The following is a 144179-nucleotide window of genomic DNA, read 5'->3' on the forward strand; positions in this document are numbered from 1 at the left end:
TGATTTCAAATCCCTAGCAGAATGCTCAGCATTGTGACACAAAGTGCGATGTCACCCCCCACCCTGTATGCTAATTATTCTTTGCAAAGTGGATTTCATTCTTCAATACAAACGAATATCAGCCAAGAGACTGACCCTCCATTCAATTAAATCAAATAATCTGCAACGAACTTTGTTGCGAACTAACTTGCGAGTGCTTTGAAATGAATCAGATGTTGCCTAGCTGCTAGAAACAGTGATAAAAGTAACACATTTAGGTGGCTAAACAGTTAATAAGAGAACTGTATGGCACGTTCTGCACATAGAGAGAGATGCTCCAAAATGAAATAAAAAAGAGCACTTCACACGTATCAGAATGGTTCGCAATGAAAAAATTAATTATAAACACACATAAAACAAACACTATGCATCTACACGCAGTGCAGAATAAACAGCCTTTAACTGCAACCATAGAACTGTTAGGCAAAAGACTTGAAATTGTAAATAGCACCAAATTTTTGGGAGTTTGGATCCAAGATGACCTAAGATGGCAGAAATACACACAACACCTATGTAGTACTTTTAAGATCAACATGTGAAGTACACTCAACAAATAGCAGCAGAATGATGCTCCCCCTTGATACTGCTCCTTTCTCCATTGCAAAACTTCTTGAAAGGACAGGTCAATACATTCTTGTGTATGAAGACAGATGTCACGTCATCATGGTGTGCCACCATGTTCGATGAAGCAAACACAAAAATGACAATGACCCCTTGGTTAGTCTAAATTTGGCAGCCTTTTCAGTAACATGTGCAAGTGTTTTGCCGGCACTAAAAAAGTGGAGTTTTTTTCAGTGGGTTTCTTTTTCTCTTGCCTGGGAAAATGTGTGATAAGATAAAACTGAAATTGGATGCTGTTTATAGTGGGCAATTCACTGTGACAACAGTCAGGTATTGGTTCAATAAACTTAAACACAGTGGAATTTCAACAAAGTTAAACTGTTTTTGGTAAGGACTGCCCAGGACACATTGCAGATTTGGTTACAGAAAAAATAAGTGACAAAATCAACAATACAGCTCCCACTGATCATCAAACTGAAGTGTGGAAAGCAGCAGAAGCCATAGGTGTGTCAGGTATTGGCAATTAATTTTTTATGTACGTTGGTAATTAAAAAATTGTGTGTTCAATGGATGCTGCAAATGGAGCATTAAGTAACTGTCAATGAGACCAAGGTTTGTCACTCAAAACAATGATGTACTTCACATATACCTTTCGCCGACTTAGACATTATATTCTTTCTCTGCCTTAGACGGAGGAGGGAATCGGACTGGCTTCTTATAGATAGGGTTAAAATGGAATCAGAACTTTACTGGAATGTATTGATAGTTTTTACAACAGTGAACATAAAAATTTATAAATTGCTACAGAATTCTTGTTAGTATTAAAATATAACTGATCAGTTTGTGTGTGTGCGATGTGCTTACTTTGCTCATTTAGAAACCAGTTTGTTCACCTAAGAGCTGCAGATGCTTTTTAGCCACTGTACTTGTTTGTTACATTGATTTTAATGATTTTTAATTACTTGACAGAATTCTGGAGGCTGAGATGAGGTTGGTCCATAGTACGGTCAGAAAGACACGGATGGATAGAATCCAAAATGTGGAAATCAGAGGAGAGTTTTATCACTTCAAGACAAAATAATCTTGCTGCAATTGACATGGTAGGGATACATATGACTCATGAATTACCAGAAGTAATGTACAATTCAAAACTCACAGATAAAGGACCAAGAGGAAGACAAAGATCAAGTACAAAAATATGGTGAAATCTGACATTGAGCAGAGAGACATCATCAAAGAGGGAGGGAAGATTAAGGACCATAATTGGAGGGGAAGCCTCAGTTACTGACCCATTGAATGACATGGGATGATGATGATGGAGAATTCCTTAGCAATTAGTGGGAAGGCAACCCTGTTAAGTTTGAATTGGCTGTGCAATCATTTACATAGCATTATCTGCCCTTTCAGAGCTAAATTCATTTTTGAAAGTAGCCTTTTTCCCAATGAAAAATTGACCATGGTTTAGAGTCACTTTGCATCTTTACTTCTCATACCATTAATATCACATTAATTATGTATGTACACCAGTAGCAATGTCATCACTTTCAAATTATGCACTGTTTATTCATTTATCAAACTATTTTTATTACAAATTCATTACTAATGTGCATAAATTTCAGGAATCTTATTTGATTACACTATGTATACAGGGGCACGTGTACAAATATAACTTACACAGTTTTTTTATAGGAAGTTATTTATATTGCACATAATGAAACGTACATTATTACGGACATATACAAAAATGGAAAATGTTCAAAAATATGCTCCAGGCAGTATGTCCCAACAAACAGTTAATAATGGCAGTACATAATTATAAATAATGTCTACTTCTGTAAAATAAAGAAGCATCCCCTTCCCATTATGAAAGGGAAAAAATAAGAAAGCTGAAACGACATTTTGGAATGAGTGTCTCATGTCAGTTTTAAAATTATTTACACATCTTCACAAAATCTTCATGAAGACTGTTCAATGCATGCCACATTCATATAGGCTACCATCTTAGTATATAATATGAAGAACACATTTCCTCATCATCCCACTTTGCACCAGATGTCTGCTCTACTCACCAGGCCATTCCATTGGCAGTCTTGATGTCTGGAATAATCTCCATGCAGTATTTCCTAAAATCCACTGGCTTCAGGTCTATCACTATAACCATCAGTCTGGACTTGTGCTGTAAGAAAAACTTTCCCTAAATCACAAATGGAAGAAAACAGCAGGAACAATTCATGATGATTTACATTATGCATTCCACTACACTGCTGAGATTAGTAGTTTTCTAATGGATAACTGTGTGGCAAGGATTCATTAATTTATTTTGTGGAGATGAGGCCCCACAGCTCATAAGAATTTTAAGAACACTGTTGGTTTGTATCTTCAGATGATGATCAGGTCATTTATAACAGCTTACATGGCAGTATTAGAACTGTGTAAAATCCATCCTACATTACTGTTGTAAATAATGACCTATAGTACATTACACAGCCAATCATAAAATGTACCAACATCTAATATTCACCTACATATTACAGTCAGTGTGCTGGCATAAGCCGGCGCCACCACTCCACGCAGCAAAGACGCTGCGAGAAGATTGACAGAGGCCAAAAACAGGCTGACAGGAAACGTGCCACATGCCCTCTCAGCTGCCAGTATTTAAATCGCCACTGCGGACTGGAGGGCCAGTCTGTCGCAGTCTGTCTGTCACAGTCTGTCTGTCACAGTCTGTCCACCCAGTCAGTTCCAGTCTGTCATCAGTCTTAGTCACAGTTACAGCCTCTAGCTCAGAATCGGGCAGCACATAGCAAACAGAATAGTGTTCGTAGCGGACTTCATACTTCAACAGCAGTGGAGCTAACACGGACTAATACAGAGAGCTTGTACCACAACGACTAGTTCAAGTTAAGTAGATTTCTTATTCTTAGGAATAAAGAACCCAGTTAATATATGTACACAGTTTGTGTTATAGAAAGAGGATACCGACCACCGAACAACATCCTCTCCTCGTTTCCCGTGGTACAGCTCTGAAGAGTCAACGAGATGACATAAAACATGGTGACAAGAGTAACCCAGTGAAGCACTTGTTTACTTCTCTCATGTTTCAGATTGCAGGGGTGATCGTATTCATGTGTTTGCTAATTTTTTGTTGTGTTCTTCCATGTATTCCATGAGGGGAGCTGCAGGACTAATCAAATTTCTCTTTTCAAAAGCTTTGCTTTCTTGTTTTGCTGTAATATATTTGAGTAAACCATGGCTACTTTGCCCCCTCCACTCCGTGCCCCCGCTCCTCAGCTACAGACGGCCAATGTAATGGATCTAACACAAGATTTTCAGATTCATTACCAACAAACTGCTGCTTTGCTGATGACGGTAGAACAACTTCGGGCTGCACAAGCAGCACCAGCTACACAACAACAACAGCTAACCGACCAACACGCACAAGTGCCAACGACCAGCATACCAATGTTCTGGCACTGAAGAGGAATGGCTGGAATACCTGACACAGTTCCAAGCTCACTGTGCAGTTCGTCGAGTTCGAGGTACTGTGAAGCTACAACACTTCCTTTTGACTGTGGGGTCCCCACTGTTCAGGTTCTTACAAAAACTATTCCCAAATGCATCCCCCAACGAACTCAGTTATGACAAAGTAATCTCTACATTTACTCAGTACTACGAACAACAATTTCAAGTAGCTGCGGCCAGATATCAGTTCTTTCGCTTGCAGAAAAAGCTGGAACAGATGTACTGTCAATGGTACACAGAACTAGGGGGCAAGACTAGGAAGTGTAAATTTAAGTGTAGTTGTGGCAACTTTTACAGTGATTTAATTATTACAATTGCAATAACTTTCAATGTCCCAGATACTAGAGTATGGAAACAAATCTTAAAGTACTCTGATCCATCACTTCCTCAAGTGTTGCAAATCTTAGAACAATATGATTCGGGTGGCAAAGCGGCCGATACATTTGACCAGGACCCGATTTGTCGGGTCGAGTCGCCGCTCGCTCACTACAGCCCGAGCGGCGACGATGACGAACGTGTACACACTTACCTGGACAGCTATGTAGACAGGTAAACGAGCCAGTGAACTTAGTGAAGTCTTGCCCTAGATGTTTTGCTCACCATAAAAGACAGGATTGCCCATCACATAACGAAACGTGTTACACATGTGGAAAAAAAGGCCACAAAAAGCAGTTTTCTTGCAACGGCACAAAAATGCCACTTTTGCCCGCTCCCAGAAAAAACAGGCTTGTGCACATCTGTGAATGCTGTGTTTTCAAAACCTACAACATGTTCTAACAAAACTAAGATTAAGGTTGTGCCGCCTCCTCACCCTAGTGCTGTGCAACGACATTCTAGCAACTGTTTGTCTCATTACAAACTGCTGGCTGTCATCTGAACTTTCAATCAAGACACAGGTACCTCAGTAACTTTGCTTAATTGTGCCACATACGAACAGCTAGGCTCACCGTGCCTTTCTAAATCTAACAACTCATTGCTCACAATGGACAGGAAATTCCAGTGCTTGGACAGTGTAATTTGCCGGACCACTTACAAATCCCACACTAGGACAGTGAATTTCACTGTGTCGAAATCGAGAGACGGTGAGAACATTTTCAGTTTAGACGCCTTTGATTTATTTGGCCTCAACATCCACGACAACATACTTTCCGTATCGGCTTGCAATCCAAAACACAGTGTCGCTTGCTTGCTTAAAGAATTTCCTGAACTATTTTCAGAAGCTAATAGATTCATAGGGCATGTTACATTGAAAGACAATACACAGCCTAAGGTTTTTCGGGCCCACCTATTGCTTTAAGAGCAAAGTAGCCAGTGAATTGAAAGAATTGCAAGATAATGGTGTAATTGCTCCCATTCGAGCTAGTCAATGGGCAAGTCCTCTCATTCTGTCGCCTAAACCTTCTGGTTGCATTTGCACACGTGTTGACTTCAAGTCTATAGTCATCCCGCAGACAGTAGTGGACACTTATCTGTTACCTCACCCTGAGGAACTCATGGACAGGCTCGGTGCAAGGCGTTACTTTTCGAAGATAGATTTGTGTGATGCCTTCTTGCAAATTTCATTGGATGAAGGATCACAGAAAATGTTCGTTGTCAGTACACACTTAGGACAGTTCAACTGTTAGCATTTGCTCTTCGGCAATACTTCGGCACCAACCATTTTTCAACGTTACTTGGAACAGCTGACTGCAAAAGTGCCATTTTGTTCAAACTACTTAGACAATATTGTTGTCTCAGGCCATATGCGAGAGCAACACATTGCCAATTTGTGTACTCTTTTTTTGAGCGTTGTCAGAAGCAGGACTCGAGTGTTGTTATGAAAAGTTTGACTTTTTTCAAATTGAGCTACAGTACTTAGGTCATGTGATAAACAGACAGCGTGTGCACACTCTCCGATCTCATTTGCTTGCAATCTGTGACCTGTCTGTCCCTAGCAATGTGTCTCAACTGCAGTCAGTATTAGGTTAGATGACATACTACATTCTGTTCACAACAAACGCCACTTAGATCGTGAATTCGTTGCATTGCTTGCATTGGAAAAATGTGCCTTTACTGTGGACTGAAGAGAGTCACTACAAATTTCAGAAACTCAAAAATTCCTCACTCAATGACAGATGTTCATTGCATTTTGACCCTGCCTAGCCATTAGTTTTGCAAGTCGACAGTTCTTCTTAAGGAATCGGTGCTGTGCTTTCACACAGAATTGGTGCACGAGGCAGACCTATTGCTTTCACCTCAAAGTTGTTAACTCAAATAGAAAAAGAGGCTCTTACTATTTTCCATGGTGTGACCAAATTCCATCACTATTTGTATGGTTGAAAGTTCTTTTTAGTGACATATCACAAGCCTTTGTAGTCCTCGTTTCATCTGTCAAGTCCGGTTCCTACACACACGGCCCTGAAAGTGCAATGCTGGATATTGTTGCTTTCGCAGTATCAGTCTGAAATTGTGTACAGACCTATGGCAAAGGAAGGCAATGCAGACATCCTATCTCGCCTCCTGATTGGGCTACATTCTGATTTTGAGGCATCTGCTGCATCTCGTTGCCAAATTGATGCGCAGGACTCTGAACTGCTGGAACCTTTTCCCTCGCACTGCGGAAAAATAGCACAGGCCACAGAAGCAGACCCGATCTCAAGATTTTGTCTTATTATATTCGCACGACTTGGCCTCATTCTTCGAACAGTATTCAGAACTCAGTAGTGCGCCGATACTTTGCATGTCGGCATAGCCTTTCAGTTCAACAGGGTGTGATTCTAGTTCAAAATTACAGTGGGCAAAATCCCGTGTGCTTATTCCCAAAGTATTGCAAAAGGATGTGTCGCGATTGCTCCACCGAGGACACTGAGGAATCGATCACACTAAACAGTTAGTGCTACGGCACTGTACTTGGCAAGGCACGGATGCCCACACTGAACAGACGACATCACAGTGCTACCCACGTACGGAAAACCAATTCGCTCCACCACAGACATTTGCAGCCCGGCCTAATACTCAATCGCCAAGGCAACGAGAGCATACAGACTTTTCAGGACTATTTTGGAACACTCGTTGGCTCACAGTGGTAGATTCTTTTAGCAAGTTTCCATTTGTGGTGCCTATAGCTCCTATCACATCACGTAGCAACATTCAAGCATCGTCCTCCATATTTTGCACAGAAGATTTGCCAGAAGTACTTGTGTCGGACAATGGACCACTGTTAACTTCACGTGATTTTGAACAGTTTTGTGAGCGAAATGGCACCCATCATTTAACAAGTGCTCCATTTCATCCACAGTCTAACGGAGAAGCAGAACTTTTCATATGCACGGCCAATTTTCAGACCACCCACACACGGAAACAGGTGCCGCAACTCTTTCTCGTCTCCTACCGCTGCCACACACGAGAAGGACCGTCACTGGCGGGACTTTTGCACGGTTGCCGCGATCGGACGCTGCTCCACGTGCTACACCCACTGTAGCATCCGGCACTGCCGACGGTCCACAAGTATTGCTTTACACCGCACGATCTTGTTCTTTTTAGGGTTTATGGCAACTGTAGGTGCTGGGAGAGAGGTGTAATCCAGCAATGCATTGTCTCTTCTATGTATTTAATTGCAGGTTCCAATGGTTTGCAGCACCGCTACCAGAACCAAATTTCCATATGTCACTTGCCCCGTGATTCTGTTGCTTTCGTTTCCCCAGATTCACGGCCTCGAGGGCCTGCACAGCTTTCATGGCTGGCCACCGGTACCACAAGGGCACCCCAGGAGGAGCGGACAGACGATGCGTCCCCGCCCCCACTGTCCCCGACCGCTGACCTCGTGGACCTGCACTCGCCACTGTTGTTGCCGTCATCGTCCCAGGACACTCCCTCGGGCCTGGACGTGTGCCCTGGCAGCAGTTTTCCGGACACTGTTCCTGTTGCTTCGCAAGCCAGAGGGCGGCGTATTGTCGGGAGTATGCTATCTTCCACGGTCACAGCTCCCGGCCCATCTCTACACCCAGTGTCCTGCCTCCTTCCCTTTTGTCATTTGCAGCCTCACTACGTGACAACGGTGTGACATTTCAGCAGTGGGGGGGGGGGGGGGGGGGGGGGGGAGCGGCATAGAGTGTGATGGCATAAGGTGGCACCAGCACTCCAGGAAGCAAAGAGGCTGTGAGAAGATCGACGGAGGCCAAAAACAGAGTCGCAGGCAACGCACTGCCGACGCCCTCTCGGCCGCCAGTATTTAGATCGCCACTGCAGACTGGAAGACCAGTCTATCGCAGTCTGTCCAGCCGGTGAGTTCCAGTCTGTCATCAGTCACAGCCCAGTAGCAGTCGCAGTCACAGCCTCTAGCACAGACTCACACAGTACGTACACTATGTGATAAAAAGTATCCAGACTCTCCCAAAACCATACATTTTTCATATTAGGTGCACTGTGCTGCCACCTACGGCCAGGTACTCCATATCAGCCACCTCAGTAGTCATTAGACATCGTGAGAGAACATAATGCGGCTCTCTGAGGAACTCGTGGACTTTGAATATGGTCAGGTGATTGGGTGTCAGTTGTGTCATGCATCTATATGCAAGATTTCCACACTCCTAAACATCCCTAGGTCCACTGTTTCTGATATGACGGTGAAGAAGAAATGTGAAGGGACACGTACAGCACAAAAGTGTACAGGCCGACCTCGTCTGTCGACTGACAGAGACCGCCGACAGTTGAAGAGGGTCGTAATGTGTAATAGGCAGACATCTATCCAGACCGTCACACAGGAATTACAAACTGCATCGGGATCCACTGCAAGTACTATGACAGTTAGGCGGGAGGTGAGAAAACTTGGATTTCACGGTCGAGCGGCTGCTCGTAAGCCACACATCACACCGGTAAATGTCAAACAATGCCTCGCTCGGTAAAAGGAACATAAACATTGCACGATTGAACAGTGGAAAAATGTTGTGTGGAGTGACGAATCACAGTACACGGTGTGGCGATCCGATGGCAGGGTGTGGGTACGGAGAATGCGTGGTGAACATCATCTGCCAATGTGTGTAGTGCCAACAGTAAAATTCAGAGGCGGTAGTGCTATGGTGTGATCGTGTTTTTCATGGAGGGGGCTTGCACCCCTCATTGTTTTGTGTGGCACTATCACGGCACAGGCCTACATTGATGTTTTAGGCATCTTCTTCATTTCCACTGTTTAAGAGCAATTTGGTGACAGCGATTGCATCTTTCAACACGATCGAGCACCTGTTCAAAATGCAGGGCCTGTAGTCAAGTGGTTACATGACAATAACATCCCTGTAATGGACTGGTCTGCACAGAGTCATGAAATGAATCCTATCAACACCTTTGCGATTTTTTGAAACGCTGGCTTCGTGCCAGGCCTCACCGACTGACATCGGTATCTCTCCTCAGTGCAGCACCCCATGAAGAATGGGCTGACATTTCCCAGTGAACCTTCCAGCACCTGAATGAATGTATGCCTGCGAGAGTGGAAGCTGTCATCAAGGCTAAGGTCGGGCCAACACCATACTGAATTCCAGCGCCGGCCGGAGTGGTCGTGCGGTTCTAGGCGCTACAGTCTGGAGCCGAGCGACTGCTACAGTCGCAGGTTCGAATCCTGCCTCGGGCATGGATGTGTGTGATGTCCTTAGGTTAGTTAGGTTTAATTAGTTCTAAATTCTAGGCGACTTATGACCTCAGAAGTTAAGTCGCATAGTGCTCAGAGCCATTTGAACCATTTTGAATTCCAGCGTTACCAATGGAGGGCACCACAAACTTGACAGTCATTTTCAGCCTGGTGTCCGGATACTTTTGATTACATTGTGTAGCAAACAAAATAGTGTTATAGCAGACTCTGTATTTCAACAGCAGTGTGGCTAACATGGACTATTACAGAGAGCTTGTACGACAATGACTATCTTAAGTTAAGTAGATTTCTTATTCTTAGGAATAAAGAACACAGTTAATATATGCACACAGTTTATGTTATAGAAAGAGGATACCGACCACTGAACATCATTTCTCCTTGCTCCCCATTGTACAGCTTTACAGAGTCAACAAGACGACATAAAAGTCAGGTTCCAACTTTTTGCCTGGAGCAAATCATAATTGATTGTAAATCTCGGCATTTGAAATCTGATGTTATTCAAATGACTTGCTAATGTGAAAAAATGTCAAGTCACACAGTACCTCCATATAGAAAAACTAACTTTTTTTGAGCGACTCATCTCCACACTTGCCTCTGAATACAGTTTTGTTGCTTACCACCAAAACATTGTACAACTTTAACAGTTTTGTGAGGCGATATTTCAGGAACAGCGCAGTGTAGAAAATGAACTCAGTTTGATGCTGCACCAGATATTGTATCTTTGGAAATGAAATAAGAAGAGACGGATTTACAAAAATTTTGTCTTCTGCTCAAGAGCACTTACTACAGCAGCACAAATTTGAACATTAATACACATACATGAGTTTCTGAAATAACTCAGAATTGCAACTGATGTCTATATCTGGGTCAACAGTGGATTTAACAGGTAAAGGTAACAACTCACCACCTAATCAACACAGTGAATTGTCTGCAGGCGTACAAAAATGTGTGAGCACATTTCTGGCTTTCAGACAAATCTGTCTTTAATGCTTTGAGGTGTGTATGATGGCTGAATCTCAAAGACAACTTGTCCAAAGCTAGCAACATTCTAACTTCATGCCTCAACTTATCGGTGAGTTGCTACATTTGTATCTTTTGATATTCCACTGATGATCTTCCATTACCTTACTTGGGTCAATATTTAGTTGATGGTTGCTAACAACCTTCTCGCATCATAGAAAAGATAAAAACAACAAAAGCTCCCACCCTCACTATCCAACATTGTAGAGCTTACTGTGTCTTGCTACAACAATGTGTCTCACACTTAATCTTTTTGTCACTTGTGAATAAAGAGCAATCTCAAGATCTACAAATGTAGTAAAATGCTAGTTTTTTTTCTCAGATTGATGCAGCTCTTCATGTTACTCTATCCTGTGCAACCTTCTTCATCTCCAGGTAACTACTGCACCCTACATCCTTCTGAATCTGCTTAGTGTATTCATCTCTTGATCTCCCTCTGCGATTTTTTTCCTTCACGCTGCCCTCCAATACTAATGTGGTGACCCTTGATGCCTCAGAACGTGTATTTCTGTTAAGCATGCTGAAGTGTCCCCAATGTTGTGTGAAATGGTTTAGAATAGAATTTCAGTCAACATTAATTATTAATTCTGACCTCCTTCCTTTTGGCTTAAATGACCAAAGTAACTATGTAGCTGAAATGTTTTTTCAATCTAGAGCAGTGGTTCCCAATCTGGGGGTAATTAGCTCCTCACGGGAAAAATTGAATTTTCTGAGGGATAACAACTAAAGGGATCAACCAAGTTTCAGTCAGGAAACTAAATTGTTTTTGAAAGAGATTTATTATTATCACTATTAAATATGTTATCAAAAATTACACTTATTTTTCAAATACTAACATTCACACTGGGAGCAGTTTGGTGACGGTTGCAGCTTGTGAAACGAATGTTGAACGTCATCTTCCTCACATAGTTCACTCACTACACACACACTTTTTACTTTGTAAAATGCATCTATGGCAGTAAAATTCAGACAAATACATTGTACAGTCTCAAATATCTCACAAAAATGCCTTCTCCAAACGTAGATAGCTCCTACAATGGGCCACAAATTGCTGTGTTACTCACTTCATAACAGATGCATGAACAAATTGACAGAAGAACACAACAGTAACTACATAACAGATACTGCATCACTGTAAGATGTACATAGTATGCAGTGAGAATTGCTGAAGCATTGTATAAAAAATGGTTGTCAGAAATAAGCAGTGTCAATTGTCTCATTGACTCAGTGGTTCATCGTTTAGTTAACCACCTACAAGTACTAAATATTACAAGGGCTACTTTTTTTTCAACTTCTGATCAGTCACTAAATTCAAACCGCAGTGAGAAAACAGAGAAGTTTTGGGCACATGTGTTGCACACACTGTTTTAAGCATGGCTGTCCATTGCATGACGCCACACTTTTCAATTCTGAATGCACAATGAACACTTAAAGATGCCTGGAAAATAGCACCTTTCACCAAGTGTGAACTGCCTGCTAAGAGGTTCTGCCTGATTTCATGCAGCACACGTAATGGAATTTTTTGTGTCTCCTTCTTCACAGTAATTGTAGGCCACTCACTGCATGTGTAACAAAGATGAAATTGCAGCATTTCCAATGGGTCACCACCATACATCTATGACTTGTCTCCCTCTGATTTTCATTCCTTTCCTCATATGAACTGCTGGCTATGAAGACAGCATTTTGGGACAGACAATGAGCTGCAGACCAGGGTAGGGAATGGCGGGAATGACAGGGGGCTGCCATTTATGATGAGGATGTTGGAAATTTGGCACCACACTACAACAAATGTCTAAGTCGGAGGGGTGACTATATAAAGAAGTAGCTGGAAGGCGTAGTTAAATGTTGCAGAGAAAACATTTTCGATTTTTGTTGCCATTTCCATTTTGCAAATGATCAGAGGTTAGGGGAGAAAAAAAGCCATCCTATTTAGCCTTCATCATTTTAAAATTAAGGTTTTAAAGAAAGTTATTTTTGATTACATAGTTTAGTTACACGGTAATGTTGAAGATGGTGTAAGAAGGTGCTGTGGGGTAGTAATTAACATTTGATTGCACTCAGGGGTAATGGTCTCAGAAAGATCGGGAACCACTGATCCCTACCTAATGATCCATACCATTTCTCCAGAAACGCTCATATATTGACTCTTGTTTATAACCAGTGGTCACTTCATAATAATTTGTACTAATACATGCATTAGGTTTGATGAGTGACTGATCTCCAGAATCTTAATGACAGTTCATCTTTCCCTTTTGTTCTCTTTGACATAATGCAACTGTCGTGGTACTAATTGCACTATGGCATGTGGCACATCTCTGAGCTGGGACAAGGGCGTATGGAATAAACTAACTGAAACAGCAGGTACCATGAAGCATGATAAAGCAGCCATTGCCATCCTGCCTTGCAGAAATGCTGCATCCATCTGCACCAGATTTCAGGCACAAATGAGATAAAACTCCTGAACAGTATACCAGTCTAAACTCACAATACAAACTAAAAGAAATATTTTTATGGTGGCGATCATCATGTTTCGATACTATGAACATTGTGCAACAAATCACTTTCACAAAGTGATATAGTGCACCACAATGTTCTGTTATGGTCGTACTTGCTCAGTTGCAGTACCCTCACTATTGTGGGTTTAGCATCAACTGCCCCTGCAATGGCCATTTGCCCATGAGCACATGGCTGCCCACTCACAGGCATCAGACATGGAACACCTTTCCCTAAAGAGCCTGACTGCAATACTTTCTTATTAGAAGAATGACTCTCAAGGAACAGCCAGAGTGTGGTTAGAGATAAGATTCAGACACAAGAGAGAAGGGTGATGGTTAACAAATCAATTACATTAAAAAACATTAATCACAGAAAGTTCTGGAACTGCAGCAGACAGTGCATGAAACCACCTACTTTGGCAGAACTAACTGCTGGTAACCTATTCAAGGTTAAGAACCATGGACATTGCCATCGGTGGGGAGGGTTGTGTGTCTCAGATAGCTGCACCGTAAGTGCAACGACAATGGAGGGGTATCTGTTGAGAGGCCAGACTGACATGTGGTTCCTGAAGAGGAGCAGCAGCCTTTTCAGTAGTTGCAGGGGCAACAGTCTGGATGATTGACTGATTTGGCCTTCTAATATCAAGCAAAACGGCCTTGCTGTGCTAGTACTGTAAACGGCTGAAAGCAATGGGTAACTACAGCTGTAATTTTTTCTGCGGGCATGCAGCTTTATTCTATGGTTAAATGATGATGGCATCCTCTTGAGTAAAATATCCCACAGGTAAAAAAGTCACCCATTCAGATCTCTGGATGGGGACCACTCAGGAGGACGTCGTTATCAGGAGAAAGAAAACTGGCATTCTATGGATCAGAGAGTGGAATGTCAGATCCCTTAAGTGGGTAGCTAGGTTAAAAAATTTAAAAAGGAAATGGATAGGTTGAAGTTAGATATAGTGGGAATTAGTGAAGTTTGGTGCAGGAGGAACAAGACTTCTGGTTATAAATACAAAATCAAATAGGGGTAATGCAGGAGTTGGTTTAATAATGAATAAAAAAATAGAAACGCGGGTAAGCTACTACAAACAGCATAGTGAATGTATTGTTGTAGCCAATATAGACAGGAAGCCCATGCCTACCACATGCCAACTAGCTCCGCAGATGATGAAGAAACTGAAGAAATGTATGATGTGATAAAAGAAATTATTCAGATACTTAAGGAAGACGAAAATTTAATAGTCATGGGTGGCTGGAATTCAATAATAAGAAAAGGAAGACAAAGAAAATAGCAGGTAAATATGAACTGGGAGTAAGGAATGAAAGAGGAAGCCACCTGGAAGAATTCTGCACAGAGCATAATCTAATCATAGCTAACACTTGGTTTAAGAATCATGAAAGAAGGTTGTATATGCAAAAGAGGCCTGGAGACACTGGAAGGTTTCAGGTAGATTACATAATGGTAAGACAGTGATTTAGGAACCAGGATTTAAACTGTAAGACATTTCCAGGGGCAGGTGTGGATTCTGATCACAATTTATTGGTTATGAACTGTAGATTAAAACTCAAGAAGCTGCAAAAAAGTAGTAATTTAAGAAGATGGGACCTGGATAAACTGAAAGAACTAGAGGTCATATAGAGTTTCAGAGAGAGCATTAGGAATGATTGACAGGAACAGGGGAACGAAATACAGAAGAAGAATGGATAGCTTTGAGAGATGAAATAGTGAAGGCAGCAGAGGATCAAGTAAGTACAAAGGTGAGGGTTAGTAGAAATCCTTGGGTAACAGAAGAGATATTGAATTTAATTGATGAAAGGAGAAAACACAAAAATGCAGTAAACAATTCTTCCGCTGGGATAAGGGATAATGTGAAGGTACTGAGATAGTGCTGCACCTCACAATCCACCAATCTACAGAGGGAGGGTCTGAGGAACATCAAATATTGACGTCACTCTAGCAAACACGGTTGCTGCATGCCATGTGAAAGGCTGGAGGGTTGCGAGTGGTACGACATCGAGTGACCACAACATCATACGCTATACCATCAATGGAGGGGAAACCTAAGATGCCATCAAAACATGCACGTAAGTCCTAAATATAAGATCAAGGACGCTAACTGTGAAGAAGAAAGAAGAGTGTTTCAGTGTCCAGGAGGTCCATCGCTGGGTGATTTCGTGTATAGGTACCGCACAAAGCTCTGTAACATTACATATTTCAATTTTTTGTAGAAACCCCAGTATAGTATTAACTTCCTACATCATATTTCTTAAATTTTACATGACTGTGTTTGTATGTTGTCTATTTCTGATGAAGCCTTGTTGGCTGAAAGCTCATTTTCTGACAGTCTTTTTGTTGTGCCTGACTGCTCCTCTGTGGCTCAGCACCTCTGTTCTGTGGTGAGTAGCAACTATCCTTTTCATAATGTTGGAACATGTGTACAAAAAGGATAAAAAATTTGAAGATCAGATGATAAAGCTCATGAAATTAAAAAAAAAAATCCCATACTTTTTGATCACACCTCATATAAATTTTCTCAATGTCAACTAGTAGCAGTTGAAATATTCCCCCACAGCTTCACCCTTCAGTTCTCAAAGTAGGTGATGAAATTCCCACAGTGTACTTAGGTTCCTAGTGAGACACTGATCCACTGCTTCCTTTGCTTTTGAAAGAATCATGACATGCACTTCTCTCAGACATTCGACCCGTGTCCACCATCTCGAGAAGCAGTTCACTCGATTGCAGCCGACAGTATGTCGGATGTTACTCGCCTGCAGTGGACAAACACCGGCAATTGTCAGTAGGTGGCTGACCGATAACTTTAACAAATAGTCCCAGTATATCTATATATTCATCATAAAGGCTAACCATATAATCTACATTTCTCCTCGTACACCCCCACCCCCCCTCTAAAAACAACATCCTGACAAATAACTGGAGACCTATACTCTTTCTGTGAGAAGAAACAAATAATTACTCACAGCCTGCCGCTTCCAGCTGCTCGGTCGAAATGTCGACGTGCTCCTGGCCGTGATCCACTCTGCGATACCAGCCACGCGGCATATGTGCCTACAGTATGTCAGGGTTCACTTTAACACCGCTCGACATCAGATCCGATGCTGAGCGCCCACCACCGAAGTCCAATTGTTTGGCACCCTTCACTGCCAGCACAGTACCCGTCGTCTCCGAGAACTGTTCGGCCTGCTCACCCCACAGTGTCAGCTTCATCTGTGTGGAAAAGTGCAACCTGTTATACTCTTATTAAAATTGCTTTGCGATTGGCATTTCAGCAATTCTAGTGTTGCAGGGACCAGCCACCAGCCAATATCAGTTCTCTCTCCACTGTCACGTGCTCGCTGTGTTGCCTGTTTTATAGGAACGTGCAGAACCTTGACGAGCACAGCTGACTGTACACCTGCGACACTGCCCCCAGCCATTGCAATCCATCACTTACAAAGTATAGCTACAGGAGTAATTAATGTAATCGAGTAGCTCTGCAGATCGTGGTGTGAACTTTACTAACAAGTTTTTCCCCAATCTGAGTAATAAACCAATCTTACAGGCTGGTCCCTTTTATTTTCTATAATTCCAGAATTTGAAAGTGAGTGCCCAAACATCAATTTTCTACAGCAGTATCACACACTTCACGATAAAATTCTGGGTAGGATGTGGCGGAGGGTGGGGGAGGGGGTCATGGGAGGAAGAATAAAAATTTCGGAGTGTTGTGGCGTGTGAAGTACAACACTTAAAACATTTCGAGCTATTTTCTAAGAGAAGTGCCCGTGAGTGAGAGAGAGTGCAGCATTTAATCGTGGGATTGTACGACTGAATCTTGTGATAGGTACGTTTTTCGCTTTTATTTGAATTTCATACTTATCTTCGTATTGAAATAATTATCAACAAATATTCAATCTTAATTTGCTCATGAGGAAGACATCTAATCTTGTGAAAATGCAAATATTCATTACACATTAAAATTTGGCACAAAAATACAAAATGTCAAATAAAAAATAAAATATTTTATTTCCAAGAGATTACACTGTACATACAAATATAATATTAAACAACACAACCGCATATGCTGCAATGTAACAGAGCAGCATCCACTTTTTGTGGTATATGACACACCTAATATATATGGTTGGTGCATAAGTTCATAGTGTTTTTCTGTAAGTTTAATGGACATAACAGAGATCTCAGTCACCAATAATATATTCTCTTTCACTATTCACAACAACCTGCCAACATCAGGATAACTTCTCGATCTTGTGAATGTACAAATCACACGATTTTGAAGCGAAGAACTGTCAAGCCACGTTTTGATTGAATTTTCATCCAGAAAGAAAATTCTTTGAAGGTTCTTCAACAGAGAGTAGAAATGGTTAAAATGTGAGGATGCTAAAGGTCAGATGAATAAGTGGGTAAGGAATGGCATCCCAACCCAACTCCCGTGTAACATTTTCTTGTCAGTTTAGCAGAATGAAGGAGGTTGTTATTGTGAAGTAGCATCATTTCATCAAGTCTTCCGTGCCGTCGTATCTTGGGCTGCATCTGCAAGATGTCTCAGTTGTTGACAGTAAATGTCAGCATTGATGGTTACAGCACTAATGGTCACACCTCAGGGAAGCAATTTGTAGCACACCACACTGCTGCTATTCTACCAGATGCATAACATTATCTTTTGTGGATGCGCACAGGTCCTTGTACAGAGGACTGCTGCTTTGTCTGTACTTAACCGTGCCTTTCTTTTTGTATTTTAGCATAAAAACACCATTTCTCATCGACAGTAATTATACAGGATAGGACTGGGGTGGTGGCTTTCACGACCGAGTTAATGATGAGGAAGCAGATATGTACATAGGGCCACCCACTGATTTTTATGATTTTTGCTTAAGAGTGTACAATACCCATACACCCAAATTTTAAACCTCCCCACTGCTTGCAAATGTAACACAATGGTGGAATAATCATAGTTTATTAAATTTTCCAGTTCTCAAGCATACTGATACGGATCATTGTGGATTAATGTGTTTACACGATCTTCATCAAACCCCGAAGGACTCCTTGAACGTGAAGAGTCACTGATGTGTCAAACTAATGCTCCTCAAAAACAGAAAACCATTTTCTTACTTTACTTTGTCCAATGGCACTATTTCCATACATGTTACAAATGTTTCTGACTTCCTCCACTGCTGTCACCCCCTTACAGAACTCAAACAGAAGAATATGTCAGAAATGTTCCGATTTTCCTCTTGGCACTTCTAGTGTCCATAGCTCCACTTGCTACCTCCAAATGACAATATGTAAACTCAAATGGCAACAGTGAACTACAATTGATAAATAAACCCACAGTAACTGGAGTATCAATATGCAAAACAAAAACAATATGAACTTAAGCACCAACCTAATATAATACAATACAATACATTACAATTCAATTACATACATTTATTTATGGTCATATCTTTTATTTTCAAGTTCAACTAATTGTTGTTCAATAACACTTAAAGAATTGTTACATTGAATTACCACAATTACAGGTAACTGATAGATCAATTTAATTCAAACCAAAAGTATCATATCGTAATACTGCCTGTCGAAAATACTCATTATGTAATATATGGAACTGAAAGCATTTGTATTTATTGAAACGAATCCTAAGAACTATGTTTATGTTTTTTGTTACTCTTGCATAATTCTATAAATGTCGTTCATCAGTGTAAAATAGATAAAATATTATTTATAATAATGCCACAGGTTGTTGACATTGTTATAGTGTTACACAAGGGCATGCTGAAAAGTAATGCCTCCAATTTTTTAATGTTAAAACTCTTAAAACTTGTTAAATAAAATGAACTTTATTAACATTCTGCACCTTTATTCTTCACATTTACAACACATTTATAACTCAACTCAGTCATTGTAGTGACGAACACACTGTTCCCAACAAGAGACCAATTTGCTGATACAGTCACTGCAGAATGTTTGACTTTGTTGATTAAGCCATAACCTCACATCTGCTTGTAACACTTTGTCACTATCGAAGTGAAGTCGTCATAGGTGTTCTTTAAGTTTTGTAAAATGATAAAAATTGTACGGGGCCATGTTGGAACTGTAGAGAGGATAACTGATGACGGTAAACACCAGGTGTCGGATTGTTGCAGACGTCAAAGCACTTGTGTGTGATCTGGCGTTGTCGTGCTGCATGTGACTGGGGTCAATTAGAAACTAGACTACAACGTGCTGTTTCTCGTGCACCGCCATGCTACATGCTAAAATTCGGAGTCCAGAGTACTCTAGTGGCAACACTGAAATGGGAAAAATCTACCGAGTAAAATGCACAACACACCTCAACGAATATTTAGAACAGAATAAAAAATTTGAAGGCATTGTTTTTCCACGTGGTCTCGTATATGTGATGGCAGCTGAGACTGTGTGACAGTAATACTTGCAGTGGTAACTGAGCAGTTCGTGGAGTAGTTTTTGAAAGATAATGGACATTGTAATTCTTACTGATGTTTCAAAATTGAGTAAAAGTTATATTAAAGTGCAGTTCTGAAGTTAACTCAAATACAATGAATAGATGAGGTAATATTCAGAGTTTGACTTCTAATTTCTAAATACATTATCGTCCCTGAATTGAAACCTCGATACCGACATGTTCCCGCAGCAAGAAAATAGGAGTTCTGCCCCAATCGGATGTGGAGAACAACTTTTGATGACTGATTACACTAAGTACAAATAACAAATGCGGAATTACCTGCGCACATAAAACATAAAAATTAAAAATATTGGGTTCAACTATTTTTTTTTTACGATACGATTAGGAACAAGTATGTTACAATGTACAGACTCTAAATTTACATAAAGACTATTGGAAGCCACAAGCAAACAAACATCTTGCAATATGCAACATGCTGTAACAGACGACAAATTGGATGACAATGTTCATAGACTGTATGGGGATTAAAATAACTTTGTGATTGATGTTTCATTGAGTCTTGTGGTAGTTGCCAATTGTCAGTCAATCTTAGTTCTTCCTTGAGCACCACATGTCCTGTGCTGTGCTGCCAATTTTGTATGTGTGTGGAGAGCCTTGTAGAATGTGGATGGCTAACCACATCTCTACACAAAGTTATTTTATTGAAGCTATAATATCAGAGGAGTTATAAATAGAGACTATTTCTCCTTTACCCACCAGGAAACAAATACTTTGCAAGTGGAGACAGTAGAACACCAAAATACCACACATTATCACTGGCATGCAGCAGTCACATGTTAATGCAATCTGTATAGTTGCCTCATAGTGAACTGAGCACAAAAGGGCTTAATAATAAACTAGGCACAGAAGTAAAAGTATATAGCATATGTTTACGCACATTTTGGACTGGTTCCGACATTACAAAACCAAACTTTTGTTGCATAGTTGTGAAAAAAGCAAAATGGATAGTGTCTCATGATTGCATCAGAGCTGCCATACCACAAATAAACAAATTTCTGAACCGTGTAGCTCAGCAGGTCCAGAACAGAGCTTTGGAGAAATTGCACTGCCAATGGAGATTATAACTGACAATTTTCTTATGACAACAATCACAAAAGCATTTCACAATGCTGTAACTGGTTTCAGGCAGACAATGGTCATTAGACTAAAAGCACATACTGCAAGTGGTGACTTAATGTTCCTATTTCACTGTCAGCATATGCTATAAGCCAAAATATTATGACCACTGCCAAATGTAATATCAAATGTAATATCAAATATCACCTGGTGGCATTTCAGGCACTTGACATGGCAAGGAAAATATATAAGCAGAACAGAGGCAAATAAAGAATCATTCTAGCAGCAATACAGGCCAATAATATAATCTTTGTCTGGTATAAACTGTTGGCAGACAGACAGACACTGACAGTTTCACTGATTTTTCACACTCAGACTGCCACGTAATTGTGACACACTTGGTTTCATAACAGAAAAAGGGGTCTTTCACACACATGTATGTCAATTGAAATATTATTGCAGTTTTGCAACCTCATTATGGAGACTTGAGGAAAGCAACAGAGAAATTCTGGACACTTTTAACTTAAAAGGATTTGTTTTTAAAATGGGAATAACCTTGTGGATTAAACACTTACAATTGAAATGGTCTTTAAAGTAAATGTAAGATTGTCAGTGTTCTTGAAACATTTAGGAAACTTCCTTGTAACTCCCCCAAGATCACAATGAATTCTTAAAACCTTGCATTTTCTTTAACATCAGTGAGTTTTGAGAACTGGACTGGGTTCTATCAGAATGTGTCCCTTCTACAACATTATTTTCTTTTTAGATGCATCCCCATAAAATTAGAAACAAGTTGTTTCTCACCTTGCAATGTCTCACTGTGGGCAAGGTGCAGTCAAGTCCACTTAAAATGTGGAATCTACAACTCATTTCCGATGTTCTAATTTTCATTTCTACACTCCTTTTTCCTTCACAAATTCAAAAATAGTGAGTTTAAATAAAAAAAAAATGACATGGCATGTCCCTTGAGTTAACCAATGTACTCTCCATGCTCTTTGTTCAATTCCATTGAAACTGTTGCAACTGACATTGGAATAATGCGTGCAACCTCAGAAACTTTACTATTCCTTTCACCAATTTCTTCATGTTCTTTGTGACTGCAAATTTAGTACAAATTGCTTCTCGCTGTACAGGGCAATTAATCTCATCTGTCGATCTTTGTAATTTTTTGCTCTTTCATTGTCAACTGAAATTTTAAATTCTTTCTGCTTGATACAGTAGTGTCATTTCATAGCAAATCTGCAGTACCCACCACACATGTGATTGCATAATATGCAGACAATTTTCTCCCCTCTCTACTGACATCAAAATTTGACAACTGATTGCTAGATTGCCTCTGTGCAAACAACCACTGGACCTGTGAACATCTTTCAAATCATGAACAAATATTGAGAGGTAAACAACACAGAAACCACAACTCTTTCAAATTGAAATGAGTTGTGCAGACTGAAAAATGCCACACTGCAATACTAAATGAAATGTTGCACTGTAATGGGTATGTCCGAGAAGGACCAATCAGAGCCAAGACAGGTCGAGCCTTGTCCCGCACAACCTGCACACGTGAAGTTTCGCATGCTGTGATCACCCCAGGCTAAGTGTATCTGTGGAAAGTGATTAAAAGATGGTAAAATAGTGAGTGGGTGAGAAGGTGTCTACAACTCATCACAGAACATGACAATATACTGCTTGCCCACTCTGTCATTCACGTGGGCTTCCCTGGGTCCTGTGGTAGTAATCAGAGGCACAATGACAGATGTCGTTTAGGTAACATTATTGCAGACCATCTGCATCTCTTCGTGCTTGATGTCTCTTGGTGATGGTATTTTTCAGCAGCGTGGCTTTGTGTGTCTCAAATCCAGAATCATGTGTCAGTGTTGCTTACAGCAAAGCCACAATGATGATTTGATTACCAAATTCCTCTGATCTGAACCCAATGGAACACACGTGGGATGCTATCAAGAGGCTAGGTCCACTCCCACAAACCACTGTCTAGTATTTTTCCATTCGCAAGCACTTCAGTTTTCAGCTTCCATGCTCTGTAGATGCCTCCCCTTGACCCAGAGGCACTCCACATTTGTAGACTGTTTACACATATTACTAGCACATGATTAAGTACAAAGTATATGATGAAGTACTGTGGGAAAGAAGCTGCATAAATATTCAGTCAGATCATCATAAAATTTCAAAGTGGTGCAAAGATTGGCAACTTGCTTTAAATGTTCAGAAATGTAAAACTTTGCAATTCACAGAAAGAGATAGAGAGAGAGAGAGAGAGAGAGAGAGAGAGAGACGTGGTATCCTAAGTCATTAATGAGTCACTGAAATCGGCTAACTCATCCAAATACCTGGCTGTAACACTTTGTGGGGATATGAAATGGAATGATCACATAGGTTCATTTGTGGTTAAAGCACATGGTACACTTCGATTTATTGGTTGAATACTGGTGAAGTGCAATCAGTCTACAAAGGAGATTGCTTACAAATCACTCGTGCAATCAGTTCTAGAATATTGCTCAAGTGTGTGGGACTCGTACCAGACAGGACTAATACAGGATATCGAATGTATACAGAGATGGGCAGCACAAATGGTCACAGGTTTGTTTGCCTCTTGGGAGAGTGTCACAGAGATGCTGAAGAAACTGAACTGGCAGGCTCTTGACGATAGGCATAAACTAACACGAGTAAGTCTACTAACAAAATTTCAAGAACCAGCTTCAAATGATGACTGTACGAATATACTACTATACCCTATGTATTGTTGATGCAGAGATTGTGAGAATAAGATTAGAATAATTCCTGCACACATAGAGGTATTCAGTCATTCTTCCCACACTCCATACATGAATGGAAAGGGAAGAAATGCAGATGTAGATGTGTATGTACATAATGTGTTATGGACATGATACTGAGTACAATCAATCTGTCTCCAGGTTAAATGCTCCAAGGTGCCACCAGGGGCACCACCACTGTTCACAAGTAGTGTGCACAGCAGTAACGGTGGTGCTACTATCGAGGCAACTAACTTGCATCCACAGGTCACAAGTCCATCGAGACACGTGCGCCCCCCCCTCCCTTCCTTCCGGATATTCCTCCGCCTGCTGTTTACTTAACTCACGGCTCAACCTCCAGGAAGCAGCACTCTGCTCAGCTCCAGGCCGAGAGTCAGCCGTGTCCCGCCGTCCACCTGTCAGAGCTTCCTGCCGAGTCTGCACCACACCGGGACCGTCACTCCACCCACTACCGGGGACGGTACTCCACCGACGACCGAACTTGCTGCAGTGGATTTACAGTGGACTTCGATTGCGAAATGTGCTAAGTGTGATCGTGACCAGTGTCACTACAGATTCTGTTACTTCGGTCCGATTGAAGATGATCGTCTCGGGCCAGCTGTTGTGGCCGAGCGGTTCTAGGTGCTCCGGTCTGGAATCACGCGACCGCTACGATCGCAGGTTCGAATTCTGCTTCAGGCATGGATGTGTGTGATGTCCTCAGATTAGTTTGGTTTAAGTAGTCCTAAGTATAGGGGACTGATGACCTCAGATGTTAAGTTCCATAGTGCTCAGAGCTATTGGAACCATTTTTTGATCATCTCGGTTGTTACTCTGTTTTGTATGGAATTTGACTGTCTCTGGATGATGCTGTAGCAGAAGTGTCCTTAAAGACTACCACTCGATCATCAATCATGTGTGTGCAGTCCACAAAAAATACAAAACACTGTCCCACAATTTATGGGAATTACCCCTGCATAACCCGGTGACACGAAACTCTGGAAACCTACACAGAACTGCTACTGTACTGCAATCCAAATGTGGACTAATGCCCTACTAAATAGGTCATCAATGTCTTGGTTCATCATTGTACAGGATGACAATTATCGAACCATACGGAAAAACATAAATTACTGTACATACTCGATTAATCCACGCGTTTTTCCTGAATTTAAGGACAAAAAACTGAGGTGTGTGGATTATTCAAAACAAGGTTGGTACTGCTCTGCCTCCAACAATAGATCCCATTATACTGTCGCATTGTTGTGGCCTCAGTCTGTGATGTGTCAGTAGCATGTTAGAAGTGAAGCATTAACATATTCAAACTTGCTAATTGGGCTACAAGTTCTCATTATCACTCGTACACTGTTAACGAAAGACTGAAAATTATTGAAAATTCTGAGAACATTGGAAACCGTGCAGCAGGAAGAAAGTACGACATGAGCGCGAGTTTTATTTGCGACTTGCAAGAAACAAAATGCGGCTTCGAGAAACTAACAGTAATCACCTGGCATTTCGGGGCCAAAAAGTGAAGCATCCAGACCTCGAAAAAAGTCTCTGCGATTATGTACAAGGTGTACAACTTTGCTTCCACCATTTCCCGATAGGTGGCGACAACGGTAAGTAGCAGTCGAAAGAAACAGATCGCAGACGTCAGGCAGTTAGCTTGGACCTCAGTCAATGTAACCTCGATTTGTGTCTGCATCATAAAGTTGTTTTTGATTGAAAATTTCTGTTTACAAGCCTAATTCACGTCACTTGCAGGAGGTGTTACTGTTTTGTTTCAATATGAAGAAAACAGTGGCCAAGTCTCATCGAATGCTCTCGAGTACGTACAGTAAGGATGCTATTAGTGAAAGAACGTGCTGCAAGTGGTTTCGACGCTTCAAGAACTGTAATTTTAATGTCGTAGATCGGCATAGTGGTCGAAGAGAGAATGTTTTCAAAGATGAAGGATTAGTGGGAGTCACACAGAAAGCCATTTCAACACGTCTCAAGGCTATGGGCACGATTCAGAAAGAAGGAACTTGGGTCCCATGTGAGCTGAAACCAAGAGATGTTGAACGGCGTTAGTGTGTTTGTGAACAGTTGCTTCAGAGGGAAAAATGGAAGGGATTTCTGCATCGCATTGTGGCCGGAGGCGAAACATGGGTTCATTACAACCGTAAACGCAAAATATCATGAGGATATCCCGGCCGTGCTTCCATGTCGACGGCCAAACTGAATATTCACGGCTCCAAGATCATGCTCTGCATTTGGTGAGACAAGCTTGGCGTTGTGTACTAAGAAGTGTGAAAACCAAGTGAAATAATCACAGGTGCTCCTTATCCAACACAGTTAATGCATTTGAGCAGAGCATTAAAAAGACAAATGGCCGCAATACAGTGAGAGGCACGATGAAGTGATTTTGCAGCACGACAATGCTCGAGCCCACGTTGTAAAAGAGGTCAAAATGTACTTGGAACGTTAAAATGGGAAGTTCCACCCACCATATCCTTCAGACATTGCTCCCTCTGACTATCACCTGTTTAGATCAGTGGCACATGGCCTGGCTGACCAACACTTCCGATCTCATGAAGAAGTCACAAATTGGATCGATTCGTGGATCACTTCAAAAGATGAACAATTTTTTCAATGCGGGATTCGTGCACTGCCCGGAAGATGGGAGAAAGTAGTGGCCAATGATGGAAAATACTTTGAATGATACATGTGTAACCAATTTGTTTCATTAAAGCCTCCAGTGTTGGGGAAAAAATGGTGTAAGCAAAGTTGTACTCCTTGTTGATGAGAAGCGACAATACGGATGCGCAGTGACGAGCGAAATGTGCCAACTTAAAGCACTGGCTTTAGCCAAAGAACTAGGCATTACCAGTTCCAAAGCTAGCCTGGGCTGGCTATCGAGATTTTTCAACTGAAATGGATTAGGATTCCGGCGGAAAACAACCATTGCTCAATGGCTTCCAGACAATTACAAGGAAGAAGTAGTGCATTTGCACTGTTACATGGTTAGTCTTCAACGCAAACAGTCCTATATTTTGTGATGCCATAGGTTTTTCTTTCGTGGGTTTTTCTTTGATTTCAGTTGCTTTCAGAACATCTTATCTGTAAGCTAAATTATTTGTTATACCTTCTGCAAATTCGTTGATTACTGTCTGGTTCAAGAAATAAATTTGGAATGAATTTTGAAAATTTATATAATAATTAAGTTTTTTTACAGGAAATTATATATTATCACAAACTGGTAAGAGAGATCAAACATCAGTCTATTTTGAGATGATGCTCAACAACACTGTGAACAGGGGAAGAGAATCCAGCATCATGATACTAACTGGTGGCAGTGAGAAGCAAAGGTGTACAGTGATGTTGTGTCTAACTTGCAATTGATGAAAGCCACCACCTTATGTGATATTTAAAGGAAAAACGATTCTGAAAATATCTGTGAAAGGCACATTAGTCAGAGTGAATCCGAAAGGGTGGATGGACAATGACCTCGTGATTGACTGGGTGACACGTGTTTGGCAACGACGTCACGGTGCATTACTAAATTTACGTAACATGTTGGTCCTGTACAGCTTTGACGAACATACAACTGTGGACCTTGCCGTCGGTGGGGAGGCTTGCGTGCCACAGCGATACAGATGGCCGTACCGTAGGTGCAACCACAACGGAGGGGTATCTGTTGAGAGGCCAGACAAACGTGTGGTTCCTGAAGATGGGCAGCAGCCTTTTCAGTAGTTGCAGGGGCAACAGTCTGGATTATGGACTGATCTGGCCTTGTAACATTAACCAAAACGGCCTTGCTGTGCTGGTACTGCGAACGGCTGAAAGCGAGGGGAAACTACAGCCGTAATTTTTCCCGAGGACATGCAGCTTTACTGTATGATTAAATAATGATGGTGTCCTCTCGGGTAAAATATTCCGGAGGTAAAATAGTCCCCCATTCGGATCTCCGGGCGGGGACTACTCAAGAGGACGTCGTTATCAGGAGAAAGAAAACTGGCATTCTACGGACCGGAGCATGGAATGTCAGATCCCTTAATCGGGCAGGTAGGTTAGAAAATTTAAAAAGGGAAATGGATAGGTTAAAGTTGGATATAGTGGGAATTAGTGAAGTTCAGTGGCAGGAGGAACAAGACTTTTGGTCGGGTGATTACAGGGTTATAAATACAAAATCAAATAGGGGTAATGCAGGAGTAGGTTTAATAATGAATAAAAATATAGGAGTTCGGGTTAGCTACTACAAACAGCATAGTGAACGCATTATTGTGGCCAAGATAGACACAAAGCCCATGCCTACTACAGTAGTACAAGTTTATATGCCAACTAGCTCTGCAGATGATGAAGAAATTGATTAAATGTATGACGAGATGAAAGAAATTATTCAGGTAGTGAAGGGAGAGGAAAATTTAATAGTCATGGGTGACTGGAATTCGTCAGTAGGAAAAGGGAGAGAAGGAAACATAGTAGGTGAATATGGATTGGGGGGAAGAAATGAAAGAGGAAGCCGCCTTGTAGAATTTTGCACAGAACATAACTTAATCATAGCTAACACTTGGTTCAAGAATCATGAAAGAAGGTTGTATACCTGGAAGAATCTGGAGATACTAAAAGGTATCAGATAGATTACATAATGGTAAGACAGAGATTTAGGAACAAGGTTTTAAATTGTAAGACATTTCCAGGGGCAGATGTGGATTCTGACCACAATCTATTGGTTATGAACTGCAGATTGAAACTGAAGAAACTGCAAAAAGGCGGGAATTTAAGGAGATGGGACCTGGATAAACTGAAAGAACCAGAGGGTGTACGGAGTTTCAGGGAGAGCATAAGGGAACAATTGACAGGAATGGGGGAAAGAAATACAGTAGAAGAAGAATGGGTAGCTCTGAGGGATGAAGTAGTGAAGACAGCAGAGGATCAAGTAGGTAAAAAGACGAGGGCTAATAGAAAACCTTGGGTAACAGAAGAAATATTGAATTTAATTGATGAAAGGAGAAAATATAAAAATGCAGTAAATGAAGCAGGCAAAAAGGAATACAAACGTCTCAAAAATGAGATCGACAGGAAGTGCAAAATGGCTAAGCAGGGATGGCTAGAGGACAAATGTAAGGATGTAGAGGCTTATCTCACTAGGGGCAATGGCTAAGCAGGGATGGCTAGAGGGCAAATGTAAGGATGTAGAGGCTTATCTCACTAGGGGCAAGATAGATACTGCCTACAGGAAAATTAAAGAGACCTTTGGAGAGAAGAGAACCACTTGTATGAATATCAAGAGCTCAGATGGCAACCCAGTTCTAAGCAAAGAAGGGAAGGCAGAAAGGTGGAAGGAGTATATAGAGGGTTTATGCAAGGGCGATGTACTTGAGGACAATATTATGGAAATGGAAGAGGATGTAGATGAAAATGAAATGGGAGATAAGATACTGCGTGAAGAGTTTGACAGAGCACTGAAAGACCTGAGTCGAAACAAGGCCCCGGGAGTAGACAACATTCCATTAGAACTACTGATGGCCTTGGGACAGTCAGTCATGACAAAACTATACTATCTGGTGAGCAAGATGTATGAGACAGGCGAAATACCCTCAGACTTCAAGAAGAATATAATAATTCCAATCCCAAAGAAAGCAGGTGTTGACAGATGTGAAAATTACCGAACTATCAGTTTAATAAGTCACAGCTGCAAAATACTAACGCGAATTCTTTACAGACGAATGGAAAAACTGGTAGAAGCGGACCTCGGGGAAGATCAGTTTGGATTCCGTAGAAATGTTGGAACACGTGAGGCAATACTAACCTTACGACTTATCTTAGAAGAAAGATTAAGAAAAGGAAAACCTACGTTTCTAGCATTTGTAGACTTAGAGAAAGCTTTTGACAATGTTGACTGGAATACTCTCTTTCACATTCTAAAGGTGGCAGGGGTAAAATACAGGGAGCGAAAGGCTATTTACAATTTGTACAGAAACCAGATGGCAGTTATAAGAGTCGAGGGGCATGAAAGGGAAGCAGTGGTTGGGAAAGGAGTGAGACAGGGTTGCAGCCTCTCCCCAATGTTATTCAATCTGTATATTGAGCAAGCAGTAAAAGAAACAAAAGAAAAATTCGGAGTAGGTATTAAAATCCATGGAGAAGAAATAAAAACTTCGAGGTTCGCCGATGACATTGTAATTCTGTCAGAGACAGCAAAGGACTTGGAAGAGCAGTTGAATGGAATGGACAGTGTCTTGAAAGGAGGATATAAGATGAACATCAACAAAAGCAAAACGAGGATAATGGAATGTAGTCAAATTAAATCGGGTGATGCTGAGGGAATTAGATTAGGAAATGAGACACTTAAAGTAGTAAAGGAGTTTTGCTATTTAGGGAGTAAAATAACTGATGATGGTCGAAGTAGAGAGGATATAAAATGTAGACTGGCAATGGCAAGGACATTGTTTCTGAAGAAGAGAAATTTGTTAACATCGAGTATAGATTTAAGTGTCGGGAAGTCGTTTCTGAAAGTATTTGTATGGAGCGTAGCCATGTATGGAAGTGAAACATGGACGATAACCAGTTTGGACAAGAAGAGAATAGAAGCTTTCGAAATGTGGTGCTACAGAAGAATGCTGAAGATAAGGTGGGTAGATCACGTAACTAATGAGGAGGTATTGAATAGGATTGGGGAGAAGAGAAGTTTGTGGCACAACTTGACTAGAGGAAGGGATCGGTTGGTAGGACATGTTTTGAGGCATCAGGGGATCACAAATTTAGCATTGGAGGGCAGCGTGGAGGGTAAAAATCGTAGAGGGAGACAAAGAGATCAATACACTAAGCAGATTCAGAAGGATGTAGGTTGCAGTAGGTACTGGGAGATGAAGAAGCTTGCACAGGATAGAGTAGCATGGAGAGCTGCATCAAACCAGTCTCAGGACTGAGACCACAACTGTTCGATATGCCTGCCATCATTGGCAATGATGTGGTGCAAACGAGTAGCAAACTTCTGCATGATCCGCTGAAGTTTCGATGCATTGATGACCTCTTGAATGGCTGTTTTCAGCTCAGCAATGGTTTGGGGATTATTGCTGTACATCTTGTCTTTAATATAGCACCACAAGAAAGAGTCACCTGTGTTCAGATCCGGAGAATATGGCAGCCAATCAAGGCCCATACCAGAGGCCTCTGGGTACCCCAGAGCCAGAATGCAGTCCCCAGAAGTGCTCCTTCAGGACATAAATACTCTCCCGATGTGATGGGGTCGAGCTCCGTCTTGCATGAACCACAGCTTGTCGAAATCAGGGTAACTTTGAATAGTGGGGATGAAATCATCTTCCAAAACCTTCACGTACTGTTTGGTAGTCAGTGTGCCATCAAGGAATATTGCACCAATTATTTCATGACTGGACAATGCACACCACACAGTCACCCCTTGAGGATGAACAGACTTCTCAATCATGAAATGCGGATTCTCAGTCCTCAAATGTGCCAATTTTGCTTACTGTAGAACCCATCAAAATGAAAGTGGGCTTCGTCACTAAACCAAACCAAGCATGCGCATACAAATTGCCATCATGCCCTGCAGCTAAGGGTGCAGTTTGAACGTTCAGAAGTTATGAAGATCGTATTTCATATAGTTCAATAATTGTGACCCTGTATTTACTTATGCTGACAATGCTATGGAAATGTTACTTCACTATTTATAGGCTAAAGTTTTATTTTGATGATGACTGGCTGGAACTAGTTACTGCATTGTGAAATTATTTTGTGACTGATGTCATACGAAAATAAAAAAAGAGAGAACTGAAAAAGGAAAAGTGAATTATTTGTTATGTAACATATATACACTGTACACCAAATTTTGAGGTGAAATTCACTTTTTCGCTGGTGAAGATACATTTTTTTCCATGATAAGCAACAATTACTTTCCCCCAGAGCTGTAAACCTATCAATCCTTTAAATAGTGGTTTTATACTCTGATTTAGAACTTCCCAGCACTTTACGAATACGTTTTGTAAAGATATTTGATGCCTGACAATATTTACAGTGCATATTTTCGTATTATGAAAATATAAACACAAATTCCATCAAATACAGCATGATAACTTCAGAAGCATTGAAATATAGACTGTAATGTGCTTTTGTCTGCCGATTATAGATCATGTCACATGATCTCACCAGCCAATGACAGCAGGTATTCAGAGAGAGAGGACATATGATGTAATCAGCCAATAGCAACATCACTGTTAAGTAGCATGAACACACAAATAAGAAAATGGTTTAAATTAATATGCATACATATAGCTACAAGATATCTTAAAAAGTATGAGTCCCCAACATTGATGCTGAGAGATAAGCCAGGAAAGTAGGCGCATAGTAATTAAGAAGATGCAGAGATGATTGCAGAGACTTTCAACAAACTTTTAAATTGTGATGACCCATTGGAAACATTTCAAGTAGACACTGAAGCACCTATTTCAACCATTCGACACCTAATTGATCCTCCAACCATCAATTAGGTAGAGGGAGCAATTCAGGAACTAGAAAATTACAAGGTGTGTCGTAAAGACCATGTATTTGCAGAAATCTGGAAAAATGCTGGAAAATTTGCAGTCATAAATCTCCACCAACATCTAATTGAAATGTGGATCACAGAGAAAATTCCAGAGCACTGGACCTCAGGAATAATCCATCCATTATTTAAAAAATGAGGTAGAACTGACCCAGATAATTACAGAGGAATAGCCCTTCTGGACTGCACTTACAAAATTTTCTCCCGCATAATTTACAATAGGATCAAAAACATTTTGGAACCACAACTTCGAGAATACCAAGGAGGGTTTCGACCATACAGAAGCTGCTCAGACCAAATTCTTAGCCTGAAACTAATAATGGATTATTTCAAGTATAGAAACAAACAGTTATTCATCTCATTCATAGATTTAACAAAAGCATATGACTGTGTTCATAGACCCATGCTTCTAAAAATCCTTAGATCATAAGGCCTCCATCCCAAACTGGTACGACTCATTCAGCTAACTTCAACTACTACAAATTCAAAGATCAAGTTTAGAGGAGGAAAGCCAAATGTTTTCACAATAATAATGGGACACAGACAAGGTGATGGATTGTCCCCACTGCTTTTCAGTGTTGCCTTAATTACGTCATGACAATCTGGGAAAAAGAAAATCCAACTAAAATCAAATTTGGAGAAAAACCAAAAACAAGAGCAAATGGCCTTCTGTTTGCTTACGATTTAGCTCTCTTAGCCCTTGAAATGAAAGAAGTTCATGCTCAGATCACAAGTCTCCAGAAAATTCTTCAAAAACAGGATTACAAATATGCCCATGAACCTCTTTGCATAGACAAAATCTTCATACATAATCAAGAATTAACATAGTTCTACAATTTAAATATCTTGGAGAAATTATTTTGCACAACTTGGGTGAGAAAGCAATGTGGATAAATAGAACCAAAAAAATGAAAAAAGCACTATTGGGGTAACACACAATAAGAAATGCCTGTCAATAGATACTAAGATCCAACAACACAAAACTGTAACTCTCTTGGAAGCAATTTATGCTCGTGGAACTCTGTTCGAAATTAAAAATGAAAGAAGAACTGATCAACTCCTCAAGACTGGACGAAGAATTATCAGAACATGCATCAATAAAAAATACCAGGTTGATGGCTTCTGGAGAATCCTCCCTAATGAAACTGTGTATCATGAGATTGACCCAATCACCAGCACAATAAGAGAAGAATCTCATATTTCTTTCATGTCTTATGAATGCCTGAAAACAGGATTTTAAAACAACTAGTGATGAGAAGTCTCAGAAAGAAGACAGGAGGACAGTGGGTCAAAGAAATTCAGCAAGATCTTGAAGCAGTTGCACTCAGAATTACTGATGCAGAGAACAAAAACAAAATTAATGCTCTCCTTATGAATAGTAGTAGTAGTAGTAGTAGTTTATTCATCCAGAGACAATTTACATTGAATGGATTTCGTCAAAAAAAAAAATATATATATATATTTCTAAAAAGAAATATATATATATATATATATATATATATATATATATATATATATATATAATAATGTTAATATATTTCTAAAAAGAAAGATGATGAAACTTACCAAACAAAAGCGCTGGCAGGTCGATAGACACACAAACAAACACAAACATACACACAAAATTCTAGCTTTCGCAACCAATGGTTGCCTCGTCAGGAAAGAGGGAAGGAGAAGGAAAGACAAAAGGATATGGGTTTTAAGGGAGAGGGTAAGGAGTCATTCCAATCCCGGGAGCGGAAAGACTTACCTTAGGGGGAAAAAAGGACAGGTATACACTCGCACACACACACATATCCATCCACACATACACAGACACAAGCAGACATTTGTAAAGGCCGCGTGGAATGTTTCCCCCTATATATATATATATATATATATATATATATATATATATATATATATATATATATAAAAGAAAGATGATGAAACTTACCAAACAAAAGCGCTGGCAGGTCGATAGACACACAAGCAAACACAAACATACACACAAAATTCTAGCTTTCGCAACCAATGGTTGCCTCGTCAGGAAAGAGGGAAGGAGAAGGAAAGACAAAAGGATATGGGTTTTAAGGGAGAGGGTAAGGAGTCATTCCAATCCCGGGAGCGGAAAGACTTACCTTAGGGGGAAAAAAGGACAGGTATACACTCGCACACACACACATATCCATCCACACATACACACACACACACACACACACACACACACACACACACACACACATATAGGGTGAACAATACTATACAAAATACAGATGTGCATAGTAGACTACGTAACATGAGACCACATTGAAATAGCATGTACAACTTTGATTATTTACATTGATGTATGAGAAAGACTTTTTACATGGAATACACAGTTGATATTTAGATATAACACATACAATTCTAGCACTGTTGTACATATTATTTATTTAGATCATTGCAACAGTCAGATAAAAATTTCTATTGGCACAGAGTACATAAATATAATTGTTTAGTATGGAGCTATTCCAGGTTTTCTTTTACACTATAATAGCAGTTGGTCATTAAAAATTTGAATACTGCTTCTTTAAATGAAGACAATTTTTTTATTTCTTTTATCTTTACTGGTAGTTTGTTATACAATCTACTTCCTTGTATGTTTGTTTGTTTCTGCGCCAATGCCTTGTTAACTCTTTTTATATGAATGTCATTGCACTTTCTTGTGTTGTAAGTATGTAGATCCGAGTTGGATTGGAAATTGTTAATATTTCGTATTACATTAATTACGCTTTTCTGTATATAGAGGCACGGTAGGGGTGGAATATTCAGCTGTTTAAATAATTGCTTTGAAGGAGTTAGCCTTGAACTGTTGGTAATTATTCTAACAGCTCGTTTTTGTAGAGTGAAGATGGTTTTGAGATTTTTCTTACTATGACCCCAGAAGATGAGGCCATAGGTAATAGCAGAATGTATATAAGCAAAGTAAACAGCTCTGCTACATTCCCTACTACATACAAAGCTAATAATGCGTAAAGCAAAGCAAGCAGAGCTTAACTTATGTGAGAGATACAGGATATGGGATTTCCAGTCTAAATTTTCATCTATATGTACACCTAAGAATTTTGTGGTAGCAACTCTCACAATTTCTTTATTTTGTATTCTGAGATCTAGATCAGAGTGTGACTTTGCTTTCCTGTAATGGATATAATTAGTTTTAGAGATATTTATGGTTAATTTGTTCACTTCAAACCAATTTTGCACATATTCTATAACTCTGGTTGCAGATGTTGGCAATACCCGGTTTATGTCAGTTACTACAATGTTTGTGTCATCCGCAAACAGGGTTATATGAGTACCATTTACTGGAATCTTGATATCATTTATGTAAAGAAGAAATAGGAGATGTCCTAGAACACTCCCCTGCGGTACCCCTATTGGCACAGTCTGAATATCCGATCTGTAAACAATACTTTGGTTTTTACTGTTTGTTGTTGCAATTTCTACTACCTGTGTCCTATTATGGAGATATGACTGAAACCACTTTTTAGCTACTCCTCGTATACCGACATATTCTAATTTGTCTAGCAGGATATCATGTTGGACAGTATCAAATGCCTTTGAGAGGTCCAAATTTATTCCTATTGTACTGTTGTTCTTATCTAGCCCCGTTACAATATTTTCAATGAATTGGGTGATGGCTGACTCTGTACTCATTCCTTTGCGGAAGCCGTGTTGGTTTACAGACAATAGATTGAATTTCTCGAGGTAATTTGTAATTCTGTTTTTCATGACTGTCTCTATTACTTTTGAAAATACTGATAATAAAGCTATTGGTCTATAGTTTCCCACTTCATGTATATTGCCCTTTTTATACAATGGTTTTACTTTCGCAATTTTTAATCGTTGTGGAAAGACACCTTCTGAAAATGATATGTTTATGATGTGTGAGAGTGGGTCTGATATGACACTAGCACATCTCATCATGACTGCGCAAGGTATCTCGACAATCCCTGAGGACATTTTATTCTTCATTGTTTTTATTATTTGATTAACTTCCAATTTGTTTGTGGGAGGTAGCAATAATGAATTCACACTTTGTTCTTCTGGGATTGATGTTCTACTAATCTTAGGACAATTTTTATGCAGATTGATTGGACTATTTATGAAGTAGTCATTAACGTAATTCGCTAAAGTACGATTTCTGACTAGCACGCCTTGATCATCTTTTAAAACAAAGTCATCTGGATTTCTGGCATTTTTTATTGGGCCTATTTCTTTTTTTACTACATTCCATATAGCTTTTGATTTGTTTGCTGGCCCAGCAATTACACTATCATTGTGCATTGTCTTGGCTTTTTTGACCACCTTCCTGTAAATTTTCTTGTATGTCTTAACATAATCTGTGAAGTGTTCATCATTGTTATCTTTTTTGAGTTGGCTGATATGTTTTAGTGTTTGACTAGATACTCTAATAGCAGGTGTTATCCACTGGCTTGTGTTCCTAGGCATGACATTGATCTTTGTGAGCTTTTTTGGGAAACACATCTCAAATAGGGACATGAATGTACTAGAAAAAGCATTGAAAGATTCATCGGTTGTAGTTTGTGCAGAGACATCTTCCCAGGTTTCATTAGCTAACAACTGGATGAAAGTATTTACTTTTTCTGTATAGAAGTTCCTTTTGTATCCCCACTTATATTTTACTGCCTTGGGGATAGAGTAATTTATGTATGTTAATAGTGTATTGTGATCTGAAAGACCGAAGTTTACGTTTAGTGGCTCAGTGATACCATTCTCCATATTTGAGAAAATATTGTCTAAAAGAGAAGATGACAGTTCTGTTATTCTGGTGGCATCTGTAAAGAGTGGTTTCATGTGGAAGCTGCTGAGTATACTCAAAAGCTGTCTTTTTTCATCACTTTCAATTAACAGGTTAATATTAAAATCTCCACATAAAAATAATTTCACTTCATTACTATAAAAAGTGTTTAATGCTGCTTCTATTTTTTTGAAGAATATGTTTTTGTCACCTAGTGGAGATCTATGTACTGTAATGACAAGTAGTTTTTCACTCTTCTCCTCAGTTTTTAACTCTATGGCACATGATTCAAAATGTTTTTCTATATTTAGATGGTCCAATTCTGTTTTCACTTTGAACTGCAGTCTTACTCTAGAGTAAATGCATACCCCACCATTTTTAAAAACACTTCGGCAATAATGTGTTGCTAAATTAAACTTGCTTATGTTTATGAGACTTAATTCACTAGCCTTGCACCAGTGTTCAGATAAACAAATACAAGAGACATCAGCAAGATTATTTAAAGCTACTTCTAGATCTAGTACTTTGTTTCTGAGGCATTGAATATTCTGACACATTATCCTGACTGTTTTGCAAGTATTTTTTCTTTTGTCATTACCTGGTAATGTGGTGCTTTTTTCCATAGTGGTTGTGACTTATCTGCAAATTTTCTTGCTGATTTGTCACAATCTTTTCCATTTCTTTGTCTGAATCCATAAAAAATCCTTATTTAATGATGTAGATGTACCTTGTCTTTGACTCCTCCTTAGGCAGTGTTGTGTTGCTGCAACTGTTGTTGATGGTTTTGTTGCTGCTGCTACTGTTGTTGTTGGTTCAGTTGCTGCTGCTGTTGTTGCTGCTGCTGGTGCTTCTGTGGTGGTGGTGGTAATGGTAGTGGATGTGGTGGTGGTGCTGACAGGATTCTTCCTGCTGTTGGTTCAGTAGTAGGTTCCTCTGTTGCTACTGTTTTTTGGATGGTCCATTTGCGTGCTGCTCCTGTTTTTGCTGGTGTTTCTGCTATTGGAGATTTATACCATCCCGGTTCAGTGGCTGTCACTTTGTAATTGCATTTAATTGCTTCCCTTATTAAATTTCCTAACCTGGCCTTTCCATTTCTGTTAAGCTGAAGCCCATGTTTCGTAAAACATTCTCTGTCAAGTGTGCTTTAGTCAATTAATTTCACATTGCTGAATAGCCTACAACTACTTTTAAGTTTCGCATTAATTCTGTGAATTTCCTTATTCACACATGACCATTCAGGTAAATCATGCCTGTGGGTAAAGTTCACCAGTAAAATGTTTGTATTTGACAGTACTAGCAAAAGACTCAAGAGCTGTTTATACATTTTCATAGCATTGTTTTCGTAAATGTCTTTAGCTCCTGCGCAGATTACAACACTGTCCTGCTTGTCATAGTTATATTTTACGATGTTTTCCGTCACTTCTTTGAAACCAGCACCTGGTTTAACCATGCCTGTGACTCGTTGATTTACTATTTTCTTGCAGTTCTTGAGAAATTCCTTTGGCGTGACTGTCTCCAAAGACGTCGACTTTTGATTCTTTCTTCTTTGTCACACACGTCGGTTTTTGTTTATTTGTATTTTCACTTTGTTGCAAAACGTCGTATTTGTTTTTATCGCAAAATGTGACAGATTTTACGGAGTTCGTTATTCTTTTAGTGGACAAGGGATTACCTTTTAGCGACACTTTTATCCACTCGGACGTTGTTTTACTGTCTTGCATCACTTCACCAGCGTTTTGCATATCCTTATTGCAGGCATCACTACTATTCGACAGAACACTGTACCTGTTTTTATCTGTAATTATAATTTCATTTGTTGCCTTTGATGCCTGTCTATCGCTTCCTTTCCGCTTCTCATAACTCACCAGGTTCCCGTTTTGTGGCTTTATTGTTTTATCATTTAGAATATGGCGTAACTTCTTCAGCTCACAGTTTTCATTAGTTATATACGAAATCTCTCGTCTTAAAACATCTACAACTTTTTGTAAACTTGAAATGCGTTCGTTTAGTTTTTCGATTTCACTTTTACAGTTTACACAGGATTCCTTTTTTACGACAGAACAGTAACTTTTATTCACTCGTTCACTATGCATCACTACACTCGTCGCCATCTTTTTTCACCACGAATGGTTGACACTTGCTATAGTACGAGGTAGTGATAAAGCATTACTTGGATTGGAATCGTACTATGACAGAGACATTATCACCTATCGTACCTTTTATATTGGTGTACAGGGTGATAGGAATTATGGTACAGGTGTCGTACATACTGATAAACCGGAGTGAAAAAAATTTTCAGCAGAAATGATGTCCAGAAGACCGGTAGAGATTTCAGACGAGTTAAGAAAAATTGCGTTTGGAATCAATGAAAAAGTACTGGGTTGAGCGCAAGAAGTAAGTACTCCAATCTTCAAAGAGAAAGTGAATATGGAGTGACTCAAGTGGTCCAATGCGGCCAATCTAGTTAATAATAATAATAATAATAATAATAATAATAGTAACAACAACATTAACTACAAGAAAAGCTAAGCTTTCACATATAACATTTATCATAAAAAAGTTTTTGGCATTTTAAGATGGTGTGGTTAGACAGAATTCTAAGAGAACAGATTAAATAGCAGAAGCAGAATATTCCTTATGTGCATGATTATAAATTTCACTGGCTGAATACATGTTACATCAAGCAGTTACTTTTGCATAAAAAAAGCTAGTTATGTGTGAAATTACTCAAGAACTCACTTCACACTTTTTTTGAAGAACGCTTGTACCTTCTGCCAATGTTTTTGCATAATTTGTAATCTATGAAAAAATTAAAAGAAATATGACTAACAAACATTCAAACCTGGTCTTTTCTAGTATGTATTACCCTTAAGATATACCAAACACAAATGTGCCACTAAAATTTTAAGTAATGGCATAAATAGTGGTTTTCAGGCCCAAAATTTTTCTAAATGCCTAGTCCTCAGCGTTAAGTTTTTGAATAAGAGTCAAATGCTCAGTGGTTTAAGAAATCCATCACACATTCTCACACGTAACAAAAATCATCTTTCATAAAAGGAAATTTACTTTTAAAGTGACGCTTCTGAAACCACCATTCACAGTATTTTCTCACCACCTATTAGAAATGTAAACAGCTGTGACGTCACGCTCATCAAAGTATTACACGGTCTTTCACATATTTTGCTGTCGTTAGATGCTTGTGTGTGCACTGTGTTTTGTTGTTGTAAATGATGGATTTTCTTTGCAACTGAAGTTTTATTTCAGTGTTATTCTTTTGTTTCTGTTTTATGGCTGCAGTTTATTCTGCAGTGGTATTCATGAACCATGGACCTTGCCATTGGTGGGGAGGCTTGCGTGCCTCAGTGATACAGATGGCCATACAGTAGGTGCAACCACAACGGAGGGGTATCTGTTGAGAGGCCAGACAAACGTGTGCTTCCTGAAGAGGGGCAGCAGTCTTTTCAGTAGTTGCAGGGGCAACAGTCTGGATGATTGACTGATCTGGCCTTGTAACACTAACCAAAACGGCCTTGCTGTGCTGGTACTGCGAATGGCTGAAAGCAAGGGGAAACTGCAGCCGTAATTTTTCCTGAGGGCATGCAGCTTTACTGTATGGTTAAATGATGATGACGTCCTCTTGGGTGAAATATTCCGGAGGTAAAATAGTCCCCCATTCGGATCTCCGGGCGGAGACTACTCAAGAGGACGTCGTTATCAGGAGAAAGAAAACTGGCATTCTACGGACCGGAGCGTGGAATGTCAGATCCCTTAATCGGGCAGGTAGGTTAGAAAATTTAAAAAGGGAAATGGATAGGTTAAAGTTAGATATAGTGGGAATTCGTGAGGTTCGGTGGCAGGAGGAACAAGACTTTTGGTCAGGTGAATACAGGGTATAAATACAAAATCAAATAGAGGTAATGCAGAAGTAGGTTTAATAATGAATAAAAAAAACAGGAGTGCGGGTAGCTACTACAAACAGCATAGTGAATGCATTATTGTGGCCAAGATAGACACAAAGCCCATGCCTACTACAGTAGTACAAGTTTATATGCCAACTAGCTCTGCAGATGATGAAGAAATTGATTAAATGTATGACGAGATGAAAGAAATTATTCAGGTAGTGAAGGGAGAGGAAAATTTAATAGTCATGGGTGACTGGAATTTGTCAGTAGGAAAAGGGAGAGAAGGAAACATAGTAGGTGAATATGGATTGGGGGGAAGAAATGAAAGAGGAAGCCGCCTTGTAGAATTTTGCACAGAGCATAACCTAATCATAGCTAACACTTGGTTCAAGAATCATGAAAGAAGGTTGTATACATGGAAGAATCCTGGTAAGGTATGAGATAGATTATATAATGGTAAGACAGAGATTTAGGAACCAGGTTTTAAATTGTAAGACATTTCCAGGGGCAGATGTGGACTCTGACCACAATCTATTGGTTATGAACTGTAGATGAAAATTGAAGAAACTACAAAAAGGTGAGAATTTAAGGAGACGGGACCTGGATAAAGTGAATGAACCAGTGGTTGTAGAGAGTTTCAGGGAGAGCATAAGGGAACAATTGACAGGAATGGGGGAAAGAAATACAGTAGAAGAAGAATGGGTAGCTCTGAGGGATGAAGTAGTGAAGGCAGCAGAGGATCAAGTAGGTAAAAAGACTAGTGCTAGTAGAAATCCTTGGGTAACAGAAGAAATATTGAATTTAATTGATGAAAGGAAAAAATATAAAAATGCAGTAAATGAAGCAGGCAAAAAGGAATACAAACTTCTCAAAAATGAGATCGACAGGAAGTGCAAAATGGCTAAACAGAGATTACTAGAGGACAAATGTAAGGATGTAGAGGCTTATCTCACTAGGGGCAAGATAGATACTGCCTGCAGGAAAAATAAAGAGACCTTTGGAGGAAAGAGAACCACTTGTATGAATATCAAGACCTCGGATGGAAGCCCAGTTCTAAGCAAAGAAGGGAAAGCAGAAAGGTGGAAGGAGTATATAGAGGGTCTATACATGGGCGATGTACTTGAGGACAATATTATGGAAATGGAAGAGGATGTAGATGAAATGGGAGATACGACATTGCATGAAGAGTTTCACAGAGCATTGAAAGACCTGAGTCGAAACAAGGCCCCGGGAGTAGATAACATTCAAATTAGAACTACTGACGGCCTTGGGAGAGCCAGTCCTGACAAAACTCTACCATCTGGTGAGCAAGATGTATGAGACAGGTGAAATACCCTCAGACTTCAAGAAGAATATAATAATTCCAATCCTAAAGAAAGCAGGTGTTGACAGATGTGAAAATTACCGAACTATCAGTTTAATAAGTCACAGCTGCAAAATACCAACACGACTCCTTTATAGATGAATGGAAAAACTGGTAGAAGCTGACTTCGGGGAAGATCAGTTTGGATTCTGTAGAAATATTGGAACACGTGAGGCAATACTGACCTTATGACTTATCATAGAAAAAAGATTAACGAAAGGTAAACCTACATTTCTAGCATTTGTAGACTTAGAGAAAGCTTTTGACAGTGTTGACTGGAATACTCTCTTTCAAATTCTACAGGTGGCAGGGGTAAAATACAGGGAATGAAAGGCTATTTACAATTTGTACAGAAACCAGATGGCAGTTATAAGAGTCGAGGGGCATGAAAGGGAAGCAGTGGCTGGGAAAGGAGTGAGACAGGGTTGTAGCCTCTCCCCGATGTTATTCGATCTGTATATTGAGCAGCAGTAAAGAAAACAAAAAGAAAAATTCGGAGTAGGTATTAAAATATATGGAGAAGAAATAAAAACTTTGAGGTTCACCGATGACATTGTAATTCTACCAGAGACAGCAAAGGAGTTGAGAGAGCATTTGAACGGAATGGACAGTGTCTTGAAAGGAGGATATAAGATGAACATCAACAATAACAAAACGAGGCTAATGGAATGTAGTTGAATTAAATAAGGTGATGCTGAGGGAATTAGATTAGGAAATGAGACACTTAAAATAATACTGAGTTTTGCTATTTGGGGAGCAAAATAACTGATGATGGTCGAAGTAGAGAAGATATAAAATGTAGACTGGGAATGGCAAGGAAAGCATTTCTGAATAAGAGAAATTTGTTAACATCGAGTATAGATGCAAGTGTCAGGAAGTCGTTTCTGAAAGTATTTGTATGGAGTGTAGCCATGTATGGAAACATGGATGATAAATATTTTGTTGTTGATAATTCTTCTGGGTTATAACGCCATGGTCCATGGAATTCTTCAATTCCTAACGTTTCGTCCAATACTACGTTGGAAATCTTCAGAGGTATGGCTGGTCCTGCTGAGTCCTGCCGACTGACGAGTCAGGCTTTTTTTCTTTTTTTTTTTCCTTTATTGTAATTTTAAACACCTATACAGGCGGGCTGTCAGCAGCATAGTACGCTGCCCTTCAGCCTTAAGTGGAACAATAAACATGACAGAGAGGTGATATATACAATACAAAAAACGGCGGGCAAAAAATGGAGATACAAAAAAACAATAAACAAGAAGCTGTTCACATTGGACGAAGAAAACACTAACACTTGGAGACACGGCGCACAAAACTCGGAGAACGGCGACGGCACATGTGAACAGTGGAGTTGTAACTGCACGAAACACAAAACGATGCACACACACTAAACACTGATGGCGATGATCTCCGGACGAGTCAGGCTTTGGAGAGTGGCCTAAATACCGAGGAAAGTGAGCGTGTTCTAGCTTGCACATCGTAGCGGAGAGAAAACTACAGGCATCTAAAGCTAGCGAAATGAGGGATGCTCAACTACCGGACCTACCGATAGATGGCTCTACCAGCAGATTACTGTCGTCTGTATTGCCCGCCATATTTGGATTTGCCAAGAAGTTTCTCTCGGTCTGTACGGTGTATAAGGAATTAAGGATTATCGAAATGGTGATTTCTTGTTCCGCTTGCAATTGTACGAAGCGATGGAGTAAGGAAAGTGACTTACCATTTCACAGGTAACAGGACTACCGATACAATACGACAACAATACAGACTTAGTGCGTTTGCTAATTCGATGTTTTTGAACAGGTTTCCTCTAAAGCACCTAGAGCTGCTAAAGAAGTGGATTACTTCCGTGAAGCGGAAAGATTTTAAACCTACGTCTTGCAGTTTTCTTTGCGGAAACCTTTTCCGACAAGATGATTACGTAGTGAGCCCTGGAACGTGGAAGAAACGTCTCAGACCCGAAGCAGTGCCATCAATTTTTGACTTTCCGACACATTTGATGCCACCAAACAAACAGCCACGACGACATGTTAGGATTTTGAGTGACAACGATGCTTCTCCATTTGAGGTAGCTAATTAATTTCCTTGCTATGTGTGTGGTTTTGACTTTTGTGAATTTATTGCGTACGGACACAAATGGGCTACATAGGTCTAAGCAATGTTGTAATACAGTTCCACATTTTTATTTTTAGCGTTCTGTCCTGGAATCCGTGCTTGATTTGCCGTCTGCAGAAGCTACTGATTGCGTGAAGAATGTTGTCAATGAGAATTCTTCCGTGGAAAGCTTGTCCCATTTATCCGATGCAGAAGCTACGAATTGTGTCGAAATCGTTAGTATAAGGATGTTTTCACACCCCCAAAGTTTTCTTATAATATTTTTTCATCAAGCCTTGAGTTATTTCAATCATATATAACGAAATTATTTCTTTATTTCAGAGTGCAGTTGGTTCTCAAGTAATTGATTGTGGTATACAGTCGAAAGTAGAAATGGAAGACAAGGCGACCGAAACTTGCAATTTTTTCTCAGACATTGTGCACGAATTAAAACGTAAACTGAAGTGTGTCCGTGAAAAACTTCGAAGAAGAGAGAAGAAAGTGTTTTCCATGGATGACATCATAAGTTCATTGAAGGAGAAGGGGCATCTTCCTGAGAAGTTACATAACTTCCTCAATCATCAGAAAGGAACACAAGTGGAATTAGTGTGCAATTTAGTGGACAACTCTCTCTCGTCAAAGGGTAATAGATACACAACAAATGTGAAAATGTTTGCGATGACTGTGTACTTTTATTCACCAGCAGCATATGAATACCTGCAAAAATTAATGCCTCTGACTCATAAATCATTGATTTCCAAAAGGGGGGCAAGTGTTGACTGTGAAACTGGCTTCTTAAAAGATGTTTTTAATTACGTTAAATCGAACCCAATTGTAAAGGACCAGTTCAGCGATTCATGTCTAATTGTAGACGATGTGGCACTCAGGAAGCAAGTAGTTTGGGACCAAGGAACTAAGCAATACACAGGTTTTTTAGAGTTTGGTGGGGAAGTGCCTCAGTCAAAAGAAGTAATAGAGGCATCTGAAGCTCTGGTTTTCATGCTTGTCTCTATTAAAGGCAAATTTATATGCCCGATCACATATTTCTTTATCAACGGTGTACAGGCAAATAATCAGGCCACACTGATAAAATCCGCTTTAGAGGGGCTGCATAGTTCTGGCATTAGGGTTTGGTGTGTTACATGTGATGGCTGCAAGGTAAATATAAGCACTTTACGTACACTTGGCTGTACTTTAAATTTTTCCAAGGGTGATTTTAAGAGCTACAATGTTTATTGTATCTTGGACATGTCATACGATTAAGTTTGCCAGAAATGCTCTAGCAGAAGTATCTGCTATTGAGTCTCCAACTGGCATTATTAGATGGCATTTTGTTGAGCAATTGAACAAGGTACAACATCTCCAACTGGCATTATTAGATGGCATTTCGTTGAGCAATTGAACAAGGTACAACAAGAAGAAGGTATGACATTTGCCAAAAAACTATCAGAACAACATATAAGTTATGTAAATAGAAAAATGAATGTTTCATTAGCTCCACAGACTGAGTTCTAGTGTGGCAGATAGTATAGAGTGTTTGAGGAGGGTTGGTGATCCAAATATTAAAGGAAGTGAAGCAACAGTAGAGTTTTTGTATAATATTTATAGGATTTTTGATATTCTGAACTCCAGAAATCCATTAGGTAAAGGGTATAAGAGCCCCCTGAGACTTGATAACAAATCTTATTGGCTTGGTATTTAAGAAAAATTAAATTAAAAAAAAAATGGTTCAAATGGCTCTGAGCACTATGGAACTTAACATCTATGGTCATCAGTCCCCTAGAACTTAGAACTACTTAAACCTAACTAACCTAAGGACATCACACAACACCCAGTCAACACATAGGTATTTTCAGACACACTGAAAATTATATCAAAAGCTTAAAAATCATTGGTGTTCCATTGCTGCTCCATGCAAGAAATACTTTTGCTTTTGGGATAATTTTCAATGTGCAATCAGTAAGGCACATAGCTCTGACAAGTATGCTTCGTGTTGAATCTCCTTTGAAGTATTTGCTAACATATAAGCTGTCACAAGACCACATAGAGCTTTTTTTCCCCTGCATTCGGTCCAGATGTGGTTGGAACAACAATCCAAATGCATACCAGCTCAAATGTGCCATGAGAAAGTTGCTCTTGGGTAACAGTGTCACTGTAATGAATGGGAATTGCTCAAATTTTAATGTGTGTTGTTTTCCACCTGTTTATGATTTTCATGCAAGAAAGCATGTAGTAGAAAGTGATGAAAGTGCTGCAGAAAATGAAGTAGAGGAGTGGTGTGCACTTCACATACTGAAGCCACCAGTAGTTAAATCTGCATTAGAATGTGATTCTCTCTATGCTTTTCCCAATATGGCCAATAAAAATGCATTTGTAAATTTTGTTAAATGGGGAAAACTGGTTAAAACAAGTGACTGTGTGTATTCTGTTGTAGAATACTCAGAAACTGTTTCAGATGTTTGTGACTGCTGGGGATGTTGTTGTTGTTGTGGTCATCAGTCCTGAGACTGGTTTGATGCAGCTCTCCATGCTACTCTATCCTGTGCAAGCCCCTTCATCTCCCAGTACCTACTGCAACCTACATCCTTCTGAATCTGCTTAGTGTATTCATCTCTTGGTCTCCCTCTACGATTTTTACCCTCCACACTGCCCTCCAATGCTAAATTTGTGATCCCTTGATGCCTTAAAACATATCCTACCAACCGATCCCTTCTTCTAGTCAAGTTGTGCCACAAACTTCTCTTCTCCCCAATCCTATTCAATACCTCCTCATTAGTTACGTGATCTACCCACCTTATCTTCAGCATTTTTCTGTAGCACCACATTTCAAAAGCTTCTATTCTCTTCTTGTCCATACTAGTTATCGTCCATGTTTCACTTCCATACATGGCTACACTCCATACAAATACTTTCAGAAACGACTTCCTGACACTTAAATCTATACTCGATGTTAACAAATTTCTCTTCTTCAGAAACAATGTCCTTGCCATTGCCAGTCTACATTTTATATCCTCTCTACTTCGACCATCATCAGTTATTTTACTCCCTAAATAGCAAAACTCCTTTACTACTTTAAGTGTCTCATTTCCTAATCTAATTCCCTCAGCATCACCCGATTTAATTTGACTACATTCCATTATCCTCGTTTTGCTTTTGTTGATGTTCATCTTATATCCTCCTTTCAAGACACTGTCCATTCCATTCAACTGCTCTTCCAAGTCCTTTGCTGTCTCTGACAGAATTACAATGTCATCGGCGAACCTCAAAGTTTTTACTTCTTCTCCATGAATTTTAATACCTACTCCGAATTTTTCTTTTGTTTCCTTTACTGCTTGCTCAATATACAGATTGAATAACATCGGGGAGAGGCTACAACCCTGTCTCACTCCTTTCCCAACCACTGCTTCCCTTTCATGCCCCTCGACTCTTATAACTGCCATCTGGTTTCTGTACAAATTGTAAATAGCCTTTCGCTCCCTGTATTTTACCCCTGCCACCTTTAGAATGTGAAAGAGAGTATTCCAGTCAACATTGTCAAAAGCTTTCTCTAAGTCTACAAATGGTAGAAACGTAGGTTTTCCTTTTCTTAATCTTTCTTCTAAGATAAGGCGTAAGGTTAGTATTGCCTCACGTGTTCCAACATTTCTACGGAATCCAAACTGATCTTCCCCGAGGTCCACTTCTACCAGTTTTTCCATTCGTCTGTAAAGAATTCGCGTTAGTATTTTGCAGCTGTGACTTATTAAACTGATAGTTCGGTAATTTTCACATCTGTCAACACCTGCTTTCTTTGGGATTGGAATTATTATATTCTTCTTGAAGTCTGAGGGTATTTCACCTGTCTCATACATCTTGCTCACCAGATGGTAGAGTTTTGTCAGGACTGGCTCTCCCAAGGCCGTCACTAGTTCTAATGGAATGTTGTCTACTCCCGGGGCCTTGTTTCGACTCAGGTCTTTCAGTGCTCTGTCAAACTCTTCACGCAGTATCGTATCTCCCATTTCATCTTCATCTACATCCTTTTCCATTTCCATAATATTGTCGTCAAGTACATCGCCCTTGTATAAACCCTCTATATACTCCTTCCACCTTTCTGCCTTCCCTTCTTTGCTTAGAACTGGGTTGCATCTGAGCTCTTGATATTCATACAAGTGGTTCTCTTCTCTCCAAAGGTCTCTTTAATTTTCCTGTAGGCAGTATCTATCTTACCCCTAGTGAGACAAGCCTCTACATCCTTACATTTGTCCTCTAGCCATCCCTGCTTAGCCATTTTGCACTTCCTGTCGATCTCATTTTTGAGACGTTTGTATTCCTTTTTGCCTGCTTCATTTATTGCATTTTTATATTTTCTCCTTTCATCAATTAAATTCAATATTTTTTTCTGTTACCCAAGGATTTCTATTAGCCCTCGTCTTTTTACCTACTTGATCGTCTGCTGCTTTCACTACTTCATCCCTCAGAGCTACCCATTCTTCTTCTACTGTATTTCTTTCCCCCATTCCTGTCAATTGTTCCCTTATGCTCTCCCTGAAACTCTCTACAACCTCTCGTTCTTTCAGTTTATCCAGGTCCCATCTCCTTAAATTCCCACCTTTTTGCAGTTTCTTCAGTTTCAATATGCAGTTTATAACCAAGAGATTGTGGTCAGAATCCATATCTGCCCCTGGAAATGTCTTACAATTTAAAACCTGGTTCCTAAATCTCTGTCTTACCATTATATAATCTATCTGATACCTTTTAGTATCTCCAGGATTCTTCCAGGTATACAACCTTCTTTTATGATTCTTGAACCAAGTGTTAGCTATGATTAAGTTATGCTCTGCGCAAAATTCTACAAGGCGGCTTCCTCTTTCATTTCTTCCCCCCAATCCATATTCACCTACTATGTTTCCTTCTCTCCCTTTTCCTACTGACGAATTCCAGTCACCCATGACTATTAAATTTTCGTCTCCCTTCACTACCTGAATAATTTCTTTTATCTCATCATACATTTCATCAATTTCTTCATCATCTGCAGAGCTAGTTGGCATATAAACTTGTACTACTGTAGTAGGCATGGGCTTTGTGTCTATCTTGGCCACAATAATGCGTTCACTATGCTGTTTGTAGTAGCTAACCCGAACTCCTATATTTTTATTCATTATTAAACCTACTCCTGCATTACCTCTATTTGATTTTGTATTTATAACCCTGTAATCACCTGACCAAAAGTCTTGTTCCTCCTGCCACCGAACTTCACTAATTCCCACTATATCTAACTTTAACCTATCCATTTCCCTTTTTAAATTTTCTAAGCTACCTGCCCGATTAAGGGATCTGACATTCCACGCTCCGATCCGTAGAATGCCAGTTTTCTTTCTCCTGATAACGACGTCCTCTTGAGTAGTCCCCGCCCAGAGATCCGAATGGGGGACTATTTTACCTCCGGAATATTTTACCCAAGAGGACGCCATCATCATTTAATCATACAGTAAAGCTGCATGCCCTCGGGAAAAATTACGGCTGCAGTTTCCCCTTGCTTTCAGCCGTTCGCAGTACCAGCACAGCAAGGCCGTTTTGGTTAATGTTAGAAGGCCAGACCAGTCAATCATCCAGACTGTTGCCCCTGCAACTACTGAAAAGGCTGCTGCCCCTCTTCAGGAACCACATGTTTGTCTGGCCTCTCAACAGATACCCCTCCGTTGTGGTTGCACCTACGGTACGGCCATCTGTATCGCTGAGGCACGCAAGCCTCCCCACCAACAGCAAGGTCCATGGTTCATGGGGGGGATGTGTGACAGAAACATATACAGGCCAAGATTTTGCATTGTGTTAAAAATAAATTTGTAGATTACCCATTTCATGCTCTTGGTCATGATTACCGTTAGGAAATTATGATTGAGGACTTACATCAGACTCAACTTGTTTGTAAGATTGCATCCCTATACTCCTGCATATGCTTAAAAACATGTGGAAAAAAAGCCTGCTGAGAAAATTTTAAACAACAAATCAAGTATAAGGCAGAAGTTAAATAAACTCATATTTTTTAATCATGTATAGTACTCAAATTGGAAAAATTATGTAATGGGACATTCCATGCAGATGGGTGTGACATTTTGACAGCTTTTTTAAAACTGTTTTGTCCATAGATTTGTTGTTGTGTAATGATGAACTTCAAAAGATGAATCACATTGAAGTAAAATTAAGTCTCTACATCCTGTGTAGATATTGTAACAAAATCATAATTGTTTATTATACAAGCTTTTTTAAGATGTTTGGTGTTACAAAATATGCACTTGCATTAAAAACGGGTGATTTTTGTGAAATTAATGAAAAAAATGTTCTGAGACTTATTTGACAGATGGCTTTCAGTGTGAGAAAATATGTCCCTCAATAACTATGTTAACTTTAATTTTTCACTTTAAGAAAACAGTTTAATCACAGGATGGGTGTGATCTAATGAAGTATGCAGTGGCCCTATATTTCAAACAGTAATGTTTGTGGATACTCTGCAACATAAGAGCAATAAAATTGTTACTCTGTTAATTCTTCCTATAATGAACACAATGTTCCAGTTGATCATAAGCATTCTTATTACTTTATAACCATTCTGGAATAAGGGGACTTGAGTCAGGCAAAACCTAATTTTCTGAATTTTGTCCTTATTTTGTTAGGATGTCTTTCTATTATATTTTCCTGTGTTAAGGGGGGGGGGGCGGGGGGAGAGAATGCAAATAATCATATAGAATTATCTTTCTAGCACTACAAAGTACAGAATACAGTGATTACAGGTACACGTGGAAATCTAGGAAATTTCAGTATTCATGTTACATGCCTAATTTTCATCAACATTTACCTTAATTATACAGTTACACTTTTTGCTGATTTGAACTGTGTACTACATGTTAAAAAGATTTTGTTTGGTCATAGTAATAAAAGCATTTCATTTTGTTAGTTCATATGTCCCATACAGAACTGAAATTATCGAGTTATGACGACAAAGGAAGGAAATAACATTAAGGAATCTTACTTCACAGAAATTATGTAACAATGGTTACACTTTATGCTAGTTAACTTTAACATAAACCATTTAGTTTTCCATTAAGAGTGAAAGCAGTTGCACGAGTCACGTAAAGAACAAAGTTTCCCATAGGGAACTAAAGTATTTTACGTTTGAGTTATTGCAGACCCAAAGTATTGTGATCTTCATATTTCTATTTAAAAAAGTTTGTAACTCAAATTCACAGACATTTTGGAATCTGTACATACATGTGTGTAGCAAGGTACTTTTCATGTGCCATGTGGAACCTTTAATTTTCTGGTTTAAATATAATTTATTTCATGAATTACCTTTAATACCAGCACTGTCTGAATGCATTATTTACCATTTAGAAGAAGAAATATTAGTGTACAGAATAACAAACCTCATGAAAAATGCGAGAGATTGTTCTGTACAGAACTTGGAATGGCTCTTTATCAATAACAGGTAAAAAAGAAGGCTTCTATTAAATGTTCAAAGAAACCAGTCAGTACCTCTTAATTCGCCATAGAGGTGATACAGTAATAAAACAATTTACTTTTTTCAGAATTTCTGCTAAGTATTAAAAGTGTGAAGACGTATTCAATTAGTATTTGCTTTACCAATAACCTGTAGTACAAGCACACGTATAAGCAGATAATTATGGGAGTCAAGAGTTATGTTAAAATTAAAGATACTGACTGTTATTACTTGCTCACAAAGCATTGTAGTTGCTGTACAGTTTATCCTGTATGTGGTGTACCCAATGTGATTCCTGGAGGACATAATATTCTGTTATCCTATGGGAGTGGACTGCTACCACACCTATTGAAAGTACGTTTTGCTGTGGAATAGTTGTATCAGGTGTCTGTACCAGAAAACAAATCTCCACTGTGACACCCTCATGTTCTTGGTATGCTATTAGCTATTATTACAGGAATACTCTTCACATGGAGGAGGAAGCATAGTGAGATTTTCTTTTTCATCATTTCCAACACTGTACACAACTTTCTTGCACTTTTGTGTTATCACATTTTTCCCATGATAATCAAAAAGAGAGAGAGGGGGAAAAAAAATAATTTATGCGAGCTTTCATAACTGAAAACTCTACTTGTGTCATTTGTTATTTTCAAAATGTTACTCTCTTTCCAAATACTGTCCTATTTCTTCAAACCAATTTTGAATTTCTCAGATTATTACATATTATTTACTGTACATTGTCCACCAATACTTCTGTTTTTTACCAGATAGTTTGTAATGTGGCACTACCTTTGTGCCACTGGTATTGGCTAGTGTACTTTTGCAGATAAGAAAATCGACTGGACCAGATTGTCCTGTCAGTATAGGACAAATTCAGACAATATGGAGCTTTTTACAATAATTTTGCAATATAATGTCACCCTTGTCTCACACAGATTGTAGCAGCCATTGGGGTGCCTGTCTAGCCAGCTTCTGCAGCTTTCACTTTCAGGTTTGTTTTTTGCTTGGGCTGTATACTGACAACCAGTCATTCCAGTGATTGACACCATGTCAAAGACTGCAACCAAGATTCACAGAAATAGAATTCTATGGTTGTAAGTCAAAGTGTAATTAATTTTGCTCACTGACATGTTTTGAATTCAATTTTAAAATTGTTTGGGTGTCAGACTGGAAAATTACAGTTTTAAGACACGCCAACCTTAAAATTAACAGCTGTGATCGAGGTTATTTTCAACAAGTTCCTTCACTTCCTACATCATCATGGATCAGTCCAATATAATATTATTACTAGACTTAACTTCCAAATGATACAAGTCATGCATTTAAGAGGAGCCTTAACGTTGGGCTTTGTGTTTATCTCATTTAAATGTATTTCTTGTATCATATCAAAGACTGAAGCACTGTTAAAAACTGGTGCTTCTACCATATCACTCAGTTTAAATACACCGTGTCATGTACAGGCGTTAATAAAATCATGGCATTTAAATTACTGATCAAAGGGAGAGCCAAATTCGTAAGTGCATGTTGCAATTACAGTGTCAGCATATATGCAGATCGGTAATGCATCACTTCAGATAAAGAAAAATAATGATTTTTTTCTGTTTATACGTAAGTAATACTTTAATAGTTCAGTTGTAATTTCTGTTGTCAGTAAAGATACCCCTCAGCAAACGATGTCAACTTTTGGGTCAACAGAAACCTCCGATCTTACACGTCGGCTTTGACCCGTGACGTAAGCGTGTTGTGGTGTGTGACGTCATTACGGCGCGGAGTTTGGTTTGTGAGTGTGGCGTGTTTGTAGATGTTGTGGGGGTGTTTGTCGTGCACTCTGGTGGTGTGTTCATGGTTTACGTTTGTTTGGTTTGTTGGGGTCAGTTTGCTGTTGCTCAGTGGTGAGTGCTGTGTTCGTGGTTTTGAAGCGGAATTTGTATTAGTGAGTTAACGGTTTTGTGTGATGGTTAATGTAATGGTAATTGCTGTACGTCGGGTGAATTTGTTATTGAGTGTATTCGGTTGTGGTTTTTTGTTCAGGAATGGTTTGTGGTTTTTTTTTAATTTTTGTATTGGTGGATGGGATCGGGATATTCTGTTGAGTTATATAGGTCAAGGGAAGTGTTCGATCCTAATTTATGGGATCGGGAGCTGTTGTAGATGTATGTAGGTTTAAGGGAAGTGTTTTTTGAGTTTTGTATCGGGGGATGTGATCGGGAGGTTCTGTTGAGCTATATAGGTCAAGGGAAGTGTTCGATCCTAATTTATGGGACCGGGAGTTACTGTAGATCTATGTAGGTCAAGGGAAGTGTCTGATTCTGGATAAGAATGTGTTTTTTGGTATTTGGTCAGTTTCGTGATGTCGATTTTTTTCGTCGTTTTGCGTGGTTTTGTATGGCGGTCGGTGGCTACATTTGTGTATATTTAGTTTCTCCCCACCCAAAAACCCCCAATTTCCCACGCTTGTCCCGTTAGAGTCATTAGGCTTTTTGTGAAACCTGTGTATTTCAGTGTTTATGATACGTATGCGATGTTTTTATATCCGCCATATTGGAATTGTCGTTTATGGTCGTTTCCGCCATATTTGTGACGTCATGGGTCAAAGCTGACGGGTAAGATCGGACGCTTCTGTATTTCCCAACTTTTTTTTCAAGAGACGTCCACACTTGATTTTCCGAATTATACCAGTAGTTAAAAGTTTCGGCAACTAAGGTAATTTGTTGACCTCCATTGAATCTTAAATAGTGTTTTAAAACGGGCAAACAAGTAAAGCACTCATAAAATAGTAAACAGTTTATAGGTCAGCTTGTCAAACTTTCAAAACACACTCGAATTTAGGAATTTCATAGCAGAACTGTCACTGTTTTTTCTCGCTAGATTAGAAACACTTCATTATGTTGATGTGTAGATATCTAGAACATCCAATATAAAATACTTATGAGGGCGCAGAACGAAAAACATTTTCATCCGTGTTTTGACACATCGCTTTCTTTGCCAAATTCAGATATGGCGGACACTCAATTATATAACCGCTTGCCGGCACGCGCTAGAGCCATCTATCGGTAGGTCCGGTAGTTGAGCATCCCTCATTTCGCTAGCTTTACACCAACGAGTTAAAATTTCATAGAGTGGCTGAGATACTAGTTACAGCGCTCCTAGCGGCAACCAACGCTACCTCGGCCGCCATGTTCTCCTTAGTCAAAACATAAGGAAAGCGTTACTGTTGTTTGTGTTGGAAGTGTGTCAGCTGTTGTGATATTACTGCAATATTTAACTTTTATAGTTGACTTTTTTGTTACAAAATATAAAGTCAACATGCCTGCAGTGTGTTCAGCGTTCAACTGCACACATCGCAGCGATAAAACAACAAATATTTCATATTATAAGTAAGTATATTAGTACCGAAATACGACACACGTTTTTTAATGTTTATTAAAGAGTCATTTGCATTGGAACTGTAATTATGCTTAAGACAAATGCAGGAAGTAATTTATTTATCGTTGATCACAGATTTCCTTTAAAAGATAAGGAAATTACAAAAAGTTGGGTTATAAATATGAAGCGAGAAAACTGGTTTCCTACTACAGCCAGTTACCTCTGTTCAGCTCATTTTGAAGAGAAATATATGTACCACACAAATGTCCAGAGGTGCCTTTTGTCAAAACCAGTACCTGCTATCTTTAACTTTCCACCACATTTACAAAAGCAAGATAAAGAATTACGACCACAACCCAGAAAGCGATCTTTCGACAATTTGCAAGATAGTGCTATTACAGTGACATCATTAGCACAAAGTAAGTCAATAATTTAATTTTACTCCGTGTTCTTATTACTTTGAATTACATACTTTCTATTACAATCTTATGGTGTAGCTCAGTTATAAACTTACGATGTAACTACATTCTTTCAGTGCCTGTCAGACCCACATCTGTTTCTGCTGACCACAATTACTGTCTACCAAGCCCTAAGAAGTTGAAAACACAATATAACAGAGTACAAGCAGAGAATGTGCGACTAAAGAAGCGGATAAAGCAAATGAAGCAACTTAGTGTACGACACAAAAGAAGAATAGTGCAGTTACAGACTTTAGTTGCTGGTTTGAGAAGAAGGCTATGTAGTTCAGTTTCTGATATGTTAAACAGTGAACATGTAGTTAGTTTGTTGAAGGAGCTATTGGAACTTCAGTGCAGTGCTAAACTATGCCATTATTCTCAGCAAATAAGGAAATTTGCCCTGACCCTACACTTTTATTCTGCCAAGGCATACAGCTACTTACGAAAATTTGTGAAATTACCCCACCCAAGAACACTTCGACTTTGTTATTGAATTACTATGCTTGTGTTAACTACTTGTAACACATATTTCAAATAAATTCTCGTTCACAGTGTACTGGTTTTTGAGGCTTTGACTGTTTACTTTGAAATAGCGACAAAAATATCGCATTTCTGCGCCCGTTACTGTTTCTAATAGTTAACCACAGCATGTTTAGAAGTTTCACCGTAGTATTCTGGTGATACCCGCTCTAATTGCATTAATTTATGGGCAACAAGTAACGTTATAGTGGATGGACAGACTTATTTGAGTTGTCTTGTAGTGTTATCTACATCGAAAAGTTTAGCCATATTTCGACAAAAACGTCCCTTTTTGCTGTCAGTGTACACTGAAATCACTGCTGTCTATTGCTTGTTTTAGAAAAAATAAAGCTAGTATGAGCTATTTCAAGTAAGTCAAACGCAGTTACAAGGGGGCGGGACACAGCAGACGAATGCCTTGACTAAAGAAAACATGGCGGCCAGAATTTCAATTTGCTTCAAACATGGCGGACCTATAGCCACTCTATGAAATTTTAACTCGTTGCTTTAGACGCCTGTAGAGAAAACTAGTCAAAGATAAAATGTAACTATCGATAGTAGTCCGTCATAGATAAAAATCACTTATCGATTCTGTAACGCCACTGTCCATATCTGGCTTAATTTCGAGGCCTCTTCTTCTCTATTAAAATTATCTTCATGTTTATAAATTTATTCTATGAAAGGCGGGCGCGGAATTGCTGCGTTCCACAACTGTATTTTATATTTTATGTGAAAATATTGAGTTAATATGCTAATTGTTATTTTTTCCAATCAGAAAACATGTAGTTTCTTGTAACTGATATCGAACAGACAGCGTCAAGAGGACATTTTGACTTATGTATAAAGTATTTAACCACAATGGTCATCTATTGTAATTTAATATGAAAAGAAATAACGATCGCGCTGATGGGCCGAACGCAGCATGAGGCAGAAGGCACATTATTGTTTTCCTATTATTTCTGAACCAACTTTTTTTTGTGTAGTGTTGCATTTCTTTTTAAGTCTATAAAGCTTCTGGTCCCTTAGTGTTGATCCGGGTATGACTACATCGCGACTATAAAAAATGCACAGAAATTATAATGTTTCTTCTGAACGATCTCAAATATATATCAATATGCTGCTCTTATTCAGGTATTTAATGCTGAACGTATGTTATTATAATAGTGTAATCAATCCCTGATTCTGTTGCCAAGTGGCCCACCAAAATATTAACTTTTTCGACATTAAAAAAAAGTAACAATTCTTTTTATTTTCGTCCCCCAAGAGCAACGCTACGCTTGGCGCCCGAACAGGGACTTGATCAAAAAATCATTTCATGCATGTGCTTAAAAATTTTTCAGTGCTTGCTCTAATAATTGTTTCATTTTTTCATGTGGATGCAATTCAACTGAGAAAGAAGTGGGAAAACCTTTTAATTAATTCAGAAGAACGATTGATGCAATTACCAAAAAACGCGAATGTTCATCCGTATAACCATCAAGACAGCCATAGTAAGTGAAATTTTTATACGCAGTAGCCAAGCTCTCGTAGTGACGTAGCGTCTTTCGAGATGATCAGAACGTAAACCTGTCTTTCCTCGCCTTGAAACAGCTTTATTTCAATTTGTCCATAGTCCATTCTTATGTAGTTAAATTCAGTGAAAGTGTACCATTGTTGTCTGTGCATAAAAAAAATACGATATGGCGGATAACTACGCTCAAAACTGGCAAAACGTGTGATATTTCATTGGTTTGTAATTAGTAGGAACCATCTTGTCTTCTTGGCGTACATGAACGTCAGTTGTTACTCAGAGTTAAATTTCATCTTAGGTCTTCGACCATAGATACTAGTTCGAAGTCTTAGGTCCCAGTAAACCATAGCACTACGTCACAAACAAACGACTGACGGCAGTGACAAACAATATCTGTAGCATTTTGACGTTTGACAAATAATTCATGAACATGGCTGACGGTAAACAGCGGACACAAACAAAAGCAGACGACAGCAGTGATGCGAATGGACCTCACGATCCATTACGATAACGCGCGATAGGTACACGAGCGGAGGAAGAAGCAGCCTCGACCGAAGTTTTAGAAGCTGGTCCTAGTGTGCAAATTATTCCCGCTTTTGAAAAAAATGACTTGGCTGCAATAATGGAACGCAAGTTCGAAAGCCAAAAACAGGAAAGATTAGATGAAAAGGCCCGCGAAGAAAAAGAGAAGGCCGAAAGACGACATAATAAAAATCAGGTCCTTACAAATCTGTGCAATTCAGTAAAGACAGAAATAGATTCGGTAAAAACAGACATAAATTCAGTAAAAACAGATCTGCAAACGGAGATAAATGACTTAAATACCCGGTTAAATTCGGTAAAGGCCGAACGAAAGGCAGACATAACAGGTGATTTAAATACCCTGTTGGGTAATGTCCAAAGCCAAATCAGTAGTCAGATCACGACCATGAGGCTAGAAATTGACGCACAAGTAGAGTCAAAAGTAGAGGATATTTCAAAACGGTTAGATAAAAAAATCGAAGCAGCCAAGGGAGAGAGAAATTCAAAAGTGATGGAATATCAAAAACAAGCTGCGACCTTAAAAGAAGATTATACTGCAGTCTCTGATGAGGTCAAAGGAGTTAAAACCGCAGTAGACACGATCGAGAATGTTGTTGACGATCTTTCCAAATAGATTGAGACTCTTAATGTAGAGGATCAAATAAAGAATACTGTTAAGGCACATGCTGAAGCATTGTCTGACCACTACCAAGAGTGGATTAAAAACAAAGACGGATTCATAGAAAACAAGGTCAAGAACGAACTCAGGGAAACTGTCAAAAACGTGACCTTTGAAATATTGGCAGCCCCTGGAAAAACAGGAGACACGGTGATGTCAGAATTAGGCCAGATAAGACGGACGTTAGCTCAAGATTTACCTGAATGGCGTCAACAGATAGTTGATGAAGTTCGTACACTAAAATGTCAAGTTGAAAATTCCCCACCTTCCGTGTCAGGAGAGTGGAATAATTCACCACGATGTAATGAACAACAGCACGTACATTACCATTCACCTCGGGCATGGATGTGTGTGATGTCCTTAGGTTAGCTAGGTTTCAGTAGTTCTAAGTTCTAGGGGACTGATGACCCCAGTAGTTAAGTCCCATAGTGCTCAGAGCCATTACCGTTCACCATTTGATAACGCTCAAACTCATAGTTCTATAGAAGCACAATTTAACCAGAGTACCAGCCCACCCACTTTTGTCAGTTTGATGCAGGAGGACAGCGTGATCAAACATCGTGTTTTTCCGACCTTTCACCCACAGAAAAGAGAAATTCATCCTATAGTGTTCCTCCGAAATTTTTCAGGAATTTTCCCGAATAGCTGGAGTGACCGCCAGCGAATTCAATTCGTTAGTGGATTTATCGTAGGCGATGCTGCCTTATGGGGAGCCGAAATGGTCGACTCTTGTAAAAGCTACAAAGAGTTTGAACAGATGTTTTTAGCTAAATTCTGGAGTTCTGGTGTGCAGCAGCGCCTGAGAAAAGAGGTTTACAACGCCGAAGTGTTTAACAGTAAGCGCGGTAGTTTGAGAAGATATTTTGAAAAGTATTTAGCGAAAATCAAGTTCTGGGATTCGCCGATCACCGCCAAAGACGTTATTATGATTCTAAAAACTAAGCTACCGATTGCGATCAGAGAAAAGTTAGTAAACGTGTCTGAGGACGATACGGACACTTTCCTATCTGTGTTAGACTCGTTAGATCTGATTTACGAGGACGCTAGAGTTGATGTTGGCAACGCCCATTTCAGTGCAGGCCAGCACAACACAGAATAGGCAGGCAACAGTGGTGGCCGAGCGAAAGCGCGTCACAGCGACGGTCAGTACCAACCCCAGAACGGTTTCAAAAATAAACACACTACGTACTCCAACAGTAAATACAAAAATAAGTACAATAACGGCCAGAGATACAATCCAATATATAATTCGTCACCACCTCAGTACGGAAATGCACTTTATAATACCCATCCCCAGCAATATGGAAACAAACCGATCAACGGTAATTATCAAAACGATCAGTCTTACGATTCAAATCGTCAGTGGAAAGGAAATAAATGGCATAATCAAGGTGGAGACCAACGTACACCTTTTAGTAACGGTTACAATCAACACAAGAAACAGCAAAATACCTTTCAGCCACAAAATATACACTTCACGCAACAAGCAAACGGACCTTCGGGAAGTCTGAAGCCTAAACGCCCGCATAATACGCAAATTTATTATGCGCAAGCGAATACGCCAGGACAACAAGATCCATTTCCAACCGAGTTCGTACCACAAAACCAACACCAGTTCCAGACGGAAGAAACTTTAAGAAATATAAATCAGCAGGAAAGTAAGCGTCAATTAAAGCAATTAGGTATGACAAAGAGACAAACTTACGGGATGATCTAGTAGCAGACACTGAGACGAAAGACAATGATGACGTATGGGACGAACAAGTTCAAGCTTCCATAAGAGTATCAATTGCCAACAAACCAGTAACAGCCATTGTAGATACAGGAGCTAATATAAATGTCTTATCTTTATGTTTATTTAAGCAAATATCCTCTGTATGCAAAGTTTTATCACTTCCAATTCAAGGTTGCGTCGTATCGGGAGCAACTGGTCCACTAACACAACGTGTAAATCTGCAGACTCGGCTTCAAATCCAGGTAGAGTCTATTTCAGTAACGTGCATTTTTCTTCTTGTTAAAAACCTATCAGTGCCATGTATCTTGAGTATGGAATTCTTGAGGCAGCTAAAATTGACCGAGTGTGGAATCTGTACTCTAGTAGCGAGCCAGCAACAAGTTGAAAGGTGGCTACACTGAGCCACTGCGCCAGAGATTGCGCCAAAAAGTATTATTAAGCCGCCTCCACAGTGCTAGGAGAGAGCTCGTAGTAGTCAGTGTGTGTGTGGGCAGAGCTCGTTGTAGTCAGTTCGTGCCGAGATGTGCTAGTGGGCACTGCTTGTCGTGAAGTCGGAGTGAGATGTGGTAGTAAGGAGTGTTTGTTCCATGTTTTATGCAGTTATTTGATGGGAGAGATAGCAGATGTTATTCTAATGGAAATACTGTAACGATCAGAGTGCTTTTCGTCAATATATATGAAGGTAAAATATTGCGTGTTTTTTCATTAATTCCATGTTTTAAATAATGAGTCATTACAGGTTCAGTCAACAAAGCATCTGGCGTGTGTTCTTGTATTAGAGTTTAATTCTGGTTTCCTTACGCAATTGTAGTACTTGTAATTTTCTTTTATCACGTCAGTATATCTGGTATTTAAAAATTCTTGTCTTGTTGAAGAAGAACCGTGCCAGATGTACGTTGAGTCACACTCCCACATACAGAACAGTTATACTTGTGCTTTGGTTTAGTAGGTTTTATAGTTGCTGGGGACTTCATTAATTAACTGTGTTTACGAAAATTTTCTTACATTGTTTGTTGCAGTCAGATTGCGTAATAATACTAGTCAGGGCCAGCCGTTTACGAGACTTGCGTAATCGGACATACAGCTACAAAAAATCTAAAAATATTTTCAAAATATTTAATTAAGCCCCCATGCACGTGGCGACCGCTGCTTTGGATCGTCCCTTGGAATTTTTCTGATTGTAAAAATAGTAGACTGTAGTATTGTTGTAGTAATTTGTAGTTAGTAATTGTAGTCTATTTTGCATGTGTAGATTTGGTAATTGTCATTCTTCTAATGGTATTTTTTCTCAGAATTAAATTTGTTGTCTTGTCAACGGGTTTGACAATTTAGTGCAATTATTTCAATTGTTCGATTGATCGTGTTTGAGGGAGTCATTGCATTTGAATGGTATTGTTGAGATAAAGAGTCACCGTGTGTAATTTTCGTACAGTGACGAATTTTTTGTATGTTTTGTAAATGATTACGCGATCAATGAAAAAGGCGAAAATGATGAATAGTGAGAATGACGAAATTGTTGACATGGCGAACTCGCCAACAGAGGAAAACAGTATGGTGGATAATGAGGTGGAAAACAATGTGATAAGTCTGGTAAATAGTCCGGAACCATTTCAAAATTTTTCTCAATCAGAAAATTCACAGAATACGAGATCAACGATAGAAGATTCTGAAGTAGTATCGAACACAGATAGCCTTATGGCTATGCAGAAGGAAGTTAGTTTTGCGGGAAATGTTAGGGGTGAAAAGAGTTTCGAACCAGTTACTATGGAGCAGGTGATGAGTGCAATATTAAATTTGGGATCACGGATAGAAGCAATGACAACACGGTTATGCTCAAAAATAAGAACAATTGAAACAGAAATAGATACAACTAAAACCGAGATGAAAGCAGTGGGATCACAGTTACGATCTGAATTAGAAACTGATAGGGGAACAATGGAAACTCAGTTAGGCTCACGAACGGGGACATATTTCAAAAACATGAAAGACGAATTAAAGAGGGAAGTTAGAGAGGAGGCGCAACCGATTTTGAATTCTCACAATAATAGCTTAATTTCAACAGAAATCAGACAAGAGGAACAGGGCAGGGAACAGGAAGAAAGAGATCGCGTGATAGTACAGAAATTTTCAGAGTTAAATTTACAACGTGCAAAAGATAAGGAAGAAATAATTGAAAGAATCGAGGAATCCGTACCAAATGACAGAATAAATAACTTAACGAAAATGTGTGAACAGTGACAACACCGAAACCCGAGTCGCGACATTTACAGAAGACGTAAATAAACAGGAAGAACAATTAAGTGACTCATCGGAAAGAGTTGAGATATCAGATAAATTGACAAGTGTTAGTTTAGCAGAAGGGTTTGAGGAAAATAATTTGTTTCATTTACGTGATGCAACAAGAGAGCGCCAGGCGCGTGAATTTAACAATAATCGTTATTGTGACTGGGACAGACGCGGTAGGTCTTTGTCGCCACGAGGCGAAAACTTTGACTATAAACACTTTTTGACTGTTCGGAAATTTAAGATCTTCCGCAATTCTAAGAATGAGATACATCCATGTTCATGGTTAGATCAATTTACGTACGCACTTCCGCCAGAATTGCCACAAAGTCACAAACTAGAAATTATGTGCGGCTATTAAGTCCTCAGGGGATTCACTACTCTAAGTGAATATGTGCCGTAGCGAGCATAGGGCCCCGAGCTGTAGTGGTGCTATTTCTCTTTTAGTTTTCTGCACCGCTACCTACTCTTTTACTATTCTTTGCATCTGTCAAACCAGCTCTTCGACTATCAATCTATCTAGAGAGTAAGTAGACAATAACCTGATATGACTATTTACCTAAAAGTGATTTCGGAAATTACCGTTTGGACTTACTATATTTTCTGCAGCATTCATTCCTAGTTTAAACGAAATTTTACCTGTTTATCTTCGTAACGATATTACTTCATATGTTGACGATATTCTTATTGCTAAACGTTCTTGGAGTAAGCACAACAAAATTTGGATTCATTATTACGTATTTTTGCAAGAGTTGGCCTTACAGTGAACTTAGAAAAATCTGAATTTGGTCATTCTCAGGTGAAATTTCTCGGTCACATTATTTCTACAGAAGGTATTCTTCCTGATCCAGAGAAATTAGACGCTATTCGTAATTATGCTGTTCCTACCACAAAACGTGAGGTTCGTAGTTTCCAAAATTTTTGTGGAATGATATACTTTAAAAAAATTTTTGTGGAATGACATACTTGTAAGAAACTAATAGCTAGATGTAAACATGCGGAGAGTACAAGGATACCGCGCTGTGTTTTGGCGGCGGCACATACTCAAAGCAACAGTCAAGTCTGCGCGCCGCACAAGGCAGTCGTTGACCGCGAACAATTGCTTCCTACGTCACGCGCCTACAGCTGATCGAGCGCTCAGTCAACGCCACCTAGGAACAAGGCCTCACATCGTGAGTCTAAGGAACCTGTGACGTCACGGGTAGGGGTCTGAGAAGCTAGGAACCGACTACCGACACACGTGATTCGTAGCGTTTCCATGTTGTACTTTGTGCTGTTCGTGAGTGGTTATTTGATCTATACTCAGTTACGATGCCCCGAAGGTGTTGTATGCCGAATTGCAGGGGCAATTACGATAATGGACCTAAAGTCAGTGTATTTTATTTTCCATCTGACGAGAATTTAAGACGAAAATGGTTATCGGCTGTTCACAGACAAGACTGGACACCGAGTAAGCACTCTGTTGTAAGTATCAGTGTATTTGTTTGGTTAGTGTGTCGTAGTTACTTGAAATGTAGTACAGCTGAACAAAATACAGTAAACAGAAGAACATATTTATAATCTCATACCTCGTTAATTTTCGTTATATGTTTTAAAGAGAACTGTATGCTTGTTTTTAGATATGTGAACTGCATTTCAACAAGGACGACATTTTAAGCAGTACCAGTATGTATGACCCGAAAACTGGTATACTCTTGACAGCACCGTTGGATCGTCGACGCTTGAGAAAAGGTGAGTTACGAAACACGCTCTTAGTAAAGTACAGTGGCATAAGAACTATCTTTATTTCACTTATATGCTGTGAGATCGGTTTCATACTTGGTTATTAATTTTTTCAGATGCTATCCCATCGAAGTTGCCTGGATGCCCATCTTACTTGTCGAGTCATCAAACTGCAGTACGAGAGGACCCAGAAATTCGTAGGGGGCGTTTAGAAAATCGTGCTCTTCAAATTGCTATCCAAGAAAGTGTGGACACACATGCGAAAATGATTGATGCGATATCGTTCGATAGTTTAGAACAAATGAAAACAAAGTTGAGTGAATGTGAAAAGCACAGTGACTGGGTAGTGATAAACAAATCGGACAGTGTGAGACTAGTGTTACTAAAGCATAATCCTTACCCAAGAATTTTTTGCCACGTAGTTATAAGCAGTGGTTTATTACTCAGTGTCTTCAATAATGATATTGAAGTGAAATGTATTGGAAACATGAAATTTCCCATGAAAGTAAACAACATACAGGTGGTAAGTGATGTTCTTAAGAACATTTATCTTCTGTATAATAGTTCTGAGGCTCCTGTAGATAACATTTTGTCTTTGACCAGTTATTGCAAAATTTATTAGAAAAGTTGCCAGGAAACGAAACTAAAATTACATTTTTGAAGGAACAGATTTCATTTTTGAAGTGCAGAAGTTCAACTCAATTTAGGTATGATACTAACTCGTATGATAATGTGGTCATTAGTACATTCTATAAGCCCACATGCTTACAAATTTTTGAGGAACACTGACAGTTTTTCTATGCCTAGTCCTAACACCCTTTCAAGGCTTTGTAGTAAACTCTCAACAAATCCTGTCATTGAGCAACAGGGTCATCAGTTTACGAGCTACATCACAAATAAAGTAGGTACTTTATCCTCAGATGATAAAACTGTGCTCCTGTTGATGGATGAAATTCATCTGAAGTCTCAGCTTGATTACAAAGCTGGAAATGTTGTAGGATGTGCCTTTAACACTGAAAAATTTTTGTGTGCAACCAGCGCCTATGTTTTTATGGTTCAGAGCATGGAATCACCTTACAAGGATGTGGTATCTATTCTGCCAGTTCATACTATTCAGGGTGATGTTCTGTTCTCTTACATTAAAGCAGTCATTGTTAAATTAGAAGCAGTTGGATTTGAGGTGGTTGGTATAGTAGCAGACAATAATGCAATTAATAAGAAAGCAATGTCTAAGTTTTCTACTCCTCCAGATGTGAAAATAAAGTATGATCACCCTGTACAGTCTTCTCCAAATCGCCCATTGTATTATTTTGTGGACACTGTCCATATTTTGAAGTGTATCCGCAATAACTGGTTTAACCAAAAGGAGCAGATCTTGTGTTTTCCTGACTTCAGTGACAGTTTGAAGGGAGGTTTGTCTTCTGTTGGAGCACTGAAAGAATTGCACTTGATAGAAAAAGATGAACTATTGCAATATGGCAGTTCCTTAACTTTGAAGTCTCTATTTCCTAACTCAATTGAGGGCCAAAATGTCAAGTTAGTGTTGCGTATTTTCAGTGATACGACAGTTGTTGCTTTGGACACATTTGGTTCAAAGAAAGCAATTAGCAACTGGGAAAGTACTGCAACATTCATAAAAATAATAAATCGTTGGTGGGATATTGTAAATGTAAAAACATTACTCAAGGGACAGAGGTTAAGAAATATTTTCCAAGAACCTGTGACTAGTAAATCCCATCACATACAAGAATTCTTACAGTGCTTCATCTCATGGTTATGTTCTTGGGAAGAGTGTACTGATGAAAGAAAACTTACTTGAGAGACACATAGCGCTTTGAAACACCCAACTGCTGCTTTGATAGACTTCAGTGACTACTGGCTTTCTGAGAAAAACAGATCATATTTGCTGTTAGGAAAAGTACAGACAGACAGTTTAGAAGACAGGTTCGGCAAATACCGCCAGCTATGTGGGGGAAATTATCATGTTTCTCTAAGACAAGTTTTTGAAACTGAACAAAAACTAAGGGCACAGTCTATGTTTTCCCTTGTGCTTCGGTCGAAAGTAGTTGGGGATGTTGTTATTAAGACCACTGATATTTTTTCTACTCATACTCAAATTCAGGGATTAAAAGAAACATCAATACCAGAATTTTTAAATGTAGCAGTAGATGAAAATGATGATGATGGAATAGATGAGAATACTTGGCCACTGTTGCATTACATAGCAGGTTACTGCTCACACCAAGCTATTAAAAAAAAACCATTGTGAATATTGTAAGGTATTCCTTACTACAGATGAAATGAAGCAGGGTGGTGATGATTTGATTATGGTAAAAGACAGAGGAGGGTTGACATATCCTGCAGATGATGTAGTAGTGTGTGTGACATATGTCTATTTAACTCTACAGAAAATTCTGAAAGACCAGGAAATTTTATTTTTAGAACAGGCAAATCAGAGAAATGTACTTGTGAAGGTAGCATCCCAAAACATTCCCAGCAATCTTTTTTATGGGTTTCACTGTAAAAATAAACACTCAATTGATTCAGTCATGAATTGCATACTGTTTTGCTGTGCAAATATTTTGCTAAACAATTACACCAAGAGGAGAAATGATGTAACTACTGTTAAAAATGTAACTGTGTACAAAAGATTGAAAAAATGTTAAATTATACTGTTTGGGGCTTGGGAAGATGATGTGAAATAAATGTTTATTTCTATTTTCTGTTTTTATTTCGTGCACAGTATCCCATGCATCTTGTTGGTAAATGTTATGTATTGGACCCCTTCTGCTCTCTTCGAAATGGTGCAGCCGTAAACATGAGGCTTTGCTACAGATTAGTTTGTTACCACAAATTCTCTGTGAAACCCCAATCTCATAGAATTAGGGGAATAGTCTTTTCTGTTCATCAGTAAATATATAATTAATGCTGCTCCTGCTCTGTGGTTGACAAGTTTTTGTATATATTTTTGTCCAATCAGTAAATTAATTATTCTCACAAGGAGAACAATCCATTGCTAGTATTAGCATGCTAGTCTGCCATCATAAGTAAATATTAATCTGCAGAACAGGTCCAGTCTGTCAATACAACCAATATTTCGGGGAGGGGGGAGGACAATACATAACTTAAGCCATTCTTCATTTGAGAGAAATTGATAATGTTTTTGGAGTTTGGAATAGCAGTGCTTTTTTTCCTCTGGGACAACATTAAATAGTGAATAGTAAAAGAATTTAATTGTCATTTAGCTATTGCAGCAATAGACAGTCAAATTACAAATGTTTAAAAAGTATACAGCATGTATACAAAAATTACTTTACACAAATTAAAAAACAATGTTACAACAGATTTTCCATAAAGTAAAATATTCAAGCTAAAACGATTTGTGTAGTACATCTTAAATTGAAATCATTAAGGAAATTATGGTACACTCACCGAGCAGTTATCACTGTGATATTTACACTCATACATTCAAGTGAGTAGGGAGGATTTACTGATAACCAACTGTACTACTTGTGCTTGAATAAATCAAATAAAGCTTCTACCCATTCTAGAGGCAGTTTGTTGAACAGCTTCATACTCACTACATTGCTGTTCTATGATTTAGATAATCTGCAGTAAGGTATGTGAAGATGCACACTATTTCTAGTTCTGGCATTACTGAAGATTGGGATACCACTCATCTGCTTTCACAAATGGCACTATAGATGACATTTTAAATTTTTACAATGCTGTAATACCCATTGCCAATGATCAGTGTATCAAATGACAAGTATTTTAATTAAAAGATGGGGATCAGTATGTGGATGGGTGAATATAAATGGATCAGTTTGTACAGTAAAAAGTAATAATAGGTTCTTAAGATATGTCGTTACATGAAGCCGATGGGTGGTGTCCCATTCTTCAGATAAACCTCAGTTCCATGAGAGTGTAAATCCTGCCTAAGCTGGTATTCTGTTAAGTTAGTCTTTGTATACAGTAGAACAGTGAAAATGTGCAAATTTATAACAATTAATATTTTCAAGCTGATAAACAATGGCTTACAGTGGGCAAGTTTGTCAGAGTTTGTAATGATTCTAATGTGTGATTCCCATGTCAATTTATAATACCTAATAACTTAACACTACCTAGTCTTCTACTGGCAAATCTCTTAAACTAAGTAGTATGTAGAAGGTTCAGTGAAGTTTACACAAGTTTCTGTACGGTAATGTTTTCTTAAGTATAAAACTGTAGATGACTGCCAAATGAGGTATCTGTCATACGAAACTAGAATTTGACATAGATACAAGTCCCAGAGTACCTGCTTCGATAGATTGTCAGTCTTTCCAATTGCGGTACCTCATTTTAAATTAAATTATGCAAGGTGACATACACGGTGAAAATAGTGCTGTCAGAGTTATGGAATTAGAAATTCGCATTTTCAAAACGCGAGTGACGGAAATTAAAAAGTATTTTCACCTTTGGAGCTATAGTTTACGAAATTTGAACAATGTAATTCTCCTGTGAGAATGATTAGCGTTTGTTTACAGATTTGTGTATAAGGCAGTGAGTAGTCTACCAGGAAACTGTTTAATGTTTTCATATACGTGGCGTAGAGCCTAACAAGCCGCTCGGTATTTCGGACCCCTAGTTGTGACGTCGGCTCAGTGCGAATGCACTGACAGCCGTAAACAAATACACAGTTTAATTTCTCCGACTAAATTCAGTATAAAGCTATAGTGACTTGATGAATTATGCTATTAACATTCAGTATTTTTCAGGATACGGTTCTATAAAATATTTAAGAACTTCAGGTAAATTCTGTGTGTCTCCGACGTTAAGAGGACTTGCTATCGAGAAATTTTCAGAAAGAATGTAATTTCGAAGAAGAAACTAATAAACTAAAAAGGTAACTATTAATTGAGTTTATTTTTCAGGTAACATATTTCCACTTAGGTACGTACTTTAGACGTAATTTGCTGCTCGCAATTACGTGATTCATACTTTGTGCTACTTTCATGTTCTATGAATTTACTTGTGAAGCGACGTGCTTGCGTACGCTAACTGAATTTGACAATGATTATTAATGAAATGGGTTGTAACTTGTGTATATTATGCATCGCTTGGCTGCAATGCTTTTTCACTGATGTCATATTTTTTTTATTATGTGCCTGCTGTGCTTATTTATTTAAATTATAATTGTAACCTGATTAATTGTGCTGATGTGGTTACGTATGTAAGTTATACTTTGTGATTTATCTGCTTGCGCCTTCATGTTTACTTATTAAGATTACATATGAACATTTATTTGCTTATGTTGATATAATGCTAATGACCTGTTTATTACGTAAGATATATGTTTACTGCTATGCGTATGGATTGCATATTTACACATTTCTGGTTTGTTGTCATAACTGCTCTTTAATTTGGTATATAGAAATGCTGATATAAGGTGTACAAACATAGAGTTTAGGGCACACTATGGTATTAATTATAGATTGTTCGCTTGGCAGAGCCTCGTTGTAGGAATTGTGCTGCATCCACTTGTTGACATTCTGTCTCTACTGGTATATTTACTCGCTAGTGCTTGTTTTGCTTACGCTCAGTGCCTTATATTTTTAAGATAAGAAAATGAACTGCTATAATTCGACATAAACGACATTAGTACAAGAAACTTCATAGAAGTCACATGAGCTGGAGGTTTTATGAAAGCTGTATAAATGTATGCTAATAGGAAGGAAGCTAACGACATGACATACCAAAACTAGGTTTAGACCATTAACAATTATTACACTGCATTTTTCGTGAGCAATTGAAATAGGAAGTGACACTTGACACAAGAAATACTCCACATGTTTGCTTTTGCCATAATTCTTGAAGTGGTGTACACACTGTGAAATATTATGATCATTCACATTCTGTAATTGTACTTAATTACTGAGAGTTATTCGAACTAAGTCTGTTAGAGGTCATGTATGCATTTCTTTTGTTTATAATTCATAATGAGTAGAAGATTTGGGTCAGACGGATTACACAGAGGTGGTGTATTGACAATGTGTCTTCAGATTGTATGGGATGATGAACTGAAGTTTGCACTGTGGTTTTATCTGTACTTGTTCGAGGAGACTGACTAGAGGAAAGAGTTGTGTTGGAAGTGAGATGATATTGGCAATAAGGTTCATATTTATCGACGTATTGAAGAGGTATTATTGAGGTATAGAGATTATATTAAGTTGATGATTATTGGAGTTTTTGTGGACAAGAGGTAAGGTAAATGCTATTAATGATGAGGTTTATATGTATTGACGTATTGAAGAAGTATTAGTGAAGTATTGAGATTATGTGATGCTGATGATTATTGGAGTTTTGGTGTATAAGAGGTAAAGTAAGTGAGATGCATATTTTTTTTTGTTGGTCTTATGGAACAAGGAGGATGAAGATAGCAGACTAGAACACTAAAGTAGAAGGAAGATAGTCTATACACACACTTTGTTAAATCACTAAGCAGTATATACTTTTTTTTTGAAGAGAGGAAGTAATTGCATATCGTGGCTCACTGACAGATGTTCAACAACAGTACATTTGATCTGGCTTGGCAAACATTGGTCTTGACATGATGACTATGACGTTGACTTAACTATTATTGACTGTTATACATTGCTGCCAGTACTACTTGATACACATGATGAACATCAGATTTTGACAGAATTACATTTACACAATTAACACTATTCAGTTACACAGTAGTACTTAATGTGGATGAGAGATGAGTGAGTGTGTTTTGTGTGTTTTCCTTTCCTAATCCTACCCACCTATCTCTTGAATATTATTTTATTTGTTTGTAGTGGCTTGCACTGACACCCATAAATATTATAGGTTTACTGATATTTGAGTATTTGTAATAGTTACTACGACAATTATCTGATATCATTTGTGTGTTTATTAGAATTTGTATGTTTAGTGTAAAAGCATTTGTATGTGTATTCAAACTATTGTTCATGCCTGAACTGTCTGATTAGTGATGGTAAATATTATGAACTGTTACTTGCACTTTTTTTCAACGTAATGTGTGACACTTAGGAATGATTAATTTCTGCTGTTGAACTGTGTGATCAGTGATAGTGAATATTATGGACTGTTACTTGTACTTTTTCTTTGGTGTCACTAGGACATGTTTAATTTCTGCTGATGAACAGTGTGATTAGTATGTGTATTCAAACTATTGTTCATGCTTGAATTGTGTGATCGGTGATAGTGAATATCATGGACTGCTCTCTGGACCTGCTCATCATTGCTAGGTGCAACTGATGGACTACTTGTATGGAAATAATGTCACTTGTTGCTGTGTGCACCTGCTCAACATTACTGGGTGCACAGATGAAGCTACTTCTATGGAAATGATGTCACTTGTTGGTGTCTGCACCTGCTCTCAACATTGCTGGGTGCAACTGATGGACTGTTTCTGCTGAAATAATATCACTTGTTGCTGTCTACACCTGCTCAACATTGCTGGGTGCCACTAATGGAACTGCTTCTGCTGGGAAATGTGACTTGTTGCTGGGTGTACCTGCTTAACTTTACTGGGTGCCACTGATGGACTGCTTCTACTGAAAAGATGTCACCTGTTGGTGTCTTTTTTTGTATAAACTAATCATTGAAAGCATTTTATGTGAACATTTGTATAAACTGATTTTTTTAATGTATTGTGTAAACTATTATGTAAAGCCACATGTATGAAAAGAATTTGTATTGCCTACTGTATTTTATATATTAGGTTACTGTAAGGTCAGTGCAAAGCCAAAATTTTAACTAATTATGTGATATTTAGGTATTAATATTATCTTTTGTTTTGTTTGTATTTTTGTGGACGAATTTGGTGGTATTTTCACCACCAATGCTGGCAAAAATACCATCAAATTCTGGCCTGTGGAGGAGGGGCATATGAAAGGTGGCTACACTGAGCCACTGCGCCAGAGATTGCGCCAAAGAGTATTATTAAGCCGCCTCCACAGTGCTAGGAGAGAGCTCGTAGTAGTCAGTGTGTGCGTGGGCAGAGCTCGTTGTAGTCAGTTCGTGCCGAGATGTGCTAGTGGGCACTGCTTGTCGTGAAGTCGGAGTGAGATGTGGTAGTAAGGAGTGTTTGTTCCATGTTTTATGCAGTTATTTGATGGGAGAGATAGCAGATGTTATTCTAATGGAAATACTGTAACGATCAGAGTGCTTTTCGTCAATATATATGAAGGTAAAATATTGCGTGTTTTTTCATTAATTCCATGTTTTAAATAATGAGTCATTACAGGTTCAGTCAACAAAGCATCTGGCGTGTGTTCTTGTATTAGAGTTTAATTCTGGTTTCCTTACGCAATTGTAGTACTTGTAATTTTCTTTTATCACGTCAGTATATCTGGTATTTAAAAATTCTTGTCTTGTTGAAGAAGAACCGTGCCAGATGTACGTTGAGTCACACTCCCACATACAGAACAGTTATACTTGTGCTTTGGTTTAGTAGGTTTTATAGTTGCTGGGGACTTCATTAATTAACTGTGTTTACGAAAATTTTCTTACATTGTTTGTTGCAGTCAGATTGCGTAATAATACTAGTCAGGGCCAGCCGTTTACGAGACTTGCGTAATCGGACATACAGCTACAAAAAAATCTAAAAATATTTTCAAAATATTTAATTAAGCCCCCATGCAAAGTAACTGTAAATTTGTTAAGAAGTAAGGTGAAGACAAACTTTGGGGTGCTTCAAATAGCAGTACGGCCATGGACTAAAAGACAACAGTACAGTCAGACAGAAGATGTGACACACACGAGCCCTGAAAGTGAAAGATATGGACTTCCTTGTCGAAGCCATCACCAGTGACCACTCTACAATCCAAGTCTATCATAAATAGTGTATGTCTGACGAAAATAAATGTATAATTAAGTGCGACAACGGACAAGGCAATCAATCGACAAGACGATGACAATATAATGAATACAGTCAAAACAAAGTTGTGTACCAGTTGTGATAGTCAAATTACTTTTGCAACGATGAAAAATGAAGTGTGACTCTATTTCCTTATAAATTTTGTAAATATGTGTGCTTATAGCCTTAATTTTAAGAATCATCAAGAAAGACTGAATCCATGCGAACACTGATAGAAAACCAGAACAAATTCACAATGATCCACCGTCAGTAATTACAAATTGAAACGTTAATTCTTTTATAATGGAATGAATGTGAATTGAAACTTTTAATAACCTGTATGTTACACCCGAAAATTACAAATATTCCATTGGGCATGAGGATGAAAGTAATACCTTCGGTATTCCTTCCCTTCTCATGGGAGGCAGTGTAATATTAGTAATCTTCGCCTCACAAACATTAATATACGCTCAATAGTAAATGCCTGATGGCCTAAAGTTATCGAACAATTGTAAAGTAAAAGAAATGAACCATCGCATAGCAGCGACAGAGTCTACTATTCTTTATCTTTGCCGTTCTTGCGCGGTGCCAGTAAATCTCTATGTACATGTATCGATTAATGGTATAAAAAAGAATTCTGTTGTTTCAAGACAAGTGAGGCTTTTGGCGCCTCACTTTTTACTGTTTGTATTCTATGAAAGGCGGGCGCGGACTTGCTGCGTTCCACAACTGTATTTTATATTTTATGTGAAAATATTGAGTTAATATGCTAATTGTTATTTTTTCCAATCAGAAAACATGTAGTTTCTTGTAACTGATATCGAACAGACTGCGTCAAGAGGACATTTTGACTATTATGTATAAAGTATTTAACCACAATGGTCATCTATTGTAATTTAATAAGAAAAGAAATAACGATCGCGCTGATGGGCCGAACGCAGCATGAGGCAGAAGAAACATTATTGTTTTCCTATTATTTCTGAACCAACTTTTTTTTTTTGTGTAGTGTTGCATTTCTTTTTAAGTCTATAAATCTTCTGGTCCCTTAGTGTTGATCCGGGTATGACTACATCGCGACCATAAAAAATGCACAGAAATTATAATGTTTCTTCTGAACGATCTCAAATATATATCAATATGCTGCTCTTATTCAGGTATTTAATGCTAAACGTATGTTATTATAATAGTGTAATCAATCCCCGATTCTGTTGCCTTGTGGTCCACCAAAATATTAACTTTTTCGACATTAAAAAAAAAAGTAACAATTCTTTTTATTTTCGTCCCCCCAGAGCAACGCTACAATGTAAAGCTCAAATAGTGCAGACTAACAGAAAATAATTAGTACTGCAGTTAAGTACGACACAACAAGCACGAGCTACATTACTGTGGTGTTGCTCTGGTCAACAATGGTAACCTCACGTTTTATCTGTTCCTTGTTTGTTGTTCCAACTGTAACAACCTCAACACTGCCAGTAGCCTTTACTACACCAATGACATCTACATACAGAGAAACAAAATGGAATAAATTAACAGTGACTTGTGTAGAATAATCAAAGTAATTTCTCTTCAAGTAGCACACAAAACAAAGAATTTAAGAAGTTTGGCTCTAAAGAGCCTGTAAGGCTGTCAGCAGCCAACTGCTGTAAACTTGAGAATGAGTCAACTGTCAGCTGCCTCTTATTGCTGGCAGTTGTGCACAAGTCATCTTGGCAAGCAGAAATACTGGGCAGATTAATAATTTCCTAGCCAAACTTGTGGACTACGTATCAAGTTATGAAATTGGCCCAAGCTGATGTTGCTGAAATCTAGTTCCATGAGCTAGAATAACCCTACAGGAATTACAGATACAACAAAATGAAAGTACTGCTATGAAAATTAGGAAAGCCTGCAAAAATTGATACTTATGCAAGATGCCCATAGAAATTAATAGGACACAGGTGCATATAATGTTGACTGGACATGCAGTATGAGACAATGGCTGAAGTAGTGTTGTCACTGCTGAATCTTTTATCAAGATCAAAGGCAATCATATCTGAGCTTATTTTAATTGCATCTGATTATGATGCAAATGCTCCAGAGCACTGAATCCTCCAGAGATGCATGTAATGTGAAGATTTAATATGTATTGAGTATGAGGGCTGTTCAAAAATGATCTGACCTTAATTTTTATTGTTGAAACCAATAATGGTATCAGGACACGTGTGCTCTATGTATTTTGGCACACACAGTGTATGAAAAGTACCGTTAGAAAAATTAAGAATGACAGTGCTGGTAAACTTCTACGTTATTTGATTTTCAAACAGCTGAACAAAACTCAATGTACTCCAACAGTTTTCTCTTACTGTGATCATCACTAAATTGACACACATTATTTTAGTGCAACACCCTACAAAAGAATGGCCCTGACTAACAATAACCTATATCTTTCATGAATCACTTACCTCACAAAAATCTTCATTACTCGAACTACTGCAATACAGCGAGTGCCAATACTGCCAGCTAAATAAAAGATTCTAACTATGGAAGGCACTAATTACTGATAGGCATAGTTAGCAAATGAAAGATTTTGATAGAGAACAAACAATGTATTTACCTTAATAATGTTCAAAAGTCATCATATATCTATCTATCAATTCATGACATCCATCTTTGCAAATTTACTTTTCCTGGTGGACACACGTCCAGATCGTTCACTTATAGTAACCTCTCAAAACTCTGGCACTTTCTCTCCACATCCACCACTGCTGGCTTACCTCCAACTGTGCAATGCTATGCGCTGCTCACATCCAACTGCCCAACACTACAATAGAAAATATTCCAACAATGAGTCCAACCAGCCACAGACTGCACACTGCACAGTCAGCGATTTTCATTCAGAGCATTATGTGACATTAACAACATAAAAGCCAAAACAGCCTACTTACAAGTGTGTATGTCTGATTTGTTTTGCATGACTGCAGAAACAACCAGTTGCTGGCTAGCCACTGACAGGAGACCACGTGGAAGTGAAAGTTGTCAGATTTTTTGTTGTGGGTGAGCAAAATTACAGAGAAAGTGGAAGAACGTTATTGCACAAAATTTTATTTTAAGCTTGCTGATTTTCAAATTGACAATTTGCGAGATTCAACAAGTGGTTGGGGACAAAGCGACAGGTACCACACAGATAAAGGAGTGGTGATACAACTGCTCAAAGATGGCCGTTCATCATTGAAGGGTGAAGAATATTCATGTGGGCCCTGAACATCTGCAAACGAGGTAATTATTGATGAAATAAGGACCCTGGTGATGCAGAATAGACAAATTATGATCAGAGAACTGTCAGGCGAGGTTAACCTTAATACTGGATCAATTCATTCCATTTTAACATAACATTTTGACCTCTGGAGGATCTCAGCAAAATTTGTGCCAAAGTTTCTAACAACTGAGCAGAAGCAACTTCCCACAGAGATCGCACAGAATATCCTGGCTACTGTGAACAGTTTATCCCAACTTTCTTAACACAGTGATCACTGGTGGTGAGTCTGGGTTTATGAGTATGACTCGGACACACAGTTCCAGTCATCGCATTGGAAGCACCCATCATCCCTGGGACCCAGAAAAGTGAGGCAGATCCACAGCAATGTGAAAGTTGTGTTAATCGTCTTTTTTGACTCTGATGGCATGACTCGTCACAAGTATGCCCCAGAAGGAATTAATGTCAATAAGGAGCACAACTATGAGGTTCCGTGCCATCTTCGTGAAGCAGTGACGGAAATGGCTCGACTTATGAGTAGTGGGTAGTTACCTTCACTGTGATATGCCAGCAAGTGGTTGGGGACGAAGCGACAGGTACCACACAGATAAAGGAGTGGTGATACAACTGCTCAAATATGGCCGTTCTCAATTAATTCAGAGTCTTTTGGCCAAACAGAACACAGCTGTGTGTTTTGTCAGTGCCTACTGGCTTTTCCCTTGTAAAGTCCTCGTAATTAATCAGGTAATTATTCACTTGGCCATTAAGATGTGTGTAACTAAAACATAACACAACACACACAAAATCTGAGAACAACATTGAAAAGTGTGCAGAAAGATCCTCAATATAAGCAGACAATGTTTGATTATATACTAATGATTTGAAGTGATATCTCTCTCTCTCTCTCTCTCTCTCTCTCTCTCTCTCTCTCTGTCTGTGTGTGTGTGTGTGTGTGTGTGTGTGTGTAGGAGAGTGAGAAGAGGAGCGGGTATATGAGGAGCTAGCATGTGCTTATTTTTATTGTCTGATAATGAACCAGTAAGCTTAGAACAATTTGTGAAGCTGGGGAACAATCAGAAACGGAAGGTGTGTTCCTTTCAGCATGTTAACCACAGGTTTCATTGGTGTGAAGGGTATTCAAGGCTGAGTATCAGTGAGCCTTTGGTTTGTTGCTACTGGTCAGTCAGGGAGTTAGCAGTTATACTGGTTTGCATTATGTTCCAGTGCCTGTTTTTAGTGAGAAATTGGCTGAACTGGTTTTATACTTTTATTATTTTACAAGGGACAGTCTGAGGACAGCAGCTCAGGATTTTGAATAGTTTTCTGTTTCAGTGACAGGATTTGTCCATCAGCTTATGTGTGAATATTTTTGCGAGTTTTCAGCTATGAGCAGTAGTTGGGAGTTTGAATTATTTTTTAGTGGAACACTGGAGATATCTGATGCCATATCTCGCACATGGATTGTAAGATAGTGGTGAGAAATATTTTTTGTGGTCTAATGATTGGGCTTCACTGAAACTGAGCCACTACAGGATTTTATATTTTCACAACAGTTAAATAAATTGTTGCTCCACTGAATCCACTAGGCCAAATTCGTATATAAGCCTTAACTGTGTTGGTTATATATTCCGTATGTTTAATTAGCTCTCCATATATACACCCACTAATTGATTACCTGTAGGGGCACCGACTGCTGTGAGTGGAAAATAATTTAATTTATAAACACATTTTTTCTGTTGCCTAGTGTCAGTGATTCTTCTGGATTAACCATACAATTATTATTTCAATTCATGAACTTTCATGACTTGACACTGTTTCAACTGCACAATCATTTGGGAAGTGTGTTGTATTAGAGTAACTGAGGTGCAAGTATGTAAGAGTTTGCAGTCCACCACTACAATCCAGGTGCACAACAGATAAATTCTGATAAATCACATGAGAGACAGAGAGGAGATGAAAAGGAAATGGACAAGAAAGAAAACATACAAAAACAGTGGCTCAGCCAAGTTTTTTCTTTCCTTATTTCTACTAATTATCCCCCCCCCCCCCCCCCCACACACACATATATATATATATATATATATATATATCTAAAAAGAAAGATGATGAAACTTACCAAACAAAAGCGCTGGCAGGTCGATAGACACACAAACAAACACAAACATACACACAAAATTCTAGCTTTCGCAACCAATGGTTGCCTCGTCAGGAAAGAGGGAAGGAGAAGGAAAGACAAAAGGATATGGGTTTTAAGGGAGAGGGTAAGGAGTCATTCCAATCCCGGGAGCGGAAAGACTTACCTTAGGGGGAAAAAAGGACAGGTATACACTCGCACACACACACATATCCATCCACACATACACAGACACAAGCAGACATTTGTGTGTCTATCGACCTGCCAGTGCTTTTGTTTGGTAAGTTTCATCATCTTTCTTTTTAGATATATTTTTCCCACGTGGAATGTTTCCCTCTATTATATATATATATACACACATTGACAAAGGAACAAAGGAAGGAAGGAAAGAAAGGGGTAACAATCATTACCTTTAAGCCAACTTCTGACATCTGCTGAGTCAGGCATGATGTCTTATTTCAAGTTTTCATCTCTCAGCTGCATCATAATCAGAATAAAATTACTTTCTGTTGACAGTTCAGTGACGCGAGTGGTACACATCAGCTGTCACCTCAATAGTAGTCCCTTCTTGAGCACAACATGCTAGCTGTGTTGGCCATTTTGTATGGACGTGCAGAGCTCTGTCTATCATGGCTGGCTGCACATTGGCAACACTGCTCCTGCCACTGCAATGTGTCTAGTCACAAAGACATTTGAATAGGAGTATAATAACTGTGCTGTTTGAATAGTTTTGTGTTTAGCCAACTGCTACAAAAACTAACAGAATATATTACAGATGACCAGTAAATCAGTAGCAAAACTGTCATCAAATTCACCAACAAATCATTAAAAATGACCAAATATAGATAAGGGATTTGTAAAACATGTCATCTATACGGTACAGATTTATGCTACATAACTAATCAGGGAATGATGACTTAAAACTGAAAATATTGCACAATGTATTATACGTATAAGTTTGTACATACATTAAGAAAAACAACCGAATGTGGAAGCGTGAAGCCTTACATTGTGAATAACATGCAGAGTATACTCACATATATGTAGTATTATGACAACATTTCTTAGTAGACTCAGTACACCACAAAACAAGTACAGCTCAAAACATTGCTCTCAGCTAATGTAGCCTCCACTAGCCAGCACACCTCTATAGAGTATATGCTATGTACCTCAAATACCAAAGCCTGGTTTATGAGCAGCAACAACAATCTACTGAAGTATATCCAGTGCCAGTAAAACTATGCAGAGGCAAAGTGGTTACTTACGTATTTTTGTAACAGTGCCAATTTTTTGTTATTAACAAATTATCGTATTTTATAATTCATTATCAATTTTGTATAATGTAGGATGTATCCTTACTTCCAGAGTAAATCAAAGGAACTCGAGACGTAGTAAGGTAGAATAGCTACAATTACACTTGTTAAATAATTTCCTCTGAACCACGTCCCAGGAACAGCCACCTCCATAGCTGTATTCCACTGCCCACCCAATCTACGAAACGAGGTTCGCCGAGTGCCACACTGCTCCGACAAACCGTCCCGCCACACCGACGGTACCCTGTGTGACATCCGGGAGCGAGACCTATTCTGTGCACCTGTGAAGCACAATATATTCCATCCTCCCCCCCCCCCTTCCCCCCGTGCCATATGTAGATGCTACCCTATCAGAGACACAGGCATCAATGAAAGCAGTCATATCATACACCAACTATGCAGTAACTTCTGCACAGGCTTTTATATAGGCTTGAGTGCTAACAAGCTGAAGACAAACTGTGGCCAAGAGTAAAGCTGGAAGGGTGTGTTGAGCACAACATTCTCTACTTCAACAGCTGCTTCACAACCTGTTCTATCTTGATCCTCCCCCAACAGCAGCTTTTTCTGAATTGCACCGTAAAGACAGGAACTGTCCTTAAAACGTGCCTTCAGTCAGGCAGGCCTCCTGGCCTCAACCTCTGCTAGCCCCTGTCCCACACCCCACCTCTGTTCCTCATCCGTGCCATTTTACACCCCACCTCTTACCTCTAAACCCCGTCTTCCTCTGATCTATTCCCTCTGCCAATCCACTCTCCCACACCATTATGAGCCACCTGCAGCTATCCCTGCCTGTACTAGGGTGAGCTCACGAGTGCCACATTCCTGTCCTGCACACTTACTGTTTATAGCTACCATTAGCTGCTCTGCCTTCTAATCTCTCCCATGTCCCACCTCCACCTTCGTCTCCTGCCAGTATAGTGTAGCTGACTGGGACAATGATGGCATGTGCACTTGTTCTTTTAGCCCTGAAAATGAATTAACTGCAAAGCTAAGCAACATTCTCAGTCTAGGTTGTGTTCCTACTGACAACTCGAGAGTCTCAACTATACAGTGAGTTGTTACCTTTAATCTCTCCACATTTATATTCTGCCAATGATTTTTCATTTCCATACTTATTATGTAGGTGTGCAACATACATATAATTCACAAGGTAATAAGGTTGCATCACTCCCTGTGTTAAGGTGTTTTTCACAACATCTTGTAATGTATTACAGAACAAACATACACATATACATCACACCGTGTGAAGTGTTCAGTTAATGATGTGTATAAAAACTGCCACATCATTTACGTAAGAAAACTCCGTACCGGACGGATACAGTACGGTAAGCCTCTGCTTCTTCATTTGGGGCTTCACACATTTTAGGGTTCGTATTCTGGTTTTAACTACAAACTTCAGTGCTTGAAATGAGATGTATTCTGACAGAGCATAAATGTTCACAAACCATTTCATGAAAAGTCTCTTCAACATAAATCTACTTACCGACAAGTGCTGCAAGATCAGTGTCAGCAAGTTTGTTTAGAGGTATAAAGTTAGAAGTAATGTGAGGGATGCTCACGACATCTTCATTAAACGGTTTGCTGCATAATCACCACCGCGCTTTTGACTTTATATGCAGTTTGTATGGCATAATATTTTAATTAACTATATATTGCTTATTGTTGCAAGCACAACAGATAAAATGCAATTCTCACTATTAGCTTCTGCAGTTGAAAATATTTTAACTTTGTGAACCTCGATCTATTACGTGGGGATTCATATGACACTAAAATATTTCCTGCTGTGCACGTACGATCTTTAATTTGCAAACTATTTTTTATATAACCCTGATCTGGCTCGTTATAAATGGAACACGGTATCATTACTGTAACTAATTATGAAATTAAACATGTCCTTTGTTACTTTCATCTCTGAAATGCACTGAAAATTACTGTTATTATACGTACAGCAGTTGGACTATGCTATGTTCGCTAAATGTAAAAGCTGCAGTGGATTTTTTAATATATGAACACTATTGATTGTGATGACTAACACGAGAGCATGAAACTATAAATGAAATTTGATTTTTGTATTATTATCCATAACAGGTTTCATCACAGCAGTCTTTGATATCACACAAGTAAAATTTTATTACTTCATTTACATAAATTATTTATGTCACTGATATTGTAATAGCAGTTGCCCATGTCCACCTGAAGATGATATAATAAAATCCACCATTCACCTCTCAGGTCTCTGGGAAGCTGAAAGAAATAATTTTAATGTACCATTACCTGCCCGCAGGAATACTGCTTTCATTCAATTTAATTTGAATATGTCGCGGCAGCGGCTCCCGAGATTGCTGCACAGCTCTGTGTCATGAAAAACTCTAAATATGCTGAAAATGGCTAAAAATGTGGAATGAAATACTGGGCAAGCTAGTAATAAATTATTACAAGTATTTTTAACAATTTCTATATTAAAAAATCAACATAAATTTAAAGTACACCTTTCTCATTCACCAGCCTCCAATGACATCTTTCTCGAACAAGCAATGAAAGAAAGCTAACCAAGCATTCAATTGAGCATTACAGGCTCTTACGACTTTAATGGCTACAAGAAGACAGACAGAGTAATGGTTTAACCTCCACTATTTATAGGCAATTTAATATGAACCTTTGTTATCTTTTCTAATTATCATTGTCTGCTTCAATTTCTACACTCGCTGACCACATAGATATAGATACATAATTATTGCACACAGAGTCTGCATAATCAACAACCATTCATACAGAAATGAAATAATAATACATACAAATGTTTCTTATTTTTCATATATTACAACGATTCTGTGAATGTCTCACCAGGAGACGTCACAGGTATAACTATTGTCTCGTTTGTAAACGTCATTTGGTAATCATGATTCACTTGGCTATATATCTTGTTTTCTGGTTTCAGCTTACATTGACTGATGAAATACTCTCTCCCCTCCTGAAACAAGTTACAATGTGTTAATAGAGGTCATAGCAATGTTGTGCTTACAGAATAAAAACAGTTTTGGTTATGAAATTCGTTAATATCAATCACCCATTTCACCCTTTTGGGGCATTATCAAATTCTACAACAGTAGTTGGATATGTAACCCAGCCATCATAAAGCCACATAAAATGGAAAATGGACACAAAAATCCATTTTATATGGCTTTATTATGGTTGACTGGAATACTCTCTTTCAAATTCTAAAGGTGGCAGGGGTAAAATACTGGGAGCGAAAGGCTATTTACAATTTGTACATAAACCAGATGGCAGTTATAAGAGTCGAGGGACATGAAAGGGAAGCAGTGGTTGGCAACGGAGTGAGATAGGGTTGTAGCCTCTCCCCAATGTTATTCAGTCTGTATATTGAGCAAGCAGTAAAGAAAACAAAAGAAAAATTCGGAGTGGGAATTAAAATCCATGGAGAAGAAATAAAAACTTTGAGGTTCACCGATGACATTGTAATTCTGTCAGAGACAGCAAAGGACTTGGAAGAGCAGTTGAACGGAATGGACAGTGTCTTGAAAGGAGGATATAAGATGAACATCAACAAAAGCAAAACGAGGATAATGGAATGTAGTCAAATTAAGTCAGGTGATGCTGAGGGAATTAGATTAGGAAATGAGACACTTAAAGTAGTAAAGGAGTTTTACTATTTAGGGAGCAAAATAACTGATGATGGTCGAAGTAGAGAAGATATAAAATGTAGACTGGCAATGGCAAGGAAAGCGTTTCTGAAGAAAAGAAATTTGTTAACATCGAGTATAGATTTAAGTGTCAGGAAGTCATTTCTTAAAGTATTTGTATGGAGTGTAGCCATGTATGGAAGTGAAACATGGATGATAAATAGTTTGGATAAGAAGAGAATAGAAGCATTTGAAATGTGGTGCTACAGAAGAATGCTGAAGATTAGATGGGTAGATCACATAACTAATGAGGAAGTATTGAATAGGATTGGGGAGAAGAGAAGTTTGTGGCACAACTTGATTGGAAGAAGGGATCGGTTGGTAGGACATGTTCTGAGGCATCAAGGGATCACAAATTTAGCATTGGAGGGCAGTGTGGAGGGTAAAAATCGTAGAGGGAGACTAAGAGATGAATACACTAAACAGATACAGAAGGATGTAAGTTGCAGTAGGTACTGGGAGATGAAGAAGCTTGCACAGGATAGAGTAGCATGGAGAGCTGCATCAAACCAGTCTCTGGACTGAAGACCACAACAACAACATTATGGATGGGTCACATATCTACCCACTTTTACACAATCTAGTGAGGAGCCAAAAGGGTGAAATGCGTCACTGATATTAACTAATTTTGCAACCAAGACTGTTTTTACTGTGGAATAATTCTTAACTGGTTGCTGTAAGCACTCTGGCACAATGGAATGGCATAATTTTTATATATTGTGCCTGTTTCATGAGTGCCCCTGAGAAAGGACATTTCATGTCTTTCCCTCTTTTAAGGAAAAAATAATCACAATTCCAAAAACAGATGCAAATAAATGGAGGAAAGTAAAATTGCTGAGTTATGTGTAAGATGAGACAATTCAAATGAACAGAGGAAAATAAAACTGCTGATTTATATGTAGCACGAGATGTAAATTTATGGCCCCTACAGGGGAAACAGTTGCGATGAAACTGTTTTAAGATTGAAAATCAGTTTAACTTCTTTTCTTTTTTTTTAAATTTAGTATTTACTTACTCGAATAATTGAGGTTTTTCTCCTACATTCAAGTGCAAAATCTACAAAGCAACAACAAATATGTCTGCCATTATTTCATCAACAAATGATTTTACCTTTCAGGATATTATACGCAGACTGAAGCGACGAATGGAAATTTGTACGAAGGTCAGGGTTCAGACCAGGGTCTTCTGCTACATGGGCAGATGCACTAACCTCTATGCCACCCTGGCACAGTGGCTTTGTGCAACTACCCTAACATACTTCCCCCTCGAACCAAATACCCATTCACACCTCGGCACACTCGGTATTACCCCTAAACTCTAACAGCATTGCAGAGGCTCTCCAGCTGTATTGAAAAACCACATCAACTTCGAACAAAACAGTGGATTCTGCCTGAAACAAGGCATACGTGATTTAGTAAACTCAAACTGTACGGTTCCAGATTAAAGCACCTATGGCTAGGTTTCAGGCAGGATCCCCCATTCTGTTCAATGCTGAGGTGCTATTTCAAAACAGTTGGAGAGCCTCTGCAATGCTGTTAAGACTTTAGGAGTAATACACCTACATCTAAATTCGCAAACCACCACGAAGAGCACGGAAGAGGGTACATCCTATTGTACCAGTTATTAGGGTTTCTTCCCATTACCGATCCACTCATTTATGGAGCATAGGAAGAATGACTGTTTGAATGCCTTGTACATGCTGTAATTATTGTAATCTTGTCTTCACAATCCCTACGTGAGCAATATGTACGGGGATGTAATATATCTCTAGAGTCATCATTTAAGACTTTGTCAGTAGACTCGCTCGGGTCAGTTTACGCCTATCCTCAAGAGTCTGCCACTTCCGTTTCTTCAGCATCTCTGTGACACTCACCCGAGGGTAAAACAAACCTGTGACCATTTGTGCTGTCCTCCTCTGTACACATTCAATATCCCCCATTTGTTCTACTTATTACAAGTTCCAGAGTGGGTCACACGAGTGATTCTTAAGCAGTGTCCTTAGTAGACTGACTGCAGTGTCCCAGTTTTCTACCAGTAAATCAGAGTCTACCACCTGCTTTATCCTTGACTGACCCTACATGATCATTCCATTTAATATCCCTACAAAGTGTTCCACCCAGTTATTTCTATGAGTTGGCCAATTCCATCTGTGACTCATTGATATTATAGTCAAAGGCTACTACATCTTTATGTATTGTGAAATGCACAATTTTATGTTTCTGAACATTTAAAGCAGGTTGCCAATCCTTCCACCACTTAGAAATTGTCCCAAGATCTGACTGAATTATTTATATGGCTTCTTTCAGACAGCACTTCACTACAGATAATGGCATCATTTGCAAAAAGTCTGGGGTTACTATTAATATTGTTTGCAAGATCATTAATACACAAATGATGATGACTCTCCATCCAAGATAATATGCTGTGTACTCCCTAGCAAAAAGTCCTCAATCCAGTCACAAATTTCACTTGATATCCCACATGATCATACTTTTGACAATAAGCTCAGTTGTGGTGCTGAGTCAAATGCTTTTTGGAAAGCAAGAAATACAGTCTACATGACTGCCTCGATCCAAAGCTTTCAGTATGTCATATGAGAAAAGTGTGAAATGGGTTTCACATTACGGATGTTTTCGGAATCCACAATGGCTGGCACGGAGGAGGTCATTCTGTTCGAGATACCTTACTATGTCAGAGCTCACAATATCTTCTAAGATTTTACAACAAATTGATGTCAATGATACTGGATGGTAGTTCTGTGGGTCACTTCTACTATCCTCCTTTTATATGGGTGACCTGCACTTTTCCCCCGTTTTTTGTTTGCAGGGTCTACGATAGATTAAAGTTAGAAGAGGGGGAAACCTAGTTGCAAATAGAGAATGGAATCTGATAGGGATTCAGTCAGGCCCTGGAGCTTTACCAAGTCTTGCCCAAACAATGGCAGTTTTAACAATTTCAGCTGTCTCTCAACACCACTGACATTAATACTTTTTTCATTCATCTTTTTAGTGGTAGGAGGATTAAACTGGGGCAATTCTCCTGGGTTTTCCTTGGCAAATAAACATTTGAAAATGGAGTTCAGCATTTCAGCTTCTGCTGTGCTACCATCAATTTCAGTTTCTCTCTCATTCGCTGTGAACTGGATGCTAACTTTGGTGCCACTCACAGCATTTACATCCGACCAGAATTTCTTTGGTTTTTGTGAAATATCATTTGACAATATTCTGCTACAGTAATCACTGAAGGCATCACACATTACTCTCTTGACAGCCAAACGTTTCATTCAACATCACTCTATCTATAGCCTATGCTTTGTTTTACACCTATTACGCCCATTATGAACTGTTCTCCTGGGTATAAATCCATCCAGTGCATGATCAACTATGTTTTAAATTTGAGCCATAGTTGCTCTACATGCTCCTTCCCTGTGCTCAAACTTTCAAGTTCCTCATTGATATACGACACTACTGATTCTTTATCTACTTCACTAAACATATATCTTTCTACTTGTTTTGGTTGTCCTTTGGGCTTTGGTAATCACTGCTGCCACAACTGCATCATGGTCACTCATACCAGTATCGATGTGGACATCCTCAAAGAGGTTTTTCCTAAAGGTTTTGGTTATGTCACGATATGAGTCCAATGGGCGACAAGAAGGATCCAATTAACATTTTATGCCCATCTCTCACACTGAGTCTTGCCCAAATGCTCTCACACGCAGCTTCAATTTCTACCTCATTGGATTTGAGTTTCTTGTCTACTGTGACAAATACACCACCTCCATTTCCCATTTGCCTATCCTTTCGATATACATTTCAATTTTCCCCAAAAATCTCACTGCTATCAATTTCAGGTTTGAACAAGCTTTCCCTCCCTACTATTTGTGAGTTTAGCTGCTTTTCATGAGCGCTTCAAACTTTGGCATCTTGTTGCACATACTTTGGCAGTTAACTACAGGGATTTTAATGCTTTCACAGGTAGAAGATGGCGCCGATAGAAAAGTGTAGTGGCACTGTGCTCTTGTCCAAAAGGCAAAAAATAAGCAGTTCGTCGTGTAAAGAATGTGAAAAGCGAGTGATGAAAGTTATTTGGTGTGTCAAGTGCAACTATTGGTTACACGAAAAGTGCACGAAAATAAACTTAAAATACATCAGTGAGGATTTTCCGTGGACTTGTCACGCTTGTTTACATAACGAAACGGCCGATCTTGTATGTGTACTGGACTCCAAAAATGAAATTATAAAATTACTACAAAATGACATTCAGGTATTAAGAACTGAAATACTATGTTTAAATGAAGAAAATGCTAGATTAATACTTGAAAAACAGTCCAATGTGGGTGAAATACATCAAACAAAACAGCAACAAGAATTGAAAACCACGTGTGAAAGTGCAACTGCAACTGCAAGTAGTGTCACCAAAAGTACAAAAAATAGTCCTAAGGTTAAACAAGCTCAATTTCAGTATAAAATGAATGTTAAAATTTACGGAGATAGTCATGCACGCAATATTTCAGATTGTATGTCTAACTCGACCACGGAAAACGTGCAAATTTTATATGTTATTAAACCTGGGGCGAAGTTTGTTGATGTAACAAGCTCTGTAAACAATGACTGCACCGATTTTACATAAAGTGGTGTCGTCGTTATTATAGCAGGTTCAAACGACGTTTATTGCAATGAGGCCAGTTCATTTATTAAAAAGTTGATTGTTATGTTAATGATGTTGTCCCATACAAATGTGATCGTGTCAAATATTCCGGCGAGATTTGATCTGCCTGACTGGTCATGTGTGAACCGAGAAATCCGATCTACAAATAAAAAATTAAAACATTTCTGCTCCAAGTTAAAAAATGTGAGACTGCTGGACCTTAACAGTTATCAAAGAAGCAGCTTCACTGTACACGGACTACATCTTAATCGTCTGGGTAAGAATACTCTAGCAACTGACATCAACTGAGGAAACAAAAAGCAATAATGCAAATCAGCTGCCTTGTACCTCAGATGTCATACACACGAAAGACAGAAGTGATAATTATATATGCCTGCAGAGCAAGCAAACGGAAATAATTCCTCACTGCAATGTCAAGACTGTTGATTTTTTAGGATAACAAAGTCGCTCAGTGTTCCTAATTTAGAAACTATCAATTTGTGTGATAATATTAACCTTGACAAGGATATATCCTCTCATGATTGTACTAATGTATCATTTTTACATTATAATGTTGAGGACTTGGGTAACAAAATCGATGTTTTTGAGGCCTTAGTTACAGATCTAGCTTCACATGTTGGTTGGTTGGTTGGTTTGGGGGATTAAAGGGACCAGACTGCTAACGTCATCGGTCCCTTTCTACAAATACAAAGACCACCCACAGAGAATAAAAACAAGGAACAGAAGAGATCACAGACGATACAGAACAAGAGAAACTGAGACAAAGACAAGACAAAACGAACTAAAACCACACAGAGTTTGACGGTGGTTGGCCGACCATAGAAACAAAAAAAGAAAAGCCAACCACTTAGAAACACATTAAAAAAATCAGTTTAAAATCATAGGCCAAAGGCCAGAAGCAACACAAACCAATAAAATAAAACAGAAACACTCAGATTAAATGATAAAATCCCCCTGCCCGAATAAAACGTAAAACTAAGTCAGCCATAGTGGAGTCGTCTGTTAAAAGGGCAGGGAGTGTAGCAGGCAGCGCAAATGTCTGCCTGACCACAGCTAAAAGGGGGCAGGCCATCAAAATGTGGGCCACTGTCAAAGCCGCCCCACAGCGACATAGAGGAGGGTCCTCCCGGCGCAGTAAATAACTGTGTGTCAGCCGGGAGTGGCCAATGCGGAGCCGGCAAAGAACTACTGAGTCCCTGCGAGTGGCTCGCAGGGACGACCGCCACACAGCCGTAGTCCCCTTGACAGCACGGAGTTTATTGCGCATTGTCAGTTCGCGCCATTCATCGTCCCATAGCGCCAAGATTTTGCGGCGGAAGACTGCCCGCAAATCAGTCTCTGGGAGGCCAACGTCCAGAGATGGCTTACTGGTGGCCTCTTTCGCCAGGCGGTCAACATGTTCGTTACCCAGGATACCGACATGACCGGGGGTCCACACAAAGACCACAGAGCGGCCGCAACGGGCGAGAGTATGCAGAGACTCCTGGATAGCCATCACCAGGCGATAACGAGGGAAACACTGGTCGAGAGCTCGTAAACCGCTCAGGGAATCGCTACAGATAACGAAGGACTCACCTGAGCAGGAGCGGATATACTCTAGGGCACGAAAGATGGCGACCATTTCAGCAGTGTAAACGCTGCAGCCATCCAGCAAGGAACGTTGTTCGGAATGGTCCCCTAGAGTGAGCGCATATCCAACACGACCAGCAACCATCGAACCGTCAGTGTAAACAACACCAGAGCCCTGATACGTGGCCAGGATGGAATAAAAGCGGCGGCGGAAGGCCTCTGGAGGGACTGAGTCCTTAGGGCCCTGTGCCAAGTCGAGCCGAAGACAAGGGAGACGAACACACCATGGGGGTGTAGGCAAAGTAGCCCGGAAAGGAGGTGGAACAGTGAAACCCTGAAGCCCAGAGAGAAGCTCTTTGACGCGGACCGCTATTGTACAACCAGACCGGGGCCGACTGTCTGGTATACGGACGACCGACCGCGGGAACAGGAGACAATAGTTTGGATGCCCGGGCGAGCTTAGAACATGGGCAGCATAAGCGGCCAGCAAACGTTGGCGTCGGAACCGCAGTGGAGGTACACCTGCCTCCACTAGTACGCTGTCCACAGGGCTGGTGCGGAAAGCACCAGTGGCAAGGCGTATCCCGCTGTGGAGAATTGGGTCCAGCACCCGTAACGCAGATGGGGATGCTGGGCCATAAGCCAGGCTCCCATTATCCAGACGGGACTGGATTAACGCCTGGTAGAGCCGCAACAGGGTAGAGCGGTCGGCGCCCCAGCGGGTGTGGCTCAAGCATCTCAGAGCGTTTAGATGGCGCCAACATGTCTGTTTCAGCTGCCGGATATGAGGCAGCCAAGTCAACCGGGCATCGAAAACCACCCTCAAAAACCTGTGGGTCTCCACCACAGCAAGGAGTTCGTCGGCAAGATAAAGCCGCAGCTCAGGATGGACTGTTCGGCGCCGGCAGAAATGCATAACGCGGGTCTTGGCTGCCGAAAACTGAAACCCATGCGCTACAGCCCAAGACTGCGCCTTACGGATAGCGCCCTGTAGCTGACGTTCAACAGCTGCAATGCCAGTAGAGCTGTAATAAAGGCAGAAGTCGTCAGCATACAGGGAAGCGGAGACAGAATTTCCCACGCCCGCAGCAAGCCCGTTAATGGCTATTAAAAACAGACAGACACTTAAAACAGATACCTGTGGCACACCGTTCTCCTGGACGTGGGAGGAACTACAAGAGGCCGCGACTTGCATGCGGAAGGTACGACACGACAGAAAATTGCGGATAAAAATCGGCAGAGGACCCCGAAGGCCCCATCCATGAAGCGTAGAAAGAATGTGATGACGCCATGTCGTATCGTACGCCTTCTGCATGTCGAAAAAGACAGCGACCAGGTGCGGACGGCGGGCAAAAGCAGTACGGATGGCCGACTCCAGGCTCACCAGATTGTCGGTGGCGGAGCGGCCTCTACGCAACCCAGCCTGAGACGGAGCCAGAAGGCCCCGAGACTCCAGTACCCAAGTCAAGCGCCGGCTCACCATCCGTTCGAGAAGCTTGCAAAGAACGTTGGTGAGGCTAATGGGGCGGTAGCTGTCCACCGCCAAAGGGTTCTTGCCTGGTTTCAGAATGGGGATAACGATACTTGCCCGCCACTGCGACGGAAACTCACCCTCGACCCAAATACGGTTGTAAAGGTCGAGGAGCCGTCGCTGGCAGTCCACTGAGAGGTGTTTCAGCATCTGGCAATGGATGCCATCTGGTCCAGAAGCGGTATCAGGACAAGCGGCAAGGGCACTGCGGAATTCCCACTCACTGAATGGAACATTGTACGATTCTGGTTGGTTGGTGCGAAACGAAAGGCTCCGACGTTCCATCCGCTCTTTAATGGAGCGGAAGGCCTTAGGGTAATTTGCAGAAGCGGAACTCATAGCAAAATGCTCTGCTAAGTGGTTTGCAATAACGTCGGAGTCAGTACAAACTGCTCCATTCAGTGAGAGCGCAGGGACGCTGACAGGTGGCCGATAGCCGTAGACGCGTCGAATCTTGGCCCAAACCTGCGATGGAGTGACATGGAGGCCAATGGTGGACACGTACCGCTCCCAGCACTCCTGCTTGCTTTGGCGGATAAGGCGGCGGCCCGCGCACGCAGCCGTTTGAAGGTGATCAGGTGTTCAATGCAGGGATGTCGCTTGTGACGCTATAGCGCCCGCAGCGATCTCAGGCGACCACCAAGGCACAGTCCGCCGCCGAGGGGACCCAGAGGAGCGGGGAATGGCAGATTCGGCGGCAGTAACGATGCCGGTGGTGACCGATTGAACCACCACATCAATGTCGTCATTAGAGAGAGGCTCAAGAGCGGCAGTGGAGGAGAACAAGTCCCAGTCAGCCTTATTCATAGCCCATCTGCTAGGGCGCCCAGAAGAGTGACGCTGTGGTAGTGACAGAAAGATCGGAAAGTGGTCACTACTACACAGATCGTCATGCACACTCCATTGGACAGACGGTAAGAGGCTAGGGCTACAGATTGAAAGGTCAATGGCGGAGTATGTGCCATGTGCCACACTGAAGTGTGTGAAGGCACCGTCATTTAAAATCGAGAGATCGAGCTGCGACAATAAATGCTCAACGATGGCGCCTCGACCTGTTGCCACTGACCCACCCCACAGAGGGTTGTGGGCGTTGAAGTCGCCCAATAGCAAGAAAGGTGGCGGCAATTGGGCTATCAGCGCAGCCAGGACATGCTGCGAGACATCACCATCCGGCGGAAGGTAAAGACTGCAGACGGTAACAGCCTGTGGCGTCCACACCCGAACAGCGACAGCCTCTAAAGGTGTTTGGAGAGGGACAGACTCGCTGTGCAGAGTGTGAAGGACATAGAGGCAGACGCCACCCGACACCCTTTCATATGCTGCCCGGTTCTTATAATAACCCCGATAGCCACGGAGGGCGGGGGTTCGCATTGCTGGAAACCAAGTTTCCTGAAGAGCAATGCAGAAGAAAGGGCGAAGGCTGAGAAGTTGTTGGAGCTCAGCTAGATGGTGGAAAAAACCGCCGGTTCCACTGGAGGATGATATTGTCCATGGCTGAGAAAGGAGTGAAAGGACTGGGAAGGCAATTTACGCCGCTTGTTCACTCACTGCCACCGATTCAGTACCTGTGCGAGAGGCATCCATGGCGTCCGAGGAACCAGTGAGATCAAGGTCCTCAGCGGACACCAGAATCTCGACTTCATCCTCAGACGCAGAGCGCGAAAGGTGCGGTGGGGTTGGTGCCACCGCAAGTTCTTTGGCCTTAGAGGTCTTTCTCTTGGACTTCTCTCGCTGAACCTTGGGTTTCACCGGCTGGGAAGGCTTCACCTATTCAGTCTCCGGGACAGAGGAGGATCGTGAAGCCCTACGCCCGGCCGCTGGTGAGGACTTATGCCACTGGCGGCCGTCATCCTTCCCGCTGGTGGAACCATGGGAAGGGAGGGTCCCAAGGGAACTCTTACGGGCGAGAGTAGCCGAAGAAGGTAGACGTTTCTCCGGCTGAGAAGCGGGGACGGACATCCCCGACGGGTGGGAGGAGGTTGCTCCTGAGGTAGGTGGTGCAGGAGCAACCGGTTGGGTAGAGCCCCCCACAGGCAAGGGGGCAGGAGGAGTCTTACTGCTGATCGAGCTGGCTGGAAGTCACGAAACTGATGGGGCTAGCACAGTTGTTGTAGCAGCTGCATAAGAAGATGTCATTCTCACGGGATGGAGTCTGTCATATTTCCTTTTGGCCTCAGTATAGGTCAGCCGGTCCAGGGTCTTATATTCCATGATTTTGTGCTCTTTCTGGAACACTCTGCAGTCTGGCGAGCAAGGTGAATGGTGCTCCCCGCAGTTGACGCAGATGGGAGGCGGGGCACATGGAGTATCGGGATGAGATGGGCGTCCGCAATCTCGACATGTGAGGCTGGAAGTGCAGCGGGAAGACATATGGCCGAACTTCCAGCACTTGAAGCACCGCATCGGGGGAGGGATATAGGGCTTGACGTCACATCGGTAGACCATCACCTTGACCTTTACCGGTAACGTATCACCCTTGAAGGCCAAGATGAAGGCACCAGTAGCAACCTGATTGTCCCTCGGACCCCGATGGACGCGCCGGACGGAATGAACACCTCTACGTTCCAAGTTGGCGCGCAGCTCGTCATCAGACTGCAAAAGGAGGTCCCTATGGAAAATAACACCCTGGACCATATTTAAACTCTTATGTGGTGTAATAGTAACGTTAACATCCCCCAACTTGTCACAAGCAAGTAACCTGCGTGACTGGGCGGAGGATGCCGTTTGTATCAGTACTGACCCAGAGCGCATTTTAGACAAGCCCTCCACCTCCCCAAACTTGTCCTCTAAATGCTCGACGAAGAACTGAGGCTTTGTGGACAGAAAAGACTCCCCATCAGCTCTCGTGCAAACTAAGAATCGGGGCGAATAACTATTACCTCCATCCTGAGACTTACGCTCTTCCCACGGCGTGGCCAGGGAGGGGAACGTTTTCGGATCGTACTTCTGAGCATTAAATTGAGCCCGAGAACGCTTAGAGACTGCTGGCGGCTGGCCACCAGCGAGAGATGATGTACCACACTTCATTGCGGGTCATCCGCCCTGATGCCACCCACTCCGACCAAGGGCCCTCCCCACGGGCGCCACCCAGCCACAGCAAAGGCCACCTGGCAGGATGGCCGTTGCCGGGAGTCCCGATACCCCAGTAGGATAGGCATCTACTCCTTGGCATACGTGGGGAGTTAACGGCGCAGGCATCAGTAGAGCGATCCCTGTGTTGTCAGGGGGCTACAACCAAGAGGGTACATGGCGGCCCCACCACAACGGACTGGCTACCGTGCTGGATCTTAGGTGCAAAAATGTCCAAGGTCGTCGTCGCAGTTAAAAGAAACACTGCAGAGTGCAGTGTGGTAATCGCACCCAGGGACGTATCCTCGCCCAAGAGATTGAAAACGAGCGGGACGCCATTGCAACGACGAGAAAGCCGGCTAAAGGTCTAATCGCATGACGGATACAGTGCACCATGTAAGGCGCCTTTCCCCAATTGGCTCGCTCTTCGGAATGATTTAGAAAGATGGAGGTCAAACCCGAGAGGGGACCATCACAGAAGGCCGAAACATTTGAGACTCCTTTTAGTCGCCTCTTACGACAGGCAGGAATACCGCGGGCCTATTCTGATCCCCGAACCCGCAGGGGGGAGCTTCACATGTAATCGTGGTCACGGAGCATCAAAAAGCTAACCATAATATTCAATATTATAAGTTACAGGAGTATAATCTTACATCGTAAAGGAGGGGGTGTTGCTACTTACGTAGGAAATGTAACCTAATAAGTTCTGTAGAAAAAGTATCATGGGTTAATGATTATTGTATTGAGAAAGATTTTGAAGGAGTGATAATTAAGTTGATGATTGCATCCGTCCCACTTATTGTGGTAGGTATATATCGAGCCCCTTCTGGTAATCTCGAGGTTTTCCTGGAAGCACTGGATAGTGTATTGGGGAAGCTAAGTAAGGGTGGAAATACAGTAAAGATTATAACGTTAGGATACTTTAATATAAACACACTAAGCGACAGCCAGGAATGCACAGGTTTACAAGACTGCATATGATCCTATGATATTAAAGATCTACTTGGTCATGTGCCCACTAGAATAACTGAGTCAAGCAGCAGTTCCATAGATCATGTAATGACCAATTATGAAAATGTTGTGTCAGCACAGACTGTAAACTGGCACATATCTGATCATCTAGGACAATTATTAGTGATTGGTTGTCTTAATAAACTCAAACAAAACAAAAAATATGAGAATAGAAGATTATTTTCTGAATACATCACCACCTTGCTAAGGAAAACTTTGGGTCAAGAATCTTGGGAATCAGTTTATAGGGAAAGGGGAGTTGACAGCAAATAGGAAGTATTTGTAAAAATTTTAACTAGACATATTGATATTACTATCCCGGCAAAGAAGATCAATGTAAATAAAAATAAACCTCCAGTAGTCAAACGTGTAAAACTGGATGAAAAAACGAAAAGACTCAAAGAAGGAATGGAGTATATGTATAAGCTACACAGAGAAACCAGTCTTGATTCATATAAAGAGGATTATAAAAAATATAAATATGAGTATCGCAAGGAAGTAAGGAGAAGGAAAGTAGAACATATTAGTAAACAGATCAGAAATTCTGACTGTGTCTCAAAGTCGTGCTGGGCAGTAGTTAATGATATGAGGAACACTGATTCAAAAACTAAAATTAATAATATAGAGTTAAGTATACATAATGATAATTTTTCTGATACTTATGTAGTTAGTAATATATTTAATGATTACTTTATAGATGCTATTGAAAATGATACTTGCATGAAACAGGAGAGGCAGTTTAAATATGATAAGGAAAAGGAACGGGACTCTTGTAAGCTACCTACAGTAACCATCAAGGACATAACACAGCTAACTGACAGCCTAAAAAAATAAAAGATCAGCTGGATGGGATGAATTTTCTCCTTTTCTACTAAAAAAATGCAAGGGTGAGTTAGCCAGACCATTAGTCCATCCAATAAATTGTGTACTTGAAGGAGGTGTGTTTCCGAAGAAACTGAAACTTGCTATAGTTAAACCTTTATATAAAAAAGGGGAAAGAAAACAACCACAGAACTACAGACCAGTTGCCTTAACCTCAGTGTTTGGTAAATTAATTGAAAAAATAATGCTAGAAATCTTAATCAAACACTATAATATGAATAACTTAATAGGAGATTTCCAACACGGCTTTAGAAGTGGTCGGAGCACCATATCTGCAGCAGTACAGTTTGTACACTGTCTGATGGAGAAAATAAATGAGGGTTACGAAACGGCAGGACTGTTTTTAGATCTTTCCAAAGCGTTTGACAGAGTCCATCATGGCGCTCTTTTAAGTAAACTTCCTTATAATGGTGTCAGTGGGAAACTGTTGCTTTTAATAGAATCTTACCTTAAAGATAGACAACAATGCACAGAAGTTGTGTATGATAATGGAGAGGTAATCGAAAAAAGAAGATCAAAGATAAGAAATATAAATTTTGGTGTGCGACAAGGCACCCCTTCTTGTTTATTTGCTACGTGAATGATTTCCCAAAAGTATTAGATACCAGTCATTGTATTACTATGTATGCTGATGACACCTCTGGGGTTTGCTGGGCATGTAGTAATGATGACCTAAATTCAGTGGTACAGAATTTAGTTGAAAAAGCCCAAACACATTATGAAAAAGAAAACCTTAGGGTCAATATTAACAAAACTAATTTAATTTATTTTAAGACAACTGGCTCAAATAAAAATACTGTTGTAAATGAGGACATTCAGGAAAATACCTGTTCAGAATGTAAATTTCTGGGGATATATATAGATGACAGACTTTCGTGGAATCAGCAAATAGATAATGTCTGTGGTAAAATAACATCTAGTCTGTATTTACTAAGGAGATTAGTTCAATATTTAGATATCGAAGCAATAAAAATAGCGTATTTTGGGTTGGTGTATCTATCTTATGGAATTGTATTGTGGGGCGGGTGTAGCCAATACAATATAAAAAGGGTATTTGTATTGCAGAAAAGAGTAATAAGAACTATGGCAAAAGTAAGACCCAGAACTTCGTGTAAAAACCTGTTTATTAAGTTTAATATTATGACTATCTATGCAGTATATATGTTTCAATCAATATTATTAGTGAAAAAAGACAAAAAAGTGACAAACAGGAATATGGAAATCCATGATTACAATACAAGACACAAATCAGACTTTCATATAGTGAGCAGACGATTGAATCCAACAACAAATACCCCTTCATTAAGGGAGCAATATTTTATAATTCTCTGCCAAACAACCTGAAACAGCTTTCTGGTAGAATTTTTAAAAACAAGTTAAAAAAATGGCTTATATTGAAGTGCCCATACAGTATGGTGCTGACATGATTTGACCTGAGGAATGCTATGTTAAATACACTTAAGTGATCTTTTACTTAATAGCATGTAACCTATTTATATTGTGTATCAATAATCTAAATGTAATTATTATAACATTGCCCATGCACGTTAAATATGTGTTTCGAGCTGTATGATAAAAATAAATAAATGTGGGAGGCATGTCTTTCAATCTTAAACTGATACTTCTGGGTTTCCTACGGCTATGTTTGTCTGGATTGGATGGAGAGTCATCTAATCTAAAAAACCAGTGTGCTTACCCCACCCCCGAGTAGCAGCCTGTGATGTGTACTGCACACCTCACCCTTTTAGGGGGACCCTGCAGTTTCAATCCTATCGTGCAAGTCCAGGAAGTTGCAGCGAAGCTTGTCACAGAATATTTGAAGTCTCTGGTTCAGTCTTTCCACTCAACTCAGTACCAAGGGGCCACGATCAGTTTTGGCGACAGTATCGAATGGGCCGAGACGTGCATGGGAATCAGGACTGAGGAGGGAGGCGTGCTAGGGTAGCCTGTACATTTGTGCACAGCTAACGTGGCAGGACGGTATAGTGGTTCACACATTTGCCTTCAGAACAGGAGACTCGGGTTTGAATCCTGGACTTTGTACAAATTTTCATTCATTGATTCAGTCTGCAGATATAGGTCTTAGATGTATGAGACTTGAAAAGGTCTCTGGAACCATGTAGTTCTATTTGATTGCAGGATATTATTATCCCAATCACATGCATAGCGAACTCTTGGCATCATGTTGCACAAAATAAACAATAGTTTACAGAAAAACAAAGTGCATAGTAAAAATGAATCATAACTGTTACAATTAGGGCCTCATAACTCTGTGTTACAGCAGTGGGGAGCTGGTAATGAATAACACTGTGGTGGGCAGTGTGGGGGAGAAAACTCTTCTCTGACTTACAAATACTTCATGCAATTTGTTAGGTAGTTCACTTATGATTAATCAAGAAGGGCACTGGTCATGGTAAATACATGTTACATGTACACAAATCTGCACTTGTGGTACCACTGTATTACACATTTGTACTTACAATCCAGACATTAACAGTGAACAGTAACACTATCAAGTAATTAATGGTTTCTCCTCAATGGAGAAAACAGAAATCACAGGTCAAATAAATGAAAATATGACAATTCCAATAAACAAAATTACAACAATTGGACTTTCCTCTGGCGAAATAATGTATACTGCCACCAATTTGTAAATTGAGAAAGACTTAATAAAACAGATAGCACGGCAAGACTGAAAAGTAAGCATATTTATGTTTCATTTCAGATTATACTTATGAAAGATAAAGGTTCAGCATTTGGCATTCTGTCAACAGATACCGGTAGGTTCAATGATAAGAAAATATACATTCATTCTTACACCAGGTGACAAAAATCCACTGCCCCAAATTGAAGTACATGAAATGACAGTTTAGTCTGGACCTTTGCTAATTTTCCTTGTCCAACAGAAGTTGGGATAGCATGATTGAGTCCAAAGAGGTGACATTCACAACAGCAATCTGACACAAGCAGAGCAACCACACTATAATATGGGACCATAACCTCAAATCCGTAAGCTGGTGTGCATCTTCTTAAGTTTTTCAAAAGACTCTAAAAGAAGCAAAGATGGGCCAGAGAACAATCTTGTCCCATTACTATAAAAATCTACCCACTGAAAGGTAAAAAAATGTTGGTACCGGTTGAAGCCTTCTGAATCCAGAAAGATTTAATTCACTTTCAAGTCTAGGTGGTTCCATGTGACATTTTACTCACAACATATGCCACTTCAAAGCCCAGCAAGTGACTGTGCGAGTCTGTGTTCGCAATGTGGGTGGTGAAGATGAGTGTGATAAAGACTTTTAGAGTTTTTAGAAAAGAGCAAACACAAGATTCTGGGAATGAACTAATTTCAACTATCTCTCCAAAATTCTCGGAGGAAGCAACATATGACAGTGACTTTCCTTCGAAACTGTTATAACTTCAAGTTGAACAAATATATTTCAAGGACGACGCAATACATGAAAGTCATAGATCAAGTAAACAGAGTAAGACGTGTGCTACTTTAACAGTCAAATCACGACTGAGTCTGAGTCTAGCGGCTGCTGGCAGGCTGGCCGCTTAGGTGGCGCTGCTGCTGCTGCTGCTGCTGCTGCTGCTGCTGCATGGCTGGCAGACAGCGCTGCATGTAGAGGACGCATGTAACTGCGCGGCGGCACTTTGAAAGATCGGCGAGTCACAACACATTTCCCCACTTTGAAGTTTTTGCACAGGTCTTGATGGAGATGGCCTGTAGATTGCTAACATCCATAGGTGTTGTTTGACTGACCGTATAGTCTCGAGGCGGCGGCTTCCCGTATGCACGGAAGTGTCCCCTATGATAACGGGTCGAGATGACAGGAGATGTGGGGGTCGAATCTGCTGGGGCCCCGTGCACCAATCTGCCCGTTGCGGCAAGTCCGGTTGTTATAACAGGAGACATGGGCAATGTGTCCACGTCCATAGGAGAAGGAGGCGAGTAGAGTTGCTCCGACAGAAGGTGGTCCTCTGGTTTCTGTATGGGCACATCTCCTGTTGGCGTCAGTTCTTGTGCTGGCACCAATATGATGGTGAGAGGACTGCGTTGTGAGTAATGAGGGATTCTAGGACCCTGAGCGTCAGGTAGAGGTGAAGGTGGTGTAGTGGCATCCGGAACAGGCATTGCCGGCACACGAGGCCGAAGCTGGTCCGAATGACGCACTGCAACACCCGTGTCCGCCTGGATTTCATACAGGCGTCGGCCACGGTGTCGTAAGATGCGGCCAGGACTCCATTTTGGCCGTCTGCCATATCCCCGTACCCGTACAAGGTTGCCAGCGGTGAACCGGCAAAGCGAAGGTGCCCGTGGCCGTGAGGTGGAAGGCCGCAGAAGATGAAGTAGCGTGCGGGGCTGTCGGCCATGTAAGAGCTCAGCCGGGCTGTGGTTGCCCATGGGAGTGAAACGGTAAGAAGCCAGAAACTGGAGAAGCACATCAGCAGCAGCAGAAGAAGTCAGGAGTTTCCTCATCTGAGCCTTAAATGTGCGGACCAGTCGTTCAGCCTCACCGTTTGGCTGTGGATGGAGCGGAGGGGCCGTGAGATGCATGGCGCCGTGATGGGGACAAAAATCCGCAAAATCAGAAGAGGCAAATTGCGGACCATTATCAGTAACAAGAGTAGAGGGAAGGCCTCCCAAAGAGAAAATGCGAGCTAGAGCATTGGTGGTTGCCGCAGTGGTAGGTGACGTGCAATGGACAATGAAAGGAAAGTTAGAGTAGACGTCAATAATGAGAAGTCAATAAGTACCTAAAAAAGGAGGTCCCGCGAAGTCAGCATGAATACGCTCCCAGGGCTTCTCAGGCGAAGGCCACGGTGACAAAGATGACTTCAGGGCGGCGGTCTGTGGCACACAAGGGCCACAGGCAGCGACCATGGATGCGATTTCAGAGTCGATGCCGGGCCAGTACACATGGCGGTGCACCAGAGATTTTGTGCGAGAGAGACTCCAGTCCCCTTGGTGAAGGAGACACAAGACTGAAGTGTGCAAAGACGCAGGTACCACAACACGCGGCGAAGCATTTTCAGTGGAAAGGAGGATAACACCATCCCTAGCCGTGAGGCGGTAACGCAAAGCATAGTAGTTCCACAACGGATCAGGAGTCTTAGTGGACGGACGATCTGGCCAACCCTTCTGAATACAGCGTAAAACCCGGGAGAGGGTAGGGTCAGAACCCGTAGCAGCCGCCAGCCGGTCCCCGGTGATGGGGAACCCATCCACAACCCGCTGTTCGGCAACATCCAGGTGAAAACACAAAAGTTCATCCCTATCGAATGCCAGATCAGGACCCATGGGAAGACGAGACAGTGCATCAGCATTCGCATGTTGAACCATCGGCCGGAAATGAATCACATAATTGAAACGAGACAAGTAAAGAGCCCAACGCTGGAGGCAGTGTGCAGCCTTGTCAGGAAGTGAGGTTGATGGATGAAGCAAGGAAACAAGTGGTTTGTGATCTGTAACAAGATGAAATTTGGATCCACAGAGAAAAACACCAAACCTATGAAGAGCATAAATAATGGCCAAAGCTTCTTTTTCAATTTGCGAATACTTTTGTTGGGTATCTGTGAGCGTTTTGGGGGCGTAAGCAATGGGTTGTTCAGAACCGTCAGAAAAACGGTGCACAATGACTGCACTGACCCCGTATTGAGAGGCGTCCGTGGCAAGAACAAGATGTTGGCCAGGTCGATAAGTAGCCAGGTACGGGGCCTGTTTCAGTATAGTCTTCAATTTCTGGAAAGTTGCATCGCATGACGCGGACCAGTGAAAAGGCACGTTTTTATGCAACAGGCGATGCAATGGCTGAGCCACCGAAGCAGCAGACGGTAAAAACCTGTGATAGTATGCTATTTTCCCCAAGAAGGCCTGCAGTTCCTTAACAGATTTAGGGTGAAGAAGGGCATCGATTGCAGCAACAGTTTGCTGAAGCGGACGAATACCATCCTGAGATAGTTGACACCCCAAGTATGTGATAAATGCCTGAAAAAAGTTTGATTTCTGAAGATAACACTTAAGACCAGCAGTCTGTAAGACATGAAAAAGCGTGCGGAGATTTTGAAGATGTACGTCAGTGGTGGAGCCAGTGACAACAATGGCGTCCTGGTAATTTATACACTCAGGGATAGTGAGCAATAATTGTTCCAAGAATTGCTGAAAGAGAGCAATGGCGCTGGCAACCCCGAATGGCAATCATTGGTATTGATAGAGGCCGAAAGGCGTGTTAAGGACTAGAAACTGCTGGGAAGCAGTGTCGAGAGGAAGTTGATGATAAGCTTCTGACAGGTCAAGTTTAGAAAAGTACTGGCCTCCAGCAAGTTTAGTGAACAATTCTTCAGGTCGAGGCATAGGGTAAGTGTCGATAAGGCATTGAGCATTTACAGTGGCCTTGAAATCGCCACAGAGATGAATATCACCATTTGGCTTAGCAACGACAACGACAGGAGAGGACCACTCACTGGAAGTGACAGGAAGCAAGACCCCTGAAGCAGTGAGACGATCCAGCTCCCCTCTGATCTGATCACGAAGGTACACAGGAGTGGGCCGAGCCCGAAAAAACTTAGGCCGAGCAGTGGGTTTGAGAGTGATATGAGCTTCAAAGTCATTTGCACGGCCTAACCCAGGAGAAAAAAAGGGACAAAAATGTAGTCAACAAGAAATCCAATTGAGCATAAGGCATAGCATCAGAGACGATATTGACAGTCATCTATGGAGAACCCAAAAACGCGAAAGGCATCAAAACCAAAAAGATTCTCCACGACCACAAATATGGGAACAGTGTGAATGACAGATTTGTAATATACCTCAGCATCAAATTGTTCCAAGAGAGAAATCTTCTGTTTATCGTAAGTCCGTAATTGCCTAGTAACAGGTGACAGGATTGGAGAATTGATGATAGTGGCAGGAAAACCAGTATCCACCTGCACGCAAACATCTCGACCAAGTATTTGGACAGTGAGGAATAACTTCCCTGAAAGGGAAGAATTACAATTGACAGACAACACAGAATCAGAATCAGCGTATTGTTCATGAACATCATGTATGTGGTTGTATTTGCAAAACGGATGACACATGCCCCTTTTTTCTGCATTTTTGACACACGGCCCAATGTTGTGGACAATCCTCTCGTGAATGTTTCGTATAACACTGCGGACATGAAGGAAGTTGCCATGAGTTTTGCTGCAGTTTCTTAGAGGTTTGTGTACGGTTAGGCCGAGGCTGCGTTTGGGAGCGCACTGCAGCCACATCAGCCAGCGGGGACACGCCCACGCCACACGCTTCGTCAACGTCGCACAGAGGTTGTATTTCCTCGACGTCACCCCATGCCTCTATTTGCGCTCCAGCGGCGCGACAAATTTCAAAGGACTGAGCGATGGATAGGACTTCATCAAGAGTCAGATTTGCCAATTGAAGGGTACGTTGCCTATCTTCTTTGTCAGGCGCCGACCGGATAATAGCATCCCATACCATGGAATCAGCGTAGGATTCTTTGTGAACTTCGGTAACAAATTGACACTTTCTACTGAGGCCGTGAAGTTCAGCAGCCCTAGTGAGATAGGATTGATTCGGTTGTTTTTGAGAACGATAAAAGGCAACACGAGAGGCTACCACATGCATATGCTTTGAAAATAAACGGACAGAAGTGAGCACATTTCAGCAAAGGACAAAGACACAGGATCTTTCAAATGAGCCAACTGCGACAACAACCAATACATTTGAGGTGAAATCCATGAAAGGAACAGAGACTTACATGTTTGGTCAGCTGCGACATGAAATGCCAAGAAGTGCTGTCGAAGAAGTTTTTCGTAATCAGACCAGTCTTCCGCCATCTCGTTGTAACGAGGAAAAGGAGATAGAGACAACGACGAGAGACGCCCCGCATTCAATGCCACGACGAAATCACGAATCGCATTTGTGAGAAGCATTTGCTGTTCTATGAGACCTTGCAATAGTTGCTCTAAAGTAGGCACGGAAACATGTGGGTCAACGATGGAAAAGAAAAATCACTACCTCGTCGCCAATTGTTATAACTTCAAGTTGAACAAATATATTTCAAGGAGGACGCAATACATGAAAGTCACAGACCAAGTAAACAGAGTAAGACGTGTGTCACTTTAACAGTCAATTCACGACTGAGTCCGAGTCTATCGGCCGCTGGCCGGCCGGCCGCTCAGGTGGCGCTGCTGCTGCTGCTGCACGGCTGGCAGACAGCGCCGCGTGTAGAGGACGCGCGTAACTGCGAGGCAGCACTTTGAAAGATCGGCGAGTCACAACAGAAACACACATCAGTCAAAAGTACACAGCCACGTATTACAACAAAACTTGTTGGTCTGACTCTGCTACAAATAAGAGACATTGTTAGGTTATGTTTTTGGTTTCTGTAACTAATGTTGATGTTTTAAAACACATTGGCATTTTGATTTTATCACTATATCAATCACCATTAAATGTGAATCGTAACTATTACATCTTTCCTGAATACCCTTCACATATATACAATTGAAATTTAACCTAATTAACTTCAAAATATGACAATTTTCTACAACTTCATTTTACTCCACCTTCAATTGGGAAATTTTCCCTATACGCATTTGAAACTTATATGTATTCATATAATATCTCAGTTGGGTAATACTTACAGTGGCAACAGTTTCAGTTACTATTTAAACACTGCATTCAAATTATTGTACTACTCCTAACCTTCATAGTTTTCTTTCTTGTTGAACTTCAAATTATCTACAACTGCTCTAAAACATTACTACATACGAATTACTCTGAATGTCCAATTATGCTAATAATGGCAACAATGTATGCCAACACTTAACAAGATGTCAGAAACATGCTCTACAATTACATAAGTCTCACATTACGCTTATCCAGTATGGATATTGTCGAATATCGGAAGCGTTTATTAATTTAATATAAATATGGAAAACTATAGCCATTTACTTATGAAACATTAGTTTATGTCCATAAACTAGTTTTAGGTCCTTTTGAGGCTCATCTTTAAACATGGCATGCAAAAGATACATAATTCTCTCTACAAAATTGAAGGTGTCACTGCTCACCACTTCGATGAGGCACTGAATGACAGAGAGGCACATTTAAGGCTCCAACTATGACAGGCACATTTAAGGTTTCAACTACAGATGGACACATTTAAATGTACTGTCACTGTGGCTGTCTGTCACTCAGTGTCTCCACTATGGTGAGAAGCCACGTACCCTGCATCCTACTAACGAAATAGTTCACAGGTCAACAGTCAGATGTCAATTTCCTACAGGCACAACATTTCATTTCAGCAAGGGACTATGTTGGTAGGCTGATGAACTGCTCTGTTGCCTATTACACATCTCCAAGGGGAAAGCTACGTATTTAACTTCTCTTGTGTTTTCTTAGCAGCTTCTTTCTTAAATTCATGCATGTTTCCATTTAAGATGTTTAATCTCTTGTTTTTTGACTTAGGGTAAATTCAGACAGTCTGTAGTGCAGCTTTCATTTCTTCTGAACAGCCAGTTACACAGCTCATTAAAAATATCAAGTCTCTACTGGTGACATATTAGGTGCATATCTAGGGTTCTACCTACTGTTATAGTTTACCTCTGCAGGTTGTCCTGCTATCCTGCTAGGACAGTTAGGATGTATGCATGACGTATGGAGGTGCAAGAGGAGTTGGGTGCAGTCTGCACACAGCTGAAGGCGCTTTTGGCTACAATCTGCTGCCTTCAGACCACTACGTCAGGGTGTAGCGGTGGCAGAGAACCTGGTGCATTGCACGGACACCTCAGATGTCACTTGCTTCGCACACAGGCTCTGCTGGCAAGGCACCTCCTAGTATACCCAACACGGTGGATATGTCCTCACAGCAAGATGAGCGGCTGGTGTTAATGCGTTCCCGTCACTCGATGCGGAAGGCCGATGTGGAGGCCGACTGTCTGGTCTCACCTATTCTTCTGCGAATGAACAAGTAGTTGTTCCTTCAGCAGGGTCTGAGCAGACCCACATGGGCAGGAGTTTTCTAGTATGGAGAGCACCAACGTTAGGCGTGTAGTGGAGTCCTTCTGTAAGATAATGTTCAGGGCTGGAAAGAGAGCAAATTTGCACTCAGTTTATCTGACGTAGGTCTCACCTGAGATTTGGAGGAGACTTTGCCTACAGCTATTGAACATACAGAATGTAGTCGTCTGCAAGTTGTGGCTCACTTCGGCACCGACAACACCTGTCGCACGAGTTGTGATGCCATCCTCAGTTTATAAAGGTGGCTGGCAGATGTGGTGAAGGCTGCTGGCACCGCACGTGGGGTCCGAGCAGCACTTGTAGTTTGCAACATCGTTCCGAGAGTTGATCAGGATTATCTGGTTTGGAGCCAAAAGGAGGGTCTCAACCAAAGGCTTTATTAACTCTGTGATGGTCTTGACTGTGGATTTCTGGACTTGTGTTATTGGGTGGAGAATTGTAGGCCTCCCCTTGATAGGTCATGTGTGCACTACACAAAACAAGGAACTACTTGATTGGCAGAGTACTTGTGGATGGGGCTTTTTATGCTAGGTTGTTGTCTGAGGTACTATGATGAACACTAGCTGACAATACACAAATAACTAAATCAAACTGCATTCAGAGTTGAGATATGTTGACTGTCAAATTTTTATAGGTAAATTGTCAAAGTATTTGTAACAAAGTTCTCGAATTTACTGTCCTCCAGGAAAGTTCTCGTGCACAAATTATTCTCCGGATTGAGAGTTGGCTGAAACCCAAAGCAGAAAGTCCTGAGATACTTAGTGAGCCACGGAACACATACAGCAACGACAAATTAGATACCGTAGGAGGGGGAATGTTCACTGCTGTTGACCCTGACGTCGAATCTGAGTGAGACAGTAAAGTTGTCTGTGAGCCGTGGAGCTCACCTGCAATGTTCCGATTTGGCTTCGTGCGGTCTCTCTGTTGCATATTTTCATCGGTCTGCGGTGCCACCTGTCGGCCTTTTTGCGCAGCGTGGAGGTGGCTCAGAGCTGGTGAGTCGAGCTGGAAACGAGACATCAGTCGAGAGCAGACTTCACTTTCTTCCAGCTGGCGAGTCGAGTTGGAAGCGAGACACCAGTCGAGAGCAAACCTTGCTTTCTTCCGGACACAGCCTGGATTTACCTTCCCCACTGCTTTGCAGTGGGGAGGCTGTTGCACAAGCAGCTCTTCACTATTTCTTCAGCAAGCCAAGCTGCACAAGGAGCAGGTGTGACATGTCCCTGCATTTCCAACATGGCAGTTACAGTGATTCACTTGAAGGAGGTAGTTCTGGCTCCCCCAGAATTGCTGGACACTGGTTCTGTCAACTGAGTGTGGGTAAGAATGCTATACTGAGGGTTGCAAATTGACTGAGTTTAAGTGTTCTGGCGATAGAAATCTGGGCCATTTATACTAATATTTGGTGCCTTGTTGGTTGTTCCTTTTGAGCCTAAATTAATTGTATGTTTTCCTGACAGTGACTTATGAACACATGGTACCACAAGAGTGAGCTTTAAATATCAGTTAATGCAGTTGTTAACATCTCACTCAGGCCATTAATTGGTATCATTTAGTTTTAGCATGATGAATGTAGAGGCATTATGGGCAAAGCTTAAACTGATTGTAAATCATGATCTGGAGAAGCAGCTGCCTAGCAAGTGCACCGACAGAAAAGGCCCACTGTCATTTAACAACAAAATTTGGAAACAGCTGATGAAACAAAGGTTGTTGCACTCTCGGTTCAAAAGTGAACACGCAGATGATGACAAAAGTTAGTATGGATTCGTGCATCTGTAAAACGATCTACGCATGAAACATGTTCCTACTGCTGTCATATCTAAGCAAATGAACTGGCCAAGAACCCAAGAAAATTTTGAAATTACGTAAAATCACTAAGTGAGTCTACGGCTTCTTATGGGTCTAAGGCTTCTATCCAGTCACTCTTTGACCAGTATGGAGTGACAGTAAAAGGTACCAAAAGGAAAGCCAAAATTCTAAATTTCCAATTTAAGAAATCACTCATGCAGGACAATTGCACAAACATATTGTTGTTTGACCGTTGCACACATTCACATATGGATGACACAATATTAGGCATCTCTGGAATAGTGAAACAACTGAAAGAGCTCTAAACAAGGAAGTCGCAAGGTCTAGATGATGAAAATCTAGTTTAAAGGTGCTCTGTAGCTTCGGCCCATTACTTAGCGTGCATTTATTGTCAATCACTCACTCAGTGCACATTCCCAAGTGACTGTAAAACAGTGCAGATGATTCCTGTATATAAGAAGGCAAAACAACAAACCTGCAAAATTACCAAGCAACATTCCTAACATTGGTTTGATGCAGAATTCTTGAACATATTCTCAGTCTGAATACAATAAATGTCCTAGAGATGAAAAAGCTTCTGTCCATGAATCAGCATGGTTTTAGGAAACACTGCTCTTGTGAAAATACCTTGTCCTTTTCTCACACGATTTACTTTGAACTGCAAATAAACGGCAACAGGAAGATTCCATATTGCTGGATTTCTGGAAAGCATCTAGCACAGTGCCCCACTGCACTCTGTTAATGAAGGTACAGGCATACGAACAGCTTCCACAATGTGTGAGTGGCTCTAAGACTTCTTAAGTAATACAATCTGGTATGTCGTCCTCGATGGCAAGTATTCGTCAGATACGAGCGGTTCGTTAAGAGTGCCCTAGGGAAGTGTGACGGGACCACTATTATTTTTTATATACATAAATGATCCGACAGACAGCGGGCAGCAATCTGTGGCTGTTTGCTGATGATGAGGAGGTGTATGGTAAGGTGGTGGTATTGAGTAACTGTAGGAGGAGTGACTTTGACGAAATTTCTAGTTGGTGTGATGAATGGCAGCTAGCTCTAAATGTAGAAAAATGTAAGTTAATGTGGCCGAGCACGAAAAGCAAACCTGTGATGTTCAAGTACAGTACTGTGGTGTGGTGTGCTGCTTCACACAGTCATGTCATTTACATATCCAGGCATAACATTGCAAACCGATGTGAAATGAAACGAGCACATTACGTGTGGTCCATCTGTAAAGTGGACTGCATACAGAGCCTTAGCATGATCTATTCTTGAGTACTGCTCGAGTGTTTGGGATCCACACCAGGAGGGCTTAAAGGACGGCATCGAAGTGATTCAGAGGCGGGCTGCGAGATTTGTTAGTGGTAGAATCGAGTGACACATAGGTATTATGGAAATACTTCAGGAACTCAAACGGGAATTTCTGGAGGCAAGGTGACATTCTTTTTGATGAAAATTTAGAGAACCAGCATTTGATGTTGACTGTAGAACAGTTCTACTGCCACCTATGGATACTTTGCTCAAGGGCCACTAAGATATGATAAGAGAAATTATAATTTATATGGAGGCATGCAGACAGTGGTGTTTCCCTTACTCTATCAGCAAGTGGAACAGGAAAAACCTCCGCCATGTGCCACACAGTGAACAGTGGATTGCGGGGTACGTATGCAGATGTAGATTGCCATGTGGTTGCTTGTCACAACACTGTGCCTGTTGTGCAATGGCATCCAGAACATTCACCTGTGAACTATTTCATCATGATGTATGGCTTGAGAAGCGGAAGGATTTATTTCATATTGCTCTTATTCCAGATTTTCCATTGTATAAATCCACTTTTAGCATCTGCAGCAATATGAGTGGTATTGTTCTCAATAACTAACTAGCATCTTCCATTTTAAATGTCTATTGGCTACAGATTTCAGTATTCACTATAAATGAGTGAGTGTCAACAGAAACTACCAGTTGTACAGCATATGCTAGATGTTGACAGACTTCAACTGACAGTGTGTATAGTGAATGGTGAATTCTGTAACCAACAGGCAATGAAAATGCAAGATGTCAGATGGATCTACAACCATACTGTTACAAGCTAGTATCTATTAGGCTGAATTATTTAACTTCCATGTGCCCCTTCTGAAAACTGAGTCTGAAAGGGCTCAAAATCTAGTTTATGAAAATAAAAAAAAAATACATTTCATACATCACTCGCCATAGTTTTCTGAATTTAATTCAACATAAGTTTGAGTTCCACTTACCGTTATGAGACCATAAAATTTGTCACACTCTTGATTAAATGCTGTTGCCTTTATCTCCCCAGATTCATCAACCAATTTCACAGAAAATAGTCTCCATTCTCCTCTTTGATTTGAAATTAATTGTATTGTCTTATTTTCAACACGAGCTTTTATTACCCACCTGGAAGCACATAGTAGATTAGCTAAAAATGAATCGAGACATCTAACTGTTCACATGTGTAATATGAGTCAATACTTGTGAAAAGGTTAGATTGCTACACACTAAAAATTGCAGGCAGGAACAACAAAACGACTATTACACACTAAGCTTTTGGCCAAAGCCTTCTTCAGAAAAGAAGTGCATTGAAGGGAGTTATCTTTACAATACTTTCTCTACTCCTGAAATTATCCTGGCCTCGACCTACAGTAACCTACTATCCCCACACCCTCCCCCCCAATCCCTCAGTGCCTTGCCATCCGTTCCCCTTCCCTAACCCCTCGAGATTGCTGCTTCCATTCTACATGGAAGTTGCATTCCTGTCCAAGCTGTTGAAGATTGGCAGTCATACGTGCACAAGGTGTGCTTGTGGGGGTGAATGAATGTGTGTAGGTTTCCTTTTCCGAAAAGGGCTAAATGTGTGCCTGTCTGCAACTCAACATGTCATCTTTACAGTGAATAGCAGTCTGTCTTTTTCCTTATATTGTAGACATTCCAACCTGAAGTTTCCATTGTTTAGTTCTAACATAAATATGTTCGCACAGAACAACCAAAATGTGGCACAATAATTGAAACGTGGTCCAAGAATGGCACTAAAGCAGCTACTATTCGACAGCACCGCTGATTTTCATGAATGGCAATAAATGGTGAAGTGCACTGTTAGCCTGAAGCGGTCTGATTTCTTCTGATTCAACACAAGGGAGCTGAGACGGTAACTTTTTATTCAATTTGCACAAAGCAGTGAGAAAAATAAACTCTAATAATTAATAAAGCATGCAAATCACTGGCACAACTGTTGAGAAACATGGATCTTCGAGTTTGCTGATCACTGTTGGTTCTCAAATACAATACAACAAATTTTAAGTTAAAGGTTATTCATGAATCAGAGGCTACAAACAACTATGCAGCAGGAAGAAAATTTGATGTTACAGAAGCAAATGTTCATAGTTGGTCTCACATGAAGAATAAATTAGATATCACTGGGGACACCATTCTGGGAAGGTTTTATGAATTACAGCAGCAGGTTGTTCAGTACATGAGAGATAAACACAATTAAGGCTTCCCAACCATTGACAAATTATATGAATGAAGGCACTAGAGATAAAAAGGACATTTCAGATTGCTTGTGTTTTGGAATTCAAAGCAAATATAAGTTGGTAGATGACTATGATGCAAATGGTGGGGCTAACATTACAATGGAGAACACCAGTAGCTCACTGTGTTAGACAAAAAACTGGTTGCACAACAGCATCATATACATTATCTCAGAAAACAGTATGACTGTTTACAATAGTCAGTGTTACTTTTTAGGTAGATCTTAAGATAATTTATATCAACAAAAAAGTTTGTAAATTTGATTTGTCAGAATATGCCTAAAAAGTTTATTATGGAGTCTGCTAAAGGAAAAAAAAAACAATGAAAAGAAAATGAAAAAAGCATGTTGTCTTATATTTATGGTCATCTTATAATTGGATAAATACCATAAACTATGTTAGACAATGTGTAAGTTTCATCAACTGGTTCATTTGTCTACTTGTTGGCAGTATCTGAGGAAATAAGTTTTGCTTTATCTATGATGTAGACACTACTTAATATTTTCCTACACAATATTGAGAACAAGCTCTTTATTACCACATGTAAGTAGATGATACACAAATTTTATCTGGCAGAATAGAAAAAGTAACAGGCAAACTCCACTCACAATGGAGTAACTTACACAAAAAAATATCACAGCAACAATACAAGAACAACGAACAAAAAATAAACTTTCTAGATCTTGAAATCACAAAAAATACAACCACAAACTACATAATTCACAGTAGTTCATGTAATCTAAAAACACATGAAAAGGCATATTTCCAGACTCACATAGAGGTTAATAAAGTATCGACTAAGGGAAAGATACATAACTGAACTACAGACACCAAAATACAATCTCACTGTAGTCAACACCACTTATACAAAAAACTGCATGCCAGGGGGGGGGGGGGGGGGGGGAAAACAAGATTCATAGAAAATCTGAATCTCACTTAAACGAATCTACCTTCATTCCACTCACGCCTAAAAGAACAAAAACACACAGCCAATGATGTAGCAATGCCTGTCAGTCCTCGTCAGCAGCAAAATAGAATGATAAATATATCTGAATTTAGAAATTTTGATGTGTATGAACAAACATCCATACATTATTTTGAATGAAGAAACTGATTTGAAACATAACAAATTCTTTGAAAATTTCACCAATATTTTTCTAAATATTCAGTTTCAAAACGCATTCCTTCGTTTGGGTATTCCATTAATACAGTTTACACAACTTGAAATGAAATCACGTAATACTTCGTAATATAAATATCATAATTATATAATCTGTGTAAACATCAGGCAAAAATAACAATAAATGGAATTGTTCATTTCTGCACAGAAAAGAATGATGTACTCACTCTTCCCGGTATGGGCTGAGTTTAGCAACTGGGCAGATTTTTAGCTTCGGCTGTGGAGGGGTGTATTCCGCAGCTGGAAATGTAGACATTTTTCAAAGAAAAACAATACTTCCTAACCCGAACACACAGTCTAACACCCACAGTCGCGACACTCACTGCTGTAAAAGTTGCCGTTTGACAGATGGAGCGACTCTAGCGCTCAGAGCGGCAGGTAAGGTGAACGTCAGACGCGTCGTAAGCATAATGTTTGTTTACATCCATTTCCTACGTAATTTCCGAATTATTTTCTTGCCTCCAAGAGTTTGTTTAGTATCAGAAGGCATATATGTTTCTAAAAATGATTCTAAAATAAGCGCAAGTATGGACAAAAACCATGAGTGGCAAGCTACAACACATTCGTGAAGAAACACTTGTGACATTGGACAATGGACAGAGTTGCAGCTTACCACGTTGGTATCAAAAGAATATAAACACACAGATTCACAGGTAAGAAGCACAGACATATACCTCTACATGCAAAAGCGATCGACAGCTCGTTTATCGTTCTGTAGGCCTACTGTGTTTGTCATTGTCACTTGTTTCCACGACCTTCATCTTTATATTATTCTAAGTGGGACAAGCAACTGACAAATAGTGGCAGAAATATGCTGAAAACATAATGAGCTGATTACATTACATTTCACGAAAAACCAAATATTTGAATAATTTTCAAACAATCTGTCTGTAGGCACTTTCCTTGTCCCATAATAGTTTCGCTCGAAGTCTAGCGATCTGCACATTCTGACACTTCACACGCTTTTGTAAGACACGAACAGCTGCATTTAATCTAACCACTTCATCGTCAAAGCAGGTCTTGTGTTGATGGTTCTCACGAATCTGGCACTAATAAATGGAGAGTTGAACTAGCTGCTTCTGTGTCATAGGACTGTTTTACAGCTTTAGATTGACTGTCGAATCTTTGTGGCAGTTTCTTCTTCATCGTCAGTTGAGGTGGCTTATTTGGAATGTCAAACAGTGTGGATACTGCATTCCACACGAGTTTGTTATTGTCTGCGTTCATGACCTGATTTTGTTCGAAATGTAGCGAACAAAACCTAATATTATTATACAGGTAAACCGGGTCTTTCTTCATAAGGTCTTCTCGTCTGCTATTAACTAGCCATTTTTTTGCTCATAAAACGAAACATTCATGATTTATACACATACATTTGCAAATGAATCCTGACGATACAGTTTAGTAACATGATGGTATACACCTCTCAGGATCCTTAGGAAACCTAAAAAAGACAGCTGTGGTGTCTTCTTCCTATTGCTGCTGCAATTTATTGCGCTACAAACGCTCCCGATGGTAAAAACCATTGTATAAATCAAAATAAACAATCACTATTCGCTTTCACGATCATCATTTATACACATATAGTTTGCAAGTGAATCCTGACGATACAGTTTAGTAACATGATTGTATATACCCGACACCCCCGGGATAACAAGGCCGTCCAGCAGTGTTAGTGACGTCACACTAAGCGGCCCATAGCCGACGCAGCAGTCCACGGACACCTCCGTACAGACGCGCCTGATGCTAACGATCTTCATTCCGTCATACAGAAAGGAGCGAACTATAATTCGAACCAAGGGCCAAATTATATATATTCTTGTAAACAGCATAAAGGTTTATACCGAAATACCGATTACATATATGGGCAGGAATAGGTTCTAGAACTCCTCTGAAAAGTGTTTATCTTCAGTACCAGAATGAACATCAGATTGTCAGGTTTTCTAAATAGAAAAGCACTTTGTTAGTAACAGACAGCAATAATGAGACTTGCAGTTGGTGATTTCTACGTGGAAAAGGAAATAAGCTGTAGAGAGATTGAAAATGGTAAGTGAAGAGAGCCTCAGCCTTTTGCTCACATTCTTACATGTAATGCACTTTGTTGTTTTTCATTTCCGTACCTTTCATAACATTTTTAATATTGTTTCAAGAAGTGTATCTTCAATAGCAGAGTGAACTTCAAATTGTCAGGCATTTCTTAAAGGAAAAAGCAGTCCCTTAATATCACAGTGCAAGACAGAATCTTGTGTTCAGTGATGTCTATGTTAAAAGAAGAATATTTGATATCTCTTTTGTTTCCATTCTTTATTACTGGGGATACGTTTGTAAAAATTCTTGAAAAGAGCTGTCACCATGAACATATGAGTAAATTCACAATAGTCATGTGTTTTATGAGATAAAGCGAACTCTTGTTACCTTATTGTAAACGAAAGTTGTGAGGGTTTTGCTATGTATGACAGTGTTTAAGATAACTTACTTTCAGTGTAATAGCTTGAAAATGTTAAGTCCTGCTGTCAGTTGGCATTTGCCACCACCCGTATGCGAGTTTTAAAGCTAAATAGTGTTCTGACAATTATAAAATAGTGGCAAAGTTCTTCAATCGATTAAACTTATTCCTGCCCGTATATGTAATCGGTATTTCATTATGAACCTTTATTCTATTTCCAAGAATATATATAATTTGGTCTTTGGTTCGAATTATAGTTCGCTCCTTTCTGTATGACGGACAGAAGATCGTTAGCATCAGGCGTGTCTGTATGGAGGTGTCCGTGGACTGCTGCGTCGGCTATGGGCCGCTTAGTGTGATGTCACTAACACTGCTGGACGGCCTTGTTATCCCAGGGGTGTCGATATACCTCTCAGGATCCTTATGAAGAAAGACCCAGTTTACCTGTATAATAATATTAGGTTTTGTCCGCTACATTTCGAAGAAAACCAGTTCATGAACGCAGACAATAACAAACTCGTGTGGAATGCAGTACCCACAGTGTTCGACATCCTAAATAAGCCACCTCAACTGATGATGAAGAGGAAACTGCCACAAAGATTCGACAGTCAATCTAAAGCAGTAAAACAGTCGTATGATACAGAAGCAGCGAGTTCAGCTCTCCATGTATCAGTGCCAGATTCGTGCGAATCGTCACCACAGACGTGCTTTGGCGATAAAATGGTTAGATTAAGTGCAGCTGTTCATGTCTTACAAAAGCGTGTGAAGTGTCAGAATGTGCAGATCGAGCAAAACTATTACGGGACAAGGAAAGTGCCTACAGACAGATTGTTTGAAAATTATTCAAATATTTGGTTTTTCGTGAAATGTAATGTAATCAGCTCATTATAATGTTTTCAGCATATTTCTGCCACTATTTGGCAGTTGCTTTACCCACTTTGAATAATATAAAGATTAAGGTCGTACTTGTGGCAGCAGGCAACAGTGACACACACAGTAGGCCTACAGAACGATAAACGAGCTGTCGATCGCTTTTGCATGTAGAGGTACATGTCTGTGCTTCTTACATGCGAATATGTGTGTTTTTATTCTTTTGATATCAACGTGGTAAGCTGCAATTCTGTCCAATGTCACAAGTGTTTCTTCACGAATGTGTTGTAGTTTGCCACGCTATTCATGGTTTTTGTCCATACTTGCGCTTATTTTAGAATCATTAATAGAAACATATATGCCTTCCGATACTAAACAAACTCTTGGAGGCAAGAAAATAACTCGAATAATTCGGAAATTACGTAGGAAATGGATGTAAACAAACATTATGCTTACAACGCGTCTGACGTTCACCTTAGTTCACCTTACCTGCCGCTTGGAGCGCTAGTGTCGCTCCATCTGTCAAATGGCAACAACTTTTACAGTATTGAGTGTCGCGACTCGCGACTGTTATGTTAGACTGTGATTACAAGCTTCAACTGGTAAATGTAGAAACAGCTACGTCATTTACTAATCAGATCAAAGTAACATTGTCTCAAATCACGAGCTATCTGATAATCTCGAATAAATTTCTGTTCCGACACTGACAATGTTGAGTGTTTATGGAAAAAGTTCAAGGCAATCGTAAAATGCGTTTTAGACAGGTACGTGCCGAGTAAAAGTGTGAGGGACGGGAAAAACCCACTGTGGTTCAACGACAAAGTTAGGAAACTACCGCGAAAGCAAAGAGAGCTTCACTGCAAGTTTAAACGCAGCCAAAACCTCTCAGACAAACAGAAGCTAAACGATGTCAGAGTTAGCGTAAGGAGGGCTATGCGTGAAGCGTTCAGTGAATTCGAAGGTAAAATTCTATGTACCGACTTGACAGAAAATCCTAGGAAGTTCTGGTCTCACGTTAAATCAGTAAGTGGCTCGAAACAGCATATCCAGACACTCCGGGATGATGATGGCATTGAAACAGAGGATGACATGCGTAAAGCTGAAATACTATACACCTTTTTCCAAAGCTGTTTCACAGAGGAAGACCGCACCGCAAATCTAAATCCTCGCACAAACGAAAAAAGTGGCTGACATCGAAATAAGTGTCCAAGGAATAGAAAAGCAACTGGAATCACTCAACAGAGGAAAGTCCACAGGACCTGATGGGATACCAATTCGATTCTACACAGAGTACGTGAAAGAACTTGCTCCCCTTCTAACAGCCGTGTACCGCAAGTCTCTAGAGGAGCGGAAGGTTCCAAATGATTGGAAAAGAGCACAGGTAGTCCCAGTCTTCAAGAAGGGTCGTCGAGCAGATGCGCAAAACTATAGACCTATATCTCTGACATCGATCTGTTGTAGAATTTTAGAACATGTTTTTTGCTCGAGTATCATGTCGTTTTTGGAAACCCAGAATCTACTATGTAGGAATCAACATGGATTCCGGAAACAGCGATCGTGTGAGACCCAACTCGCTTTATTTGTTCATGAGACCCAGAAAATATTAGATACAGGCTCCCAGGTAGATGCCATTTTTCTTGACTTCCGGAAGGCGTTCAATACAGTTCCGCACTGTCGCCTGATAAACAAAGTAAGAGCCTACGGAATATCAGACCAGCTGTGTGTCTGGATTGAAGAGTTTTTAGCAAACAGAACACAGCATGTTGTTATCAATGGAGAGACGTGTACAGACGTTAAAGTAACCTCTGACGTGCCACAGGGGAGTGTTATGGGACCATTACTTTTCACAATATATATAAATGACCTAGTTGATAGTGTCGGAAGTTCCATGCAGCTTTTCACAGATGATGCTGTAGCATACAGAGAAGTTGCAGCATTAGAAAATTGTAGAGAAATGCAGGAAGATCTGCAGCGGATAGGCACTTGGTTCAGGGAGTGGCAACTGACCCTTAACATAGACAAATGTAATGTATTGCGAATACATAGAAAGAAGGATCCTTTATTGTTTGATTACATGATAGCGGAACAAACACTGGTAGCAGTTACTGCTGTAAAATATCTGGGAGTATGCGTGCGGAACGATTTGAAGTGGAATGATCATATAAAATTAATTGTTGGTAAGGCGGGTACCAGGTTGAGATTCATTGGGAGAGTCCTTAGAAAATGTAGTCCATCAACAAAGGAGGTGGCTTACAAAACACTCGTTCGACCTATACTTGAGTATTGCTCATCAGTGTGGGATCCGTACCAGATCGGGTTGACGGAAGAGATAGAGAGGATCCAAAGAAGAGCGGCGCGTTTCGTCACAGGGTTATTTGGTAAGCGTGATAGCGTTACGGAGATGTTTAGCAAACTCAAGTGGCAGACTCTGCAAGAGAGGCCCTCTGCATCGCGGTGTAGCTTGCTCGCCAGGTTTCGAGAGGGTGCGTTTCTGGCTGAGGTATCGAATATATTGCTTCCCCCTACTTATACCTCCCGAGGAGATCACGAATGTAAAATTAGAGAGATTCGAGCGCGCACGGAGGCTTTCAGACAGTCGTTCTTCCCGCGAACCATACGCGACTGGAACAGAAAAGGGAGTTAATGACAGTGGCACGTAAAGTGCCCTCTGCCACACACCATTGGGTGGCCTGCGGAGTATAAATGCAGATGTAGATGCAGGGAGGAACTGATCCAAATGTTATCAATGCCAATTAAATTCCTGTTAAATGCATCCTTGCACTGATAAGCAGTTATCTAATGACTGAGGTAGGCTCTGCCAGAGTGCCCCTGAGTGCTACAACACCAAGAAGAATTGCTTCTCTGCTTTTGGCATGATCAATGTGTAGGTGTTTTTAAGGTTAAGGTAAAAGGAAGACTTTATTTTAATTTCTGTAATAATGAATGAGATCACCGACAATTTTTATTTTGCTACAATTACCAGCACCTTTGACCCATACTGGCACAGATTCAGATTATTATTATTTTTTTTTATGATTCCTGGTCCTGATAACCAATAGCATGGTGGACATATAATACGATTTACCCATGTCTCTGTTGTAGACCTCACAAATCAGGACTGTGTGATAGGCAATAATTTTATGGCAGTTAAACGATTCAAGACCTGGTATCTTATCTACTATTCATTTTGTTTATTTTATTTCTCCTCCCATTATCAAAAAGGTATGGAATTCACAAGTGGCCTAAGTTTAGAATAGATATAACGCTAAAATTTTAGATACTTCATGGGAATAAAACAGTTTGTAATTTTCATTAGTCAGAATATGCTAAAAATAAATCTTTCTCTAGGAGCCTGTTAGAAAAAGGGGATCGTCTCACATTCAGGATCATCTATAAGATGATGACGATGATGATGATTGGTTTGTGGGGCGCTCAACAATGTGGTCATCAGCGCTTGCACACGTACCCAATCTGCATTAGGTCCAATCTAGCCACTTTCAGAGTCAACTATACGTGAGTAAATACAGTACTCCTCTACAGTTACATGTGAATTTGTTCAAGAACTCATATTTTGTTTTTGGAAGTATACTTTCAGCCACCGTTATTGTAAATTTTGGAATCTATCACAGAACCAAAATAAAGATGAAAATTAAACCTTGAAGCTTTGTCATTTTAGTGTGTATTGCCCTTTAAGGTACCTGAAACACAAATTTGTCAGTAATGTCTTGAACAACAGCATAAATGGCTGCTTTTATTTGCATGAACTTTTTTTAAGTGGCTGGAGCTCCAAGTGTTATTGAGAGTCAGGAAAATGTCACATGCTCTTAACAGGCATCAACTAACACAAGTGATGAACATGTGTCTGATGTTCAAAATCGAATCAACACTGACCATCGAATGGAACTGCAGATGATAGCAGAGACTTGGTATTCCAAAAACTAATACATATGACATCACTTGTGACAATTTCAATGTGAAAAAAGTGTGAGCCAAGCTGGTCTGAAAACTGTTGATTTATGACCACAAGAACTACCAAGAGGCAATTACAAATCAAACTTTTGGAAAGTGTGCACATGGAACCTCATTTTTTGGACAAGCGCATTACGGGTGACAAAATTTGCCTAGGAGTACAAACCGAAGAAGAATTGCCAAGACTCTGAATGGCACACCTGAAAAATCCACTCACCCCAAGAAGGCAAGAATGAGCAAGTCGAAAGTGAAAACTGTGCTAATTGTGTGATTCAGTGTCAAGAGCATCGTCCACAAAGATTCTGTACCATGAGGGCTGACAGTAAATGTCCCCTACTATTTGAAAATGCTAGAGAGACTAAGAAAGCAATATCTGAATGTGGAATGGAGATCACTAATTGCTGGATGTTGCACCATTTGCCAATGCTGCAGTCCCTTCTCCTAGTCCCAACCTTGCTCTGGCTTCTTCCTGTTGCTGAGAATGAACTTGTCTAGCCTGAAAGCTGTGTTTGGGGCCTGCGGGTGCAATGCAAACTCTACTGACAAAAGAACCAAGGAACCAGTCGAACCCTTCCAAATTGTGTACAGTGCATTACAAATGTATGGATGCCAAAGAGAACAGCTTTGAAGAATTTTAAATGCTTGCAACAATATCCAAATAATACATTCATTACAGATGTTTTTGTATTAATGTCCCGACACACCTTGCATTTGCAATCACAAATTAAACATGAAAACCCTGAGTGTCTACTAAAATAATTAGTGTGGGAAACTTTAAATGACTCTGTGAAATGGTGGCACCTAAGCCTCGCAGCTTAACATGGAACTATGTGGTTCAAGTGTTGTTGCTGCATATTTGGCACTGAATGAGTTAACCTCTCACTAACAGGAAAGTATTAATATACAGAATATTAACACTTATGGGGATGAATGACATGTTAAGCCCTGTAACCTTATCAGAGAGGGACCCAACTACTTGCCAGAGATTTGCAGAAACTATGGACAACTATTCTGAAATGCGAATCTTATCATTCACAGAAGTCACTCCATTATGTTGTATACTATACCATTTCAATCTTTATCTACATCAGCATGGTTATTATGCAATTCACACTTAAGTGCCTGGCATAGGGTTCATTGAACCATTTTCATACTACTTTTCTACCATTCCACTCTCGAATGGCGCGTGGGAAAAAGGAACACCTAAATCTTTCCGTTCGAGCTCTGATTTCTCTTATTTTATTATGATGATCGTTTCTCCCTATGTAGGTGGGTGTCAACAAAATATTTACGCATTCAGAAGAGATAGTTGGAGATTAAAATTTCGTAAATAGATCTTGCTGCAAAGAAAACTGCCTTTGTTTCAGTGACTGCCACCCCAACTTATGTATCGTATCAGTGACACTCTCACCCTTATTGCGTGATAACACAAAATAAGCTGCCCTCCTTTGCACTTTTTCGATGTCCTCCGTCAATCCTACCTGGTAAGAATCCCACACCGCACATAATAATAATAATAATAATAATAATAATAATAATAATAATAATAAAGATTTTATGTCTTTAGGCCATTACAGCAATTGACAACGTCAAATGAGGTTATAATTTATAATACAGTGTGATAAGGTATTGACTACTGAAATATTTTAGCTTATATTACAATAAATGTACAGTGGGTCATCTGTTGGATTACTGCATTTTACAGTTGAAGAATTCATTGATATCATAGAACGGGTGGGCAATAAACCATTCATGCAGTCTTTCTTTGAATGTATGTTCAGGAAGATCCTGTATGGCATGTGGCAGCTTATTAAATAGTTTGTGCCCTGTGACTTCATAGCTATTTATTGATTTTGATAGTCTGTGGTAAGGCGTGTATATGTGTTTGATGCTTCTTGTGTTGTAACAATGTACATTTTCTCTACGTTTCACACCTTGTAGGTTCTTCTTCGTAAAGATTAAGACATTGTATATATAGAGGTTTATTACAGTCATAATTTTTTGTTTGGTAAATAAGGGTTTGCAGTGAGCCTTATGTGAAGAATTTGTAATTATCCTAATGGCTTTCTTCTGCAATAATAGGATGTCATGTATATGACTACAGTTACCCCACAAGATAATGCCATAGGATATTATACTTTGGAAAAATGCAAAATAAGATGATCTGATGTATGTTTCAGGTACACAATTTCTGAGTTGTCTTAATAAATAAATTACTCTAGATAGCTTACTACTAATATAGTTTACATGTTGGCCCCAGGATAACTTTTCGTCTAAATAAACTCCCAGGAATTTAACAGAACTAGGGTCATCAGATAGTGGCTTGTCTCTTAGAGTGAAGATTATCTGCTGAGTTTTATTTTCATTTAGCAGGAAACCATTTGCTCTGAACCAATATGCTGCATGAGTGAGTGTATTTTCAGCACAGGTTTTAAGATCATTAAGATTGTTACTGCTATGAAGAAAAGTCGTATCATCTGCATACAATACAGTGGTGGATCTAATAAACAAGGGGAGGTCATTGATCATTATCAGAAACAGCAGTATTCCAGCAGAGGACGGTCAAGTGTAATCTAGGCTGTCGCTTTAGTGGGTTCGTCACATCTTCTAGGTGTTCTGCCAACAAAGCGCAGTCTTTGTTTCGTCTTCCCCACAATATTATCTGTGTGCTCTTTGCAGTTTAAGTTGCTCGTAATTGTAATTCCTAAGTATTTAGTCAAACTGACAGTCTTTATTTTTGTGCAATTTATCGTATACACAAAATTTATCGGATTTCTTTTAGTACCCATGTGGATGACCTCACACTTTTCGTTGTTTAGTCCCAATCACCTCTTTTCGCACCACACAGAAATTCTCTCTAGATCATTTTGTAATTGGAATTGATGATCTGATGATTTTATTAGATGGTAAATTACAGTGTCATCTCCAAACACTCTAAGGGGGCTGCTCAGATTATCACCTAGATCATTTATGTAAATCAGGACGAGCAGAAGGCCTATGACACTACTTTGAGGAACACCAGATATCACTTCTGTTCTACTCAATGATTTACCCTCTATCACTACAAACTGTGACCTCTCAGAGGGGAAATCACGAATCCAGTCACACAACTGGGATGATACTCCATATGCACGCAATTTGATTAATAGTTGCTTGTGAGGAACAGTATCAAAAGCCTTCTGGAAATCTAGGAATATGGAATCGATCTGAGATCCCTTGTTGACAGCACTCATTACTTCATGGGAATAAAGAGCTAGCTGTGTTGCACAAGAACGATATTTTCTGAATCAAAATGAATACATATCAAACATGTATATTCTCAAGTACTAGTAATGACTTTTCAAGTTCAAACTCTAAGGTTGCTGATGTTTGGGACTGTATTCAGACTGAAATTAGTTGTCATCTGACATTTAAGGTCTAAAATTGTAAAGTTGTTGCAGCAAGAACTGTCCAAAGGCAGTCATCACAGCGCTTTGCTCATTACAGTGACAGAAAATCTCATTAAAGTCTCTACATCCTACAAAAAAATCACACACACACACACACACACACACACACACACACACACAAATACATAAATCTGAAGTCACATGTTGTAGACCTCTATAGCATCTCACCTATACCCTCTTTTTGACGACCTTTATCACACATCTTAAGCTACGAGAAACTTAACATTCTATGAATCTTCTACTGCAACAGGTCTCAGACAACTGGAAGATACAATTCACTTCACAGTGGTGGCAACACAGTGGGAGCCAATAACACCAGCACAGGTGCCGCTAGTGTACTGCTGGCAGGAGCAGTCCAGCCCCCAAGATGTCAACTGCCAACGAATTTAAATCGTACTACAGTAGATGATGCCACAAGTAGTGGTGAGGCATTTGCTGCTTCATTATATGGTGCGGAGTATCACTTCCATAAAGTGTTGTGCCTACCTAGCTGACAAGTGGCTATCACAATAATTGAAACCATTATTAATTATGTAGTTTGGAATTTAAAGTTTTTGGAGGTTTTGCCACTGTTTTTGCACATTAACTGTGAGAGGATGGACACCGCATGCCTTCTAGGTGGGACAAGAAATTGCAATAATACCACAAGTTGTGATACCTCCTGGGCACTATCTTTATTCCGCACTTCGACGCTCCGGCTCGGAGAAGTGGGGTGCACCACTGAGTACAGAGATAATGTAGATTACGTCACAGCAAAAAGAAGGCAGTGAGGTCTCTGTCAAGCTGTTATTCATTCAAACATCTCATCTCATTCATGTCATGTAAAGATAAATGTACAAACACTAATTGTACACGGCACAGTCTACCAAAAAATTGTAATTAAAGGGGCTGCAGTTCTGAATTTGAAGATAAATACATACATTTCTAATGACAGAAACTGCATTCTGGTGCTCCAGTGCAAGGCCCAGAATACCTCTGTGCTGAAAATCAAGGAAATTGGAGGAAGAAGACTATATTTTTTTAAATTCAAGAAGAAATTTATATTTTAAAGCAAATAATTTTTGACTGTTATTGGTGTCATCGTCAGCAATGAAGTCAAGAGCAGAAAATTAATAATGAAATGACTCCAGAACCGTGTCAAAGAAAGAAAGAAATGTCAGAAGAAATAATCTGCTAATAATTGATATGTAACTAAATCAACTATAATTATGTGGAGAAGAATTAACAAAAACAAATAGTAAGACTGACAGCCAATACTGTAGAGTGCTACAACTTCCATCTTTTCCAAATTAACATCCCACTGCCCGACAGTAACGATATCTGCTGCTCATCGAGCTACAATAATGCAGTTCATGCAGCATGGCAGTGTGGTTTCCCCACCAATACCGTGATGCAGTGAGCTATTCGAGCATTTTATGGTAAGCTGTGTTAAAGCCAACTTGAAATTTTTTCTTTTTTTTGGTATGTGTTGTGGGGCTAATAAGGTGTCTGGTGCCAAGAACACTTGTTTAAGGACAATATTTATATGTGTACAGGGGTAATATTAGCAGTACGGCCATAGTGATGAGAAGAATGGTGAAGCACTCAAAAAAATTGTTTTAACGTGTTAGTGAACAGTTTGAGGCATATTTAAGTGCTCAACTTGTGAGTTAAGTGCGAACATTGGTGCACAATGTGTTAGATCTTAATAGGGTCTTGCTGAGATGAAGGAACAAAGTCAATGAAACTAAGAATATAGTAGAGCACAGGTGGGCAACCAATGGCCACAAGCCGGATCCAGCCCACGAATGGTTTCAGTCTGGCCCGTAAAAGAAATCTGTGGGAGAAAGGGCAAGGCACTCGCATCGTAATCCACGTGGGTCATATTTTTGGATATTTCTGCCGACGTTCAGCTCAGCTCACCTCACCTCCGGTTTCCAGCTCTTGATACAGACCGGTGAAAGTTTTGCCTACTCTGCACATGCATGCCGCCATTTTTCCACCACAGGATTTGAACAAAAAAGGGAAACACATTTCCAATCTGAGCTCGAAATCGTGGCCTGTGTGCATGCGCAGAGTGGGGGAAGAGCTGACTACCTCGAAGGGGTGCGGGGAGGAGTATTTTCACCTCAGGATCAGTGCTGGCAAAACACACACACACACACACACACACACACACACACACACACACACACACACACAGAGAGAGAGAGAGTTGTTTGTTGTTAATTCCAGGACAGCATTTGTGAGTGTCTGTATCAAATGTCTGTCATTAAAAAGAGAAACATAGATGCTGAATGTTGCAAATTCCAGGAGAAGTGGATGGAGCATTATTTCTTTTCCGTGTACAGAGATAAACCTGTTTGCTTATTGTGTTGTGAGTCACTATCTATTGTGAAGGAATATAATACAAAAAGGTGCTTTTGTAAGAAACACACGCTTAATGACAGCTTACAGGGCAACTGTGCAGAGCCAGCTGTGGTGGCTGAGCGGTTCTAGGCACTCGAGTCCGGAACCGCACGACTGCTACAGTTGCAGGTTCGAATCCTGCCTCGGGCACGGATGTGTGTGATGTCCTTAGGTTAGTTAGGTTTAAGTAGTTCTAAGTTCTAGGGGACTGACGATCTCCGATGTTAAGTCACATAGTGCTCAGAGCCATTTGAACCAGCTATGTGCAGAGATAAAATTAAAATATAAATTTCCAATTTGGAAAAGCAACAGCAAATGGTTGGCAAGCTGAAGACATCGTAAGACAATTTGGTTAAAGTTAATTTGATGGTTAGTAGAAAAAAACTGCAAATCGTCAGAGCCTTTTGCTAACGGCAAATTCATAAAGGAATGCCTCTTTGACACTGCAGACGTACTGTGTACTGATAAAGAAATAGTTTGAACAGTTAGCATTACAGCCATTAAAAGGAACCACTACTAGAAAAAACAGCCAACTGCTGTAAACATGGGAATTCGTCAATCATCAGCTGCCTCTTCATGCAAGAGACATTTCGGCAAGCAGAAAAACTGGGGCAGCCTAATACTATCCTAGCCTATATCAACAGACTACATGCCAAGTTACGACTGTGGCCCAAGCTGGCATTGCAGAAATCTATGTACATAGTGTGCATGTCTGATTTTTTTTTTTTTTCAAAACTGTGGAAACAACCAGTCGCTGGCCAGCCATTAACCATTAACAGGAAAACACGTTAAGTGGTGGTTGTCAGATTTTGTATTGTGGGTGAGCAAATTGGCAAAATGGTGAAACGACATTATTGCACCAAATTTTGTTTTAAGCTTGGCGATTCTCAAGTTGACACAATTCACATGATTCGACAAGTGTTAGGGGACAAAGGAACGGGTACCACACAGATAGAGGAGTAGTGGTACAATTGCTTCAGAGATACAGTGGTGGAGGGTGAAGCACGTTCCTGTAGGCCCTGGACATCTGCAAATTAGCTTGATATTGATCATATACGGACCTCGGTGATGTGTGATGCACAAGTCATGAAAAGACAACTTGCACACAAGGTTAAAATTAGTTTTGGCTACATTCATTTAATTTTAACAGAGTAGTTGAACTTCTGCAAAATTTGCACCAAAGTTGCTAACTACTGAGCAGAAGCAACTTCCTTTTGAGACTGCAGAGAACCTCGCGGATACCTCGAAGAGTAACACCAACTTCCTTAACACAGTGATCACTGGATCACTGGTGTCGAGTCCTGGGTTTACGATTATGACTCAAACAGTTCCAGTCATTGCAATGGAAGCATTCTCCACCCCTGAAGCCCAGAAATGTGAGGCACGCCTGCAGCAACATGAAAGATGTATCGTCGGTCTTTTCTAGCTCCAATGGCACGATGTATCGCTACACTGTATTGTCAATAAAGAGTACTATCAAGAGGTTCCACATCACCTCCGTGAAGCAGTGAGATGCAAATTGCCAGACTCGTGGGCAGCTGACGCCTTAGCACAACAAGGCACCCACTCGACAGCCTCGATTAGTTTAGAGATTTTTGGCCGAACAGAACACACTGTGGTTTGTTAGCCTCTCTATTAGCCTGACCTAGCACCAAGTGACTTCTGGCTTTTCCCCAAACTGAAAAAGATTCTGAAAACGATCACATTTCAGAAAAGGGAAGACACTGCACAGAATTTGAGGGAGCAAGAGCACACCATAGCAAACGTGGCTTTCCAGCGATGTTTCCCACAGAGGCAGCAGTGTAGAAGAGGTGTGTAGAATCTGATTTAAGGAGACTATAGTCAAACAAATTTAAATAAAAGTCAGATACTTCTCAAGCAGCCCTTGTAGATAATCAGGTAATTATTCATTTCACCATTAAGATGTGTGTAGCTAAAATGTGGTACAATATGCAAAAAAAATTCTGAGAGAGACACTGAAAAGTGTGCATAAGGATCCTCAACATAAGTTGATAATTATGCTTAATTGTATTCAAGGCTGAGTGTTGGAGAATTTGTGGTTGGTTGCTGCTGGTCACTCAGGAAGTTGGGAGTGCTGTGCTGCCCACTTCAGACATTGTAGCACCTACTGCACTGGCATCCCACTTCACGTCCAACCGACAAGGGATGCTTGCACCACAGGACATATATTCACTTGGAAAACCACGTTGTCTGTGTTGTAAACACAAATATTTACCAGTGGCCACAACAGAACACCAGGAACTACTTGCTACGCCAGGCACATGATCGCAAATAGTTCCAGCAGATACATCTGCTTTATAGGGTGGCGCACTGCTGGCAAAGGGCAGTCCGACGCACCAATTGGAAGTACGCAGAGCTGCCACCCCGGCAGCCATAGTCAGACGCCTCTACTAGCTGGCCGATCTCTTGCCGGTGGGCTCGTTATAATCGACGAACATCTTGACATTGTATATTTGTTTGATTGTGATCACTCCCTGTGAAGAGTCAGGTCTTTTTTATTATTATTTGTTACAGAATATTTGCGAAGATTGGCAGTCGGGATTGGATCAGCTGTTCTTTTGGAAACTGTATTATTGTTTCATTTTGGTGAGTCCAATAAATTGTTTTCGGACATGTGTTTTCCACATACTTCAGGGAATTATATCGGTTTGTGTTAAGTTCAGGTGCTAGTTTTTGAGTGATTAATTGGCTGTACAGGATTTGTCCGTGAGCTAATATGTGAACATGTTTTAAGCTACGAGCAGCATTTGAGACTATGAATTATTTGAGCTGCTATTTGCGATGAAATCCGGCGATACTGTAAGATAGTGGTGAGAAATATTTTTTTGTGGACTAACTGTTGGGTTTTAGTGAAACTGAAGCACTATGGGATTTTGTATTTATATAACAGTTAAATAAATAGTTGCTTAAGTGAATCCACTAGGGTGCACTCATATATACACTTTAATTGCAGTGGTTATATTTTGCATGCTTATTTAGCACTCTGTATTTACTCACTAACTGATTACCATTACTTCCACTGACTGCTGTGAATGGAAAACATTTAATTTTTAAATACATTTTTTTGTCGGCTAGCATCAGTGATCCTCTTCGATGAACTGTTCAGTTATTATTTGAATTCATGAACTTTCATGACTTGACACTGTTTCGACTGCACAATCACTTGTGAAACCCGTTGTATTAGAGTAGCAGTGGGGCAAGTAAGTAAGAGTTTGCAATCCACACTTACGATGCAGATACACAACAGATAAACACTGAAAAACCACATGAGAGACAAAGAGGAGATGAAAAGGAAATATAAAAGATGCACAAAAACAGTGGCTCAGAGAAACTTACTTTTTCCTTATTTCTACACTGTATTGTCTCCCCTCCCCCAAACACACACACACACGAAAGAAAGAAGGAAGGAAGGAAGGAAGGAGGGAAGGAAAGAAAGGAAGAAAGAAAGAAAGAAAGAAAGAAAGAAAATGGTAAAAACCATTATCTTTAAGTCAACATTTGGCATCTGTTGCATCAGGAATGATGTGTTATTTCAAGGTTCATCTCTCAGCTGCATTATGCTCTGATTAAAATTACTTTCTGTTGACATTTCAGCAAGGCAAGTCGTAGGGGCCAGCTGCCAGCCAATAGTAGTTCTTTCATGAGCACCACATGCTAGCTGTGTTGCCCGTTCTGTATGGATGTGCAGAGCTCCGTCTAGCGCAGCTGACTGCCCGTCGGCAACACTACCTGTCGCCACTGCTATCTGTTAAGTCACAAAGATTTTTTAATAGGAGTATAACAGCTTTATTGTCCATTAATTCTGCATTTAGCAAACTGCCATGAAAACTAGCAGAATACAGTATAGAAGAATATTAATCTGTAAAAAAACTTAAATCACTAAAAATGACCAAATATAGGTATGGGACTTAAAAAACATTATCTATATAAATTGAATGGATTTATGTTACTTGATTAATCTTTAACTGATGATACACAAACTGGAAATATTTTTTGTGTATAGGTTTGTACATATGTTAAGGAAAACGGCCTAAGGGTAAGGGGTAAGAGTGAAACCTTACCTTGTGTGTAGTATGTATAGAACACTCATATATATGTAGTATTATAACTGCATTTCTTAGCACAATCAATACACTACAAGACAAGTACAGGTCCAAACAATGCCCTCAGCAAATGTACTCTTCACTAGCTAGCATATGTCTACACAATAGACGCCAAGTAACTCAAACAAATACCCAAGCATTGTTTATGTGGTGCAACAATTACCTACTGAGGTGCACCCAGTGCCACAAAAACTATGCAGAGGCAACGTGTTTCGTTAAACATTTTTGTAACAGAGAGCCCATTTTTAGTTAGTAACACTTTATTGTATTTTATAACTTCTGATTAATTTTGTATAATGTAGGATGTATGATTGCTCCCACTGAATAAGTCGGAAGTACTTTAAATGTAGTGAGATATAATAGCTACAATTCCACTAATTTTTTTTTTCTGTCATCTACTGTATACGTAATGCAGACACAAGGGGTACATGAAATTACTAAATTCCTATCTACAATGCATTTCACAAAACATTATTCAATGCATAGTTTTCACACGACTGATGATGAAAGTATAATTAGTTTTTGAGTAAACATTTTATTTGATGAAATATTCACTAAAACTGTGTACTACTCAAAATTAAAACCCACTATCAATTAATTGTTTTAACATTTACATACCTTAACTGAAAGCCCTCATTCTCGATTTTATAATGAAATTGTTTTTGTCCCCCCCCCCCCCCCCCCCCACCCCTCAAAAAAAAAATTGCGCATTTAAAAAGTTATATTTATTCAGAATCATTCTATTCCAAAGTGGTTGAATCTTAAAAGTGAACCTGCCAAATTTCTACTCTTATTTTGTAGGCCAGATTTTTCTGATTACAAAAATGTATAATGTTCCTAAAGTAATAAGTTAGATAATTTTAGAACATAAAAATCAGAAAACTTAATTTTCCAGAAAATTCTTGGCATTCTTTGGGTATCCCAGTGCACAGCAAAACTTTTACTTTATAAAGCAGTGCCATCATTTTTTTTATTACACAGCTTATAATTACTCCAGATACCTTTACTGCTCCTCTCCTTTTTACATTAATATCTAAAATGTAATAGATTTGTTTTTAAACAGTGGAAACTCCAGGTCAGAAAATCAACAATATTAGAAGATGGATAGACTGCTGCTCACCATAAAGATGACCTGTTTGAGTTGCAGACAGACGCGACAAAAAGACTGTTACAAATTATAACTTTTTACCAAAACCTTCATCAGCAGAGAAAACACATCCACATAAGAAAGCACATCTCATGCACGCAAGACCACTATCATCGGCAGCTCTGACCAGAATGTGACTGACTTGCGAAGAGGAATCTGGGGTAGAGTGGGGAAGGCGGAGGGATAGCAAGGTATGGTTGAAGGGGGGGGTGGGGGGTGAAGAGTGCTGTTTGGCGGGGTGTGCAGGGGATAGAGACTGTGAGGTGCAATGCCAGGAGGTGGAGTGAGGGGAGGGAAAGAGGAAGGAAAAGGAGAGGAGCCGGGAATGGGAAAGAACAGATGGATATGTTGTAACAGCGCAACACACAAAGAGGGCAAGGAAATGTGAAAGGAAGGAAGTGTAGGATGATGGGGTGGGAACTGTTGGGCGGAGGGTGTGGGGAAAGTAAGTTACTTTAGGCTGATCCAGATGTATCCTCCCCTCTAGCACCAGCTTTCCTGAACTGCAGAAATGGGAGTTACCCATACAACACATTCTCCACTCCCAGAAGTATTCCAGACTCAACCTACAGTAACTTACTGATCCCACATCCCTCCGTCCAACAGTCTCCACCCCTTCATCCTATCATCACCTACCTTTTCACATTCCCTCATCCTCTTCGTGTGCCATCCTCTGGCAACGTCCTTGCTGATTCCTTACTCCTCTCCTTTTCCCTCCTCCTGACACTGCGCCTGCCAGTTTCTAGTCTTCGCACACCGCACCAGACAGCGCTGCACTCTTTTCTCCCCGACCCTTACCGTGCTATCCCTCGCATTTCCCTGCCCCACTCCAGATTGCTATTCACGTGACAGTCGCATTCTGGCTGAGCTGTCGGTGGTGCCTGTCGTGTGTGCACGAGGTGTGCCCTTGCTGAAGAAGTCTTTGGCCAAAAGCCATTATGTGTAAGTCTAACATTGTGCCCACCTGTGGCTCAATATGTCATCTTTACAGTGCGCACCAATATATTCTTTTCCTAACACTGTAGATTTATACTTAAAAATTTTGTAATTTCTTTTCTATGCGTGTCTTTATATAGCACAAAGTTGGTCAGAGGCGAGGATCTCAACAATTTTTGCATGCTATCGACATTAATATTGGTAAGATTTCGGTCTGAGGGATTATAAGGTTTCCAAAGATGTTTTAGTTTCAAGTTTAAAGTCAGACAAAAAAAAGGACAAAATAAATATTTTTCATGATATAATTACAAATTAACAATTTTCCCATTTTTTTCCTTTATTTATACTATGAAACCTTTCTGCTTGCCAAGTTTCATGATTCTATGTCAGGGGAAGTGCCCTAAAGGTTTTGTTTTTATGTGCAAGTCTGCGAGTATCAAAATACGTGACATAAATGACCATATATTCTGACTGCAATGACTGAGACACTAATGTTTATTATACCACCAACGGACCACAGACCTTATTATATGATGTAAATTCCAACTTGATCCATCTACCCGTTCCTGAGAAAAAGGGGGCTTAAAAGATGGATGGACAGACGGACAGACAGAAAACAAATGGCAATTTTATTTTCATGTGGTATTATTAAAAATTGACAATTTTCAGATCTTTTATTTTGGTTGTAGTGTGAAACCTTGCTTCTTGGCAAATTTCATGATTCTATGTCAATGAGAAGACACTCTGCAGGTTTTTATGATTGAGTTTGCAAAAGTGTCAAAATATCTACATCTACATCTTTACTCTGCAAACTACCATGACGTGCATGGCAGAGGGTAGATCCCATTGTACCAGTGATTACAGTTACTTTTCATTCCATTCAGGCGTGGAGCATGGAAAGATGGATTTTGTGCCTTTGCACGTACAATAATTATTCGTTCTTATCATCGCAATCCCTTTGTGGATGATACATAGGGGACTGTAGTATTTTCGTAGAGTCCTTCCTCAAACTTTGTTAACATACTTTCTTGGGCTAGAGTCTTTCACTTTAGTTCTTTCAGTAGCTCTGTTATGCTCTTCCACGGATTAAACAAACGTGAGTATATTTGTGCTGCCCTTTTCTATTTACGATTAATACCCCCTGTACGAGACGTAGATGGCCGTATCTTTTGACTGCACTGACTTGTAAGCTTCACTTTTTTACATCACCAAGGGACTGCAGAACTTAATACCTGTATGTGACACGTGGCACTTGAAACAACTACCCATTCTTGTGAAAATGGATTTTAAACATACACACAGACAACAAAGTAATCCTATAGGGGTTCCGGTTGTACTGACTGACGTACAGAACTTAAAAAGCAGGTCAGTTGCTTTACAAATTGAGTGACACTTTGCCCCCGCCTTCTTCCCCAGTACCGGCCACCTCATAAATGACTTGCAGAAAACAGATGGCGAATAGCTGCAAATTTATGGAATAATTTTATCATGCTACCAGTTTCAGTGCCTCTCTGGCACCATCTTCATGTCCCTATACATGAAGCAAGGTAAGCCATTCAGACATTTGTGCTTACTAAACAAACCACAATATCAAACTGGTTTCTGCAGATACCTTCACAACAGATGTGGACACTCCACACACCCAACAACTCATTGTCGGAATAACTTTATGCGTAGAGGCTAGTGGAGGCCAGTGGTTTGAGCTGTTTCAACTAAAAAATGCTTAGATTATATTATATGTACATAACTCGTCATGTAGTTGTGGCACTGAGCTGCCTGCAGGCACATAAATAAAGACAGAGAATGTTGGTAAGCTTCTGGACGAATCCTTTTCCAAGCCGACATAATTCACATACACCCAACTGACTACATTGCCCGGAACTGCAGCTCGACTGCAGTGCGGGGCTATACCAGAGACAGTGGGTGACGGGAGACAGGGTGAAGAAGGGAAGACAGTGTTAGAAGGCAGAGAAGCTTAAGATGCAGAAACTTCTCTGAACTGCATGACAAGGTATTGCCACCTTCATAGTTGTATCCCGCTGCTCTACGAAACAGGGTCTGCCTCGTGCCAAATCTACTCCGAACCCTTCGCCACACTGGCAGTACCCAGTGGGAGACCCGTTATGTGCTCCTGTGAAGCACAATATATTCCAGTCCCCCCCCCCCCCCCCCCCCCCCCCAACATGTCGCATGTAGATCCTACCATATCAGAGACCAAGGCTTCTGTGAAAGTAGTCATATCATATTCCAACTCTGCTGCAATAACTTCTGCACAGGCTTTCATATGGGCCTGACTGCTAACTAGCTGCACGCAATGAAACTGTGGCAAAGAGCAAAGCTGACCTCTCAGTGGAGGGGTGTGCTGAGCACAACATTCTCTACTTCAACAGCAGTTCCACCTGTATCCTCCCCCAATAGCAGGTTTTTCTGAATTACAAAATATCGGCCTTCCTGCACTACAAATGCAGGAACGCATCTTACAACACTCCTTCGACCGTACAATCCTCCTGGTCTTAATCTCTGCTAGCCCCGGTTCCACAACCACCTCCTCCACTTACCCGAGCTGTTTTACACTCGACATCATATCCACAGTCCCACTTCCTCTGTTATATACCTTCTCTCAGTCCATTCCCTCACCACAGTCTGCTCCACCTGCAGCTGTTCCTGCCTGTGCCAGAATAATCTCACCGGACCACATTCCTGTCCTGCACATTTACTGCAACTAGCTCTCAAACATCAGCAACCCTTCCTTCTAAACCTCTCTGCCGCTCCCCACCTCCATGTTCCTCTTACCAGTTTCACTCGATACGACCACTCGGCCCCAGTCAGACTCCGATGCTGGTACAGTGCAGCTGGCTGGGGCAACGATGGCATGTGCGCTTGCTATTTTACCTCTGAAAAAGGATTAATTTGAAAGCTTAGCAACATTCTCAGTCTTGGTTGTGTGCCTGTTGATGACTCAAAGCCTCTACTATACAGTGAATTGTTACTTTTCATCCATCCACATTTCCACAGGTATCATGTACAGGTGTATCATACATATTATTCACAAGGTAATAAGGTTCCATCCATCCTTATGTTAATGTGTTTTTTCATCAAGTGTTTTAGTATATTATAGAACAAACATACATGTATACATCACATTGTGTGAAGTTTTTAGTTAATGATATTTGTAAATACTGCCGAATCATTTATCTAAGAAAAATCTGTACTGGACAGATACAGTTTGTAACCCCATATCAATATTTGCTCGAGTTTGACAACTGCTTGAGTAGTTTAAAGTTCTAAAACTAATTTACTGTTCTTGTGTGTCTTCTCCTCTGTAACCAGTCGGGTAATGAAGTTTCTTAACTCAGCCGAGAGGTACTTCTTGAAATGAAATGTTTCTGGAATTTAAACAAACTTCGAAGCATGACCAGTCCAAAATATTTTATATCCAGCTACTGCATTTTCATCCAGGGCTTTATACATTTTAGGGTTTTAACTACAAATTTCAGTATTTGAAATGAGGTCTGACCAAGAACAAAAATTGTGTACAAACTCTTTCATGCAGATAATGTCTTCAACATGTAGTTACTTACTAACAAGTGCTGCACGATCAGTGTCAGCAAAATTGTTCAGAGGTTTCAGGTTACACCTACTGATGAAATATACTTTATCCACCTGAAACAAGTTACAATTTATTAATAAAGGTCTTAGCAATGTTGTGCTTCCAGAATGAAAACAGTCTTGGTTGCAAAATTAGTTAATACCAATGACACATTTCACCCTTTTGTTGCATCATCAGATTCTGACAAAGTAGCTTGGTATGTAACCCATCCACCACAAAGCCACATAAAATGGAAAATAGATGCAACAGTCCATTTTATAGGGCTACTTTTACACAATCTGATAATGCCCCAAAAGGGTGAAATGAGTCATTGGTATTAACTAACTTCATAACCAAGACTATTTTTATTCTGGAGTAATTCAAAACTGGTTGCTGTAGCACCTTGCCACAATGGAATGACATAATTATTAAATGCTGTACTCCTTTCATGAATGTACCTTAGAAAGGAAATTTCATACAAAGATTATGGCACTGCTCATGAATAAGAAATGGAACAATATCAAAAAAATTATCACAACTCTGAAAGTGGATACAAATAAATGGACGAAAGTGAAATTGCGAAGTTGTATGTAAGATGAGAAAGATACAAATGAATGGAGGAAAATAAAATTGTTGATTTATGTGTAGCACGAGATGTAAATTTAGGATCGCTTCATGAGAAACAATTAAATTTTGAACATTTGCTTTGCAATATACTAGATTTTTTAAAAATTTTGTCCTTGATTATTCAGTGCTGTCTTACTAATAAAGGTAAGAGTTTTGGAAAGTGTCAAAGTATATGGTACTAACAACCTTAAAGCATATTTGTCACAACTGTTTCAATATTAAACTCAATAATTTGGAATTTTGTCAACAATGAGACAGTTAATGTTTCTTTCTTAATTTAGTATTTATTTACTGCAATACTGAGGTTTATCTTCAACCTTCAAATGCCAAACCTACAAGGCAAAAGCTAATATGTCTGCCTTTATTTAATTAACAATGAGTTTATCATGCATGATATTATTATCCCAATCATCCGCACAGCTAACTTATGATACTATGTTGCATAAAATGAACATGTTTCACAGAGAAACAAAGCACACACACACAAATCTAATCCCAACATTTATGTTACTAACTGGATGACATCATTGTCTGTTGCAATGTTACCAGTCCTATAAACAATTAGCTATGAATCAGTGTTACTCTGATACAGGTTTACACTGAGCACAATTAAGGCCTCACAACAATGTGTGTCACTGCAGAGAGAAGCTGGCTATGAGTAACACTGTGCCTAAGAGTGTGGCACAAAAGCTCTGGGCTGACCTGCCTCCAATTAGCAATGAAGCACACGTGTTAGATGTATATAATTTTAAACTTTTAATACCACTGTATTACACATTTGTACATGTGATCCGTACAGTAATAGTAAATAATAATACTATCAAGTAATTACTAGATTCTACTCAATTAATAAGAGAGAAATGCAACTCCAATAAATTAAATTACAAGAACTGCACTTCCTTCCTGCAACATAATGTATGCTGCCACTGGGTGTATACATACACTAGAAAAAATTTACCGAATTTTTCTCAGATTTCCTGGTTAGAAAATACACTTTTTCTCAGATGAAAATACATTTTTTCCTTGGTGAAAGTACATTTTTTCTGTGTTAAGTGACAAAATGTAAAACTTACTAATCCTTTGAATAGTGAAGGTATTATACACCTCCTCATAGAACTTCTCAGCACTTCAGGACACAAAACACACCAAAAAACAATGTGTTTTGTGAAGATCTCCGAAGTGCAGCAACATTCACATTTCATATGCTTGTATTACAAAATTGTAAACAAAAATTCCACCAAATACAGCATGGTAGCTTCCAAAGCACTGAAATCTAGATTGCAACACACGTTTGTCAAACAATTATAGCTCGTCACACTATCTCGCTAGCCAATGACAGCCGATATTCAGAGCATACGTCACATGATGTGGTCAGCATCATTGTTAAGTAGCACGAACACACATCTGAGAAAAGTTAATGGTTTAAATTAAAATGCATATACACAGCTAAAAGTAAAGCTAAGCTTCCAATTTCTTTTTTTCTGATTATTTCTGACAAGCATTATTTTAAATTTTACTGCTGTGCACCCAACATTTCATGGGTTACATGACTGAACACACGTTCCATCGAGCACTTCAACCCTCCCTTAGAAAAGCCAGTTACATGTGAAATTGACACAAATGTACCAGTAAAATTTTAAGTAATGGCATAATAAGTAATGGCATAAATGGCAGGTCTTTTGGGCCCGAAAGTTTTCTAAGTTCCTGGTCCTCAGTGTGACGTCTTAAATAAGAGTCCAATGCTCCGTAATTTCTTAAAAATTATCACACACTCCCGCACATAAAATAAATCATCTTGCATAAAAGAAAATTTACTTTGAAAGTAACAGTTCTCAAACCACCATTCACAGTATTTTCCCACAACCTGTTAGAAATGCAAACAGTTGTGATGTCAAGCTCATTAAAATGAGGCCACAAGAAACACGCATCAAAAGCAGTTTGTTGTTAAGAAGTATTGCATAGTCTTTGACATATCTTTCAGTCAGCAGATGCTTGCATGCGCACTGCTTTTTGTTGTTGTAAACTGTGCAAGTTTTATTTCCATGTTATTCTCACGTTTATGTTTTATTGCTGCAGTATTATCCACAGCAATGTGCAACGTAAAATTCTTTGTTAGAGTCTCAGTTTTTATGAGTCAAAATTACAAAAAATTAACTAAAAACTAAAACAAGGAAAAATTCCCAGAATTCTAAAAAAGTCCCACACTTTTCCCAGATTTTCCCAGGTTTCTCCCAGATTTTCTGAGGGATATACACTCTGTGTCATCAATATGGAGATGGAAAAAGATTTGAAAATAAAATAAGACATTATGACAAGACTGAAGGGCCAGTGACAAGGAAAGCTACATTCATCCATTCCTGGTGACAAAAATCAAATCTGCCACTTCAATATATCAATAAAAATAACACTTATATTTACTTGTAACTGGGGCAGTTTGATGGAGACGAAATGGCAGTCCAGTCTGGACCTTTTCAACCCTCCTTGATCTACAAAAGTGGTGACAGCCAGGATTGAGACCAATGTAGTGACATTAACAATTTGACACAAGCACAGTAGGGAGTTGTAGTATATTCCAAGAGTAATCATCTAAAGCAGGTCCTTAAAACTTTGTTAACAGCCTTTTCTGTGATAGTTTACATCTATCTTCAAGAGTCTTTCAGTTATCGTTACATTAGTATGTCTGTGGCACACTCCCATAGTTTAAGCAAACCTGTGACTTTCATACTGCCCTTTTCTGTATACGCTCTGTAGAGTTCTGGCTGGTATGGGTCCCACACACTTGAGCAATATTCTAGAATCTGTTGCACGAGTGATTTGTAAGCAGTCTCCTTTGTAAACTGATTGCCCTTCCCCAGTATTCTACCAATAAATCGAAGTCCGTCACCTGCTTTACCCTCTACTGAATCTATGTGATCATTCCACTTCACATTCCTACAAAGTGTTAAACCCAGGTATTTGTATGAGTTGGCCAATTCCAACAGTGACTTACTGATATTGTAGTCATAGGACACTACATTTTTTCATTTTGTGAAGTGCAAAATTTTACATTTCTAAACATTCAGAACAAGTTGCCAATCAATGCACCACATTGCAATCTTGTCAAGATCTGACAGACTATTTATGCACCTTCTCTCAGACAGTACTTCATCATATATAACTGCATCATCTGCAAAAAGGCTGGTTTTACTACTGATATTGTCTGCAACATCATTAATATACAATATGAACAGCAGTGACCTCACCACACTTCCTTGGACATGCCTGAAGTACTTCTACATTTGATCACTCTCCAGCCAAGACAAAATGTTTTGTCCTTCCCACCAAAAATACCTCAATTCCACTTGATACGCCATAGAAGTGTCCTTTTGACAATAAGCATAGGTGCGGTACTGACTCCAATGCTCTTTGGAAATTGAGAAATATTTAATCCAACTAGTTCCCTTGGTCCAAAGCTTTCAATATGTCACATAAGAAAAGTGCGAGTTGGGTTTCACATGTTCGATGTTTTCGAGATCCATGCTGGTTGGTGTTGAGGAGGTCATTCTGTTCAAGATGCCTTGTTAGGTTTGAGCTCAGAATATTTTTTAAGATTCTACAACAAATCAGTGTCAAGGATATTGGATGGTAGTTTTGTGGATCACTTCTACTACCCTTCTTGTAGATGTGTGTCACCTGTGCCTTTTTCCAAGAACTGGGCAGTTTTTTTGTTCGAGGGATCTACGATAGACTATAGATAGAAGAGGGGCTAACTCAGCCGCACATTCAGTACAGAATCTGATAGGGATTCCATTGTGGCCTGGAGATTTGTTCAGTTTTAACGATTTCGGATGTATCTCAACACCACTGATGCTAATATTTATGTCATTCATCTTTTCAGTGGTACAAGGATTAAATTTGGGCAATTTTCCAGGGTTTCCTTTGTAAAGGAACATTTGAAAAACAGAGGTAAACGCTCCAGTTTTTATTTTCCTACCCTCAGTTTCAGTTCCTGTCTCATTCACAAGCAATTTGATACAAACTTTGATGTCATTAACAGACTTTATATACAAGCAAAATTTCATTGGCTTCTGTGTAAGGTCACTTGACAATATTCTCTATGATAGTCACTGAAGGTATCCTGCATTGCTCCCTTGACAGCCAAACACATTTCATTCAACATCTTTTTAGCCATAGCCCTATGCTTTGTTTTACACCTAGTATGCAGTAATCTCTGTTTCTTCACAAGTTTCTTTACAGTGACTGTATACCATGGAGGTTCCCTCCAATTATGAACTGTTCTATGATGTATATCTATCCAGTGCATGGTCAACTCTTCTTCTAAACTTGAGCCGGCGTTCCTCTACATGCTCCTGCCCTAAGCTGAAAGTTTCAAGTTCCTCACTGATATATGACACTACAGAATTTTAAATCAAGTTTAGTGAATATTTATATCTTTCTGCTAGTTTTAGTTGTCCTTTGTCCTTCGGTAATCATCGTTGCCACAACTGCAACACGGTCACTACTACCAGTTTCGATGAGGACATCCTGAAAGAGGTCAGGCCTATGTGTTGCCATTAGATCCAATATATTTCCATCATGAGTGGGATTCCTATCAGTCTGTTCTAGGTAGTTTTCAGAGAAGGTGTTATTAAAGTTTCACAGGATGTAGTATCACACCCACCACTAACAAAATGTAATTTTCCCTATTAATTGTTAGACGATTAAAGTCTCTGCCAATGTTTGCAGTTCGATTGGGAAACTTTATATAAGTGAACTGAAGTTTTTTTCTAAAGTTTTTGGTTACATCTGGGAGTCTGGCGAGTGATAGAAGGATCCATTATCATTTAATGCCCATCCCTGAAATTGAGTCTTGCCCAAACAATCTCCCATGTGGCTTCAATTTCTATCTCGGTGGATCTGAGTTTCTTGTCTACTGTGACAAATACAATACCTCCATTTCCCATTTGCCTATCCTTTCAATATGCACTTAAATTTTCCCCAAAAATCTCACTGCAATCAATTTCAGGTTTCAACCTGCTTTCAGTACCTAGTGTTATGTGAGATTCATAGCTTTTCATGAGCACTTCAAACTCTGGCACTCAGGCTGCATTCAGTGTCAAGATACGGCAACTATAAATTTTGTCAGTAAACTTTAGAAGTATTTGTAACCAAGTTTCCAAATTTACTGCCCTCCAGAAAAGATCTTGCTCTAAATTACTCTTATCACTGGGAGTTGGTTGAAACCTGAAGTAGGAAATTCGGGCATATTTAGTCAGCCACGGAATGTATATCAGAAAGACAGATTATTATACACCATAGCATGAGGAGTGTTCAATGCAGTTGACAAAAATATTGTCTCCACCAAGGTCGAATGACGGGTGTGACAGTGAAGTTACCTGACAGTGTATAATGGGTCTAGGTAGCATCATGTTAATTGTTGCAATATTAGAGAAGAAAGTTGCTACTCACCATATAGTGGAGATGCTGAGTCGCGATAGACACAACAAAACGATTCATGCACTTATAGGTTTTGGTCATTAAGGCCTTTGTCAGCAATAGGCATACAGACACACACCACACACACTCACGCAAATGCAACTTGCACACCCGTCTGCAGTCTCAGACAACCGAAACTAGTGTGGTTTCAGTTGTCTGAGACTGCAGACACGTGTGTGTGTGTGTGTGTGTGTGTGTGTGTGTGTGTGTGTGTGTGTGTGTGTGTGTGTGTGTGTGACAAAGGCCTCAAAGGTCTCAAAGGCCTTAATGGCCAAAAGCTATAATTGTGTGAATCTTTTTGTTGTGCCTGTCATGACTCAGCATCTCCACTATATGGTGAGTAGCAACTTTCCTTCTCTACTATTGTTACATTCCATTCTGGATTTTCCATTGTTTGATTCATGTCAATTGTTGGATATTTTTAGGGCCCAACTGATGCAGCTGTGACAGTTACAGAGTCATTCAATGTATGTCTAAGGTCAGTAACACGTAAAGACCCAGGTCGTGCAATACTAGTTGGAGGCAACTATGCTACTGAGTGAGTGTAGACTGCGGCAGAAATGGGTCCATTGGAGGAGGTACAGACAGACAGTCTTGCAAAGTTCTTTTGAGCATATTTTTTGAAAACTGTCCAGATAAGCTAATTCAATAGCCCATAAAAAAAAAGCACTCCATCTTCAGGTCACGAGTGGCCTACCGGGACCATCCGACCGCCGTGTCATCCTCGGTGGAGGATGTGGATAGGAGGGGCGTGGAGTCAGCACACCGCTCTCCCGGTCGTAAGATGGTATTCCTGATGAAAGCCGCTACTAGTCGGTCGAGCAGCTCCTTAATTGGCATCATAAGGCTGAGTGCACCCTGAAAAATGGCAACAGCGCATGGCGGCCCGGACGGTCACCCGTCCAAGTGCCAACCACGCCCAGCAGCGCTTAACTTCGGTGATCTCACGGGAACCGGTGTAGCCACTGCGGCAAGCCCATTGCCCAATTCAATAGCCCATTCACAATGAAAATATTTTAGATCTTTCAGGTACAAACAGGCCTGACCTTATTGACAGTGCAGTATAGAAATGGGGATTAATTATCATAATGTCATCATAGCTACTATGGTTAGTACAGTTCACAAGTCAGCCAAGAAGGCTAGCAGAGTATTTCCACTGGAAAGTGTACATAAGCAGTTGTTAGGATCTCATTTAGACAATGAACTGGCATCATTTAGGTCCAGTATGGTGGATACAGAGGAATTATGCACAAAATTTAAATAGGCTAAATAGTGCTCTGGAAAAGCAGCTGCCTAGTAAGTGGATTATGGATGGAAAAAGATGCACCACAGTTTAACAATGAAATTCAAAAAAGACTGATGACACAAAGGCGTTCAAAAGACAATGTGCAGATGATGAAAGGCATGCTTTAGTAAAGAGTCGAGTGTCTGTCAAAAGATCTACGTATGAAGCATACACTTACCACCATCACACATACGCAAATGAACTGGCAGAGAACCTGAGAAAATTCCGGTTTTATCTTCCAGTCACTCTTTGGCCAGTTTGATAAGGCAGTAGAAGATACCAAAAGAAAAGCTGAAGTTTTAAATTTTGCATTTTAATCATTCATGCATGAGAATTGTACAAACATACCATTGTCTGACCATTGCATAGACTCACATATGGATGACACAGCATTAGGCATCCCTGGCATAGAGAAACAACTGAAAGAATTCAAAACAAAGTCCAAAGCAACTACAAAATAGTGCAGGTGACTCTTGCATATAAGAAGGGCAAAAGAACAGACCTGCAAAACTACCAAGCAATATTCCTAACATTGGTTTGCTGCAGAATTCTTTAACATATTTTCAGTTTTCCTCGAGACAGAAAAGCTTCTGTCCATGAATTAGCAGGGTTTTAGAAAGCGCTGCTCTTGTGAAACTCTCCTTGCCCTTTTCTCACATGATATACTTTGAACTGCAGATAAAGGGCAACAGGATGATTCCATATTGCTGGATTTCTGAAAAGCATCTAACAAAGTGGCCCACTGCACTCTGTTAATGGGGGAAAGGCATACGAACAGGTTCC

The 144179-nt window shown here is 40.0% G+C and overlaps 2 protein-coding genes and 1 pseudogene across 3 annotated transcripts; 1 reads left to right on the plus strand and 2 right to left on the minus strand.

Annotated features, from left to right (window-relative positions):
- Window positions 1-2518: 2518 nt before the first annotated feature.
- LOC124550831 (replication protein A 70 kDa DNA-binding subunit-like) lies at window positions 2519-113457 on the minus strand. Its single transcript, XM_047125557.1, has 5 exons — window positions 113259-113457; window positions 110622-110781; window positions 82924-83070; window positions 16234-16480; window positions 2519-2776 (listed from the first exon to the last, which is right to left on the minus strand). The coding sequence occupies exons 1-4, from the start codon at window positions 113345-113347 to the stop codon at window positions 16322-16324; spliced, it is 555 nt and encodes a 184-aa protein (XP_046981513.1). The 5' UTR covers window positions 113348-113457; the 3' UTR covers window positions 2519-2776; window positions 16234-16321.
- Window positions 64011-67251, plus strand: LOC124550983 (THAP domain-containing protein 5-like). 2 transcript variants are annotated; one of them, XM_047125804.1, is made up of 3 exons: window positions 64011-64275; window positions 64431-64542; window positions 64650-67251. In XM_047125804.1, exon 3 carries the CDS (start codon window positions 65243-65245, stop codon window positions 66350-66352), a length of 1110 nt encoding a protein of 369 aa, XP_046981760.1. In that variant the 5' UTR covers window positions 64011-64275; window positions 64431-64542; window positions 64650-65242; the 3' UTR covers window positions 66353-67251. Both variants share the same exon structure in this region, with proteins under 2 accessions (XP_046981760.1, XP_046981761.1).
- A 29520-nt stretch (window positions 113458-142977) lies between the features above and the next one.
- On the minus strand, window positions 142978-143095 carry LOC124551589 (annotated as a pseudogene).
- Window positions 143096-144179: the final 1084 nt, after the last annotated feature.

This window comes from Schistocerca americana, chromosome 9 (assembly GCF_021461395.2).
Source record: "Schistocerca americana isolate TAMUIC-IGC-003095 chromosome 9, iqSchAmer2.1, whole genome shotgun sequence".
Classification (NCBI taxonomy): domain Eukaryota; kingdom Metazoa; phylum Arthropoda; class Insecta; order Orthoptera; family Acrididae; genus Schistocerca; species Schistocerca americana.

Bases quoted from the DNA above. Each gene is read 5' to 3' on its own strand.
- LOC124550983 (XM_047125804.1), top strand. From the start codon at position 65,243: ATGATACTAACTCGTATGATAATGTGGTCATTAGTACATTCTATAAGC.
- LOC124550831 (XM_047125557.1), bottom strand. From the start codon at position 113,347: ATGTCTACATTTCCAGCTGCGGAATACACCCCTCCACAGCCGAAGCTA. The intron at 110,782-113,258 runs GTGAGTACATCA...ATGTGCTTCCAG, and splicing joins CTCAGCCCATACCGGGAAGA to GTGGGTAATAAAAGCTCGTG. The intron at 83,071-110,621 runs GTAAGTGGAACT...AACTTGTTTCAG, and splicing joins AATTTTATGGTCTCATAACG to GAGGGGAGAGAGTATTTCAT.